This window comes from Teleopsis dalmanni, chromosome 1, assembly GCF_002237135.1.
Source record: "Teleopsis dalmanni isolate 2A chromosome 1, ASM223713v2, whole genome shotgun sequence".
Classification (NCBI taxonomy): domain Eukaryota; kingdom Metazoa; phylum Arthropoda; class Insecta; order Diptera; family Diopsidae; genus Teleopsis; species Teleopsis dalmanni.
This window is the reverse complement of record NC_051846.1, coordinates 146,336,560-146,480,738: the sequence shown is the minus strand read 5'-3', so window position 1 is coordinate 146,480,738 and position 144,179 is coordinate 146,336,560. Positions and strand designations below refer to the sequence as shown.

General features: G+C 28.8%; 3 protein-coding genes across 3 annotated transcripts; 1 reads left to right on the top strand and 2 right to left on the bottom strand.

Moving 5' to 3' along the window:
- Window positions 1-6,654: 6,654 nt before the first annotated feature.
- LOC119666397 lies at window positions 6,655-7,223 on the bottom strand. Its single transcript, XM_038075676.1, has 3 exons — window positions 7,161-7,223; window positions 6,910-7,086; window positions 6,655-6,812 (listed from the first exon to the last, which is right to left on the bottom strand). The coding sequence occupies exons 1-3, from the start codon at window positions 7,192-7,194 to the stop codon at window positions 6,655-6,657; spliced, it is 369 nt and encodes a 122-aa protein (XP_037931604.1). The 5' UTR covers window positions 7,195-7,223.
- Window positions 7,224-11,482: 4,259 nt separating this feature from the next.
- LOC119669244 lies at window positions 11,483-12,019 on the bottom strand. Its single transcript, XM_038079068.1, has 3 exons — window positions 11,970-12,019; window positions 11,741-11,911; window positions 11,483-11,680 (listed from the first exon to the last, which is right to left on the bottom strand). The coding sequence occupies exons 1-3, from the start codon at window positions 12,001-12,003 to the stop codon at window positions 11,502-11,504; spliced, it is 384 nt and encodes a 127-aa protein (XP_037934996.1). The 5' UTR covers window positions 12,004-12,019; the 3' UTR covers window positions 11,483-11,501.
- A 53,469-nt stretch (window positions 12,020-65,488) lies between these two features.
- LOC119669243 (protein folded gastrulation) lies at window positions 65,489-129,094 on the top strand. Its single transcript, XM_038079067.1, has 3 exons — window positions 65,489-65,623; window positions 96,712-96,772; window positions 125,527-129,094. Exon 3 carries the CDS (start codon window positions 125,682-125,684, stop codon window positions 128,865-128,867), a length of 3,186 nt encoding a protein of 1,061 aa, XP_037934995.1. The 5' UTR covers window positions 65,489-65,623; window positions 96,712-96,772; window positions 125,527-125,681; the 3' UTR covers window positions 128,868-129,094.
- Window positions 129,095-144,179: the final 15,085 nt, after the last annotated feature.

Sequence of the window (144,179 nt, the reverse complement as noted above, 5' to 3'; positions counted from 1 at the left end):
ATTTTTTTATATATATTTATATTATAAAACATAAATTAATGTAAATATATTTATATATATTTATTTTATATTTAATACATTTTATATTAGTATTTATACAACTTTTAAAAATTGGTTATTGTGGTGAACAAAAATTGTTATATTAATATTAACTTTTTTATGAGCTTTAAAGTTAACTTGATTTATATTATTTAATTTATATATTTTATTTATATTAGTAACAATAGCAAATATTTCCATCATTTTTAAAAAATTGATTATATTAATGACCAAAAGTTTTTATTTTATTTTATATTATTTATGTATATTTTTGTCAACTTAATTTATATTATTTGTTTTAATTATATTATTTAAATTTATTACAATTCGTCCTGAATATTAAACATTGTAATAGTTTAAAAATTTCCAATTAAAAACCAATTTATTTATTGATATTTTTTTCTATTCAAAAGAAAAATATTTATAATATATGTTTAGCAGAAAATATAAGGTATCTAGTCGAAATTTTTTATGTATATTATATCAATAGACCATGTATGATAATATTAGATAAAATATACAACAAGTATAAATACTGGATATGGCCCATCTTACAGTTAATAACATCAGCTGAAGTCACAGAGAAACTATATAATAGTCATTAGAAATTAAAGTCATTTGAAATTATGTAAGAAAAAAGATAATAATATTAATGCAATAAAAACCACATGGTTTATCCCCAAATATAATCCATTAGAAGAATTTCGAAATAAATATTTCATCGTAAACAAAAGTTGGCAACTTCTAATAACTTTACTATGACAGAATTCAAAGGATTGACATATTATAAGACAACGAACCATATGTGCTCAAATTTTCTTTGGTATATAAGACACTCCAACCTAACCTAATCTAACCCATTGCCAGCTATGTGCCTTCAAATAAATATAAACTCAAAAACTAAGTTTCGAGGATTGAAATGGTGTTATACTTTCTACTCAATAGCAGGAACTAAATATAACAGTCACTTCCGTCTGAAAAATTTGACGTTAAATAACAACTTATATTCACAAAATATTAGTAACGCCCGTGCGACCCGTGGAGTAACACTAGCATACTAGTTCTATACATAAGAAAGAATAAATCGTGCAACAAATAATACCTCTACAAACAGAATAGTATTGAAATTTAACAATAAAAAATAAAAATAAAATTAATTAATTTAATTATTCCACAGTTGATTTATGATTTCGTTCTAATATAAACACAGCAAGTGAATTTGTTAACAAAACTTTCACGGGAAAGTAACGGCTTTGGGTCAGTTGGTTAAGGAGCGCTCTGACTCTGAGCTTCAAATTTGGCAGGGCACGAGTTCGATTTCTGCTACTCGCAGTTTTTAAAAATTATTTACAAATAATTAAATGTAAGAATTATTTCCAAGACTACTAATGATGTGTATTTGGCAATACTCGAAATAGCTATATAATCCGCCAAAAATTCAATTATTTAAAATATTGTGAAATGAATTTTTGTTGTTGTAGTTCACTACTGTTCGAAAGACCTCTTTATAAAATTCATTTTCAAACTTTTTAATCATTATTTTTGAACTCAGAGCAAATAACGCACAATGCTTTTATATTAAGCAAATATCTTTATTATCAAGTATATATAAATACAATTATTAATAATGGAAATATTTTCACAAAAATATTTTTTATTCTAATTGAATATTTTTGTTATGGAATTTAGGCAATTTATTGCTGCGTTGAAGAAAATTGTTCAAAATTGTGTAAATATTTGCACAAATGTTCTCATTTCACGGTCATTTTCTTTATTTACTTGGGAGCATAAAATTTATAATTCGCAAAACAAATGCAGTTGACAAAACAAACAGTTTGCAGAGCAAATATATAATAAATGTTTTTATTGAATCGCATTAAAGTATTTGTTGATTTTGGGAGCATTATATGATTAGTAGAATAACGAATTAGCAGTGATATGAGACTAATCCGGCACAAGTTGTGCATCATCATAAATTGCTGGAATTAAATAAATTTATGTGAATTCGAATTTCAACATTAATTAACTAATATTGAAATATACTGAATATGATTTTCAATATAAATAAAAACTTATAGCATATAGTTCTAGTAAAAAAAAATCATATTTCGAACGAAAAATGGTTACCTCCTTGAATAACGTCTAGGATTTGTATATTAACATGAGAGTCTGTCACTTGAATTAAACAGGAATAAAATCCTGACACTTACAGTCCAAAAACCACATACGAACAAACAAACCAAAAGATGTTTCTCAAAACTCTTATGATGAATATAGGATAGTGTTCAGAAGGGTTGAGTGGGCAGTTCAAAATATAGGCGATTAAAAGAGGGGTGTTGTAGTAAAGAAATTATCAATATTTAAAATTTTTGTTAATTTTTAATAAAATGAATTTTTGGGCTGACCATTATTATCTGTGGTGTTTTGGAGATATCTATTGATTTAGTGAGCTACAGTTTCAATATAATAGTGTTCAGTTCTTGACACTTACAATCTAAAAATTATATATGATGGTATTCGGGATCGCTATATAGACGGTCTGAGAACTTATTTCATTAATAATTAACAAATATTATTAAAATTTTAATTTTCCTCACTGTTACATATCTTCTCTAACTGAAATAGAATACTTGTCACAGGATAATAATAATTTTTAATTAGAAAATTAAATACAAAATATTTTTATTTCTTTAGAATTTTTATTATACTCCCATTTATAATTAATAATAATTTATTAACATTAAACATTTATAGCTGTAAATAAATGTCAATTTTTAATGCAATTAATAATAATATAGAATAATGGATGTGTCTAGTAATGATTAGGTTTCTCTTGAAACATTAAATAAGTATTCGAATGCTAATTTGATATTCTTTATGTATAAAGAAATACTACTAATTTAATTGATTCCATATATGCAGTATATAAGCAACTCTATAAATGCAATAAATTTTTTCGAACTTATCATTCACTTAATTTTCCTTTAAATTTTTAAATTGGACGTGGAAAATATTGATTTCATGCACAAAATAAAATTTAAACCATCTATATATTAAACCATATATACGATTTTTAGATTATGTAGCACTACAGTGAGTAATTCTAGAAACAACATTGAATCTTCTTAATTCTACCACAAATATATAAAACAAAGAAAAGTTATCCAAATGCCACCTATGGTCTGGATCATGTCATCTCAAAACATTATTATACCAATAATAAACCAAAATTATTATTAAAATTTTTAAACTCTGTGTGGGAAAAAAACACATTATATGCAAAATAATATTTCAAGCAAATGAGAATCAAAAATGATATTTGACATGTGTGACAGTTTCTGGTGCAGCACTCAGAAAATTCCACGTTCTAAGACTAAGCATCGAAAGTGAAATTGCGTGCATAATTTCTTGATGTTATGAACAATAAAGCTGCATAATTTTAATATATAAAAACTTAGGGATTCAACTCTACAAAATGAAATCAACTCATTACTTAGGGAAAGACGATCGGATATATGCTGTGTAATATCCACAAAAAGTCAATTTGTTCTATTAAAATTCACAATTCTTAATTGAGAATAAAATACCTTATATAGAAAATAAAATTCAAAGTAAATGAGAATTAAAAATGGCTTTTGTTATATATCATCACGGTTGCCACTTATGGTACTTTAGTACCAAAATTGGTACTTTTTTTTTCGTTTGGTACTCATGTTTAAAAAATGGTACATTTTTGATGACCCAACTTTATTGTGGATATTTCCAATTAATTTTTTATTATAAATGCATCTTTGCACTATTTTATATTTTGTTCATTTATAACACTATGAAAAACACAACGAAAAAACAAAAAGGTCCAGAAAAATTTTGGACCTTTTTTTACAGAAATGGTACCTTTTTAAACCAATTTTGGTACAGAAAAAAATTTTCAAGTGGTCACCGTGGCTGTGAATAAATGTCAACTTTTAACGCAATTAATAATAATATAGAATGTATAATTTTATATATGCTATATAAATATCTTCTATACATATGATATATATATATATACTTGCAGGAAGACAGGGATACAAAAAAATTTTCCCCTACTCGATAAGAGATTGTCATGCTTAAATAATTTTATCTCCAGTTTAATATCTCTCCAGATATATGAAATAAAGTGAAGCTAGCTTCTAAAAATCATTTCCAAAAATAATGGATGTGCCTAGTAATGATTAGGTTTCTCTTGAAACATTAATAGAGTATTGGAATGCCAATTTGATATTCTTTATATATAAAGAAATACTACTAATTTAATTGATTCCATATATGCAGTATATAAGCAACTCTATAAATGCAATAAATTTTTTCGAACTTATCGATCACTTGAAATTCTTAAATTGAACGTCGAAAATATTGATTCCATACATAAAATAAAATTTAAAGCATATAAAAACTAAACTAAACCATAAAAGTTATCCAAATGTCACCTATGGTCTGGAACATGTCATCTCAAAACATTATTAGACCAATAATAAACCAAAATTATTATTAAAATTTTTAAACTCTGTGCGGGAAAAAAAACACATTATATGCAAAATAATATTTCAAGCAAATGAGAATCAAAAATGATATCTGACATGTACGACAGTTTCTGGCACAGCACTCAGAAAATTCCACTTTCTAAGACTAAACATCGAAAGTGTAATTGCGTGCATAATTTCTTGATGTTATGAACAATAAAACTGCATAATTTTAATATATAAAAACTTAGGGATTCAACTCTACAAAATCAAATCAACTCATTACTTAGGGAAAGACGATCGGATATATGCTGTGTAATATCCACAAAAAGTCAATTTGTTCTATTAAAATTCACAATTCTTAATTGAGAATAAAATACCTTATATAGAAAATAAAATTCAAAGTAAATGAGAATTAAAAATGGCTTTTGTTATATATCATCACGTTTGCCACTTATGGTACTTTAGTACCAAAATTGGTACTTTTTTTTTCGTTTGGTACTCATGTTTAAAAAATGGTACATTTTTGATGACCCAACTTTATTGTGGATATTTCCAATTAATTTTTTATTATAAATGCATCTTTGCACTATTTTATATTTTGTTCATTTATAACACTATGAAAAACACAACGAAAAAACAAAAAGGTCCAGAAAAATTTTGGACCTTTTTTTACAGAAATGGTACCTTTTTAAACCAATTTTGGTACAGAAAAAAATTTTCAAGTGGTCACCGTGGCTGTGAATAAATGTCAACTTTTAACGCAATTAATAATAATATAGAATGTATAATTTTATATATGCTATATAAATATCTTCTATACATATGATATATATATATATACTTGCAGGAAGACAGGGATACAAAAAAATTTTCCCCTACTCGATAAGAGATTGTCATGCTTAAATAATTTTATCTCCAGTTTAATATCTCTCCAGATATATGAAATAAAGTGAAGCTAGCTTCTAAAAATCATTTCCAAAAATAATGGATGTGCCTAGTAATGATTAGGTTTCTCTTGAAACATTAATAGAGTATTGGAATGCCAATTTGATATTCTTTATATATAAAGAAATACTACTAATTTAATTGATTCCATATATGCAGTATATAAGCAACTCTATAAATGCAATAAATTTTTTCGAACTTATCGATCACTTGAAATTCTTAAATTGAACGTCGAAAATATTGATTCCATACATAAAATAAAATTTAAAGCATATAAAAACTAAACTAAACCATAAAAGTTATCCAAATGTCACCTATGGTCTGGAACATGTCATCTCAAAACATTATTAGACCAATAATAAACCAAAATTATTATTAAAATTTTTAAACTCTGTGCGGGAAAAAAAACACATTATATGCAAAATAATATTTCAAGCAAATGAGAATCAAAAATGATATCTGACATGTACGACAGTTTCTGGCACAGCACTCAGAAAATTCCACTTTCTAAGACTAAACATCGAAAGTGTAATTGCGTGCATAATTTCTTGATGTTATGAACAATAAAGCTGCATAATTTTAATATATAAAAATTTAGGGATTTAGCTCTACAAAATGAAATCAACTCATTACTTAGGGAAAGACGATCGGATATATGCTGTGTAATATGCATAAAAAGTAAATTTGTTTTATTAAAATTCTCGATTCATATTTGAGAATACAATACCTTATATAGAAAATAAAATTCAAAGTAAATGAGAATTAAAAATGGCTTTTGTTATATATCATATTATTTAGTACAACAATCAGTAAATTCGGAAACTAATCATAAAAAGTGCAATCTATAATTGCATATGTAAAACCTTGTGGTATATTTTACGCATTTCTAGATCATTAGCAATAAGGATACTACACTCAAATATTAATAAAGATATTTATAAACTCAATATCGATAGTTAGCTGAGTGATTAGATAGAGATATCACTGATACAGATGACATAATCAAATAATAACTGTTAAAAATCAAAGCTTGTTTTAAAGAATATCTAATTACTCTTTTGAGATATCGCTATATATAGAAACTATTTGGTTTTCTTATAATATATCAATAATATACAGATTTATTACAAATTATACATTTTTGAACATTGTTTTCATTCTTAAATTAACCTCTCACAATAACAATTGGAGATACAGTATTGCTTGCACTTATGCCAAGCGATGAGAGTATGCCAGTAGAGGAGCCTGAGAAGGTGCCATAGCAACGGCGACGTGTGCCGGTCGATATACCAGTACAGTACGTACTCGATACTCGGGTGTACGCTAAGGGTTAATATTTGAAAATATTAAATAATTGTAATGAAGGAAATATTATGATGTAACTCGAGTCCTCGAGAAGGACTTTTATCACAAGACTTACCAACGTTGCTGTTACAATTGGCGGTGTTGTAAGCGCAGCTGTTTCGGAATCTGGCACACAGGTTGGACCGGCCGTAACGACCGCAAACTGTTGTCGTGTTTGTGGCGGTACAATTAGCGACGCTTATAATGCAAACCCTGGCTCCAGTTGTGTAGGAATTGTAGGAGATTAAAATCACTTGGCGGAGAGGAAAGATGAATAATTTTGAATTAAATAATTAATTTTTATAATTTTTTGTTATGATGACATACCAGCAATAAATGTCAAGCAGAATAAAAACTTCATTGTTCTTCTTTGTGTGATACGTTATTAACTACGAATTGAAACTGAATTAGATATGATGAACTACGAGTGATAATTTGCTTTTTATAGCAGAAGCGGTTTGGGATTTCAACTATTTTTGGCAATATTTCATTGAGAAGAGCAAGTGTTGAACTCACTTTTTATTTGTCTTTGCTATTTTCGTTTATTTGTTATAATTAAAAAAAAAATTTAGTAAAATGTGTGTTAAATATATTTAAAATAATTTAATTTCGAAAGCATACAAGTGTGTTTAATCCAGGGTTAAACTATTTTGCGTAAATATTTTAAGAAAATCAAAAAGTTTTAGACTTTCATCAGTCAATGCTAAATCAGAATTTTTTATTTCACGTTTGATTCATGACGTCAATATAACTGTTTATTATAAATGTGCAAAAAAATATATAACATATAATAATAATATATTTTAATTGTAATAATAGAAATATTAATTACAATTAATATACAAAATTTCAAAAAATTTTATAATTATTCTATAATTATAAATTATTTAAATTATATAAATTTTATATAAAGCTCATATTCTAAAATTTTATAAATTTTTATACCCAAAACTACTCAAGAGGTTGTCAAATTTATAGCTAAGTTAGATTGTAAAATCATTTACTTTATTTTATTCTTTGATTGTCATCTAATTTTTCTTCTTCTCTTCTACTGCAACTGTTTATCGGTCCTAACCATTCTAAAAATTCCTTTTTATTTCTCTAAACTATTGACATCTTATTTCCAGTTTTGACTTTCATTTTCCATTCCATGTACTTAGGATCCAGTACTTTTTTGATCCGCTAACTAAGCGTATCTCGACTTGTTTACCGAAATAGATTCTATTTATTGATATATTATTCGAAAAAGTGATTTATTATAGTTAATATTGCAGATATAAGTTGAAGATAATACTAACAAGTAATTTTTTCGCTGATTGTGGTATTTTGGCTTATTGCTTACTCTTAATGTGGACTTCCTGCAAATATTGTATTTGATTCTTCATCGTTTTTCTTTCTGACTCTTATCTGATGACTATTTTCTATCATCGCTGCAACTGATCTTATAATGGTATTCATGCTATATAAGATGACTGGTATTTGACTGAAGTACTTCCAGATAATATCATTTCTAAAATTCTTTCAAACATTCTATGACAAAAGCTCTGAAAGATCAAGCTTATGTCGAAGTCATAGTTATCGTTGTCACGATTAAAAGGTAATATTATTAATTTAATAAATTATCCGCCATGTTTTATCATTATATGGTGTTGGTACCTATATATCTGGCAACACAAATCTAATTGTAACAAACGATGCGGGGCTGAAAATTACTTGACTAAGGTTTTCACCGAAGAACCTTTGGTGTATGTTCTATACCGATGGAATTATAATATTACCTGAAGAATGGCAAAAGGTCATAAATAGTGATGGCGAATATTAACTTTATTAAAATTTATTTCTAATAAAGAAAAGTTTTACTGAAAAATGTAGTAAAGAAAAGTGATAGCCTTTATATCACTCAATGTATTAGTAATGGCACTTTGCAGTTGACAAAAGAAAATCTGTAATTAGGAAATCAGAGTAATTAAGAATAAGTTATTTCTTTCTTTTATATTAAGAGAGTTATTCCTTAGTAATTATGGAACGTGATCTTATAAAAATATGATTTAAATTTTAGTGAATGAACATTATATTAAATTGATTTTATCATGCGTTTTGAGTAAGGAAACTTAAATCTTAATATAAACTATTGATTTCAATAGAGAGGTTTTTCGAACAGTATAATATTACAATATATAGTTTTATTGTTCATTAATTAATTGAATTTTGCGCTGACTATACAACTGTTTCGAGTATTGCCAAATAACCATCATCAGTGGCCTTCAAATTACTTCTTATATTTAATTACCGGACCGGTACCGAATATAATTAAATGGAGTAGATGGAGACGAAAGGATTGCAATCAACATATTCGAAGAATGGAAAATCATCGCCTGGCCAATATTGCAATGGTAGAGAAACCAACAATCGCGAGATTACCCGGTCGACCGCCAAAGAGATGGCATGAATGATGGACCTCTGGCGCTACAGAAATATAATAATTCGATATATCACAATTTTATATAAATATATCCAATTCAATTATTGTAACAAAACAGGATTTAATCCTATAATAAAGAAGAAGAATTATTCGTAAATAATTTTTTTTAGACTGCAAGTATTAAGAATTGAACTCGTACCCTATCAAATTTGAAGCTCACAGTCAATTTTAGTTATCCAACTGTTCCAAATCTACCAGTTTTACAATTTAACAAGAAATGCATTTTTTCGCATGGGTTGTCCATTTTTTGGTTCTAAATTGGCAGTAGGTATTTTTTAGGTAGCTACGAAGATGTGACCTAATATAGATAAACTTTGTTTGAATATTTTTGAAGCGTTATTTAAGACATCTCGTCTCTGTAGGATTGTACCATAACCCAATTTACACATCACTTTCTGTCTTAGTTTTGTTAAAAAAGAAATTTCCTATACCTTTTCTCAGGTTTTGGGTTTTAGTGATATTAATCAATATTATCAATGTTATATGACTATCAATATTATGCGATATGTTATTATTAGTTTATTTTAAAAATATCACGTAAGAGATTCTACGTATGCTGACAACTCTCATACTCTTAATATTTTTTGGACGAACATCTATTTAGTTATAGTCAAGGTACTGCTAACTATGTAGCGACATGTCAAAGAAATTTACTTTAAAAGGCTCCAATATTGTCAAATGTGCCTTTATAAACATCTTTTCGCAACATGATTCTTGTTTAGTTATTAGATAAATAATTTTATATAATGTAGAATTAGAATATATATAAAATAAATATATTTCAGTTAAGCAAATTATAGAATTCTGTGAAAGCAAAATAAAAACAATAAATATTTGTTCTATTATTTTTGAACAAAATAAATTTACTTTCATTCTGCTTTACTCTTCCAAAAAGTATTAGTAACTATATTCTGTTTATTAAAATGGAAAAACTGTGTCAGGTTTTTTGGATTTTTTTTGAACTTCAGTTCCGCAATAATTTTCTATCTTAGTTGAAATAAATAATTATTGTAATTTTATTTGAGAAGAATGTATTATTATATATTTATGAGATTTACCACAAGGTAAGCATCGAATAAGTACCTATTATTATTGTTAGGGGATGTGGCACAGCGAACGTCGGGTCTATTGTGCCCCGTTCTGGGCTTAGAGTAGATCTTTAAGCCCTTTCGCGTCAATAAAAAGTAGTATAGAACTTACTTTACAGAGTTTTATTGCCTCTTTTAAAAGAATATACATTCCTAGGAGCCTATTTCGTATGTGCATTAGCGCAAGACAGTCTAACTGCACATGTGTGGCCGACTCCTTATTCTCTTCACAGAATCTACAGTTTGCATCCGTAACTATACCCAGTTTTTATTTTGATTGGTTCATACAACCCTGGTATCTCTTATAGGTAACAATAAGTGATTTGGGTTGTTTTAATCCCACTGGGATAATATCAGTAGTCCTTTTTATTCTGGTTCTCCTTTATTTTTATGAGAGAAAGGAGCATATTATTTTCTAGTCTACAAATACGTTCCGGCCCCATCATCGGTGTGGCTGCTCCTTTTTTGGCTAGCTTGTCCGCGTATTCGTTTCCGCATACGCCAGTCTGTCCCGGTACCTAAAGAATCGACACCTGATTTGTTTCGCCAAGCAGATTTAGCTTATCAATGCAGTCTAACACCAGTTTTGAGGGCACCTGATGCGAGACTAGTGCCTTGATCGCCACTTAGCTGTCTGTTAGTATATATATCTATATGTTGTACAGATACTACAACTGTGATAAATCCTTCAATAAATGAATCAAAAATGTGCTATTAAAGCTAGTTTCTTAACTAGTTTCAGTGTATCTTAAGAAGTGGTCGTTAAAGATACTCTTAGGTTGGTTACCACGTCCCTTTCTATGTTATTACCGTTTCTCATGGTAGATGTAAGAGTAGAAATTAAAGTAATATGTACAGATTCTATGTAAAAAGTATCTTTAAGAACTATTCTATGCAGACAATCAAGTCAACGTCGATTACAACATTCGTTCTTCCTTTCAATGAAAGTATAAAAATTGAAGGCACTAGAAGCAACAACAAATGTGATGTTCGATGATAATTTTATTACGTATTCTATTATGTATTATAATGTAAAATTTATAAAATATTCAACACTTAAAATCCAAGAGAAATAAATTTAGTTAAATCGCAGTTTATTTAACCTCTAATAATAATGGGAGTAACTCTATTACTGCTGACTGCACTAGTACCCAATAAATTATTTAGGTAATTTGTTAATACACCGGAAGTACTACTACTAGTACTACTGCCATTACAACGAGCACGTCTACCGACACTTATACCAGTACATAAAGTACTTGAGACTTCAGTGTATCCTGAAAATCATATGAAGGCATTAAAATCAATTTTATATTGAGAACAGTTAATCCACATACCGCGACCACCTCTGCAATTGGCTAGTTGTAGAGCACATCTATTGCTGAATCTGGTACAGAGACTGGAGGAACCATAACGACCACAAACTTGCACTGTTGAGCGACAATTTCTCACATTGATAACACAGACCGTGACAGCATGAGTCAATTCCTTTGAACCCAAAAGGAAAACTGCAAGGATCAAACATTACAATGAACCCCAATATTTTATATATCTTTTAAAACGTACCAAGACAACAAGCGACTATTAACACAATCTTCATTTCGAGTTACTTTCTCATGCTCTAAAATGTATCTTTTTTGCGAAATGAAGGTCTTTTTATATGAAAAATTGTTTTCTGTCCAAATTTAGAAACCAGAAATGAAAGAGCAAATACCCAAGTCTTTTCTGTGTACTCTTGTTTTGATTTCATAATAAATAAAATAAACGTTTTTTCTTACGTTTACGCAAAGAATTGTCATGAGGGAAATATTATAAATAAAATAATAGAAAAAAAGATTATTTATATAACTTTTATTCCAACAAAAGTATATAAAGGAAAGACAAATTATATTTGCTGTCTTAATATTTAAAATTTTTTTTTCGTATAAGAAAAACAAGCAATATTTGTATTTCTCTCAGTTTAAATAATTTTAAAAATATTATGGATTTGTTTTATTCAATAAATATATTATTTTAACTTGAATAAAACGTGTATTGATAATGTATTTAATTATTAACTTATTTTATATATATACCATAATAATATACACAATATATATTACACCAAATTAAACCAAATATGGTATCAGCTAAGAGATTCAACGAAGAGTCACTCTTGCCAACAGATCTTACTTCAGGCTAAGTAGACAATTAAGAAATAAAGCCCTTTCTCAATAAACAAAGTCACGGTCTACAAGTCTCTTATGATGCCTCTCCTGCTTTATAGTATATAATCTTGGACAATTGCCAACGGTGATGACAAGCCGTTAGGAGCGAAAAATTCTTCAGAAGATCTATGGTCCCTAAGGCGTTGGCGATCAATATTGAATCATATGGAACGATAAGCTATATGAGCCATACCGCGACATTGACATAGTTAAGTGGATAAAAATTCAGCGGCTTTGCTGGCTGGGGTCATATCGTGCAAATGGAAGAAAGTGCTTCGGATAAGAACGTGTTTAATTTAGTACCCACAGGGTGAAAACGATGTAGAGGATGGCCACATCTTCGGTAAAAAGAACAGGTAATCAACGATTTGGGCTAACTACTCGTCGCGGTCAAGGCCGAATCACGTATGCAATATATATATATAATAATATATATAATATATATATAATAATAATATATATAATATATATATAATAATAATATATATAATATATATATATAGCAATATATATAATATATAAAAATGTTGTATCAATAAAACATCTGCAGAGAGCAAATGAAGGTAATCAATTTAAGGTTTTAATTCAGTTGGCCCTTCAAAATATTAAAAATAATTAACTAGATAGAAAAAACTCGCTGGTTAAGACAACGAATGGACAAATAAGGACTCATATTTGTATTTAAGGACTCAGATTTGAATCCTTAAAAGCAATTAATGATGCTTTAAATTTTAAATAGCAAATTTTAGCAAAGAAGTCACTCCTCAAAAACAGTTACGCCCAATATTATCCTAGTAAGGGACCTTTAGTGTTACAAAAAAAATGTTTTTAATTTGAATAATAATCCATAATTATTATAAATGAACATATTGGAATCATAAGAGTTCTTTCAGTTGTTCACCAATTTTTTATATAAAATATTAGCTTTTTTAACACAATAATAAATAATTAAACAAACTTTACAGTACAATACAATACAATATTCGAATAGTCAAGAACCTGTAAATATATAATTAATAAGTAATTTAAATTACTTCTAAGTTAAATGTCAACAAGGAAAAAATTTACCCGATTTCCCAATAGTACTCAGCATTAAAGCAGATTTTTAAAAATATATATACCAAATGGTTGGTAACTAATTATAATAGAATATTTTCCTAGCAAGCTTGTCAACTGCTCTGTTATCGTCAAATCCCTTCTGACCTGATATCCACATAAGTCAAACTTTACTTGCCACATTAGATTCTTAGATTATTCAGGAATGAGTGAAAGGTTTTACAGATGATTGACTATTTGTACATATAGGTATTCTATAGTTTAGATTTCAATGCACTGATCTTATTTATTTATTGGTGAATCAACCGCAAGTATTAAAGCGTTTTTACAGGCATTTCATTCATTTTTTTTAAATTAATAAAACTTTAGTTATGTGCAATCCCAGAATTGTAAGAAAGTAAAAAGCTTATAGGTTATAAAAAGCCCAAAATAGCTGATAGTACATTTTCTCGGAAATAACTTTTGATGGTAGGAACACAGCACTTCGAATCTTCAAGTTGAACGACTATTGTACTACGTTTTTGTACTATATGAACACAGTATTTGTACATTAAGGAATATTTTTTTTTGTATGTATATAGCTTTTTTATCACATCAAATTAGATGATGTCAGGGTTATCTTGTATGAGGTAAACTATAAATAGCAGAGTAAGTGACTTATTTTGGAGGGGAATTTATTCTCAAACAGAGCCCGCGTTTTCAGTAAATGTTTTATAGTAAACAATTCTAAGGTCTTCTTTTCCGTCTATAGGGAAATTGAATATATATAAGCAATTACAATAGCTTATAAGCCAATTGTAGTTATATTAATAAAATTGAACTATAAGTTAAGACTTTTTTGATTTAAGATTTCAATTTTAATTCTAGTTGAACACACTTTCCACCAATTAGAGAACCCCATTGAAAAAAAAACCTTGCACATAAACTTATATATCAAACTATCATCTTATTAGGCTTATCCTACAACATTATACATGTCCTTACCCTCCTCTTATACTTCATTCAATTATAAACATTTTTAGTGCTAAAATATAGCACTATGAAAATATATTGCAGGTTACAATATTTATTGTTTTTGTATTTTATATGACATATATTTATATTTATATTTTTGCATGAATATTTATTTAGATTCACATTTAAGAAATCGTGGTTTAATAAATTTATTATTGCTGAATATGAGCTTTAAATTTGGCAGGGCACGAGTTTAACTCCTGGTACTTGCAGTTTTAAAAATTTAAATACCAGTAAACAAATATAAGAAATAATTTTAAGACTACTGATGATAGGTATTTGGGAATACTCGAAACAGCTCTATGGTCAGTCAAAAATTCAATTATTTAAAATATTATAAAAAGAAATTTTGTTGCTGTAGTTCACTACATTTCGAAACCTCTCTATTTATTATATATTGCAGTTGTATATTATGAAAATTGTTGTTTTACGAGGGTATAGGTTGGTGTCCTACACAAATGATACTGCATCTGGAGCGAGCGTACGGTTCTATGATGTTTGGAAGCCCCTACTGAATATGAAAATATGACATTAAACTTTTGAGTGTATTATAAACCACTAAAATTGCAACATGGTGACTTAGAGGGCAACAGATCAAAGTCAAACCAGTCTGCAATTACGGCAAACTACAGCGTTTTAGGAAGGGTAACATCATGACTACTTCGCACTGTGAGGCGTAAGGCTACCGAGCTAATCTTTGAAATAGAAACTAATTTCAGCTTGCTACATAATTAGATACCAATAGGGAAATGTATAATTCTGTACAATTATATAATTCATATAATTCTATTCAAATTTAAACAATTTTTTAACATTTTTCCACTTTTTAAATAACTTGTTTTAGTACAAATTTTTGTCAAGATTCCGATTTCAGAGATACACCAATATTTTGAGATATATTTCGTATAGTTTTTCTGATATCGCTCTTAAAATTTAGAAAGTTCTACAATATATGGTAAAATTAGTATAAACTAGTTGACACCAGATGGCGCATATAAATTCTGTGGGTGCGATCAATGTAGGAAGTACACAATTTCAAGCTCAATATCTTGAAAAGTAAGTCAGATATATTAAATTTTGGTGCAGTTGAAAAAGTGGCTCAATATAGTTGATTCTACTATAATCAATAATAATATAATTGGAATTACCGCAAACTTTTTTTTATATGTTTGCTATATACGTCACTATTATTTATCATACATACTAAGCTGCTTAAGCTACTTTATTCCAAATTCGTTTCTCAGAATTAATGTTATAATGCAAATATTTAACTGAGCTAATTTTTTAATCAGATAAAGTTTTAATTTTAAATTTCAATTGGATAAATTTAAATTAATCCGGTACTTCGTTTATTTTGCCATAAACATATTTTTGAAAATATAATTTGCGACTGCCCTAAAGTATGCTTTTAATTGTAGCGTTGCAGAATAGCCGCTGTGAAGAAATTTTTACCTTAAATTTACCTTAAATGAAGTTGTTAAATAAGTTAAGCACTGCATACTTTTAAGTCATTTTGGAAATTGAATGCTCGTCGGGCCAAAGTTGTTCAAATTCCATGGCCTTTAACTGCATTTGTTGCTAATGGTTTCCACGTCAAGCATTTGGTCAACTTATGGTGACACCTGTCACTTGAATGTTTCAGAAGGCATGCGCCGAAATTGCTCCAAAAAGCCATGGAAATGCGGTTGAGTTTGTTTACAAATTCTGATTAAAGCAAGAAAAAAAACAGCGAAGCGTGTATTTCAGTAGAGTTTGTTTATTTCGTCAAAAAGTTGTGAGGTCCGAAACCGAAGTGTGGAAAATAAATTTAAAAATATTAACAAAAAATTAATGGCTTAAAACCAAAAATCTCGAAAATTGTTTTTAATTAATGTTGTCAATAAATTAAAAATAAAATGAAAAGAGCCATTGATATAAATTTTTCATGAAGTATTGCATTTAACAAATGTGAGTAAATTTGTTAAATAATTGAATCAAAATATTTATGCTTAAGCCTTAATTAAATTCAATAAAAAATGTTTAAGTAAAAATTATTAGAAATATTACATTAATATTGATTTTTCCGACTATTCTGTTTAGTTTCTGTTTTGTTTAAAAACCACTTCACTGTATTTTCCTGCACTTTTCTTTATTTTCCAAAAGAGTAAAAAAATTGAAAAAAATTTTATTTTATCTGGAGGGTGAAATTGTGGACGTTCATGAACCGCGGTAATAATATTCAGGTGGTTTTGATAATAATAATCGAATATGAAAAAATAAAAAAAAAATATTAAATTAAAATCAAGAAAATTTACAAGAATTATTAATCTCAAAATCATCTATGAGCTATCACATGCTTTTTTATTTTGTAAATAATTAGATTAAATAAAACAAATTATTAAAATTAACAAAAAATAATTAAAAAATACAATATAAAACAAATTTGTAATAAATGTTGATTTAGGTTCTGACATCATGTCGGTCGCACAAAAAGTATTCGGCGTTTTCAAATGCAAATTGAATTTATTATTTATTCATAAATAATTTTATTAAAAAACGTTTTGTTCTATATAAATACATTTATTTTATATGGAAACGTTGTTATTATTATTTTTAAGGGTTGTAGCACTGCGACCGTGGGGTCTATTGTACCCCGTTCTGGGCTTAGAGTAAGTCTCTAAGCTCTGCTGCGTTAACAAAAAGTAGTATCTAACCTACTTCACAGAGCTTTATTACCTCTTCCGATGGAAATGTTGTTAATAGTGACGAAATTTCAAAATCTCAAATATGTAATTTTCAATTATATGTTTTTGGGTTAAGTAAATAGCTTATATATCCCTTTTTGCAGAAATTAAATTCTATTAATTTTAACCATGGGCTGGTTCATACACATACAAAGCCAACGTATACTTAAATATCAATTATTCAAACTCAGAGGTACATGAGCTAAAATAGCTAGAGTAGCTTAAGTTTATACACGCTCGGCCCATTCATGTAAACCGAACTTATTCAATACTTCGCTTTAAAAACCACATACAATTCTACAAAACAATGGAGTAGTCAGGATTGTGTCTCTAGATATGAAACTATAAAATATTTTCTGCAGCTAACTAAATTTTTGTGTTAGGTATTACATATCCAGAGTGGATTTATCAAGACTCTATTGGTACTAAATAACCACAATGACAGATCTGATAGATGAAAGGGTATCATATGAAAAAGTTGGTCAGACAAATATCAGCAAACTTTAAACCCACCAAAAAATAGCGTTAACCAGAATTGTCAATACTCTGTGGTAGATCAGCAAAATAAATATTCAGAGAAACTTAATAGTTACAATAGTTAAAAAATCAATAAAGAGTTTCTTCAGACTTTTTCATGGTGTGTAAAAGCGACCACGAAACTCATAGAAAGCAAGGCAATCATCCAAATATCCATATTCATCCATATATAAGGGCGTATGTCCTTAAAAGATATGCGCCCTTACAAACAAATAAGATGGTTAATCCACATAAGCAACAAAATTATATTATAATCCCAGTGAGACAATAACAGGCTTACCCATAAAAAAGGGAAGACCCACTGAGTAACTCCAAAGCGATTAAACCATAAATAATAGCAATAATATAAGCTAAAAAGTGATTTAATAGTTGGTATACGAGAAGTACGATCTACTTCTCGATAACACGATTTCTCAAAAAAACTGAAGATATTATACTCAGTTCTGTGGCAAAATGGCTTTCGTTCAAAACTAATTATAGAAATGACAAGAACTTAGATGAGGAAAGGACAATTGTATGCTTTTCTATGACTGGTTAGTTTTGGCTCACAGTTGGAAAAAATGTTCCCACTTTCTTGACACCTTGATAGTCTTTATGATTGCTTATCATAACTAAAAAAGAAACTGTTGAGCCACACAAAATTCAAGTGGATGGATCTTGTTTATGTACAAGCAATTATGTGGGATGGAAGCGCAGTTACTACTAGTCATTGCAAACCACTAATCATCAAAACTTTCCTCGTGGCAGCTGTTCTTATTAGATAATATCCTATTTAATTAATTTAATCTCCAGCCACTGCCCTTTCTGCATAATTGATTATTTCGTGTTTTATTCCGATGGAATGTGGATACGAAATGTAAAGGTTAATTAAACCATTAGATAAGATAGATTTCAATCCCAACATAGTAAAGGGTTGACTTAAAATTGCATACCAAATTCACTTTTTGTATTTAAATTAAGTTTAAATATTTAAAAGTATTTCCAAAAGCTACAACAAAAAACTATTCACCAAACTTGGTCAAGGTCTTGGAGTTGTGCACCCCATATATCCTTTTAACTGACTGTCAATCGTTTGGTTTTTTGCCTTTTTGACTGTTTTTATCAGAATTTCTCATCTTCACTGTTTTTGAAATTCAATTGTTGTGCTTTTGTGTTGTTATGCAAATTGTGATGACATCAATGCGATGACAGCACTTAAATGTTTAATAAAAGGACATTCACATCCACACGCGATTCGAGAGCGCGAGCAGATAAAGTGCAATGCACTTCAGCGGTTTTCCGCATTTCCTTTGCATTGTTTTTCACTTTTATCGGATTTTTCGGTTATGCGGCAACAAAGGAAAGTTGGAAAAAAGGTTGCACTATAAAAATTACAAAATGGAATGGTGGCGATGCTCGATGCTCCAGTGATAAGTGGATCAGACTACACAGCAAAAATTTTATTCAATGAAATAAATTTTATTAATAATTTTAAAGTTGATGGTAAATTATAGGAGCTTAGGTTATGACGAGGATTCTAAGGATCCAGAACACAGTCTTTATGGTTGATTATCTTACAAGGTTGAATAGGAATTTTAAAAAAATTCTCGACAATCATTTTTCCAGATTATCTTATTTAATTTCAATTTTAAATTTTCTACAAAAAAACTTATTCTAAAGCGGAATATAGACCCATAATTTGAGAACTGCCTTTTAAATCTTGCGCTTAGCAATGAAAATAGAGAGGTTTATCTGATTGCATTTGAGTGAAGTTGGTATCTTGAAAACCGAGGTTTTGAAAGTCTTAACGACTGTTCGACCATTGAAAAGTAACATTCACCACGCATTTTTTTCTTAATGTGTGGAACAAGAAGAAGTCATTGAATATAAAATCGAGACTATAAGATGGATTACCCAGCAATTCGATGTTTGGAGTGCTCACGAACTCTTTTGTTTAAATTTATGTGCGGGAGCCATCATTGTCTTAGTGGAAGATAATCTGCCGTCCACTTTTTTTTCTCAATTCACTTAAGACTGCCGGCAAACAAATGGTTATGTAACACTCAAAATCGACGGTCCTACATTGTTTAAGTGGTACAGTTGCGACATGACCGGTTTTTCTAAAAAAAAAATATGTGTCCATTTCCGTGGATTTGCTCCGTCCGCTCTTTTTGTCGGTTTTTGCTCACTTTGGAAGACTCAAACATACGCTCGTAGGATTCGTCACCTGCTACAATGTTGTAGACGTGTTTTGTAATGTATTTTTTCAGCATTTTCTTGAACTAATCAACACGTACCTTCTTATGGGCAATTGCCAAATTATGTACAGTAACATTAGTTATTGGACTTTTGATAACTAATGTATATGTTAAATTGAATGTATGGTGATTCGATTAATGTCCAAAGACACCAATATCTCCGGGTACATCACATACCGATCAATCTCAATGTATCGATGTTTTCTGGTACAACAGCTGTTCGATGTTCTGGTGATTCGATTAATGTCCAAAGACGCCAATATCTCCGGGTATATCACATACCGATCAATTTTAATGTATCGATGTTTTCTGGTACAACAGCTGTTCTTGGAGGACCTTCACGAAATTCATAGTGGAGAGAAAGACGATTATGAACGACGATTATGGTGTTTCATTACCAAATGTTGAACTATGGTGATCGAAGCATCATTTCTGGTTAATTTGCGTTGAAAATCAGAAAAATTCGTCAAAAATATTTAATTCCATTTTTTCACAAAGGCACATTTATGCTAGAAGATGTCAAACTTTCGGATAGAAATGTCAAACTTCATCTGGTAGTACTTAGTGTTCCTAGGAGTAGTCTGCATGTAAGCTTTTTTTGAGAATTTGAAATAGAAATGTTCATTAAATTTAAATATTCAACAAAAGTTCCATCATGTTTACGCCAGAAGAATTCAATATCGCATGAACAAATACAAACTAGGATAGAATTAACGATTTGCGTAACACCTCCATTATTATCTCAAAAACAGGAATTTATCTTTCTGCGTATGCAATAGTCTTCCAGCAGTTACTTCTGGAATCGCACAGCTCCAAATATAACAAATTTCGATGCAAAAAATAGAAAGTTTTGCAAAGAAAATTCGATGCAAAATGTACATCCTGTAGAATTATCCCTTTTTTGTAGTAAGATCTCTCAATATTATCGCTTCCAATGCAAGCCTTGAACTAATTTTATGACGCCTTATATCACAATTCTATTTGACACATGTCACTAAATCAGTGCAGCCAAGTAAAATGAACTGGGGAACCTCTCCTGATATAAAATAATTCTAAAAATCAATTATGTCTAGTTGACCTTTTTAAGTATTTGATGACATCTAACAGAAAACTTGAGTTTATCTTCCTTTTGTTTAAAATCATTAAATAGAAATGCACTCATTGCATTTCCCTAATTTTATGTGTAATTTTTATGAACAACGCTGACATTTCTCTCAGTGCTTTTATGACTCACAAAGAATAATTATTGCAATGCATCGATGAGTTTTCATTATCATCAACATTAAAATTGTGGCTGATGACGTTGCCGATTTGACTACGACTGCAAGTGTCGATGACTGATTATTCCGTAAGCTATATTTTTATCTTTTTTTTCTGTTCCCATTACCTCGACACATTTGTTAGTGGAAAGTTTTCATCTTTTAAATAATTTTTGCTGCAATTAAATTCGTCAGTGAAGTGTAGCAGTTTACGTTGTCATTTCAAAGGTAGCAACGCCATTTTCCCAAAAGAACGAACGCAGAAACCTTTCAGGAAAGGAGTAGATTTCGTTCCTGCATCACGTCTTCGCTCTGCTATTTGCTTTTCACTTCCTTGCAGTTATAAATTTCCACTGTCTTCTTTACGAACATAAATTTTGATTTCAGGAAAGCTGCACCTCACCTTGCTTCGACTTTTAATATCTTCGTCTTACTTCAATGATTCGGTTCTCTTCTTAAGCTTCTTCATTTTCCGCATTCATATTCAGTTTCTTAACTAAACAAAGTACGAAGGACTAGTGTTTTCCTTCGCAGAAATGTTCATTTAGTTTTGTATCTATTAATGATTTTGTATCTTTGCTTTTCTTTTTTGTATCTGATGAAATGAGTTTCAACGAGTGCAATACAGCAATTACAACTCGCAAAACAGCTGTGCCCATGCAATAAGCAACCATCAGGATCTGTTCCAGTTGCAGCTTGGAAAGCACTTTTTAGATGAAAATTTACAAAAGAAATAAGACAAATTATTCTTCGCAAAGTTTAATGAAACTAGATATTTCAAAAGAAAATATTCATATTGAATCAAAGATGAACATTCAATAAGGTTGTTTTAATCACTGGGTCTTTTTGATTTAAAATATCTTGACTTGATCGAACCATTGGCAGTAGAATAGTTACAAAAGCATAAAACATGGCTCTCGAAGTTAAAAAAATCTTAAAGACTTCAAAACATGTATAGGAATATGGTTCTAAGGTAAACGGTACCTTGCTTTAGTTGTGTGAGCAATTACTCTCTATGGGCAATTACATTCAACGTTAAAATAAAATCCTCACTGATATAGTTTCAGAATTTGATGACATGTCCATTTACTTATGCTTCTATCCTGTGTCTCCAAGTTTGTTATAGTACATCTATACTATCCATTAGCATACATAGGCTTAGCGAAGGAGACCTATCTATGTTATGATAAAATCCAGATAATTGAGAGACTTCAAGCTCCCTCTAGATCACAGGGTGTTAAGCGGCATGTTCAACAGAAAATGCATCATCATTACACCAGACCAAATAGGATGGAAAGACAACATATTTAATACCACTAGTGATGACATTATTAGACAGATTAGACAGGTGGAATCAAAGTTGAATAGCGTTCAGTTAGTTTAAGTATTTTCAACTGAAATTAATGCCATAAATATATACAACACACATCAGTAGACTATCAAAAAATCAAGCACATAAGGATAATCTTTATCCTTGTCAGACAGTCAAGTGGCCATTAAAGTTTAAGGTTTGACCTCGACCGTCGGAGACCGCCAATGTCCATAATAGTAATAACATTGATTTAGAAATAATGCTACATAAAAAGAGGATATTGCCCTTAGATCTATTGACCCTTTAAATCTTATTAAAGGAGTTTAATTAATTACTTTCCAAAAAAATATTATTACCAGCAAATAAAGTGAATTATATTTTGATTTTTTGGATTGATTTAAAGACGTAAGTTAAACGTGTAAAGTAGTTACTGAAATGGATTTAGTATATTGTAATATGGGCACCAATATTTAATCTCCTCAGATTCAGCTAAGTCAGTGCAATGTTAATGCAAACTAAAAAACTATTTCATCCTATCACTCTTTATATTTGCTTTTTGTAATTATGGATCTTTGATATCTTAGGAATTTTATTTGATTCTTACGGATTCTAATTTTATCAAACTTTCTTTTTATAATATGAGCCTTATACATGTCAACTTTCTTGGTTTCATTATTATTTTGATAGGAACACTAGGTCAAGTCCAATCGTTTTTCATTAAAGATTATGTGCTACTAATTTTAAACACTATTCTGACGTATTTGTTTAAAAATATTTGATGTGATATGTAACGTTCTAGCGCTTAGAGGCTTAATGTAAACTCAACGATGTCTGTACATTGATAAGTTTAGCGAGAAAATAGTCGGACGGTGTTTTTTTGTCGTTAGAGAAGATCTTATTTAAGAGTATATTGAGTCCGCTCGCTTTGATTTTTTGAGGTAGGTACACAAATAACGTTATGATTTATTCAAAGTTATAAGTCATCACAAAGTAGATATCGTTCTGTTAATATGAGGCAGAAACGGCACTGTCTTCCGTCAATAGTTTCTGCTGTGGTTATCTTATGAAGAAGGAGTATCCAAGATGGAGAAACATTCAACCAGTGAAGTAGTATTTAATTTGTAATATATGGGTTAAATTAAGCGGAATACGTACATTATAGCCACCTTTATATATTTTCTGTCACTTTGCTAAATGATTCCTTAGATCACTAATTAACCTCAGTCTTGTTATTCGTTTGAAAAATTAAAAATTTCTTTTAAAGTTGACGTTATCTCAAAAAAAATTATGTTTGTTATCATTGCAAATGCAATGTTAAGTTTAGTCTAAGGGATCCATATTGCTATCCCTGGAGTGAATTTCGTAAGTTAAACTATATAAATTAGGGCTGTTAATAAACCTAATGACAATTGATTTTTTTAAATTTTCTTATTAATCTATTTGCAATCTCATCCTTGGTTTAAGATGCCCAATCCTTTTCAATTCCCAAAAAGTTGAATGAAGATAGTGAACTCGTTTTCTAAAAAACGAATAAATAAACAAAATTTAATCTTTACCTACTGAGTAAACTATGGATAGAAGTACAATATTTGTTAATTAATTTCATTTGTGCTTTTGTATTCCAAACTACTTTGAAGAGTTTTTCTTTTCCCATTTCCATGAAACATCTTTTATTAAGAATCGTAATGAAGTTGATTGTCTAACCCGTTTTGTAAACTTTTGTAAGCGCTGTAATTTGCCAAATTGATTTCATTTATTTCACTTAACTAAGAAATTACAATCTCAAAAGCTATTGAGATTTTTTGTCGTTAAGTTCTGGACAAGGATGAATTTATAAAAATAAGTGGAAGAAGATGAAGAAACCTTAGGATATAAACAAGACTCAAATTAAATCTTTTTCGAATAAAGAAGCAACAATTTCTGACCTTTTCTAGTTTCTTGTTATTGCAGTGAAGACCAAGAGAGTCTCTTTTGTGCGTCGAGTGCAGCGCGGAGATAGTCCTTTCTTCTGATGCTACTACTATGGCTGTTATTACTTCGAGTAATTTTACTCGATTTCGTTCACAATAACCGTTGTTGCTGCAGTGGCTGAACAAAAGCTCGTAATGATAATAAAAATAATAATTTCACGCATATAAATGTCAGTTTAAGTAAAAATAACTTTATTTTATGCACGAGTATGACAAGCAAGTAAACTGATGCCAACCATGGTGTGCGCGATAATTGCTACATTGGCTATAACTTCAACTAAAAGGAGCAGCACTACTCAGTGGTGAAACACCAAGCGGTCGATGTGGTTGGTGTATGCGCCAACCTTATACAGTGCAACATCGTATGACTATATATGTTATAGTGACTGCAGCGATCATCATCCGGCAAACGACAATCGAGTTCTGTAACTGAGACTATAATTGATACTGAAATTGCGACTTCGTCTGCGTTTGCGTCTCCGTCTGGTACTGCTGCGGTTAGTCAAGATGCGTTGGGTAAGTCACACGATTGCAACTTACTGCTTCTTACTTGCTACTTGCTACTTGCTACTTGCTACTTGCTACTACTTGTAATTACAATCAATTCTAATCACCTTTAAATTGGTCATTGGTTGCATGTACATAAGTGCAACACTTCCTTGTTCCTTTAAAGGTGCTTGCTCGCTAACTACGGCTACCGGCTGATGGCTGCGGTGGTTGGTGCTACGCGATGACGTGATGTTGCTCTTATTAGTGCAAGTAGCAAGCACAATTGCTGCAACACTTCAGCTTCCCCGTATTTAACGTAAATTACTGAGATTTTTATGGCGTTTGGCTTTTACTTTTTATGGTCTTCTAGAGAAATTGTGTGGCTAAAATGTTGCCAAGCTAAAAATAGTCGCCGCCGATGAGATGAGGAGTTGCCACCACAAGCGGTCAACGTGCGTTTTTGAAGCTTAAATTAAACGCAAACTAATTTTTATAGTTTTTTCTTTTTAATATGTAGGTATGTTATGTGAGTAAAAAACTTTCTGAATTGAAACTGATTTTTATATATAAAGAAAAAAGCATAAAAACTAAAACGCGGAAATAATTTTGTGAAATTAAAAAACAAAAACCAAATGAATCCCTTTTTGTGCGACCTAATTAAGTTATAAACACATTTTTTTTTTTCATTTTAATTTAAAATACTTTTTTTTTGGGTTTCTGTTTTTATTCTACCTCCACGCAGCTCAAGTGGCAAATTAAAATTAATTAAATTAAATTTAATGAATTGCATACGTAAAACAAGCCGCCGCAACGCTGTAAACCGAACAACACAGCAAACGCAAGTGGAACGCACATTGTCGGTGAAGGAAGGCTGTGCGTGCTCATGAACGCTAACGCATCACTGAGTTTTTGTATCTAAAAGGGCCACACAACAACAACAACAACACTAACAACAGCACTAACAACAACAACAATAAGCTATAGTCCACAGCAACAGATACATTTATTTGCATTATTTTAATACGAACTACTGTCGATTTGATCATTTGTTGCGTCATTGCGTCAATGCGTCGTTGCGTTACTGCGTCATAGCGTCGTTGCGTTCTTGCGTTTGGTCGGTCATTTTGACCAACTGTTTACATAGCGTTTAATCCGTTGAATGCAGTAATGTATTTTGTTGAGTGCGGTTCTTGGGTTGCATTTGATTGCTGCTGATTACATCTTTCTGAATTGCAATCATAATTCTGTTCGGCTTTGTTGTTATTATTTATTATTGTTCTTTTTTTCTGGAATCCCACTTTTAGTTGGATTTTTTTAATTTTATTTCGAATCATTCTAAAGCTGCCACATAAAAGTGCTGCCGCTTTTGTTAGAACCTAAATAGCACCTAAAGGCCTATGCTCGAAAATTATACAAATAATTCATCCATTGAATAATTTTAATTAATATTGCTGGAACTACTTTCAGCTGTAGATTTTGATTATGAATATTTTGTAGTGTTATAGATACACACAGAATCATTTTTAAGAATTAATGATTTGTGAAATATGTATAAAAATAATTATTTATCTACATTAAATACATTATGGCATAAAAAACATATATAAAGTTTTTAAAGTTGATGTCATTAATTAAATAAATTAATTTTATTTAATTACAAACACTGACGATATTAATATAATAGTCCATAAATTAAGTAAACAATGGCTTTCTCATTTATTGATCTTTTTTTAAATTAATTTGATCTTTTTTTAAATTTTTGTTTCTTCTGTCGACTTGAAGTTTGTGAGTTGCTAAACTAACTTTAAAAAATTAATCCATTTTTAAAAAGGCATCATCATTGGAAACAAGAAGGGTGGTATTAACAACATTGTTAAAAACAAGAGATCGCGAAATAAAAGAAGAGAACCGGCTTAAAGCACTGCAAAAGCAGTTATTCATGCTTTAAGGACTAAACTAAATAATAATAAATGAAGACAGGTATTTGGTTATCTGTTTTGCTTCTACCGGATGATACAACGATCAATTCTGAAGATCAATACTGACATCAACTGAACAAACTGAATAATTCACTTAAAAATAAAAGACAAAAATTAATCAATAAAAAAGTTCCAGATAATGCGAAACCCTAGTGAAGTTTGGTAATTACCTAAAAGCCTTTGCAATCTTACTGGGGTTTAACGACAATCCCTGCTTATTCTCCAAATCCAGCACCTTCTAATTGCTTTAAATAAAGTAACTTCTCAATTGCTTTAAAAGAGAAGGTCAATAATCAACTAAATATGTTTCTTTGACAGAAAATCACAATATTTTTATATATTTATAAACATAGTATCCTTTGCTCCTATCGTAAAGATGACAAATAGTATTGCATCAAAAATAACAATATATAATTTAATAAAAGTTTGAGCAATTTAAAAAAATTGCCTTTTGTATTTATAATAAAAAGAGAAAATTAATCTTCGAATAATCTCACAAGTAACTTAAAGTGGAGCATACGATGATTTTTAGTAACGTTTCAACCAGAAGTAAAAACCAATTAGTTCTAGGGGCTGAAGTTCTTTACAATACTTGAAATCAATAATTTTTGAAAGCAATGATATATATGAAGAAATCAAAAAGGTAATCATAACTGCTGCTAATCATAACTGCTGCACATAACTTCAAATTTTCAAAAATAAACCGTTTTCTAAAAACTCGAACATCCTATATACATAGGACCCTCAGAAAGCCAGTGCTTTCTTATTATATAGCTGTAGCTATATAGAGCCAGTGCTCTATGCATCAAAAGCATTCAAAACATATATACTTATAAATATGTGGTCTAATAATTGAAACCGTGAATGTCGTAGATGATATAGTAAAGAATTAGTCAGTTATACTACAAGTAGATAATCTAATAGATCCTCAAATCTATTAATTAAGTTGTACTAGACCAATGAAAGTTATGCACCTAAAAAAGCATTAAATATCCAATAAAATGTTGAGGAAAGGGACTTGAAAAATAGAAGAATAATATGACAAAGGAATGGGGCAAAGTTATCAACAACTGTTGGGCAAGAAAATCCCATCCAAGAAATTAACACTATTCTTTAAAAAACCTATTGGTTTAGTTTCCTGTTGAAATTCGAAAGAAACTTAATATTGATTTTGGAATGCAGTCCACTCTTTGATCTTAAAATTATATCTAAAAAATTATAGAATTCAATATTGAAAAATTCTTAGAATTTAAAACAGTCCTGCCAATCGTCAATATACGAAAACGAATATATCAAAAAAAAAAAACAAAACATAAAAAATTTAACAGATTGCAGACTACGATTGTTTGGGTTCCCTGGGTTTAAAGAAACAAGAATTTCAAAACCAAGGTTTCAATTTGTGAGTCGTAACTTAAACTTAAAGTATGTTAAAATTAGTTAAGAATATAAGTGACATACCTATACGTAAACGAACGTTAGGCAAAAAACTTCAATCTATTCAAGATGTGGTTCAACAAACCATACAAGTAGACAGAAAACACATTAAAGGCAGTGCCATGGATTAAGGAGATATTATGCGTTGAAAACTATTATAATTCATTACTAACCAAGTTGAGTCCTACTTAATAATAATATCAATAATATGTATTGATTAGAATGAATTTTTCTTATAAGTATTTTCCATTCTACACCGAAATAAGGCGTTGTTCTAAACATAAAAGGAGAAGTTCCTTTTTCAAAACAATCACGGTTTCTTCTGAATAAATTTCAGTGTTTAAAAAATTCAGTTTTCAAACCACATTTGAAATTAATTAAAAGTCAGTATTTGTAGTTTTACTCTCAAATATAGACCTAACTTCATCCTAACATCAAAAAAATATTCGATCGCTGAATATTCTATTCAACCAGCATTTCCAAAAACTTTAATCGCTCCATCCGATCACGCGGTTTAATTTAATATTTGTCGGTCCTTTTCTTTATTTTTTGTTGATCTATTCTAATCCATTATTAAAATATTTTATAACAAATCTGAATTAAATGTGTAATTAAATTAAACGTATGATTTATCAACATCATTTAAATTAATTTAAAATTATTTCTTTTTGAAGTAATATTTTGTAGAAATATGTGTTTAAATATTCGCTAATGTGATCATCCATTTAGATCGAAGAAATAATTTTCTTTTTATGAAGAAACACATTTATCTTCTTTAAATGGCTTTTGTATCTTGTGGGCTACTTTTTAAACCATTTCAATAAATCTGTTTTTTAATTAAGCAAGCATATCTCGCTTCATCTTTAGTATTTAGTTCTGAATGTTGGCAACCATAAAAATTTGAATGTTATAAAAAAGTTTAAAATGGAAAAATTTTACACCATTCCATGTCAATGATTATGTTTAGATAATAATATTACTATGTTATTTTTTGGTCATTTAAACTAATGTTCTCTATTTGTTAATATATAGATGATTATGTGTTCTTCACAGGAAACCAGCGTAAAATTCTTTCAAAATAATTTTCAGTAAGACTTATTAAAATATAATCACATTCCTTTTTAGTATAGGTCAATGTCCACCTATTTAATTTATTTAAATATCAATTTAACTGATTCACAAATAGTAGTTATAAAGTACTTTCAATGTTTTGAGTAATATTCTAAATGACTGCGATGAGTTCATGACAAGTGGTTCATATCTCAATCTGGAGATTAATAGTCTCTGAATCTTATATATTGACTTATTTTTATGTTTATTAAATAAAGTAGTTATGACTAAAACAAGTGCAGATTTCATTCTGCCTTATTTTTTCTACTACAGTTAATAATGTAGTAATGTAATATTATAATAATATAATAAGTAATACAATAAGTAATAAAATATATAATACAATAAATTTTATTTTAATTGAAATATTTTTTTTAAATCCACAAATATCTCTTGTTATGATAGGGGACATTTATTAGCAGAAGTTCATTTTAAATATATCTGATTGATATAATCATTATTCTTCTAATATGACATTGAAGAAAACGTTGTGCTATTAATTATCAAAGATATATAGATTTCGGTAAAATATTTAATTATTTAATTGTTATATCCAGCTTTATTTATGTAACAGTTAAGTTGAAAATCTAAACTCCTCCACAATTCCGAGTTTGCTAAAACTAGAATTTCTGAGTGAATCAAAAAATTAATTGATACCTAAAGTGTGAGATAATTTCTTGGTTTGAGAAGCGAAAAAAACTCGTAGGAATGGAGAATGTGACTTTGTCGAAAAAAGTTCTATCTGAAAAAATGTGCAGATATATAAATCACTATGTCCCTAAAATAAATACCTTCTGCTCAAAAAGTATCCGGATTTTGTTCTTTGTTAACTACTCCTTAAGTAATAGACCTTTTTCAAAAGGTCTTTTTTTGTTATGTTGGTAGACCCTTTCTTGAGCTGTTAATGTGAGACTACCTCAAGTGCATTTAGCGATTTTTACTATGGAAAATTCTTGTTGTACGCGATGTTTTGACCAAACACGGATCTGGCGCCGTGCGACTTTTCCTGTTCCCAAATTGCCCCTTCGTGGTAAGCGTTTTGAGTCGATTGAATCGGTAAAAGAGAATTCGCTGAAGGAACTATAAGCCATACCTTCACGGGAATACGAAAAGTGTATGAAAGATTGGGTTAAGCGTTGGCATATGTGTATCGCTTCAGAAGGAGCATATTTTGAAGGAGATAAAATAAATTTGGTAAGAAATTTAAATTTGTGTGTTTTATTTACAAAATCCGAGTACTTTTTGAGCAGAAGGTACTCTTGTAAAGCATATTTTAATACTTATAAATAGCTTAATAGAACTGCTTTAATCTAATTTTGAGTTTCTTCCTCTCTCTGAAGAGGAACATATAAACATTCAAAGTTAATTTTTGTTAAGAAATTTTTTAATAATTTTTGCGGAAATTCCTTATTTTTCTAAACAATATTGTAGAAAATTTTTGAAGAAAATGATTATGGATAATGATAATGGATTTAATTCGAACATATCCATTGCAAGCGATCCTGTTCAAAAGTCGGTGAACCACCACAATCAATTTTAGAGTCTATATTAATGGCTAACAAGGTCATCTACGACTTGGCGACGATTACTGCATCCGAATGAACTACGAGCTGTACAAGCTTTACCACGTCAATGGTATAATTTAGAGAACTAACATCCAGTGGCTTCGATATCGTGGTCATGTCGTGAGAATGGATGAAACTATAGAAAGAAGCGGTAGTTGGAGAAAGAAGCCGTAAAGGTAGATCGTGTCACCGGTGAAGTGATCAAGTTGTGGAAGCAGTCACCGGACTCGATGTACGAAATTGGAAAAAGCGCACCTGGAGAGACATGCTGCGTCAGACCGAAACTCTGTAACAATTTGTTATGGCCACATAAGTAATTAAATAATTTACTTGAATATTTACTCATAAGTTTCTATAAAATATACAATTATGGAATTATTTTTCATTAAAATTCGATCCGCGGTGTTAACTTCTAAAGAACTTTTAAAAAAATGTTTAAAAAAATTTCTTCACTAAGAACTAATTTTGTATTCAAAATTAGTTTACTTGTCATTGAGCTATGAAGAATTGTTTTCGCAGTTATAATGTGAGTTCAATAACTGACCGAGGTATAATTTAAGGTTTGATGGAGATATTGTCTACAAAATACAATACATTTAACTGGGAACATATTTTTTAATATTTTCTTATGAAATATTTAATACGATTTAGTTTTGTGACTGAAAATTCTTTCCATGGTATCAACTTTCAGAACCTCATCTCTATTTGAAAACATATAACTTGTCAGTTACATGATTAATATTTTATTTATCAATATATATTTATATATTTCTATATTAAATTAATTTTTGTGTCCGTTTCGACGAAAGAAACTAACTTCATAATATAAACTATTATTTAGATACAAAGATTTTTATCGAACAGTAGTAAATTGCAACAACAAAAATTTATTTTTATTTGTTTTTAATTAATTGTTATAAGAAATAAAATTAAAATAAATTTTTGTTGTTCTATGTTTCCATGAAATATTTAACTATGTTTCTAATAAGAAACTCATTTCATAGTATAAATTTTTGAAGAAATCTTAATGAAATATTGCTCAAAAATTTTTTAATTAAGAACTTCATCTTTATTTGACAATAGAAAACTTGTCTTTTAGATACAAAGAAGTTTTAAATATTTTATTATCGAATATTTGCTTATATGTTTTTATAAAATATTTAATAACATTCAATTATAGAACTATCTTTCAAATTCATTCTATTGATACCATATCAACTTTTGAAGAACTTTCTTACTTAGGAAAAAGTGAAACTTTGTATCAAAGTTTTTATTTAGTAAGTTTAATTTAATATTTGTAAAAACAACTATTTGCTTTCTTCTGGACAACAAAAAAAAAAAAGAAGGAATGTAATTGAAATTTTAGTAACATAGACTTTTATTGCTTTATATTCGAAGAGACAATGGACAACAGTGGAACAACAATGTAAAAAATTCCTAAAACTCTTTCTCGAAGCAAAGACACAACGACACAATAATTGACATCTCAGCATCAGAAGCATCAGAAGCAGCAAAATCAAGTGCTTCATTGAACATAATACACAATGCCAACAAATTTTATTGCATTCCTTCGCATCCTGCGTACCGAGATCGAGATCGAAAAGTTCAACTGTAACTACAACATTGTACCGCCGACAGGACGAGCCGGTGGCGATAAGGAATGAACAAAATTGCCAGTTTCTGTGCTGGACACACTGTTTTAAAATTTCGAAAAATTTCGGAGACAAAATAACCTCATCGAAGAAAATATTATTTGCGGTGTGATGTCAGACCTTCCACCTTCCATTTTCCGCTAGCCTCACAGTCACTTGGCACTTGCCACCAGTTACCAGTTACGAGTCACTTGACAAGTTGCACTTTACATTTACACGTACTACACAATTTTTACAGTTGCAATACAATTTCATTTTACTCATTTCACTCATTTACTTTCATTCGTCCTGCCCGCCCCTTTTTTATGAGTGTATTTCTTAAGGACAAACATTTTGACACGTCTTTTTGACATTTTTGCACTCGAACGTGCTGTAAGTTTCTTTTCAAGGACTTGTTGACTTTAGTGTCAGCACACACCATACGTCGCCACACACGCACACACACACACTGACACTCCCTTTTCACACTGGCCTGGCTCACACAAATATGCTTGTGTTGGTGTGTGAGTATGTGTGCGCTTGTTTAAGACTCTTTATAGTTTTGCAATATGAACTTCCGAATATTTTCTGTTAACACTATTGACTTCTCTTTTTAGTTAAGCCAAGAAGTACAGTTCCACTACCGAAATGTCAGCAATCCAAATAGTTCAATATGTGTACGTAAGTATGTATGCATGAGTGTGTGTACTATATTTTTCTTGCTGCCAACTATACGTGTATTGTGTGAATTGTGTCCGCAAGTTTTGCACTTGCTTTCGAATGTGTAAATAAATATGTGTATGTGTGTGTGTGGTTGTCATTACACAAAGTTTGCACAAAAATTTTCTCAATAATTTCATAGTACACCACACACATAAGTAACAACAAAAGCAATAACAATAATAGTAACAACAACAACAACAACAGTTAAAGCCAAAACTCTAAAACACAACAGGAACCGAAACTCGCTGTGCATATATGCGAGTGATAATGTGTGGAAGTTGTTGGTTGGGATGTGTGGAACTGGAAGTTCGCTGCAACTGCTTCGAGCTTGTCTCTTAACCCTCTACCTGCTATTTATTATTATTGTAAAATTTTAAGTTGTAAGCAATATTTTTATTTTATTTTATTTTTTATTTTTATGTGAACTGAAAACGCTGCTTCCGCTGTTTTTCTTTGCGGTTTTCATGGCATGCAATTCATTTTTTCACTTTCAGCTATGATTTTTGACATTTTTATGGAGTCCTTACGTTTGTTATTGGTTTCTATTGTTATTTTATTTTATTTTATATTATTTTATATTATTTTCATTTTATTTATTATTCTTCTGTGGCTGCAGTTAAATGCTTTATGGTATCATAAATTCAATAATGGAGAAAATTCTTCCAAACTGAAATGCCATTTTATAACAAAGAAGATTTTGACGAGTTTTAAAATTTTCATATCCTGTGTGTGAAATTTGCATTTTGATATAATAATTTTTAAAAGAATTTAAATTTGTGGTTTACCTATAATATTTAACACTAAAATGTAACACAAAATATTATGTATAGATGTGTTTTTTGCATTATGTAATTTTAAATTTATTTTTAAATTTATTTTAAATTTATTTTGCAATAATATTGAACATTTTTTGGATATTTAGTAAATTGTATTTTATTAACAAATATGTTAGAGATGCACTTGATGTGTAACAATATCCTTTCATATGTTAGATGTAGGTGTGCTGAACACAAATTTTATTATGAAATTTTGAAATTTTCAATTTAGTTGTTATTTAGAAAATAAAAATTAAGAATTTTATAACATATTTAATTGTTTCCAATATCATATTATTTTGTATGGTAAAAATAGAAAAAAAATAGATACAATTTTGAAAAGATTATATATATATATTCATATTCCTTCAAAATACCTATATTTTATAGAGAATAGATAGGCGACTAATAATGTGCAAACCCCATTCCAAAGACCTGAATCGTAATGGGAATGGGTTACTAAAATTTTTTGAAATCCATACAAAATACTTGAATCTACTCACAATGTTTATATACTGTAAGTATAAAATAAAAATATTGTCATGGAGAAACATAAATGTTAAAAAAAATTGGTTAATTTTGTAGGACATAGGTGACTAATAATTTACAAATCCCAACCTAAAGACCTGAATCGTAAAGGCAATAGGTTACTAAAAATTTTTCAAATTCATTGAAAATACTTGAATCTTCTTACAATTCAGATATATTGTAAGTGTTACTGAAAAATAATTCCAAGGAGAGATATAAACGTTAAAAAGATAACAGCATTTAAAAACCGATATTTAAGAAATTTCAGTTTAGTCTTTTAAATCAATGACATTAAAATAAGAACTTGCCAAATTTAATAGTGAACATAACATTAATCCCAAATATAACACTTTTGGCACTCTCGTGAAAATTTGTAGGTAGAAATGATAATCATTGAAGATATATGAATCACGGAAACTAAGAAAAGTCATAAAGTCATAAAAAATAAAATTCAAATTTAATAATCCTTGCGTAAAAGTTTAAGATAAATCTCAAGAGTTCGAAACCGAAAGTAGTGAATTAAAGTTTAAGATAAATCTTAAAAGTTCGTTAGACCCCTCAGATAAACCTAAAGAATTCAAACACGAAAAAATGTTTTTTTACAATTATTTTCTATTCGAAGTAGATTTTTTTTCATATGTCATCAAATTCTTATTAGAAGTAAAACCTTTATTATTTACTAATCATTAACGGCAAATAAATAATCTATGAAGTCCAGCGGCTATTAAAAATATATAACGAATATACAGAATGCGGTGATAATTAGTTCATGTTTGCCAAACGGAATGACAAGAACTAATATCAGTCTTTTTCACAAAATAGAGTTTAGAACAACAAACCATACAAACTGTTGAAGAAACCTTTTGATGACAGTACCATATTACAACCGAGATTATTGATTAGTAATTCTAACGTGACTTAAGATTCCAAACTGACTTAAGTCATGCGTTAGTCATTTACTTTGCAGACTAAATTTATACTTGAGTGAGTTTTGATACTAAAATTGAGACAGACTACTGACTTATGTTATACTTAAGTCATCAACAGTGATATTTAATTTGTACCTAAATCAATTAGTTTAATTTTGACTATTGTTATCTGCAATTTAAATATTTATTTCTACTACTACTGTAATTTCGTCCCCATTCTATTCTAAAAGATATGATACCTCATTATTTTTACAATATCTTACACTTAACAACACCCTCAGGTAATAATGTTTTGCGCCAATTCACGAGATAAAGGAGATAAATCGAAGAGGGAGCCCAAGCCAATATCTAAAAAGTATTTAATTAACAGTGTTTCTCAAACTTTAGATAAGAGATTAAAATGATACCTTAATACCCATTCCATCAAGAATGTTTCTCAAATTCATATGATATCTAAACTCATATCTAAAATTACTTATTTAAAACGGGTACTAATACCTGTTCCGCTTATAAGTGACAATCGTCGCAACGGGTACAAATACCTGCCCCACTCATAGTGTGTTAAGAGTGTTTCTCAACCTAGAAACTATAGTGATATGAGTGGAGAATTTCAAAGGGCTCAATTTAAATAGATTGGGATATTGTATACCATAAATAGTAGATACAAATGTTTCAAAAAAATTAAAAATTTCCATTCCTACCCATAAAAGTAATGTTTCATAAATAAATTAAGACACAAACTCATTTCTGTATTTAGTCCTTTGTTCGCGTTACAAGCAATAAAAGGGGCAAATAATTGAGGGACTCATACCAAAAAAATGTTCAATATTCTTGAATTAATGAATAATTTAAGATATTTCCAATGTTTTTTACGATTTCACTTAATATTTCTATATTTGAACGAGTATATAAAATTTAAAAGATGTGCTACTTTCTCGTAGACTTCGGGAGAACTACGAATGCACTATCAGAAATAATTGCTGTTTTGGTATGTATTAATATAAAATCCAATTACTGATATTCATCAGAGCATATGGTGGGTCACATTAATACACAAACCAGTTTATTAAAAATTATTTCTTCCAAAGAAAATATTCGTATTCATGTGAACTAAAACTGAATTTATTGATTGTAGCTATTACGGAGCTCTGGGGCTGCTATAGTCTTTACTTTCGAATCATCCTGCCATAAATATTAATGTATTTACTCGAAAATTAAGCATTTTTGGAAGTGTGTTTTATTGGTTGTTATTGTTTCGGAATTTTCCTGAATCTGCCGATGATTTCCCGCAAAGAAATTAATTCTATTTTTTTTCTATGTGATATTCTATTTGCATTCTTTGTGTACCTAATCATCACATTCAGTGACTTTGATTGATGACTTTTTATTGAAATTGAAATAAATTCGCATTTATACCATAAAATTGCAAATGCCGAATAAATAGAATGAAATAAATGAATAAGAATTAAATAAAAACACACATAAAATAATGCGAAATGCTTTTTATATCGAAAGTGAAATAAATTATTTAATGCTCTGTTAAGCACTTGAGAGATGGAAATCAAGCGAGAAAAAAGGCGTTATTTTCTTCCGTCAAATCATAGATTTTGTGTGGAAAAACATTTAATATAGCCTTAATCACATGTATAACAAACAATTATTTAATAGAATGAACTTATATTACATGTTTTATTAAAAACTCCAAAAAGGAATGGAAACGCATATATTCGAAGAAGAGGAGTGATTTTATTTAAGAGCCCGATTTACTCCAGATCTATGCTGTTGTTGTTCTGAGCGATTCCCTGCATTTAATATATAAATTTCTTCTTACCTTTTTGTATTGAATGTATCAGACAAGTACTAATCGAACTAACAATATGATTAGTCTTAAAAGTCGGTAGAAATAAAGTCATTTAGAAATTCCAGTATTATCCATTTTTGTGTTCTGTAAGTAAACGTATATAACGCACATCGTAGATTAAGATTTCGATTCAAATATTATTTCAGTACATTATTTGCTTCATGCCATTAGCTGTGAAATACAACGTCACTAGATACCTTAATGGATGCATTGTTATAGATTTTAAATGTAATATGTTCATCAAAGGGTCGAACATTTGAGGACTGTCTCGGGGATAGAATATTCCCGAGGTAAGGCATGCTTGTCGTAAGAGGTGACTAAAATCTTGGCGCCATTCCGACACTGTTTGAAGTGTAAATGTCAGTGAGTTAATATTCACTTACGAAACTCGACCGGGGGCCAGTGCCCACAGCTTTGACTATCCTGACCAACTGAGGTTGGCAGTATCGTGGTGGTTGTGGTTATACCCAACTACTCATTCCGCGTGAAGTTGTATTCCTTACCAAGGAGGAAGTTATGCCAAACATATAGCTTCATTTGGTCCCAGCGGAAAGAACTTGAAATTTCCGGCGTTTATCGGAACATTATTTTGTTACGTCTGTAGTCTTAGAACACCGTGGTTTTGAATCTTTGAATAGCTCTTTTTTATTATATTGTCTTTGGTTATTTAAGAATTGTTTTGAAATGCAATGAATTTCTTATTATGTAAAATTTGAGTAGTTCATAAGTAGACTAAAGAGAAAAGAAAGTTAAAGGGTCTTACTATATACAGGTGCATTTGCAAATATATGCATAATTTTTCCGAAATTTATATATTTATTATATCATAAATTATACACAGTAATTCATGGGTGGACTAACTGCAGTGACATAAAGAGAAGCGAAAGCCAAGATTCTTACTATCACGAGGTTGATTGGCAAAAAGACGCTAAATTTTTCCGAGACTTGTATATGTTATTTAGCATATTATATCAACATAGATCGCATGGGGACTAAGAGCTATGATGCTCAAATATGAGCGCAACGTCACTATTTCTCCAAGACGGCTTTCTTTAAATCAACTCTAATAAATTGTTTTCTTATAAACAAATTTAAATAAAATTGTGAAGAATTTCTTTCTTTATCACAAATGAATTCGTGAATATGAATATAAAGTTATATGATTTCCCTTAATATGTCCTCTCTCTTGTTCTAGCGTTTCGTTTGTTTTGTCAGTTGATATCTAACATATTCTGAATTGCTTCAAATATTTGTCATTGACTTCGCTGAACTTTCCAACACTTTGCTTATATATACTATAGTTAAATAAAAAAAATTAATAAAAAATTCTAATACATATAACAAATAAATATAAATAACTTATTTAAGAAGTATGTCTTAAAGAATCTTTCAGAAAATGTGATTCCTCTTGTGTTGCAAGGACCCAGTAGAAACTACAATGTTCTAAATAGTTCAGAATAAGTTTCTAATGTTTATTTACTTTACTTATATATAAACCATATATTCTATTGTTTTGATATTTTTAAGTAATATATTTTAGATGATATATTTATTTTATAATTTATTTGCAATTAATTCTTTAAATTACCTTTGAGTTTTATAGCTTCGAAAAAAAGTTTTTGGTCTGTAAATAAAAAGAAATATATTATGTGATTATTTTTCATATCATTATTGTATCTAATATAAAAAGAAATTAAGGAAATTACTTAAAAGTAATTACAAATTTAATTAATGTTTAAAAACCGATTTTAATAAAAAAAAGACCCTTTTTTGACTCCTTAATCCAATCACATACTTTATGTGATTAGTATCTCATATACAGTAATTTTTTGAAGCCATAATTTCTCATTTCATTGTCATTAGCACAATTTTCAGTAGATTAAATGTCATTTTAATGAATAAATAAGGAAACACAAAATGTCAAAGTAAGTGTCAACTGTCAGTTTACATATCCTTTAGTTGACGTCTCAAAGCAATTGACATTGTGTATTATGTATCAATAGCACCACATTAATGCCTGTATCTGCTGTTCCAAGAAGGTCAAGAATTATATATTTCACATTTCTTTTTCAATTTATTCCCATTTTTGTAATTTACGTCGTCACTCCTCTATGAGTTCGTCTTGCCTTAGCATTCGACAGCATACCAAGGCGGATGACTCATCTAAAATTACAGGAATATCTCGTCGCTGCTGGTTCAAAGGTTTATCAGTGGCGCTTACAAGTAGCATTAGTGTCATATATCTCCATGTGCGTATGTGTGCAGAGATAACCAGAAGATACAAGTAATTTAAAACATTTATTTTATTTAAATCTTTCAATAATGTTGACAGTTTATTTAGAAAATTACATTCAAGTTGAATGTAGTGATTTGAATGAAAAGGTTTCCCTCAGTTCTTTTCGGAAAGGAAAACTGTGAAAGGAGTGAGTCACAGTTGCTCATTGAGAGTAGTTAAGTTTAATTAAATTGCTTTTAGTTAATTTAGATAAATTGTGCATGAAATTCAGAAATTAAATGCGATTTTAATTCTTATAATTTAAATATCTAAATAAATATTTACAAACAACTGTCGGTAGCAGAATAAACACATACGCATTGATACATTTAAGTACATATGTTTATATTGTGGAACCCAGTTGGGTTCAAACCTCATTTCCGCGACCGCAATATCAAAGCTTGTCACAAACATATGAAAATATGCATATTTCAGTGGAAAATCCTTAAAATACAACAAACCCAGCATGAAAACTGCTTGACCACTCCTGTCAGTTTTTTAGAAAAATGTCATATATTAACTTAAGCTTTTTCCGCCCTTTATGTCCGGTATCTTCTCCTGTTTCTCCTTTTTGGTGTCAACGCCCGATGGGTGTAGCGAGCTCTATAATTCTGCTCCATATTCTGTCAAATCTGTTGTTGCCAAAAGCAAAAATTAAAATATTTTAAAAATACTAAAATAAAATAAATCTAAGGGACAGAACACAATTAAACGGCATGTCAAACAAATGACAACTGTTGAGAACGCACAGGGTCTTCCTTTTTAGTACATTTTACACAGCGTTCAACTGTTTTCCAAACATTTTCATTTACCCATGATTTAAGCTCTGCGGGAAGATTTTAAGTGGACGCATTCCAATAGAGTTAGTGGACACAACCGAAAGAGTCAATTTTATGTTTAATTTTGATTAAATTGATTTTAGACACTAAATTCTTAATATAAACTACTGTTTTCAATGGAGAGATTTTTAATGAACAATAGTGAATTGCAACAACAAAAATTTTTGTTATTTATAATTAATTAAATTTCTTTAATTATTCATAAAAAATTTTTTAAGACTGCAAGTACCAAGGGTTGAACTCCTACTCTGCCATATTTACATATTCTTGCAATTATTTTTTTAATTCAATTTGGAATTCTATAAGCTTGTGTAATTATTTTTTATATACAATTTACGAAATTTACATATTTTTATTATTAAATATATATTAGTTTATCCTTTTTTTAGGGCAAAACAATGTGCCAAGAGGCCTAAGTGTAACTTTTGGATCGCTGGTATGACCTAACACTTCAATAATAAATAAATACATTTTTTGTGGATTATTTATATAAATAGATAATAGATAACGCTTCCAGAGGAGTGTAGCTTTAAGACCATAGCACATTTATTTAATTATAATTCCCACCAATCGTTCAAAACCTACTCATATTAGATAAGTTCTATCATCCATGCGATCCTGCACTAATATCCTCGTTCTTACCTAGAGCAAATCAAGACATCATAAAGGTTGTAATCAGCATTGTCATACCACTCACAATTATTAAACTCAGAATTATTAAAATGTTTCATTCCATTCTAAACTGATACTATATTCTGTCACCTCGTATGAATGAATCTTGATGAATGATAATTTTAAACATTAATTACTATAGCAAATCTTTGCTTATAAAGCATTCATTGCTAATATCAGCAATCCCTCTTTTATCTAACAATGAAAGTCGTATCCCTATTTATATTTTAATTATTTCCACAGAACTTAAGCTGATATATCTACTTGTCCTTTTTCATGTGCCGATTTAGCCGAGAATGTAATTATTGGATACATTGCATAGGTTTAAATCCGCAGATACATAACTTCTATTGATTACATTTAATGTCAACATTGACTTGTATGTATATATTATATATTACTTTTTAGTATATATTACTACTACTGAAATCGATTATATATGATTATAAATGTGATTAATAATGCATTATATATGATTGATTGATAATATGTCGATTATATATGTTACTGTTGCCCTTATTTCACAAAGAAAAATAATATTTTATTTCTCTTCTTGTTATGCTCCTATACATCAATCTGGGCCATCTCCAGTTTCTCCTATATTGTTGGTTCCACTTCCACGCTATAACACCGTAACGGTTTGCATGGCATTTGTTTTAGTCACTGGTAACGTTTTTCGATGATTTCGTGTTACTATGGTAATCTTGATCAAGAAATGTGTTGTGACTTACATAGAACTGAAGTGAATTGTGATACCTTTTTGGAAAATCTACATCACCTTCTCACCAATTAGCTCTAATTAACAATTTGATTTCATTGATAAATTTCACAACAGAGTAGCCGGTCATTTCCAAAAATCTATTTTCGAACGAAGTAACTCTTTATCTGAAGAGAGTCTACTAGTGCTAAAATAAGTGTTACTTTATTTGGTTAATATTCTCATAAAGAAAACATCTGCAAAAGTCTTTATAAAGTGCTTCTAATGCAATCGGATTCTTACCTATTATTTAATGATCTGTAACGATACATGATGACATATGAACACCACTTCTGTTTATACTTCGGGGAATGTCTATTTATTTGTGCCATATTTCTAACCAGAGTTCTAGCACTTTTATTCTATCTTTCAGCCTACCACTTTTTTAAAGAAGATATAATGATTTCTATCCTTATACCTTTTGGTCTGATTTGATTCAATCTAGAGAGAGGCGATCTGACCGGCGCTACAGAGAGCTGGTATCTCGCAAAAAATAATCACGAAATACAGAGTTTTGAAGAATGGAAAAAGAAGTGAACCGTTTGTCACCATTACTGTTTATTGTTATGCTTGATTGGTTGTTAGAATGTTTGACTCGCAAAACCGAAGCTTCAATTGAAGGCAAAATACTAGGTTGGAAGACCTATAGTATGCAGACGACATTGTATTGCTTTCGCACTCACTTTAGCGAATGTAGTTGAAAATTGATTAATTACAAGACGAATCATCGAAGGTTGACTTGAAGATAAACATCAATAAATATGAAACAATGTATATGAAAACCGAAAACTTAACTCGCTTTATTGCGATGGGCATCACATCGCAGAGACAGACCAGTAACAACCTGGAGAAAAACAGTTTAGCAGGAGATGGGCAAACTGTTGAACGAATTGAGAGCAACAGCAGATAATAAAAACCAGTGGAAACTTTTGTAGACTCCTTAAGCTTCTAATGGAGTATGGAAATAATATATATAACGATTTCTACTTCCACAAATATTGTTGTTGGGCAATCTGTAAGAGTAGTGTTGTCTTTGGTTAGTTTATTGGATCCAAAAATTTATGTCTATTACACGTTTAAAAAAGATATAAGAATTTTTACCTTTAATACTGCTGTTGTTGGGCTACCTAGAAAAGTAGTGTCTTCTCTGTTCAGTTTATTAGATCCATTAATTAATGTCTACAATATTTTTGAAGAATATTTTTCTAGCTGTATAACTGTTGTTGCTGTGTAATCTAGAAAAGTGATAATGTCTCACTTTATTAGCTCTACAAATTTCTAAGACTTCAGGAAATTTTTGAACTGGGGGATGAATTAAAAGAACTCTACTTGCTTTACTTATCTTATTAAGATGTGACGGAAACAATAATGTTATATTCATTACTGCTTTCATCCCACTTATATATTTGTGAGTGTTTTAATGGCTATCCATGTATACATAGATATAGCTATATATGTTCATAATTACTATTTGAGGTAATGCTAGTAATTGAATAGCAGCATAATGTATAAAACATATATATTTTTATGTAAAAGTTTATTAAACATTGAATTTAGAGTTAATATAAAAAAAATTTAAAAGTATTTAATATATTAGGTTTTTAATATAATGAAAACCAATATATAATAAAATTCTTGCTATTGAAATCCTCTTTTGAAAACATTTTGATTGAAAATTCAATCATTCATTGCTTTAATATTTCAAAGCTTAATATTGTTTCTGAAGTATTGAATACATTTGAATTAATTAAAACTGTTTCATTTCGGTTCTAATTCAATTCAAACCTGAATCCATTGTACAACCATCAATTGATTTATTATTACCAGAAAAAGTTTTGGTAATTGCAGTATAAACATTCTCCATAGCCGTAAGACTTACAAACTCAAACTAAAACTGAATCCAAAGCTGAAGCTGAAGCTGAAGCTGAAGTTGAAACTGAATCCAAAGCTGAAGCTGAAACTGAAGCTGAAATTATTTGAAATGTTTGCATAAATTTTGATATTAGAATTTACACACTTGGACTGAGGACGGACGGACGTTCAAAGGTGAAGTAAACAGTCTTCAATTGGCGTTGGCATGAATGTGTGAACAGGGAAAAGGGAGCAGGGAAAAGTTTAAATTTATTTTAATTTATGACAATTTAATATCTTTTGAATTGCGTCTATGCATGGCCAGCCAAAATCCTTTGTGTACCGATTGGAGGCAAACAGATATGCAAAATAAACAAAACTTGAATGAAATTCATATTTTGTTATAATTTTGATTTATGGCCAATCCACCAATCGTGGCCAAAACAAGCGAAACAAGCAATAAAACGCCAACAACTGTTCTGCATCTTTGGCAGTTGTTGGCAATTAAAATTAAATTTAATGCAAACTTTTGTTTACGATTAAGAAAAATCTTAGTTGGACGTTGCCGCCGACGTTTTCCGTTGCTGGCGGTTGTTGCTATGTTTTCCTTTATTGGCTGCTTAAACAAAAGTGGTGATTCCTCCAAATTTATTCAAAAGTAAAATAATAAAATGAAAAATACATAAAAAAGAATTTAATGCTTACAAATAATTCTGCTTTTGTTTGCCTTATTTATGTCAGGGTCAATTTGACTGTACAAAACACTTTGCTTCATTTCGGGTAAATACCAAAAGGAATTTAAAGATTCTCCTCCAATTTAAGCCGCTCATTTTGTATTTATTTTGAAAATGTTTTATTCAAATTACAATAACAACAATAACAACAACACTAACAACAACAACGTTTCCTTTATATCGGTAAACAAGCGACCTACTAGCCAAACCTTCGAAAAGTACATCTATTTCGAGATAAAAGTTTGTTGGCATTTAGGCAAAGCTGCTTTTACTGCGAAATATCTTTGTTCACAAATTTTTTTTATTTGCCCAGTAATAAAAAGTAAATGTCGGTATCGTAAATATGAATTAATCTTAATATCATACAAAAATACAAGAACACAGAAAAATACAATATATACATTAAGACCGAAAAGTTTTCGGAAATTCTCATTTAAAATTCGCGCGCTGTATATTTTTCGATATTTTAAGTTTATGTAGTTTGGCAGCACTGTCCTTAATTACTATGCCAAAAATGAGCGCGATCTGTCAGACAGTTCGTTTACGGCAGCTGTTGAAACCAGTTCACCTCAGTAGGGCGTTGCGAAAAAAACAATGGAAAAAAATATTGAACAAAGAGTTTGCATCAAATTTTGTGTTTCGAACGAAATTTCGTGTGCAGAATCGTTGCGAATGCTACAAAAGGCTTATGGGGAATCAGTTTTATCGAAAACTCAAGTTTATGAGTGGTACAAAGCCTTCCAGGACGGTCGTACGACCGTCGAAGACATTTCGCAACGCACTACTGAGGTGAACTGGTTTCAACAGCTGCCGTAAACGAACTGTCTGACAGATCGAGCTCATTTTTGGCATAGTAATTAAGGACAGTGCTGCCAAACTACATAAACTTAAAATATCGAAAAATATACAGCGCGCGAATTTTAAATGAGAATTTCCGAAAACTTTTCAGTCTTAATGTATATATATATATAGCATAAAAAGTAGCAATGCCAGTATAATATTTAGTTTCTATATCTCTTTAAGCAAACACTCAAGCGAATCTACTTACGCATAATACGTTTAATACTTTGTTTATTAAAATGTTTGGAAAAATAATTTTAATAAAAATAATTTACGTAAACTGTCAACAAATGGTTTTCTCACTGATTTAAACGTTATTGAAAAGTTTTTGAACCTAAGATCTTATGAGCGTATTTAATATTAATTCAGAAAAGCTTTAGGTAGAATTAAAGTCGGGGTTTTTTTAAGGAATTCCATCTTTATTTTTTGTATATATCCATACGTATTTATTACAGCAAACTCGTTTTTGCCTTCGTCGGTATAATTCCTAATATTAAAAACATCTATGCAATTTACATACTATTTAAGTCATATTCCTCGAATCTTCCAAAATATAAAACTCCAATGATTTCATTGAAAGAGATATACAATTCTTACTTACTTAATTTTCAGATTACGAAAATTATTGGAATAAAGTACCACACCCACCATATACTCCAATTCGAACACCTATGGATTATTATTTATACTGATCTCTATAACAATTTTCAGATAACAAAAACATTCTATCATATAAAATGGTCACTTCAGTGAATAGAGTCGTACTACTACCAAAATGATGACAAAACCTATAGGACTGGATTGAATAGTATAAAATCGCCTCAAATTTTTATAAAAATAGAAAAAAGATAGTTTCCGAACAATTTTATAAAAAATGTTAAAAGGAAATAATTAGTTCTTTGATGTGTTTATAACACAACGAAGAGGATATTGTAGGCTCAGTAAAAACCTTATTAGTTTATCAACAACACAACGTTGTTGCTTAGTTAAATCTAGCTCTCTTGATATTAATCCTATATACTCTTATCTTTGTCCTTAATTACTGAAATGGGGTTACATCCACTCAACGTTGCAGCCACGTTGAGGAAAAGGTGATTTTTGTGGGTTCAAGCCTCACGCGGTGACTTTTGATGCTTTCCAACTACTGTATAACAAAAAAACAGCTTAACGAGATAAATTTACGCAGCAGTGTTTCTTAGTTTTTTGTTGACTCCCACTAAGACAAAAACCCTCCAGAAAGAAATATTTGCATCATTTTATTTGTTGGTACCAATTTGATTTTCATTCCAATTTTTTTGCCATAGACTTCGCTTTCATATCCCTACTGATCACTGTTGTTTTCTTTTTGGTTGGGGTTCTGAATACATCGCCTGTCTATGTAGTTTACTAGGACTTATGACCAGCCGAAGCTATCACCATTTTCCTCTGCTAATTTTTATTTTGACAACTAAGTAATTGGTGAATAACTCCAAGTACGTCTACAAATCTACCGATCAACTATGAATAAGCAAAATGAGGACAGTAAATCCCCAGCTGAAGTTTTACTAAAAAGAAATATTTGTGACTTGCTTAAAGCTACAATGGTCTCTTTATCAGACCCAAATGCCAAGCTTAAAAACAATTGCGATACACAGTTCAAAATGAAAGCGCAGTCTAATAATTTTTTTGCTTTATATGTTATATAAAATGTAGACTATCAATTTAGACTCTAATAAAATCTACTGTTTCAGATTTACTAAAACAAAAGTTTGCTCAGAATAGGGCTGTCCAAAGCATAAACCGCGGCCCACATGCGGCCCGAGACATATTTCTATTATAATCCACCACAATTACCCAAATTTTGCTTTCATATATTGTAGTAAAATTACAATTAAATTTTCATGGTATATCCCAAATATATAAATTTAAGTGAATAAAGCTAAATTTAACATTATCACCGCATTTTTATTTATTTTCAAAAAAACCATAAACGCATGTACTTGTTTCTGCGGCCCTCCAATCTATACAGTGACTTGTGTTGGCTCGCGATCGTGTCTGGTCTGGACAGCCCTGTTTTATATGATCTCGATAGATAACTGTTAAAATGGTAATAGTCCAGTTAAATATATTGATGGACAAAGCCGAACTTTATTTAGAATGTGTTTTTATATGTGAAGACAGAGACTTATCTCCACAGTTGTTGTTTATATACACAATATCAGACATATGGTAAAATAAAAAGAATAATAAAGGATTGGACTTTAGAATAGATCAATTCCTAAATCGTTTTCAAGGTATAAAAAATAACAGCAACGAATAACACAGATAAATGTTAAATTTTACAACCTGTGAGCCTAGCAATGAGTACATTGAAATCGTGTCTCATATGAGTAGTATATTATTTTAGATATCTATTTTCTCAAAATATTATATTAATAATAGATACACTTTGTTACAGTTACAGCAAGATTTCTGCCTAAGTGAAAAATTAATCGTAGTTTTTTATCAGTGGTTTCATCGCTTGTATGAAATATGTTTTGTTTTATGTAGAAAGTCGTTTCCACTAATTTTGTTTATAAAGATTTAGATCTTTAAGTGAAATGTTCTGCCAGTTAACATAATATTTCGTGTTAATGATATATGTTACTTAGATGGCTCCTAACAACTAAGTATGATATCAGTTGAATTAGTGACTGCATGGAGATCTAAAGATTATAGTAGCTGTAAATAAACCACTGTTTTTTGTGTAAGGAATTTATAACCAATAATCATTATCATTAGGCTTTATCGAGCTATGCAAAATTGTTCAGTTAATAAGAGAAGGTAGGGGTTCACTATCTCAGACTCTTCCTTACATCGGCTTTCTGCATGTTTTTGAAATGAAAAAACATTTACTCAAAACACGAATTGGCTCAGTTTATGACTGTCATCAAAATTAAAGAATGAATAATTGCTAACAAAATCTTTTTAAAAAAAAGCTTATTAAAATATGCGTTTAAATTTTTTTAAAATATTTCTATATTTCTAATATATATATATATTTCTATTTATATATATGTATATTTATATAATATCTATACAAATATTTATATATATATATTTACGCATATGTATTTTTATTACTCGTTTTTAATATTTGATATTTCAACAGATTGCAAAGTAACCCACATAGTTTAATTGGTTGGTTTTCAAACCACAGATTTCATTAAGCAAAACTTTTAGTCCTTAAACTTGTATAATAATAGCTAAATCCCGAAACTAATACTGACTAGAAGATGTGGATTACTGTTAAACACACGAAAACACAAATAAAATCATTTTTTATATTAAAATCACTGTCAATAAAATTACACAATTCTAAATCTCTTTTATAGAAAATGAGGTAAAAAAATGCTATACTATAGCACCACAAACCTATGAAACAGTATTATATTTTAGGCACCACTATTTTTTTTAAACAGCATTATTTTTGAAAGAATATTTCTGTACTAGCAATATTTTGTAGTTCTTTTTTTTGTTTTTCTTTCTTCTTTTTTTTTTTGTATTTAAACAAAATGTAGAGTTTAAGTTAGCAACAACTAGTCATATTGACTAACAACAGATTTTTTAATTAACATTACAAGTAAGTTTACCTATCAAATTTCTTGCCTGATAGTCGTTATATCAAGGCCCTGATCGGCATTCCGCACGTACTGCACAGCGTTAATTGCATCCCTGAGTGCTTTGTTTTGGAACCTTTGCATCAAATCTATTATATGTTTTTTTGTACAACCCTAAATTTGGACACCATAGAGCCGTACTGGCTTGAAGACTTGTTTATAAATCACAAGTTTGTTTGGTAAGATGGTTGGTTGGTTGCAGTGGTAGGTCATAAGATAACTTCAAATGTACCTCAATTAGCGATTTTTCGACGTTTTGTTACCACATTCCTCACAAGAACCCTAGTATAGAAGAGTAGAGACTAAATCCATCCCACTGAATTTAAGTAATTTAATAGGTCTTTCATCTTCACCATTGAGCAGTCTGATAAACTATCACAAAAGTATTTTCCTAAGAACCTAGAACCTATATGGTAAGATACTTTAGATTTTTCTTGACGTGTGCCTTCCATCTCAGTTTGGCATCTACGCTCACACCCAGATATTTCGCAGAATTAGCAACTGGAATTTGTACCTTTTTTTAGAAATAATAAAATTCGATTTTATCTTTTTATCATTTGTTAGTAAAGTCTACGTGGTTAGATTTTGAACTATTTACTGTCAGTTTCCATTTATTTGTACATTGTTCAATTTCTTGAAGAGCGATTTGTAGCTTGGTGGCAGCCACTGTTTGGGCCTTTACTCATTATCATCTGCAAAAGTTTCGACAATACACTTTGGGTTCACTGGCAAATCATATGTGTACAGCAGGTACAGCTGTACTTCCTAAAGGAATGATATGAATATATAAAAGGGGGGTTTCCGTTTTATTCGACATAAACACTGGAAAATATTCCTTGGTTAAAAATGGAACGAAAATCGCATGGAATCAATAAATTACATATATTTGTGAATATCTCAATTTTCAGTTTATTAGATATGCTCAAATTTGGTGGAATAAGATTTGTTCAGTCAGATTAACCTTTTGGATTAGTATTGCAACCTCAGTAGTATTCACTATAATGTTTTAAGTCATTTATTTTACCCATTGTGTGTGAACAGCGCGGGGGGTAAATATCAGTATTCCCTATAGTAAGATTTAATAGTTATCAATTTAAATTACTAAGCATATAAGAAACAAATCTCACTATGGTTTTGATATTAAAAACATAAAAAGTAAAATTGGTGTGGTAAACTTGAGGCACATACTTTAGTATAAAATTACTTTTGAAAGTAAGTAACTTACAAAAGCAGATTATTCGCAAATTAGTGAACAAAAGTTGATTCTTGTTGAAAGTAAACTAAAACAATCACCAATTAATGAACCCGAAAGTAAGAGCACGGAGAGCGTATTGGATGAATAGGTGAACTGCTTATGAAATTTTTCTATATCATAAGAAAGTAGGAAGGTATTGTATTTGTAGTTGTCAGTCCATCAAAATCTTTCTGGGCCAAACACCAAAAATACTTACAACTTTCAACCAATAAATTACATTTCATTTTCATAAAAAGAACAGACAACATAAATTAAAAGTGCATAGAAACTTTCCATCATATCAGACACTTCATCCAAGAGTCAAATGCTCTACATTATGACTCATGACGAGTATTTCGCAAAAGACCAAGAAGGCAACCAATTAATAAAACTGCCCGAAACAGAAGAATTACTTCCAGATACAATGCTTAAGTGCTTTGCATACAATTTTATGTTTTGTATTTAATTAAAATGCACTTAAAATTAAAACAAAGAAGGAATTAAGCAAATCTGCTCAAAAAATAACAAATTCCAGAGAATTTAAGATTCCACTTAAAATTTACTAAATTTCCGTAAAGAAGTTTATAAGCAAAAAATCAAAAAAAAAAAAATTTATAAATAAAATTAAAATTAAAAAAATAAAAAAATAACAGAAAACATTTTAATTGATTTCGCTTTCCTTTCAAAAATATAAAAGGAAAGATGTGAGAAAAAAATTAAAAATTAAAATAATTTAAACAAACTTTTAAACCAAAGCACTTGACCATATTTCACAATTCAATGTGGCTATAAAGCTGCGGCAATCTGCCAACCATGCCAACCAAGTTACAGGGTGCAGGTGGCAATCTGAAGATATTAAAGTTCCAAAAAAAAAAAAATGAAAATAACGTACAATGAAATGAGAATGAATTACGGCGCCCGCTGCTCGCCGCCTACCGCCTTCTGCCTTTTGCCACTACCGCCTTAGACCCAGAGTGGTCACAAGCGAAACAATAAAGAACCAAAATATCTCATAAGTGGTAAAGATGGTAAGACAATGATGTATTGCAGCAAATGAAATGGAAAAGAATAAAAATTGTGAAAAAATTCCAAAAAAGTGAACAAATAAAGAAATGAAAAGAGTATCTCACAGATACAGATACTGGCAAAGTGAATCCACACATTGTGTGAAAGAACGGCGGACAAATAAATGATCAGCAGCGGGAGTTCCCTGAAATTCATAATTGCTTTGTGGTTAATGAAGATTAAAAAGAACTTTTTTATATGCGAAATTGAAAAAAATTAATTACAATTGAACAAAGTTGAAATGAAGATATTTTTATTATTATTAATTGTTTGATAGCTTTTGAAAATTACGCAACTTTATCTTTAAAATTTTACACAACTTCATAGGCAGTTAAAATTGATGTAACGCACATAATTTATCGGAGAAATTATTAATCACTTACCATATAAGATTAATGAATGGAAGAGCAAGGAGAATAAGGATGATTTCAATAACGTAACCGAATTATATTAAATTACAAATGCTTTAAGATAGTTTCAATAGTAAATTCTCTAAATATTTCATGCAGATTATAAGTCCAATAACAATTTGAATGTAACTGTCAGAACTAGAGAACAGTCCTTTATACTGATTCTATACTAATTCTTATTAGATGACATAAAAACTGTTGAAAGAGTGTCCCAAAAATCTAAATCTCCTCCATCAAGATAAACAAATATGGAACCTATGCGTTTTAGGTCGTATTGGGAACTTGCTCTACACTGCTTTGTAAACGAAAGACATGCCTAAGTTGGTATCTTATGATATCGATGAGTTTAACATCTCTGATTACACAGTTTAAAAAAAAATTAAGCAAATTTCGGATAATGCATTTTTAAAAACTGAACGTGGGATTTCATTGAAACCGAAGTTGGAAATGTATTGAAATGCCATATGATCTACGTTTAAGAGAGTAGGTGTTCATAAAAAATTCAGAAGCCTTATCAAAGTGTAGTACAGCGGACAAGTGCTACAGTCCTACATTGCGGCAGCATTAGTGAGTTCTTTCTGTCGCAGACCGGAATTAAGCAAGGCTGCATGCTATCACCATTACTATTTGCAGTAACGTTAGATGCCGCATTGAAAATATCACGTTCGAAAGAAGTGGTATATTATGGAGGGTCAACCAACATATGCAGATAAAAATTGACACTAACGTTAAGAATATTTGCTACCTAGGAAGCATAATAAATCCAATGGAAAAGAACCAACCGGCACGAAACGAACAAATCATTTAAAGAATTGAGATATTTCTCATTAAACAGAAATACTTGACGATTCTATGTAAATAGTCTATCTTCCTAATAGGATACGACTTAATAATAATGTATTCTTTCTAGCCTAGTTCGCTAGTTTCCAGTATTTTCCTGTGGCCCCGACTTTGTGACTTTTGACATATACCAAGGGGCGAAGTCTTTTAGCATCTGTTGCGATTTTGACGGTTTCCTGCTTAGAGGTTTGCGTCGAAAGGACTCAAGGTTTTGTTGTGGGACTCAACAAAATAAAATGATTGAATAAGGTATATTTAGAGTATCAGATCTTGGTCAAAAAATGTGTATGGAAATCGAATATTAATAATATCTATCGAATTGCTAGTCAAACTTAGTTCAAATAAGGCCTCAATGAGTCAAAAAAAAAATTTATTCCAATTGAAGTAGGTTCGAGTCTATAATATGCATTGATTTAATCATTTCATTTCTATTTCTTGTTAAATATCTTAATTATACGTCTTTGTGATTTATTCTATAGAAAAGCGACTGCTAACTTCTTTAGAGGAGTACATTTATTTTAAAATTTCTGTAATATTATTTATTGACTTAAAAAGATATGCTAAGAATGAATTTTTTAACAATTACGAAATTTTTATACGTTATTTCTTCTTAAAGTGAACTACAGAAATAGATAAATATCTTTTTTTGGCAAGTCTTGAGGTAATACTCTGTTCTTACCCAAAAATGGTTCCTATTTGTTAGTTAATTGGGTGAAATGAATAGCTCACCTATTATATCAAATACCAACAACAAAATGTTGGTATTAAAATAATTTGTAGAATATTTTTGAACCATTTAAACAATTTGGAATATTTATTCTCTTGATTTTTTTCCCTTTCTCCTATCTGGCATATTTTAACCCTTCTTATTTATTTGAACAATGAATTGATGTTGAAATATTTGCAGTATTTTTTTGAATTGTTTTCAATTTCCGATGGCAATAATTTTCCTGTTTTATGCCACCTACAATCCACTCCTACATACGTATCGCCTTCCGCCTTTGAAATTAAAACAAAAATAATCAGAAACTAAACAATTGCGAAATTAAGCAGAAAACAATCAAAATTATACAAAAATAATTAAATAAATCTTTTGTACTTAAAGACGCTTAAATGTGCCGCCTGGAATTCATGCCCTACTCTCCTGCCCATCGATTATTTGCATAAACAGTCGATGCGCGGCGTAGTCACTAGACCAGAAGAAATCCTCAATATCTGCGTGAAAATATGAAAACACCAACAAAACAGTGAGAAAAGTCAAGAGAAAATGATTTCCCAGCACTGGCCATGTTTAATTATTTTCCGTTTCGAATTCTTCGTAAATGAAGGAAAATTAAGTGCGGGCGGTTTTGGCTTTGCGGAATTGTTTACAAAGTCAGGAAACGTGGCATTTAGTACGACTTCACGTTGTAGCGGATGTAGGAATACAGCTGAGTACGAGATATCGAAAGACTTGAGGAAATGGAAAAGGAGAATGCATTGGTTTTTGGCAATTTAAAAATAATTTAAATAAATAAATAAGTGGAATAAAAAATTTACAATTGAAATCAATGTCATTATAGGTAAACAGAACAGGAATTCCAAAAAAAGATGATGATAGATGAGGAACAATTATAATAATATTGATGAAAGCATGGGAACACAACGGAAAGTTTATTGTAAAATTGTGTCCTTCCCATTTCCATGGAATCAAATCTTAGCAGAACGTTACTAGTGCCATTAAAATAATATTGTTTATCACAAGAATTTTTTGAAAACACTTACTAAGCACTCAAATACCTAAGCACAATATTCAGTAACAACCAATGGAATCAGTCATATATTGTCTAACTACTAGATACATTCATATTACAAAGTTCTAACTACAGGGATTGTTCGTTTGTTTGCTGAGGTAAAATTTGTTTTGGTGTGAACGATATGGTAGACGAACGATGATATTTTATAAATCATCAGTAGATTAAGATTAACAATAGTAAATTTAAAAATGGATAGAATGGTTATATATATAATAAATATTAAATATAACCGCCTTCCTAACACCTTCCTAATATATTAAACACCACCTTCCTAACAATAAAAATTCTACGAAAATACCGTTTTCCTCAAACTAAAAATTCTATAAGATGTAAATATAGTCTTATATCCTATGAAAATGCTATAAGATCTTGTCCTCACTATGAAAATTATTTAAGGTGTAATTGCTCCCTTCTTGACTTGGAGAATGATTTAAAATGAAAATAATCAGTTGAATTGGATATATTGTCAATCCTAAAAGTATGAATTTAAGAAGAAAATAAATGCATTTATCAAACAAAATTTATTTTTTTATTTTTGAAGTTGGTTCCATTAAATGGAATTTAACTAGGTTAACGTTTCACCTAGGTTAGTTGGAGTAGCGGTTTTATGTCCAAGAAAGCCAATTTGAGCTCAAATAGTAGCTAGTTGTGTTACCACAGCCATGATGTTTGTTCATATATAGACTGAAAGATCAGTGTACGACCAATACCGTAAAGTCACACCTCTCCTATTAGGTAAAGGTTCATCAACGTGACGGTTCTATGAACTTGGCTTAGTTCGTTATTTTGCAAGCTGACAGCTTGGTAAACGAAAGGGGCCTCGAAGATTTTAGATTGTCTTCTAGCTGAAGCGCTCTTCACTCAATCGCTCATAAATTTTTCTTCGACTGATTTTTGTTTGACATTAAACCTTTTAAGCGAATTTTCTTTTAGGTCCTTTCCACAAAAGTGACACTGAGTCATATCAGGTGAGGATGCAGCGTGTTCAACGATTACGTAGGTTAAGGTTTTTGCCAAAAATTCTTGCAAAACACATTAATTTTATGTGTTACTTTCAACCATAAAACCCAAAAATTTTTATTAAAAATCTGAATATATAACATATATTATAAAATACATCTATATTGTATATAAGTATGTATGTATATATATATATATGTTTTATAATATATTGTATACACACATATCTTACATTTTCCCAAGTGTATTTATCAGGTCCCGGATATTTTGTATACTGAATATACTCCGAACAGGTTTCTTTAACAGTTTAATTAGGTAAATATTTTAAGTGATATACTGTTATTAAGTTTTGGTAAAAAAAATCACTATCAAGCGATAAGTTGTTAATTATATTTAACTATTAGAAAAAATTACATACATTTTCGAATGTTTATAACACTGAAGTTCCTGAGGAATAAATCCATTAACAGATGTATAAGAACAGAAATATATAAGCTACTTTTAGAGAACAACATGACCAACTTATTTCTAATATATAAAATGGATATTATTGTATGTTTATAGATAGAAACAATATAAGCCTGGCAAATTTTAAATCATCTTCTATACTGTATGGAACATATATTCTATATTTTCTAAACTTCAAGTAATTAAATTGTTAATTAAATATTAATAGGTTTATCTCATAGATGAATGATTATGAAATTATTTTCAATTAATAAATACTAACCATCAATGAATGAAAAGTACTTTAGATACTTAAAATCTACTTCAACTTTAAAATTTCCTATTTCAATTTCGAAATTGTAACAAAGCATGACCTAAATCTGCTTCCAAATCATTTATTAAAATCTCCCCCACTTCGTTGGTTTATCTAGCCGCAAAGCAAACTGGTGCCGTGGTACTCCATCTTTTGACCTTACTCAACAAAACGCACATTAACACTACTCTTCTAAATGAACATCAGAATTTTTATTTAGTTTTAGTGCTTTGTGGTTTGTTTTATAGATATTTTTTTTAGTTGTTTATTTGTTAATTACCCTTAAATAAGTTCCCCACATTTATTATTTTTCCCATATTCACAATTTCACAAATTAACATCCAAAACCGAATGCCAAACATACCAATTAATTGTGTAAACAAAAGTGAGAGTTCCACAACTTCACGACGACGGCTGGTCCACAACTAGGCAACCTCGCTCGCATAGCAGTTAGGCGAATAGCAGCTGAATGACTGAATGACTGACTGAAGTAGAGAAGTAGACAAGTAGTGGAGTAGTGGAGTAGAGGAGTATGTGGCACAGTAAATAATTTGTCATCAATCATGCAAAGAATTCTTTCTACTTGCACTACTCATAGACGCGCTTGTATGTTAAAGGCACCGCCAACATTTTTATGCTGCCGTACAAATCCATTATATAGATTTATAGCTGAGATATAACAAATGGCATCTTTACATCCAATTATGGGAGGTTATGCATGCCACAGCACTCCAATCCGCTGAAGCCATCCATGCGCTCTTACTCATTGGGACCCCACAAAGCTGCATGCGTTGGGTATTGCTCTGTACTGTGCTATGCTGTGATGTTATCGTGTGGTTTTCTTCAAATATTTATTCAAATTTTTTTCTTTTTAAATTCTCAAATGGTTTTATTTTTTTAACATTAAAGTACATTCTTTTTTCTATCTTTTTTTTTTGAAATTTCTCGTAAGCAAACATCGGAGTCACTTTCGCTCTTCATTTGCCTTTGACACCCTTAATGGACTTTTTTAATAAGCGTTAATATCAATTTTATTTATTGTTTTTATTTTGCTTAATGGCTGCGATGATGAGCAGCGATAATGACTGCTATGATTCAATCAAGGGAATATCGTTCCATCTTCGTACATCGTTGTTGAGATGCATTCACATTCTTTGTTATTCTTGCTGAGGTTTAGTTAAGAAAACAAGGAAATGGTTTTTTTCCACCGTCGCTCAAGCTGCACTCCACTGCAGCTGCATTTCGTTGGATAAACAAAATTAAGAAATATGCACTTAAATATTTTGGGTATGTCTGCAAATACCATTTGTTTCCGAATTAAAAAATTAAATATTTTTTCATAAATTTTTTCTTGAAAAAGTCAAAATATTAAAATACTAAAATTGATTGATGTTCATCATATAGGAGCAAAAATTTCAAAGTGCCTATATTACAGACTGCGTAGGTAAATTACGGTTACAGATTTCAATTAACCGATTTGAAATATTTCCCATCTCTCAATGTAGCAAAATATTCAAATATGAGTACTCGTAGGAATGTATGTCAAATATTAAAAGGTCAATGCACTTTTACATCGTTATTTACTAACGAGTAAAACGAGACAATTTTTTGGAGTTTATTAAAAGTGGCAATATACAAAAATAAGTATGCTAGTCAAGATCATATATTGGGCTGATAGCTCAATAGCAATACCAGATTAGAGTCCAGGAGACATTGTTTAAGAGATCTGTGAATTGCGAATTGAGATTGTCAGAATTGCAAAGATCACACAGATAACAACGCAAAATACAAAAAGAAGTACGCTGGTCGAGACCATAAATTAGGCTGATAGATCCACAGCGATCCCAGATACGAGTCCTTAAATGCTGTTAGTGATAGGACACGTTGCTTAAGATATGTGTGTTATTTGCTATCTTTTCGAGATAGCTCAATCTCAGAATTGCAAAGATCACATAGATAACAACCCAAAATACAAAGAGAAGTACGCTGGTCGAGACCATAAATTAGGCTGATAGATCCACAGCGATCCCAGATACGAGTCCTTAAATGCTGTTAGTGATAGGACACGTTGCTTAAGATATGTGTGTTATTTGCTATCTTTTCGAGATAGCTCAATCCCAGAATTGCAAAAATCCAACATTAGGCCCGAAGTTTAGTCACTAGATGGTTTTTATTATGGAAAAACCAACAATTCATTTCATGGTTGCTGCCAAGCTTTTGGAAAAGAGTTTAGAAAAAGATTGGAGTGACAAATTAAGATAAATTGTAAAATGGAGTACATGTGAGATAAGTGTAAAGATAGGTCACAATAGCCACCTAAAGACGTTCTCAGTGATCACCACAAACGGTCCACCTTCGGAGAGTACTTATAAGCAATATCAATTGCGAGTTTATTTAGTGGAATACCAGCAATACACAATATATACAAAATAAATATTATTGTCATCAGCTGCCTGATTATTAACATATAATTACCATTAAGATTAATTTTCTATTATTATCTAATGGAAGTTATATGAAAGTTAATATGTTCAAATTTCTCAATTCATTGACTGAGAGCCCCTGCACAGGCTAAACTGATAAACTGATCCTCACTATCATTATCCAATAAGGAAACTCTTTAATGATAGAATAAGTAAAATTAATGTTAATATGTACATTAAACTTTGAAGCCGTTTTGCTACCATATTCGCAAGATCTGCTAAGATAGACTAAATCCATCCCTTCAATTTTAGATAATTTAATACGCCTTTGGTTTTTACCGATGAACAATCTGATAAGCCGTCAAAAAGTATATTCTTACAAACCTTTTTCTTCTGTACGCTAAATCCGAGCATTCACAGAGAAAGTATTTTCTGGTTTCTTTTTCCTGCAGGATTATACAACTTCTGCAGTGAATAAATCTTTCGCCTTTCACAGTGGACTTACTCTAAGCTTTATGTAAACAGAAGTACAATCTTCTGCAAAGTCATCCGGTATGATCCATTTTGATTTCACGTAATGAAACTCAGACATTTATGGCGACATCCTTCACTTATAACAAATTTTTAACATCATAGAAAAATCCCATTAATTAGTACTTTTACTGAAATGAAAGGATTTTTGATCACTAAAGTTCTCAACAATTAACTTTTTCACTGGAATAGATCGATTTGTTGATATTCAACTTTTAGCAATTCACACTCTCATTTGGTTCACAATCTATTCTCGGCCTTCTCATGGTACTACCATTTAAATACTCCAAACAGTTGAATTGTCAGCCAAAACTTCAATTCATCAAAAATAAATAAAAATTTTGTTGTTATAATTTACAACTCTCCGAAAAGGTTTTTTTTTTGCTATTTGAAAATGATCCATATATTCTCATAATTTGTAAAGTAAAATATTTAAAAATTGTATACAACATGGACTGTTCTTATTTATTTTAGGCAATACTTGTGCGTACATGTCTGTTCCAGATCCAATGAGACGCCCATTTTTTTTATTTGTTTTATAAAGCATTATCTATTTTATGGTCTTGAATTGGCAGCAGTATATCAATTATAATTAAATTGATATATGTCAAGTAGAACTGTAATTGAAATTACTATTATAATACCTTTTCTATTTGAAATAGATTTCTTGTCACAGGTCATAAAATACTTAATTTTTTATTTACTAATTGTTTGAATTAGACCACTCAAAATCGCATTTTGCATGGAAGTATGGTCTTTTTTGGTGAAAATCTAATAATATTATTTATGTGTCCTCTCTCATTTCTTACGCTCTAAGATCATGTTGTGTTATTCGAATTTCTCCGAATTTTATTCAATTGATTTTTTCCCTGTTTAGATAGTGTGATACAAAAAGTCCTTCATTAATCCGTCTCGGTTGTTATATGTGTTATATAATTTTGTATATATTATAATTTCAAAACAATGGTTTTGTTGAAATTTCTCTTCTTAAAGAGAAGGGTTTTGAATTCTCAAAACTCATTATCAAAACTAATTCACCAGTAATAAATATTGTAGATGGTGCTTTTAGTACCGCCTGCATTTTAAGTATATAGATAGTGTCAAATTTATATTAATTGAAAAATGTTAACAAATTATTAGATTCTGAATATCGTTCTAACAATATTCTTCTTTCACTTTCAAAGGTATGCAAACACATAATAGCAGAGCAGATTCTTGATTATTATTCCCTTTTGATCTCATATTTTTGTTGCAGGCTGGATTCAGGGAAGGTCAAAACTGCTTGATTATTATATTAAACCTTGTTCTTAAGGGTGTTAGATTAAGATATGATTTTAAGATATTTATGATGTTTTTAAGACTCTTCAAGCGCCTTTTCTATTTTCTATAGTGTCAATATGTCCTTCTAGTCAAACTAGTCCTTGTATGTATTTTTAAAGCCTTTTAAAAGTTACTAGTAATAGTAGTAATTATTATTTTTATTAAGTTATCTTATTTAAATTTAACTATTGTTTTGTAATATTATTAAATACTAAATTTTTCTAGATGTTTCATAAACACTTGATAAAAATTGTTTAGTTGATCTTTTGTATAAATTAGGTACCATAATTTCTTCCGATATGTATAACATTATATAAAGCCTCATTTTAGACAGCACTTTACGAGTGCGTCAAAAAAATTACTTCTCTGATATTTACGCCATTATTTGTGCTTCACATGGAGATGTTCTTTGATCTATAATTTATTATATATATAAAGGATTTATCAACTCAAAACAATTTGATTACTTCCACAATCAGAGATGACACAGCACTACTGAGTCTTCTTTCAAATCATAATACTGCCACAAATATGCTACAGCAACAATTAAATAATTTGAAGCAATTGCTGTCTAAGTGGATAATTAAAGTTAATGAATCGAAATACATTCAAATTAAGTTCATGTCCTACGTTGACTATTAATGGAAATATAATTCCACAAAAAGCTTTTGTTAGCTTTCTGGGAGTAACACTGGAAAGAAGATTGACGCGGAGAAGTCATATAGAAATAAGACTAATACGAAAAAAACTGAAAATTTCTAATCTTAGTTAAATTTCTAGTCGTTAATCAATATTTAGTCTAGAAAATAAAATGTTTCTATTTAATACGATGATAAAACCTTGCTAGACATATGCAATGCAAGTTTGAGGTACTGTTTCCAACTCAATTCTATATAGAGCCCAAAGATTGCAATCAAAATGTTAAGAAGTGTCTATAGATCTAGAGAACACAAGTATCTAAGAGCCAATATGATTCTGAATCTAAATTTGGAATAGTAAATCATCATAATAACTTAGATAGAAAAATTTGAGTAAGCGTGAGAAAGGTCACAAACTCAATTTCAATCATTTTTACACCTAGATCAGAACGCAAGGGAAGTTATTTCCCTTGTCTAACTATTTGTTAATATTAATATTAATAATTTTTGTCTATATTAGTATAATTTTTCTTTAAAATATTATAAGTTTATATATTTTTCTGTTAAAATATATTTCGATACTCTTTATTACGATGTAACTAATAAGCGATAGCATATTATTTTCTAGTACAATGGTACACGATATAAAATAAAATATATCACCTCTAAGATTTGATAAATTATTATTAGTTTTCAAAAGAAGTATTCAATAAATTAATGAATAATATATAATATAAAATATAATATTTAATAATATATTAAATTTTTAGCTAAAAATATATATATTCATAATTTTAACTTTTATTTAACTTTTTATTTATAAATTCTATGTTATATTAAATTCAATTTTAATGTCTGTTTTGACAAAAGAAAATTCATGCTTAATATAAAGTTTTATTTTCAATACAGTGGTTTTTATCGAACAGTAGTAAATTACAACAACAAACATTTTATTATTATTTTCAATTAATTGAATTTTTGACGGACCATACAGCTGTTTCGAGTATTACTAAATACCCATTACCTGTGGTGTTGGAATTATTTCTTATAATTACGCTTTCGTAAATATTTTTTTAATCCTGCCAAATTTGAAGGTCAGAGTCAGTCATCATTAGCTAACTGACCCAAAACCGTACTTGACTTGTATGTTCGATCTTGGAGTTTTGTTAATTTGCTGTGAAAGTTCATTAACAAATTCACTTGGTGTGTTACATTAGAACGAAATCATAAACGAGTTGTAGAATAATTAAATTATTAAATTTTATTTGTTTCAATTTTTAAATTTCAATGCTATTATTTTGTAGAAGCATTATTTTTTGTATGATTTTATTGCTATTTCGTGGTGTATGGAAACTTAGAAATCTAGAAACCTAATACTGAGAAAGTCATGCTCCACTTTGCGCTCATTGGAGATTCGATTTCTATTTTTGAATATATAATAAACAAATAAATATGTTTCTGAAATTAGTTTTAGGATAATCCATTAAAATAGATCCTTGCAGCACAAAATAATTAATTAAATTAAAATTGAATATATTGATATAGTACTACAACATATATTACTCACACATTTATAAATAAAAATAAAGTATTTTTTCAGGCTAAATTTTTTATTGTTGTTAAAAAAATAAATATTAAGAAAAAAAAGCACAATTTAATTTTTTAATAATTTTTAGTTTAACGATATTTCGACTTTAGTCTAAAGTTATCATCAGAAATAATATTTTATAGTATCTAGGAATATAATGTTTAGTTTCGTAATATTTTGTTATTATAATTCATGGAACTTCATATCAACAAATAATTGAAAATATTATATTTTGTTATAATAACTCATATAATTTATATATAAATAATTAAATAAATAAAAATTTAATATTTTTATACAGTACCACATATAACTCATACATCAATAAATGAAAATATTATATTTTGTTTTAGTAACTCATACATAGAAAAATAAATAACTGAATATATTATACTTTCTTCTAATAACTCATATATAAATAAATAATTAAGTGTAATTATTATGTTTTGTTATAATAAATAATATAACTCATACACAAAAAAAAGAAAAATTCTACATTTTGTTATAATAACTCATACATTAATAAATAAATATGTTAAATTAATAAATATATTATATATTGTTATAATTACTCACATAACTAATGCATAAATGATTAAATAGATATATTATATAATATTTATTATTATAATAACTCACATAATTCCATACATAAATAAATAGATGTATAAAATTAATAAACATAATATTATTATTGTTATAGCTCATTTAACTCATGCATAAATAAATAATTAAATGAAAATATTTTATTTTAAATTTATATTTAAAATATTATATTTTATATTTGATTTTAATATCAATATGACAATAGTAACTATTTTACTTAATAGACCTTGTTGTATTTAATAGGAAGGCTTCGAAAAGTAGTAAACTATAACTACAAAAATTCTTTTTATATTATTTTAATTAATTAAATATTTTAACTTCAAATTTAGTAGGACACGAGTTCAACCTTTCTTTGGTACTTGCAGTCTCAAAAAAATTTTAGTACTAATAATTATATATAAGATATAATGGCAAGACCACTGATAATGGGTAATTGACAATACTCAAATGAGATGTATGGTTTGTCAATAATTTAATTAATTAAAATAATATAAAAAAGAATTATTGTTGTTGTAGTTCACTACTTTTTGAAACCTCTTTAAGATAATATTTTGCTATAGTAATTCATATAACTCAACATATAACTAATATAAAAAAGAATTATTGTTGTTGTAGTTCACTACTTTTTGAAACCTCTCTAAGATAATATTTTTCTACAACAACTCATATAACTCAACATGTTTAATTACAGGTGTAGTGCCCAATGTGACCATAACTGACTGACACAAATTTTACGAAGTCTTCTTCAGCTCTGCTTTTCTATACGAAATCTTTTTGTTTTGAAGACAAGACACTCTTTCTGCTTTGTGTTTTGATCGCACTTCTTTGAACGATCGATCATATGTGAGTGGCGAGAACAACAAAAAAAACAAAAAGCAACACAACACAACAAGCAGCCCAGCGTGTTGCGGTTTGACTTCAACAAAAAAGTCAAACATGTTTGCTGTTTTTTCAGTCGCTAACGAGATACCGTTTCGAGTGGATGTGAATGTGTCGACGATCGTGGACTCTCGATCCTCTTCAAAAGCAAAATCTAAGAAATTATCGGTAAATAATAATAAAAATAAAAAAAAATAAATGCACAAAAGTAATTTAAAAAGTAAAATGGCAATTAAATTACGAATTTACAGCAAAAGCAAAGCAATTAATTTTTTCCCATTAAAAGCAAAATCCATGTGAAATTAACAAAAAATCTTGTGCAAAAAAATTGTATTTTTATTTGTTAAATATTTATAAAAATTAAGATCAGTCAATGGACAATAAATATAGCAAAATTCTGTGTAAAATATTTTAATATTCAACTGATATAAACTTTAAATTAAAAATAATTTCACTATTTAAATTGAAAATTTATTGTGCGTTAATTTGTTTAAAGTAAAAAAATATATTTGCGGAATCCTTATCAGTGTCTTCTACTCTTGTAAAAATTAAATTTGTGTGAATATTTATTTAAACGAAAAGTGTTAAATGTGAGTTTAAAATAATTGTAAATAAAACTCGTTTTTAAATTTGTATAAATTAAACGGCATTAAATTGTAAATTTAAATAAAAATTGAAAATTATATAAAAAACGTGTAACTGCCGCAGTAAAGCAAAAATTTTTTTAATTTTTAGTCGTCGTCGTTTTTCCTTTTTTTTATTTTAACGGATATAACCGCAGCGCGTATGCAACATCACAAAACATCGACTACATCGACAACTACAACTACAACAACAATGTATTTATTGTAATATTATTAAGTATATTATCAGCAACAATAACAACAATAACAACGAAGTGGTGGGGAACTGCACTCAGAGCCGCTCCACCAAAAAATTAAAAAATTTTTAAACTAAGGCAAATCCCATTGTTCCAATCATTGGAGAAAAAAAATTATTTATTTTATGTGAAAAAAAAAATTTATGTTGCATTTTTGTGTTTAAAAAAAAAAAATTTGCTTAAAAAAGTTTAATTATATTAAAAGAATTTTCCCAAAGTTAAAGTTTAACATTTCGGCAACATTTTACCAAGCAAAACCAGCCCATCTGTTGACAAAAAATTTAATTGTGGATTAAAACGATAAAGTAAGTCAAATTTTAAAAAATTAAATAAGAATTTAAAAATGAATTTCATCTTCATCTCATTGTAATTAAGTACCACAGGCAGATTATTTTCAATATATACAGAATTTTTCCTACTAAGTGTATACATAGGCTCTTTCCGACTTCAGCTTAAATTTAATCTTTAAAATTATGTTTGACTAAATTGGTTCCCATATCTTCCGCGAATGCCTACCTACCTGTTTGTGCCTAACTCAAAATTTGACGGTCAACCTTTAAAGTTAGAATTCAACATCTGTAGTAATTAGTACAAATGCCGATTTAAGATACAATGCTGTCTTGTTTGAAAATAAATTTTATGCCTCAAACGTGCCATGAAAGTCGCACTAATCTTTTTCACACAAAATTAGCAATGATTAATTGTCCATCGATTCTTTACTTTTGTTTATAGTCAATAATATATAACCATATATACACATATACGAGTATATTTGATTGTGAATAAAATATAGACATTAAAAAATATAAGCAGTTTTTTTCTTTTAATTTAAGTTTTTCTTAAGTCGAAGAACATAAGTCAGTGCCAGGCAGTTTTTGCTAAATCACTTTTAAAATCTTAATTAAGTAATTATATTATTCTAATTATCATTTAAAAAAATATGTTTATAGGATTTAACTTTATATTTAACTTGTTTTTGTTTTTTTACAATTAAAAAAATAAATAATAAATAAACTATTTATTAGATTATAATGTTTATTAGATGCAACTACTTATAAAGATGCAAGTAAAAAAAACAAAATAATTATAACTTTAGCTAAAAACTTGTAATATTAAATCAAGTGCAAATTTTATTTACTAAAATTATTAATAAAAATATTTATTAATATTTTTTATATAGTATGATAAAAAAAACTATTTTGAGTAAAGAAGGTGATAATTGTGAGGGAAATGTTTAAGCTAGTCACAGAGCTGTTTCGGATAATGACAAATATCCATCATTAGTGGTCTACTTCCAAGAACCCGGAAGAATTTTTGCGTGTCTTTTGACAAGAAGCCTATTTTGAATAAAGACGGTAATAATTGTGAGAAAAATGTTTAAGCTAACTATATAGCTATTTTGGATATTCTCAAATATCCATCAACAGTGGTTCTTGGAAAGAGACCACTAATAATAAAAAGTATTTTTGTATGTCCTTTGACAAGAAACCTATTTGGAATAGAGAAGACAATAATTGTGAGAAAAATTTTTAGGTTTATCATATAACTGCTTCGGATATTGTCAAATAACCATCATCAGTGCACTTTTGAAATAGACAACTGATGATGAAAAGAGTTTTTGTATGTCTTTTGTAATTAAATATAATTCGTATAGAAAAAGGGGTTTATAAAATTTCTAATCTGACCATATATGTTAGGTATTTTCATCAATAGTAGTCCTTAGAAGCAAACCACTGATGAAAGAAATAATTATTTGTCTTTTGAAAAGAAACCTATTTTGAAGAGAAGACAGCGCAATTGTGAGGAATATTTTTAGACTAATCATATAGCTATTTCGGACACTGTCATATATCTATTATGGTCTGTTTACAAGGGTTATTGAAAACATCTACTGGTTAAACTGTCCGAACAATATAAGTTGTCTGTATAGAATTATTATACAGCAAGTGTCCAAGGCATACATAAATTCCATAATTTATAAAAAATGTCTATCACATGACAAACCCTTCCTAGCACTGAACATCTATATTTACATAAATATTAAGAATAATAAACTACATGACAAAAATAAAGCACCGGTTTTGGGTTATACGAAACTGTAAGGCTCAAAACTGCAGTCCGATTTTTCCTAAATATGAGAATCTATTGCAATAATTGTTAAAATGTTTAAAAGTAGAGGCTTATAAGAATTAATAAAAATGATATTTTTAAGAGAAACATACAACACAGTTTTGATTCCTTTGGGACCTAAGGTTGCTTTAAAAAACATTTCACCACCAAACAATCTATTTTGTAATTGTAAATACTGAATATCTATTTTTAGTCTATTTGGTTTATTTAAATTAATTTTTACATCATAATCATGGAACCTATAGTTAAAAAAGCGAGAGTCAAAGGCTTATATACAAATTAATTGATTTTCTATTTCGTATAAAAGGTCTTAGAGAATTAATCTAAGTTTTTTTTATTCCAAAACCAGTACCCAAAATAAGATAGCTTATTTCTGGGGTTGATATCCATTTTACTCTTGATAATTTAATTTTCTATAAAACGAAACATTTAATGGATCTGTTGGGTTCTTCACTTTTGCACTTTCGCAGATATATCTATATTTCTATAGTTCAGAAAATCTAAACTAATCTTATCTGTTTAATTGTAAACATCAAAACATTATATCAAGATTGCTGCTCTTAAATACGTCAAACTTATTCGAACCCTCAAGACCTGTATCTCAGTATTTTTCTATAAGTTAAAATTTTTGAATTTAGTTTACTGTTCAATATTAAATATATTTTTCAAGCCCTTATAGAGATATTAGCCTTATGCTTGGATTGTTGACGAATCATTTATCGTTCAGGAAATTATGATTATATACAAATTTCCCTTTACTGACGCTTGAAGCAGGTACAGAGAAGTGCGAAGAATAAGTTTCATATCGAGTTTGTTATTATTCAATATATGTGCCAAGTATATAAGCCTTACTAGGGACTAAACTTTAGGAAGATCTTAACCAACTACATGACCGCTCATAGTAGAATATCTTAGGTTTCATTTGGTTTAAATGAGCTTTAAGTTGATGCTGTTTCGAGAAGCATACTATTTAAATCTACTTTTGTTATTATCCAACACATTTGAAAACATTTCAAACTTGCTAGGGACTTGGTTTTGTAAAAGATCTTAGTCAACTACAAGATTCTAGGCTATTAGCTTAGGTGTTAGCTGCGACAGGTTTGAATTGTCGCAGCTCTAAGAAGAAGATGGTGTTATAAATCGACTTTTATTATCAATTAATAGACTTGAAAAGCATTTTAAATTTACTATGGACTTGGCTTTTTAAAAGAGTATCTCGGGCTTCAATTTGGTTTAAAATCATTTTAAATTGTCGCAGCTGTAAGAAAAAGAAATATGTTGCTCTAAATCTTTTTTTGTTGTTATCCAACATATTTGGAAAGCATATCGAACTTATTTCAGGAACTTAGTTTTTTAAATGATCTTGGTCAACTATAAAACCTCTCTTAGTAGAGTATGTAAGGTCTTAGTAGAGTATGGTTTGAAATAGTTTCAAATTGTCACAGCTATGAGAAGAAGATGGTAAGAGTTTTAAATCGTTGTCTCTTGCAATCGTTGTTATCCAACGCATGTGCAAACTGTGAGGATCTTAGAGGACCCAGAGGATCTTAATCAACTACAAAACTTCCTCGAGTGGAGCATTTGAGGTTGCTTTCTTGACTCAAAATAGCTTCAAACCAAATAAAATGTATACGGCAACATAATAGACTTCTAGGCCTAAATTCATTAACTTAGACCTTTGTGAATCTTGTTTAGTATTTATCATATATGCGGTAGAGACATCCATTAAAACTGTACGTATTTGTCATACACTTCAGGTCCTTAAAAATTCTTCTGTTCAATTCTAGTACCAACTCAATTGATGATATTTTTCTTATGTTGTACTAGTGACTATTTAGATTACTCATTTTTGTAGTTGACAAAATGGTTGACCTTAATTGAAAATTGAGCTTTCAAATGAAAAATATTGTTGAATTCTTATTTAAAATAATTTAATGTAATTGATTTCAATTGAAAATTGAATTTAAAGTGTTTTAAAACCCTTTAGCCGCTCTCAGTTTGCATTCACTGATTGCGCCTAATAAAGACTTAAGTTATTTGTTATTTAACTTAATGGCTTGACTAGAAAGCGTTACAAAATTTGAGGAAAACAATTGAGGGTAATGGGTTATACCATACATACGAGTAGACTCATATATGCCCCAAATGTCGTATATGCCTTGTTTGACACTTTTGCTCCCAAATCGAAAGTTTTCGAAGAAATTGTAGGTGTCAAAGATGTGCGCACTCGGCTAAATTTAAAAACGCGCTGCACCTAATTTATGAAATTAAAAGTGCTGATGTGCTGCATTGTTGGTGTGCTGAAGTGCTGTAGTGCTGTATTGCTGATGTGCTTTATAGTTGTTATAAAGTCTGGAAGAGAAATTGTGTTTGTGACTTATTTTTGGCGGGTCACCCACATAGAATGCACGAGTATCACGAACATGAAGTGGGGCAAATTGACTTCAATTATACAATATACATCATAAAAAAGATAAATTTATGTTTAAGCACAAATAGAGATAAAACAATGTAACTTAAGCTTAGTTGAGCCAACAAAATTGTGAAATCGAAAGTGTTGAAAGATTTGTGATATAATTGAGTGACTAACAAAAAATTTACTACGAGTGTGGGTTGGCTGGCAGCTCTAAATAGAGCGCAGATTAAGAATTTGTTGTTAATTTTTATTTAGTTTTTTTGTTTTTTTTTTTGTTTCTTGATTATTTTTGTAGTTCACAGTCAATTATTGCCTTGAAAAGTGCTAAAAACAAAACGTATTTTACAAGCGTCGTATTGAAATGGTCGTATTTGCTTTTATTTTATCAAAATATTCACCGAAAATAGGTCAAGTGTGTTGAAAGTGATAAATTTGCACAATTCGATTTGGTTTTTGTGCTAAATTATTGATGAATTTTTTAGTTTTTAATAAAATTTTATAGTTCATGTAAATTCAGATACAACCATACAAAATTATTTTGTACTCGTATTATATCTTTTGTTGAACAATATCATTTTGATTCAATGAACTCAATCGATATGTTGTCCTTAATTTGCTTACGACTGCATTAAAATTGCATTTAATCTGCACAATATTTGTATCTGTTGATATATAATTAGTTTATATCTGCACTAATAAATATTTATATAATCCAATGTTAATACAAAATTACTATTGTTTAATTCGATGTAGCATATGTGTACACATATCCGATATAAACCGTTGCTGTAGTTTAACAATTTTAATAATATAATAATGTTAAACATGAATTTAATTTGTTTTAATATTTAAAGAGAAGTTAACTTGTAACTTTTCAATAAATGATTTCTCTTTTAATTTGTCCAATTTATTTGCATTTCTTTGAAGACATTAAGCAATATTTATGAGCAAATAAGATTTGGACATTGGGAGAAAACCAACAATTGCGACTTGGACTATTCAAATTTTTTGAACATGATTTTATCTTACCTTAGTAACTTATTTAACTAATATTTTTTTAAAACAAAGTAAGCTTAACGAAGATAAAAATAAGTCCAAAGCGAAAGAGTTCGAGTCGGACCAAAGCAGAGATGTATATTATACGCTAACTCTTTCCACGTCATTGTCAAGTACTAATTTATATACTTGATATTATACGGTAAACGGTTAAGGTTAGACTAAGGACAAGATCCATTTGATGTGCTAAGACTTTCCATTTCTTTAGCTACTATGGTTATACCAAGATCACGGTAAAGTAATGATTACAAACTGAAAATAGTTTATGAAATCAATTCTTATTTACTAGTAAGCTATGTAACAATATTCTACTATAATGTAAATCACTGGCACGAAAATAATGTGGTGAACCTCTTCTGAAATCGATCAACAAGGCGATCCTAAAGATCCACTAAGACCTATTTACTCTTTGTTTTACTATTTAAGAAACTTAGAGGTTTAAAAACCATATTTGAAACTTTGACAAAGCCTAAAATGCTTAGAGTGAAGTTCTTGAGTTTGGCAAAATATTCAGAGTTTAAAAGAAGCCATTAAAGTTATAAAATGGTGCCTCAAATGGGTGGTGTCGTAACGAAGTATATAGTTACCATACTCATCGTTCTCTCCACAACTGTGGAAGGAATGATTAAACGGGATTTTCAATCTTCTACTATGTTTTCTTAATGGGTAGTGATGCGTAAACGACCCTACCACAAGACTGATGTCTTTATGGGATATCTTTATAAGGCTTCTGGGATTTTTCCTAACACACGCCGTACTAAACCTTTTAGTAGGACTGCATGTATATATAATGTAGAGGTTTGCAAATATTCGAATAGTGTGATTTCTAGGAAGTATTGTTAGAATCATTTAGTGTGTATCAGTATAATTTATATATTTTTGTAAATAAAAAAAAAAATTTATAAAAGAGATAAGTAAGCATCTCATTGAACTAAAAGCGTTTTAAGTGGGATTTGAGTATATTTCAAGTAAAACAATGTTTCTAATTCTATTATAGATATTAATAAGAGCAGCTATTCCATTGTCTATTGTTAAAAAATACGCTTAATGCTATTAAAGATTAATAAAGTTAAGTTTAAATATTTTTGTAAGCATTTATATCTTAAAATATTTAACTCTTTTAGAGTAAGTTTATTAACATTTTTAGATAATTTAAATCAGTTAAAAAAGCATTTTTGGTGACGTTTTCATATTATTTCTATATACTTATACACATATAAACAAGTTCAAAAACTATAGTAAGTAAATTTTTATTAAAATTTTATATAAAATTGCATTTTAACGTTTATTTTGACGAAAAAAAATACAATTCTTAAAATAAACTATTATTTGCAATAGATAGGTATTTTGAAAAGTAATAAATTACAATAATAAAATTTTATTATTTATTGATTAATTTAATTAATAAATATTAATTTGAAATTTTATTATAATTTTCATACAAAACCATATATATATAAGTTAATATACTTATAAAGTATATTATAAAGGCCTTTATAAAGGCTTTTAATAAATATATATATACTTATAAATTTTACTATTTCACTATATGATATAGTGCGAAAAAAAATTACCACATATCGTCATAAATCTATAAAAACCCAAATAAGATTACAGTGTCAAAAAGTCATTATTTTTTGTATCTTCAAGGTGAACAAACAATCGTATCTGAATGAGATATTTAAAAGTCTTTATAACTTAAACAATTACTGCTATTAACAGAAAGTTTACAGAGTCTTCGCAATTTACCTAATGTCAGTTCTGTTATTGACTGCAAGAACAGCTTCCATTGCAACCAAATTTTTTATTGTTTCTTTAGCCTCATTTAAAATAATTTATTGATTTACTTCTTAAATCTATCTTCTTAAATGATATAATACAAAGAAACATATGTTCTTATATATATAGCCATGTAAATAAATAAGTAATTATTTTTAAATAAACTATACTAAAATTAGTTTATTATTCAAAAAAATAACAACAACAAACTAAATATGTGCAGTACAAACTTTAATTATCCCTGCGGTAAATAATGCATGCGTTGTAATATGATTCTTAGCTAAGTAAGCCTAGTATACAAAATGCTACTTAAGTTCATTACTGCTGGGCTTAACGTGTGTGCTTGTATGTTACTCTGCTTTTTTATATTTTATTTGTGTTTTTTTTAATTTTATTTTGCTTGTTCTGAGCTATTCATTTGATTATGTTGTTTATTTTTATTGAAGCCGCATTTAAGTGCAATAACGCTACTAAAAGTAGCAGCAGCAGCCGTAATTCTACCAACAACAACCACAAAAACTGTAACTGCAATGACAATAATAATAATAATAATGAAAACAATAACAGGTACAACAATAACAGAAAAACATTGCGGCAACATCTGCTGCAACATTCTGTGTCGGCAACATAATTAAATTATATTTCCTTACTTCCTCGTAATAAAAATAATAATATTGACAAAGCCAAAGACAATTATGATGATGTTGACGCTGCGAGAGAATGGCAATAATAATAATAATGATTATCATTATGACGATGTATATACAAATTCTTTTTTAAAAATCTTTTTTTTAATTCAAAAATTTCTTTCAAACAGATTATAAATGAAAATTTGTTTGTAAAATTGTATTAATGTGGCTGACATAAAAAAGTCTCAAGCAAACAAAAAAAATTTTAATTTACTGGTAATTTTTTATAATTTTTTTTTTTCAAATTATTTTTTATAATAAATTAAGCAGTTTATTAAAAAAATAACTTATGCCCACACGCATAAATAAATAAGTGTGCTTACATTTTAATTAAGGCATTTTATGAATTAATTTTTTATTTTAAATATTTGACATTTGTACATTTGAATGTACAATATATATATGTTTATACACATATGTTAATAACATTTTAGTTGGTGACATTTCATCAATTTATGACAGTGAGAAATTCGCATTCACACCTCATGATTTTGACTCTGTCACAAAAAAATTTTTGAACAATTTCTGACGTTTTAGTGAAAAAAATTTTATATAAAAACTAAATAAAAATATGAAAATAATATAAATGAAATAAGAATGTTTTTTCTAATAACTTGTTATAAATAAATATGAATATAAAATACATATGATTTGAATTTATGTCAGAATAATTTTAATAGTCTACTGTCATATACAAAACTTCTACTTATTATAAATTAAGATATATGTTTTAATTTTTTAAACGAAAAAGAAAAAACCACATATTTGCTAGACTGACTTTAGTTCCTAAATATATTATACAAATGACAATATAGCTTCCACTTAAATATATGTTAATGGAAAATATTTTATATGTTGCCACTTCATATATCATTTTATTATTGATATATAATTATTGAAATTTCTATTGATTTTAAGGGATTTTAAGAGAAAAAATCATCGGTTACATAGTCCACAGAATAATGGCAATGAGATTTAATCTCAGTAACATTTTTTATAAGGTGAGGTATAAGGTGTATGAGGTGAAAGATTAATATTAAACCACAATGACTACTTCAACATATTATGACTATAATTATGAGTTTAATAAATCCCACTTCTTTTCTTACTTTACCTGTAAAACTCTTTGAGAAACTTTTTGATAAGAAAGACATCCCAAAGCTGTAACGAACCATGCACCAATATATAATATAGTGAATATTAATAAAGTAGGATTATGACAGTAAGAACGACATAGACTGTAAAACCGATTTCAGCTATATTTTTGGTGTGTCATTTATTGTTATGTAGTGGCTTTTCTTAATAAAATTGACTATATTATATTTACTTTATTATATTGTATGTCATATAATATATATTCTTTATCCTATCTATAACATAACTAAAAGCAAATTTAAAAAGTTCTAAATGAACTTTATATCTAAAATTTGGTTAAAAATATTTGAAAGAGTTTTCAGTCTATATATATATCTTATCACTGCATATGTTCAAACTTTTACTTTCAATTATATTGAAATTAATTCTAGTTTATTCACTACATCCAATTGAATATAAAGGGTTGACATAGCTTTCCTCGTTTTCTATACTTGTGTCGGCATTAATATCACTTTATTATAATATTACTGCTTATATTATCTTATTAAAATGTTTCTCTTACACAAGATTGACTATATCTATATAAAAAATGTATCAAATGAGTGCCAATTTAAGGTAGCTATCGATAGTTGCCTTAAGTTTATATATTTTACAGTATATATATTTTACATATCCGTTTGGTTAGAAGAATACAAATTAATCCATATTTGTCCGATGATTTAGTCTTTCAGTTAGCAGTTTCCTGTTCTGAGTCAACATATTTATATTAAAACCTTATAGTATTAATTGTCAGATATCCTATAATGGTATATGTTACTGCTCCATCGTTATGGAAAAAGTATTGCCAGAAAGACTGCAATAGGTGTTTGACAATAATAGTTGATATATCATTTAATAAAATATTTTTTCACTATAATGAATCGTTTTTTATTTCAATTAGAAAAATCGAAATAAGTTCCGAATAATTTTATAATTACAGTACATAAAAAAGACAATTTAAAGAAATTATGATAACCGTTTTACTACTTTAAAATAAAAAGAAAATCGTCTTTCATTCTTAAAAGAAACTCAAAATTCCTTTCCATACATCCTTATAATAACTCTGTATAAAAAGTACTATTTCAAGTAATTATGTTTACCACTTTACCATTTTAAAACACGATAAAGATTGTCTTACATGTTAAATGAAAAAAAAAAGAAACTCTTTTTAGAACATAACATAATAACAGTCTATATAAAAGACAATTCCAGAAATTACGATTACCACTTTTCCACTTTAAAATATCAAAAGCACCCAAGTTCCTCATATACTACATGTTTTTACTAAAATGTCCTAATTTATTTCTACAAAAAAGCTAAATTCCTTGTATAACCTATGGTTCAGAAAGGTAAAATAAAACTATATTATTTATATTCCAACACAAAATTGACCAGAACTACCTAAAATACTCCAAATCTAATTAGCGACATAAACTGGCCAAAATTTTAAACCAATATATACAATTATATTTGATTAAATAAAGTTAACTAAGATGTATTTGGTAAATACTCAGAATAGATTGCAAAATATATAAAAATATGAGTACATGCAATAATGAAGTCTTATGAAAATGGAGTGACTAATTAAAAATTATGATTATCTCATTTTCATAATAGAGTTAACCGCAAAATGGGTCTATGACCCTGGAAATTAAGGTTGATTGTTTATTTAGAATCTTTCCAGTATATAACATAAACATTTCCACATGACTGGTTCTGAGCTGTGCAACCTGTAAATCACGCTACAGGTTTTTGTTGTTTCATTTTAATTTCAAATTAAAAATTATGTTAAATATTATAATTAATCTTCACTTTACTTTTAACACCATTAAACGTAAGCGCACGAAAAAGCGATGCTGGTTCTATGCAAATTAGAATTAATTTTGAACGCAACGAACTGTAACCGCAGCAGAGCACAATCCATGCACAAGACCACGGTTCAGTACAGAGAACACTGCATCGCGGTACACATCATGGCACACTGTCACCGTAACACATCACATCAAATCGGAAAGATCCTCCACAAAAAACCAAAAACAAAAACACAATAATAATGTAAGCCATGATAAAAGCAAAAATATATTACACATAATGCCACATGCGTAAAGTACGTACATAAAGAGCTCCGGACAAATCAGTCAAGTATAAAAATTACCTACTAACAAATAGCAGCAACTACTACCTCATATATATCATACGAATACAAATGTATCTATCTACATACAGCGTATGTGCCTTTGTATGTAACCACATTTGGTTGCAGATAAGAGTAGGTATATGCAATATTTTGTTGCTTCCGGTTTTTTGTTCTGCTGGCATTGCTTAGAAGCGAGGTTCTTACATGCCCAGCAGTACGGAGTAATACGGAGTAATATGGGTAAAATGGTAAAAATGGAAAGAACGGCCATAAACATTGCTGCCCTTTTCGAGGTAACTTTTTAGTAATTTTTAGTTAAAATATAACGTTCGTCGACACTTTGACGCGACGTTCAACCTGAGTGCAGATACATGAGCATAAACAACAGTTTGCTAGATTTAAGCTACGCTAGCGTTTCAGTAGGGCTTTGGTTCCATTTAGGTTCCAACGAAAAGTGCATGTGAAATTATTACATTGTGCCGCAAATGAGTCAGTGACTGCATTTTAAATTAAGAGAAAAAAAAATTAACACAACAACAACAACAACAACAATGGTATTGTAAAAAGTAAAGTGCAGTAGTTGTATGGGAAAAATAGTAGATATATAGTAGTAAGGAAGCAATATTTACCTATAGTCATAAAGAGCCATATAATCAGATGGGCGCAACAGGTTATTGCATCGGTAAAGAACAGAACAGAACAGAATAGAACATTTACATTTATGTACAACAGATATTAGATACTAGATATGTTGAGTCATTGTTTGGGCAGACAGAAACATTAGTTACATACCCACAAACAATTGCTTGGACACAGTAAATTAAGCTAAAAGCCAACTACGTAATATTTAAGAAGATTACTTATTACTCTGTTGATTTGGTATGGTTTGGTTTGGTTTGGTTTGGTTGGGTTGGAAATAGAATAGGTAGGTATGGGATGAGATGGGAAAAATTCCCTTTGATTGTACAAGTGGAAAACGTGCATCGCGATTAAGTCAGAGAAAATTCTGTGAACAAAATATAAAAACACTAACAAAAATAGTTAAAACAAAAGTGGAAAAAAGCTGACTTAGCAAATGAGTGAAGCAACCGCAGTGGAAAAGCCAGATACTGTATATCAAGCCAAAACGTAGAGTAAGCAGAGCGTGGAAAAATACTACTTGGAAAATGTTTAATTTCCACTTATACATATGTTATATAGTAGACTTAGCTTATATACTTGTATGTTGTTGTTTTTTTTTTCTTTTATTTTTGCTTGTTTGAATATATTTTTAGCTTCCTTACAACAAACCTTAACCATGATAATGCATGTGCTGCAACAGCAGATTGAGATACAAATAACTTGAATTGAAGTTGGCGCCAAGTAAATGTGTTGCATGCCAGCAATTGAGTTTTATAATCACGATCATATGCCGATTATTTTTATTAAAAATATTTGCGCTTACGCTAATATTGCTTTCATGAATAAAAAATAAAAATAATTTATAAAAATAAAAATAAGAATAAAAACTGTGGTTTATGAAATAAATTGGAAGATGCAAAAGTTTCTCTTTCATTGAACGAAAATAAATTTGCTTGCTGTGAATAGTCGCACTTTGCAAAGCACAAACATACACAGCACCTTACAGACAGACAGACAGACGGACAAACAAACAGACAGACAGTATCTTCCTACTTGCTGTACAGATACAGATACACATGGAATTGGCGCGTCCACATGTGCTAATCTAAAGCATTTTATCTCATTCATGTTTGTTTGTTTTGGAGTTGGTTGCGTTCAGCTTTGTGTTTACTTGGCGCTCGTGTGCATTTCCGATTACAGCTCACAGATACTTTTTAACAATGTTTTTAATTTGATGGCAATGGCAGTTTAAAGCGACCGCAGGAAGAATGTAAACAATCCTATCGGTAGCCTACAAACGATTTAAGTAAAAATTAAATAATAAATAAAGTGAAGTTAATAAAACCAATAAAAGAGTTAAAAATATAAAAAAAATCCCACAGCTCTCTCAGCAAGTGCCTACTATGTAAATACACAAATCCTAAATCCATAATATAGGCACCAGCTATTCATAATCAGTGTCATCAAAGTACAAATACCACTTGTAATCATATCGTACTATGAGTCTCTAACAGTATCTGTTGTTGTTGTTGTTCATGGTACGCTTGGACTTTAGTGATTAACGCCAATAGACTGCAAAGTGCAACAAATGTTTTGCCACAATTTTTTTAACTAGAATTTTCTTCATTCTCATGTTTTGTTTACTTTCTCGTTTCAAGAAAACTTCAGTATCTTATAAATACACAGCGCAACTTCAAATCTACTGCAGCACTCCCGTTGCAGTTGCAAGTGCAGTACACCACTGTCTGTTTGCCTGTTTGCCTGATTGTCTGTCTGTCTGTCTAGGACGGACTTAGGCAACATTGGCGGTCGCAAATATTTTATTTTTATTTTTCGTTTTCGAACTAATCGCCCACTTAGTTGTAACTTAGTGCTTAGCGGAGCCACTTTCATGGTTGTTAGTTGGACATCTGCTCGGAGTTCATTCAACGCTTGGTTCCCATGATCTGTAGAACCCTTTTTTGTGCATGTGTGCCTCAAAGGCAAAAGCTAACTGAAGAAATATAAATAAATAAAGTAAAATAAAAAAAATAAAATTAAATTTGTTATAGCCACAATAGCAATATAAAGTTTGTTTTTTTTTTATTTTTATTTTTGCCCTAGAGATGCCGTAATGTCGATGATGACATTTGTTGTTACTGTATCCATAGTTGTGTTGATCTTGTAATCGTTTCAAAGAAATGAGTACACCAAAGGAAAATTCTTAGTAAAAATTTGGTGTACGATTAAATTTTTAAAAAGTCCAAGAAAATTGTTTTCTAAAACATATAACACAAATGATTTTTTGAATATACCATACTATCAAAAAACTAGTAAGTGGATATCAAGTAGTATACAGAATAATAAGTCGAAACATGCTGGAGATTTCGAAGCTCCAATCAATATATAGTAAATATAGTAATAATTTTTTGAATATTAAATATTATAAAACTATTAAAAAAGTTTTCTTTATAAAACGTTATAAAACTATTAAAAACGTTTTGTATATTAAGGATTAAAAAGATTATAAACTCTATAAAGTGTGGTATGAAAAATATAAATGTATCGTAGTAATTATGTTCTAGGTAGGTTTGGATCAAACATTTTCTGAGGATTTTATTAAAAATTGCAGACTAAAACCTATTACTTATAGATCGTAATCATTTTTTTTTTTTTGTTAACACTAGCTCAATTATAATATATACACAAAAACCTGCTAATTTATGAAATCATTTAACACAAATCAAAAAATTTTAAAGGTTTTAATATGTATAATAGGCTATTCACACAGTATAATTAAAACTGATTTTGTTCATTCGGCTCGCTCCAATTCACACAGAAGAAGTGATTGGTATTTTTTTGCCTTCGGCTTGCTTCGCTAAAAATATATTTACACGGTGTAAGTAATTTTAAAATTATTCGTTTGACTTATTATTTTATTATTTAAAATAGGCTATTTGTGCACCCCGACCTAAAAGATCTATTGTGCGCCTATAGGCCCAACTAGGGCAATTTTAGACTATTTATAAATCTTATAATTGCAGTGGGCTTAATTTTACCTATTTGATTTGGGACCAGGATCCCGCTACCAAGGTAATCGAGTCTACGTCTTGCCACCGCTGGGCAGTTGCATCGTTTGACTTACTTTACTCTAAATCTATTCACACAGCACAAGTTATTTTGAGGCTATTCGTTTGGATTGCTTCTCTAAAAATCTATTCACACAGCACAAGTTATTTTGTGGTTATTTGTTCGGCTCACTTTGCTAAAAATCTATTCACACAGCACAATATTTTCTAATTTTATTCATTCGTCGATATTTAAGTAACTTTTTTTTGGAATGTAATTGTATTTATATATTCCAAGAGCAGAAATAGTTGGAATTTTGTTTGTAATTTTATTCGTTCGATTTGCTCCGCCACAAACATAAATTTGCTAAAAATTTAATCAACTAATCTGAATATCATTTGTTCTAATATATGTTCTTATAGTTTGGTTCGTTAAGGAAAAATCCAAACTGTGCAATAATATTTTCTGAGAAATCACAATAAAGAAACATAAAATTTAAAATTTGTCAACGAAAGTTTAGTGCAGCCTTGGTTCATTTAGTTAAGACACGATAATTCATTACCTCAAATTTGGCATGATCAAAGTTTTATGTCCGACATTTGCACTTCATCAATTATATATATTATATATATAATACTCAAAACAGCTGTATGGTCTTCTAAAATTTTTAATTAATTTAAAATAAGATTTTGTTATTGTACTATTTAAAAACTCGACTTATATTAATAAAATATTTTCCTTAAATCGTAATTGAATTTAATAATTAAAATTAATATAGATTTTGTTTTGCTAAGATTATGAGAATTATTTAGATAATCATTATATCATTGTGAATCAGAAAAATTTAATTTCTTGATGTTGTACAAATAATATTGGTTGTCAAATATTTGTATGGAATCCAATTGCAATCCTAAGCTGATTTTGTTACGAAATGAGTCGAACGAGCCGAAGAAATGAAATTGAGATTACTTGTGCTGTATGAATAGACGATACGAATTGTCATATATGGTATTTTTTTTTTTAAATCATTGCATAGAATTATTTAATGATACAGAAATGTAGATCAAACTCTAAATTTATTAAAATTTTAAAACAATTATTATATATTTCTTATTAATACTTAAAACTAATTTTCAGTGTAACTCAGCTAAAATGTTTTATATAAAAATAATATAATAATAATAATAGTAATAATATAATAATAATAATAGTAATAATATAATAACAACATAATAGTAATAATATAATAATAATAATAATAAGCAATATTGAATTTGTTGAGAAATTATTCTTTATATATTTTTCCTCACTTCTTTAGTAAAATGTGAAAATGTTAAAGCAAATGTTGTTACCATAAAGAACAATTTACTAACAATTTCCTTTGAGTGTATTAAAAACAATTATTGGAAATATGCTTTATTAAAGCATGGGTGGGCAGAAATGTGACAAGTCATGTGCAATTGAAGAAATCATTTTTGCTCTACTGTGTGAATGTTCAAGTGACTGTGTGATTGTTTGACTATATGACTTGCAATCGTATCATTAAAGGAATTACATTGAAAATGATGCCAATGGATTTAAGAAGAAACCGAACATATTGCAACATTTTAATCAGAGCCTGAACGAGTGTAAAAATGTCAATTGACAACTAAAGGCAACATTGGAGAGCAACATGAATAATAAAAATTATTATTAAACAATAAAAATGTGATAATGTTATTTCCGATGATGATAATAATGATGATGTTAAACATAATGATACCCAGAAATACTCGTAATAATGATCGCATAGATTATATTATATTGTGACTGTAACATTCATTGTAAATTTAATCAGCAATGCCGCAGCCGAAGTGTGGACAACTTATCAATGTTGTCACTGTTGTTGCTGATATTGCGACTGTTGTTGCTGTTGCCGATGTCACTGGAGCTTCTCGTGTTGCTACTGTCATTACTGTTGTTGCTGATAGTGTTACAGTTTTATTTATTTATTTTTTTTTTGATTTTATTGCCACTTAAAAATTGTTTGAAATGGCTTTAAGTGTGCTATCTTGTCTTAATTTTTTATTTTTTTTTTCATTTTTTTTTAATATTAATTTTTTTTTTTGTTTATATATTTTTAATTATTTTTGTTTTATTATTTATTATTAATGTTGTTTTTTTTCTAACGCACATTTGTTCCCATGACGAATGATTTCATTTTTTATTTTAATTTATTTTATTTATTTGTTTTTAAGTTCAAACAACGGTTTGTAGTTTATAGTTTATTTTATTTTATTTATGTTATAGTATTTCTGTTTTTTTTCACTATTTTTATTGTTTTTACATAATATGCTTTTTTATGTATGAGAATTTTTAGTGTTTTATTAGCTTCTCTTTGCTATTAAAGCAAAGTTTTCTTCAGCAGAACTCCCATGCCCATCTTGCTGAATACTTTTCGAACTAACTTAACTTTTGAACTATTTTCACAGCAAATCTCAGTTGTTAATGGCATATTAAAAAATTTAATGCACTTTAATAATATTTTTAATTATATTTTGTGTATTTGAAGAAGTCATTAAAGTGTCATAAAGCCTCAAAAACGGTATTAAAAGTTATTTGAATCTCTATTCCCAGAAATCAAAGAAGCGGGTTTGTTTGAATTTCTTAGGTTGGAAATTTAAAATATTTAATTTCATGCAATCAATCCGAAATGTAATAGAAATATGTTTAAATTTTATTTAATTTTTTTTTTGAATAATATATTCATTTATTTTAATGAACATGAATTTTTTTTGGGTTAATTTATGCAATTTTTCTCATTATTTTGTTGATGGTTTTTTTTGGCTTGCAATTTTGTTCCAATTGAACAAAAGTTAATATTTATAATTAATATTTATGCAAAAACCATTTATAATTATTTATTAAATACAAATATTATGTGGGCTAATAATAAAAGTATTCAAACAGTTAGAAAAAAAATGTATTTTTAATATAAATAAATTGGAGGATGCACTACATGCCTTTATTAAACATATATTATTAAATAATATTGTAAAACAATTCATATAGCAAAAAAACAATTTTTTACATATTTTTTAAATAAACTGGGGGTTGCATTATATGTCTTTGTTAACAAAAAAATTAAATAGCAGAAGAAAAAATGATTTTATTTGGTTTAATTAAACTGATGGATGTGCTATATTTTCTTTTTCAATATTAAAAAAAAATTATCACAACGTACGCAATGCTTTTTCTTACTAAGACATGTAGCAATAAATAGCAAATTGATTTTATAATCATATTGTAGTTTAATATATATGGTTTATTATTAATAGAAAAAAATTCTGAAAGCAAAAAAAAAAAATAATTTTGCATGACTAAAAAAGCTAAAGAATGTGCTATTTTTTTCTAAGATATGAAAAAATTATTAAACCCTGTTATCATTGCCCATAGAATATTTCTTGTTTAAATATTATTATTTTTTAAGAATATGCCTGCTTGATTTATAATATATTGTTTACTATTACACAAAAAAAAATTTCATTGGCCAGAAAAATAATGGAGGATGCGCTACATCCTTTACATTTCTTTTCAACACAATAATAATTATTAAAATTTATTATTATAGTTCATAAAATATTTTTGGCTAAGACATTTCTTAATCAGGTAAATACTGTATGTTTATTGTTTAATATTGTTACAAACAAAAAAAAAATAAAATAACAAGAATAAGAGTTATTTTTAATAAAATAAACTAAAGGATGTGCTACATCTTCTTCTCAGATACAAAAAAAAATTATCAAAGCTTATTATCACAGCTCATAGAATACCTCTTGCTGATATTGCATTATATACAGAAATTAGATAATATTTCAATTATTGGTATTAAAATTATTATTAATTTATAAATTCTTCATTTAATACATATGTTACACAGTTTTATTAAGATGTAGAGCATTAACTTAATCATCATCATCATCACAAGATGGAGAAAGAAGCTTTCTCCATTCTGCTTTCCATGTTGTTTTAGACCTTCAATTTTGGACACACATTTTTCTGATGGCGTCGGTCATATTGTCGAGCCATCTTATACCTGACCTACCTCTACTACGGTATTCGCTTTTGTGGTTTATCATTTGTTATTCTCATGACATGTCCGATCCATCTCTAGAGCTGCGACTTTGCGAACTTTGCACTATCTTCACCGTTACAAAGTTGCTATAGCTCTGCGTTCGTGCGCCGAAGTAATACTCCGTGGTTCAGGTGAATGGGATTGTAAACCTTTCTCAGAACCTTCCCATCCAAAATTCTGATTTCGTTTTTATCTGCTGTCCTTAAAGTCCAATTTTTGGACGATTGCTTTGTAAACGTGTAGTTTGGCGCTTCTGATTACGATTGCAAATTTGAAGGTTTTCGTAATAACTTCTGTTTGCTGTCCCAACTCTGTCTTGGAAAGTAACACTGATGTTATTGTGCATGTTTCTTCTTACCCTTATATATTTAGTTTTGTTCCCGTTAATGTTTAATCCTACTACCTTAGCTCTGTATTGTAAGTGGACGAATTTTTCTTTCAAATAGTGTAGTGATCTGCTTAAGATCGTTATGTCGTCTGCGTAGGCAATGATCTATTTCACTAATTAGTTATTTAAAAAAAGGAATAAATTTTTAATGAACCAAAAACTCATCATGATTTCATATATTAATAATACATTTTATAATTTTTTTGCTTGCTTATTAATCTCATATAAACCAGTAGTTAAGTGATAAGGCACACAAATTAAATGATAATATATTTTTTTTTATAAGTAAAAATTCAAAATGAATGATTCAATGTTTTTTTTATTTGAATAATTTGTGACAAATAAATTATTTGTGCTAATAAATTCTGAGAATTCAACACTAGAAAAGAGAAATGTAAAGGGATTCATGTTTAGTTTATTAACTTGAAAGTAAAATAAATTTAATAAAAAATGGTGTTCCTTGTTGTTGTATTGTACAACACTATTATACACATTATAATTTTAATTATATTAAAAATAATTTATTATTATATATTACTTAAAAATATTATAATATTTTCAGTTTTTTTTCACTCATCAATAATTTCAACCATTTACTTCATTTGATTCATAAAAGAAGTCATTTTTTTTATGAAATAAAAATAAATTTTAATTATCCTTTTTTAGCATAAATAAAAGGCTACTTTGTCAGTTATTAATTTATTTATATATATTAAATTGTTTATAAAAATTTTAAAATATTCACGAATTTTTTAAACTTATCTACTTTTTATGTATATTTATGCAATTATTTTAACGTTATTATGAATTTTTTTCCTCCGAGTTTTTCAGTGGAATTCTCTATTCAATGTGCGGCTTACTTCAGCCTGATTTGCTTTATCTTTTTTAAATAATTTTTTACTAATTTTTTTTGTTATTGTATCCCGGCATAATATCCATAATAATTTTGTTTTTGTTGTTAAGCTGATTTGCATCTAATTTAATATTTTTCACAGTTTAATGTGTCAGTTGAGTTTTTTAGTGGGTTTAAATTATATTCGTAGCATTTAACAATTTTTTCAATTTTTTTTTTCGTTGGAATATATTTAAACCATTCGGTTTTATGTGTTGTTATAAACAACGCAATCATAATTAATATTTTTTCAGGATATGTTAAATACTTTTTAAGCTACTTAAATTCTTTGCTTTTAATGGAAATGTTGTTTTGTTGTTGAAATATTTGTTAAGTAGAAAGTATTTGTAGGATTTCATTTCAGAGAAAGCTATGCAAGTTACTAGGAGTAAATGAAAATATAAAGAATAATTGAATATAACTTCAATTTCTAAAACCAAAATACAAAATAAACAAAAATCAAAAGACTTATGAAACACAATAATTTTTTAATAAAATATAATTAAAGTAAATAATAAAAGAAGGCTTAAAATCAAAACTTTCCCTTTCTAACATAAATTAAATTCACAATAATTTTGGGACCAACATTTCCAACCAACTGAATTCAAAAACAATATCATTTTTTGATATCTTAGAACACTGCAATATCTTAATATGTTTAAATTACTTTTATATTTGATTTGAAGGACTTTTACAGAAATTTGTCTAGAACTCGAGCTAAATACTACAGCTCATTGCACTTGAATAATGAGCCTATAGAGGTAATAGGTTTTGGGTGTAATATATAAAATAAAAATAAAGCAACCCATAAGCAAACAAAATTATTGAGGCTAATTAACGGAAATAACATTTCAAAAATTATTTTAAAAATCGTAATAGCACCGTTTATAATGGCTTGGGTTACCGGGCTTGGGGTCAAGAAACGACAATCCATGGTTTTTTTTTTATTTTCCTGGTTAGTGTCACAATATTTTATAAGAAAACAGCGCGAAAATAAATTTTCTTCGTTTTGATCTCTTAAAATTGACAATTCTCTTCCCACAATCCAATTTACCGATATTCTGCTTAAATATATATTATTCATGTAGTTGACGGACGGCTAAGCCTAAAAGATCCCTAACGGTTTCATTCAATAGACGGTTTCATAAGTGTTAAATTTTTTTTTGTCCCGCGTCTACCTAGGGAATGTTTTGTAATGTGTGCTTTAGAATCCAATAATACGACTTTTTTTGAGAGATAGAGTAGAAATAGAAAGTGACCTATAACCAGATCGAGGAATAAATTCAAAATTTGATAGAATAGAAGTTTAAACAAGAATCAGCACTGTCGGATAAAGCGCTAGCCAACGCAATCAATGATAGTTGAGTGATATTCTTTCATGCTTCATTTCAAAAGCTCAGGTTGAACCAAATCAACAAATAATAGCTAAGTGATAAACTTTCTGAATTCATTTCAATTACTCAGGTTGTTCTCTATGATCACCACTCGCAATCTCGTTTGATGTTTTGGTATGGAACATTTTTCAGATCAAGCTTAGCAATAAAAAATTTCAAAGTTTGATGTGTTTGAGAAAACCCTTTCTCTCTTAAATGAAAATTCAATGGGTTTGCATTCGAAACCCATTAGTAGCGACCAATAGTGAGCAATAGTAGGTGTTAAGGGTAGTAATATTGAAAATTTGAAATATATTTGAAAAATATAATTATTCGAGTACTATAAAGTTATTGTAAAGAGAGAGAGAGAGAGAGAGAGAGAGAGAGAGTGAGACAGAGAGCGAGAGCAAATGAGATAGAGAATAAGAGCAAGTCAGAGAGAGTTCTTTTTCTTTTAAATTTATAATAAAAATTGTGCTTAAAAGCGTTAGGTAAATTCGGACACCCTGTATATACTAATTAATCTAAAAATGATGACTATTTCATTTTGTTTTGTTTTAAAATATGGTTGATTTTATTAACTCAAACAGCAACTGGTTATAACTCTCCACTAAGATGCTTATAACTAATAACTAAAGGGTTTGAATATTCCACATTCTATTCTCTCTTTTAAGGGTCTTTAATGTGGGGATGTATATTAAATTTTCTCACTGTAATTTATTTGAATATGCGGCAATCAGTAAACTAGTTTCATTCTTTTTTTTTGTATTTAGTGTGAGAGCTTTTTTTTCACAGGTGTTTTTAAACTGTTCAAAGTAGCTTCATGAATGGCCTATGCTGTACCATGGTATCTGTATTTAATAAATAATTTTATTGGTTTTAAAACTACTTTTATTTAACTGATTTAAACTGCTTTTATTATAAATGCTTTTACATAAAACGGATATTACCATATGTCACTAACTATTAAATATGATAATTTGAGACTTATTTTTTTTTTGCTAATCTAGATTTGTGATGTTTTTAGTTTAACAACCATATATTCGTAGATAATATTTTATTTTTAACCGACATTATTATAGCCTAAAGTTACAAAATCATCTGCATCATCTATTCAACTAAATGACGAGAAGACTGTTTACAAAGTAGTGGTTGTCTTGAATATTAATAATTTTTCAATTTAATGAATTTTAAAGTGTTTTTAATTGTATTTTTTTGGATGAAATATATAAGTAATATTTGGAAAAAAAAATTTATTTTTGACAGTACTATTATAACTGTATGAAAACAAATATATATATATACCATTACATAAATCGTTAAATTATAATACGATTTTAATGAGTGTTTATTATTTATGTGTTTTGAACTCATCGTAGTATATATATATATACATATATAAACTGAAATATTTTGTAGTGTCTGATACAAGAAGTAATAATTAAATTTAATGATATTTGTTGATATGGCCTCTAGTTACTAAGGCGATTTCGATAACTACACAAATTAGTTTCGATAATTGATTTTAAAAATTCGTGGCCAACCTAGTGTTAAACAAAGACATAATACTCTAAACAAATTGATACGAAACAACGTATCGTATTGGGAAAAACTTAAAAATTTGCTTCAGCAAAGATTCTTGACCCAAAAAACAAACTCTCAGTCGAGCTCGAGCAGAGCAAAGAATCAACACCCAACACAGCGGATTCGCCTTGGAAGGTAAATAAAAACGAGATTGAAAGCAATTTGCAGTAGCAAATCGAGAAATCTGCTTTACTTGAGCCCGAACTTAGGCTAGTGCACTTGTACGCGTTCATCAAAACATTTGCGTTTCAATTAAGTTGAACACATCTGACATATGGAAATAAAATTCAGAGATAGTGAAGCAGTCTCTGGTCTCTCGGTATGGGTATGGGTTTGGGTATGGATGTGTACGTATGCCATACATGAATAGATCTGTCTCTGGTGACATAATCATAAATCCGTATTTAATAGTTAAATGCTTGTAGATGCTTTGCTGTTGATGTCTTTGCATGTAAACAAAAAGTTTATCAGCAGCGCTTGCCGATTTCTTATCAGTGGCACTAACAGCGCTGGGAAAGAGACAATTGCCCCGATAGCAAGAGTCCAAGTCTGGGTTTCTGCACTGGCTGGCGCACAGTGCCAGCACGGAGTGCGGAGTGCGGAGTGAGTGTACGTTATTTAATGTATTTGTTTACTTCGTTTATTTAATTAATGTTAGCACTTGGCAAATGTACATGACAAGCGTGCAGAATGAGTGATTTGCTAATTGCAGGAAAACTCCTTCTGCGCTCTGCGCTCGCTACTTCCATTAGAATAGTTTGACTAGTTTATGGAGCTGCACGTGCAGACGCAGCTTGGAGCACGGATTGCTGCACTAAAAATGCATTTGGATTGGAATAATTGTGCGTTTTGCATTTGCTGCTGTTTTTTTACTACTTCCGATATGGCTTAGACTGAGGTGGAAACTAAGAATATGGAATGGAAGTACTGCGCTCAGACATGCTTGGAAATAAAAACAAAAAAACAAATAGCTAAGACGTCAGGCAGGAAGTTCTACCTATGCTATGTGCAATGCATTTTAATTTAATTTGCTTTATTTTAAGTAGACATTTGACATTTACGTTTTTCATTTAGCTACACCTTACTCTTCCTCTTCCTATACTTTATTCCCAGAGAAATATTTCAAAGAAGTTTGAAAGAAATTTGAATTATTTGATTCCAAGTGGAGGAAACTTTATGTTGTAAAATAAATATTATCAAAGTTTTTATAGTTAATTTATTTTAAAAGCTTTTAATAGTGCTTTCAAATTTATTTACAGAAAATATAAAACAGAAAACAACTTTCTAAGTTTGAACTGTGTTGACCATGAAAGAGCAATAAGAGATATATTAAAATCTCAAAGATTATATGTGTCTAGTTTTCTATATTGCTTTGATAATAGCCTTCTTTTATTACTGCTAGAAATATTATTAAAGTTTTATGAAGTGCTAAAGTTGTTATTATTTCAAAACTTATTGAAATTCTTCAGATAGCACAACTCTTAATAATCTGATGCAGTTCATTTGATTATATATCTCTTGTCAAGGTAAAATATAATTTCTGAAATTTTACATCTTATATTGAATAATTCATTGGTATTATTAGTTGTAACTTAATCCAAAAGTTTTTAGAATAACTAATATAACTTTAACTTTATTCGACAACGTAGTCTCCATATTGTAATACATTAATTTCAACATGACTCATACTATTAAGTATTTTGGTAATAAAAGTGGGTATTAGTTTCAACAATACCCACTTTTTTTATTGAAATCATATATCTTTTCCTGGAGAATTCATTATTAGTTTGAAAATAGTTAATAGTTGCAAGTAAACAGAGAATACACTGGATGGAAAAGCAATTCAAAGTAATCTTCATGCAGTTTTGTGATGGTTTTTGCGAGAAACACGCTCATCTTTATCATTTGGAGAGTCATTACAGATGATATTAGTTATGATAAACTATCCCTGTGATGTGCTTACTGGAGTACTAACGGAACACTGTGCCATTGCACCTATGCTCCAACGGTGGCGAGTTCCAACAAGCGGTTTATGCAGGAGTTGCCAAGATGAAGCTGAGGTAGAATCTATCAACCACTTCCACTGTCTCTGTCCAGGACTTCAGACAAGGCGACTTCAATGTCTCGGAGATCGCTTTTTCACTGGCTTGGATAAGATAACGAAAGTAATCTTATCGGATCTCCTCAACTTCATCTGGAAAACCAAATGGTTTAACAAGGATTATAAAGGTTAGCAACTCGCCTCTCCCGGCAAAACTTTTTGAGGGCATCACAATGGGCAATATATGCCTCCGAGTGGAAGTGCTGACAATTGGCAGCACGCGTCTTCCGAACCTAACCTAACCTATCCCTGTGATTGTAATTTGTCAAAATATTCTTGATTGCAAATTAAAAAATTTATGTACATATATATAAACTAGCATCAAGTTTGACAATATGTAAAACTCTTTTAACATTTAAATAATAGAAACTATCTCTGTGTTAATCCTCGAGTCCGGGGTACATCAAAAGGACTCGGGTATTTTCAAGTTTGAAATGGTTTAACAACTGTATGGTCAGCCAAAGATTCACTCGATTAAAAATAAAAATAAACAAGTTTTTTGGATTAGAAAATTTCTTCACTATTATTATTCGAATAGAATAATAGTCTTTAGTCTTTGTTATTAATTGTTTCTTTTTTTTTAAACTAATAAACGTTAAGTTGTATGTTTTTATGCGGTTAAGGTAACAAATCACTTTGTTCTCAAATAATTAACTGTATTCCTAGAATTTACTTCATGGTCAATCAAATTAATTTCGTAGAATGCATCAAAAAAATCACCGAAATCAAGTCTAGAGCGTTCAACATTATCAATCATATTTAAACTTATGAAACCACCAATTAATAGCAAATTCTGACTGATCAGGTGACTCTGCTCTACAGATATAGTAAACGTCGTCTATTAAGAATCTCCGCAAAAACAAAGAACAAAGTGATGTTGCAACAACTCATCATGCCATGAAATTGCATAGATTACATTTATTCTGAGGCCATTGAGTGGATTTGTACCGCATTGGATCCATTATAGGGCACTATCAAGACTTTTTCATTGCTTTGAAAATACTACTGTCTTTAGTAATACAAGTTTCCCTACTGTTAGTCCCTAAATGACAGTATGTTATGGAACACCAAGCAGTTAAAGAGACATAAAATCTTGTAAATAGAGTAAGCTGATATGGTGGCGCCATCTTTATGTCATCTTACCTATTGAGTGATATAATATATTTAAGATTATATTTCATAGATTATTATTTGGTTTATTTTAAGATTAAATTCAATGTGAAGATTTTGATTAAGTATTCCAAAAATTAACAAGAAAACTAAAAAACTTAACACTTAACTAAATATGATTAACTTTTGTATAGATAGTACATATATTTTCTGTTTAAAATGTAGTGATTAATATCGGTGATCACAGCCAAGATGATAATAAAAATTTATTTGCATCATTGGTAAAAGTTATATCATCTTTGCTAAGTTTATTGTTTTGGTCCATTATATTTTATTGAACAAAAAGCTTTAAATAATAATTAATTGTTAATTATATACGGCTTTAATATAAAAAAAGATGAGTATTATATAAGAAAATATTATCAAGCAATTTTTGCTGAATTTCAACTTCAAACAAATTTTAACACAAAACTATTAAGTAATCAAAAGGTATTTACGACACCTGCAATAAAATTAAATAAAAAAAGAATAAAAGTTTTTAAAAGATTTTTCTGCAGTACTGACGTCAGTTTTTTGCTCTTTCGGTTAGTTTCATTATTGTATTTTTGCTTTTAAACATTGTCAACAGTTTGCTTGTATTTAAGATTGTTAACATTTTTTATTAAAATCAATAAAAAAAACAGCTTACGAGGAATTATACAACCAAAACCACAAAATGAAAAAATCACCAACAATTAAAAAATTAACAAAGAAGAACAAATTTCAACTCAGAAACATGTTTCGTAAAGACATAATATATATATATATATATATATATATATATATATATTTATACCTTATATGCATATAAATATAGAAATTAAATTTCATTAAAAATTAATTTCATATCTTGTTAAAATCACAGAAGCTGTCACATGTTTCATTTAGTGATGAAATTAACGGCTTTTGAAATAGTTTTAATTTTCGTAAATTACTGACTTAATTTAATTCTGACTTATTAATTTTATATTTTTGTAATTTTTCAATTTTTGAATTTTATTTTTATTAAATAATTATTTTAATTACTAAAATTGTTTTGTTAATGATGATGGTTGACACAGAGTAGACCTGAGGCTTTACAATATGCACGATCTAGACACATCATTCTATTTCTCCTAGTAAAGTGGAGTGATCTTTGTGAATTATCTCCAATTGGTTATTAAAACTTTTTAATAACTGAAAACAGAAATAATAACAAAAAATGTGTAATCTTTGTATTTAAAAAATGTCTTTGATTTATATACTCTTCTGTTTTATAGGACAAGACAGCTCAGATAGATCTTTCCCTATTTAGGATTAAAGATTAGGATATGATCGCATACTCTATCCTTGTTTCTTGTGAACAAATCCTATTCGATATTGTGCAATGGCGTTTTATGTCTCTTTTATTCAATCAGTTAATCAATATAATGATTCCCTTTCAATATTATCGATAAGTTCAACTATTCTAGTGCGATTTTTATTATGCTGGTTATTGATATTCTTGGTGAAAACTCCCTTTATTTTTGGGCAACGTTTAGTCCCCTTTTCTAACATATCAAAACTTTTCTGTTTCCAGTCGTGCACCTTAAAGTCAAGGACATATTTTAAATGTATTTCTATTATTAAATTTAATATCAAAACTTTCAAAGTAGAATACATTGACTCAAATGAGTGAATATTTTACATTTTTAACTTGAGTATACTTGAGTGCTTCAGTATGAGTTTTTTTAAAGACATACTACCTAAGTCAATATAAGGATTATTTGAATTTGGCAAAAACAATTAGTTGAGAATTTTAATAGAAATTCTAACACAAGATTACATGTTGAACTACACCTCCTCAGTAAAATGAGGAATGGTTTCTGATAAAATTTACAGATTCTGCAAATGAGAAAAGGTAATTAAGAAACTCGTGCTGTGAATGAATAGTAAAAGTGAAGTAAAAGTGTTATTTTTCATATACTATTTATTAAAGTGACTAGACTTAGTGAGTCCAAGTCTTTGTCTAAAACTTAAGTGCAATAGATCCTAAGGCCTCTATAATATATTCTTTCTTTATAACCACTAACAGTGTTAGCTACGGTTTGTAACAAACTCTTAGGCATATTTGTTAGTGATGCTAACCGATTTCAATTTTCTGCAATACACTTAACTTATTATTAATCAAATTAAAATAATTTATAATTATAATTATTCAGATTATAATTAATTAAATTTTGCAATGTTTTTTTTCGGAATTATTTTGAGAGGTATGAAAGAGAAACTATATATTTCTTTTTGTGATTTAATATATATTAATAATTTTGTTAGCATATTAATTTTTTTTCTCAACCACTGTTAAAACATCATATCAAAATGGTAAATCTATTAAATTGAATTAGATATCAAACGCACATTTGTCTAGAATTTATATGAAAATGAAATGTCACCCAAAATGTCAACTAAAGTTTGAACCGAAATAAATAAACTTCGCACCGGTCGGACTGCCAGTAAGAGGGAAGTGACCATTGATGCGTTGAATTGAACTGTCAATTTCAACAAATTACAAGATTTCGGTTTTAACATTTTCTTACTCTATTTTTCGGCTCCCAATTGTTGTAGTTCAAATGTCAAAAATAATTTTATATAAAATAATATTAACAAAAAAAAAAAAATTTTTGAATTGAACACAAACACAGGCAAGGGAAAATATTTTCCATTATAGATGGTAAAGAAAGTATTGTTACTGACCCTATTATTGTCCTAGGCTTAAATGCTTTCGTAGTGCTTTTGTCTATTCAATACGTACCGCAGGCGATATTCAATATATTTTAAAGGACAATATCGTTTCTATAGTAGTGGTAGTCACTTTATGGTAACACCACAATTTCTGAATTTAATGTTAATAAAATTTAATATGAAATAAGAAAGTTTAAAAATGTTAAGTATAAGTTTTCTTGGTCAAGAACAGTATTAAATATATTAAAAAGACATTCTGCTAACATTTAAAAACTAACAAAAAATTTACTCTTTTTTAAAACCATTTTTAACGGATTTAACAAACAAATTTAGCCAGCTAACAGCACCAAACTGTTAAGTATTATTGTTTTTTGGGAATGCTATTGAAAAACTAAGTGTCATCTTCGTTTTTGATACATGCCTTGTTCATTTTTGGTGCTATTAGCTGGCGTTTTGAGATTTATCTGTTTTAGTATTTGAGTTTATTTTATGCACGTGAACTAAATGGGAAGTTATAATAATTGAATTAATTTGAAATTGAAATGTTCAGTTAAACTTCTGAACTTTTGAAGTAAAGACGTTTACTTAGCATAGCATCATTAAATCATCGAATACTCTCAAAGACTACTGATGTTGAATATTCGGCAATAGTTAAGAGGTTATATAGTCAGATTAAAAATTCACTTTATTAAAAAAATTTTGTTTTGTCTTTGGATAATATTTTTCACTACAAAATAGTCTATATATAGAAATAAATAACTTTGACATTTATTTAAATTATTTTTTACATTAGGTTTTGACAGACCAATCAGCCATGTTGTGTAATACTTATTAAAATGTATTCTTTAACTTAATATGATTATAGTAAAACATTATTAGTATTTAATAATTATTAAATTATTTTAAATAGTGTCAATATTTTTTAATATAAATATTTAGTATTTAAAAAATTAATATTTATTCTGATTTGTAAATTATATTTTGTATATTTTTATTTTCACTCTTTATTTTATTTTATTTTATTTTATTTTATTTTATTTTATTTTATTTTATTTTATTTTATTTTATTTTATTTTATTTTATTTTATTTTATTTTATTTTATTTTATTTTATTTATTTTATTTTATTTTATTTATTTTATTTATTTTATTTTATTTTATTTTATTTTATTTTATTTTATTTTATTTTATTTTATTTTATTTATATTTTATTTTATTTATATTTTATATTTTATTTTATTTTATTTTATTTTTTTTATTTTATTATATTTTATTTTATTTTATTTTATTTTATTTTATTTTATTTTATTTTATTTTATTTTATTTTATTTTATTTTATTTTATTTTATTTTATTTTATTTTATTTTATTTTATTTTATTTTATTTTATTTTATTTTATTTTATTTTATTTTATTTTATCTTATCTTATCTTATCTTATCTTATCTTATCTTATCTTATCTTATCTTATCTTATCTTATCTTATCTTATCTTATTTTATTTTATTTTATTTTATTTTATTTTATTTCATTTTATTATATTGTATTTAATTTTAATTCGTTCTTTGTTTCTTCAGTTCTTTTTAATTATTTTGTTTAAATTTTGTTTAAACATTTTACTGTCTATTTAAATTTTGTTTATTTATTTATAAAACTTTCACAGCAAATTAACAAAACTCCAGAAAAATGTGTGAACATTAAAGTCAGGTACGGTTTTGGGTCAGTTGGTTAAGGTGCGCTGACTCTGAGCTTCAAACTTGACAGGGCACAAGTTCAATCCTTGATACGTGCAGTTCCAAAACCTTATTTAAGATATATTAAATACAAGAAATATTTCCAAAAGACCACTGATAATGGGTATTTAACAATACTCAAAACAGCTTTATAGTCAGCCATTAATTCAATTAATTAAAATAATATAAAAAAGAATTTTTGTTGTTGTAGTTCACTACTGTTCGAGAAACGTCAATATAATTTATATTAATAAGTTTATAATTTGAAGTTATTGAAGTATTTAATTCTTGTAAATTTTTAAAAATTTTCATTTATTTCAATTAATTTTTAATAAATTATATTTTATTTACAGCTTCTGCAGTTGCTAGTGTCAACATTTCATAAAACATTTAAAATTTGTTGCCAAAAGTTAGGTGAGTTGAAAATTTCCATTAAATATTATTTATTTATTACTTATGTTACATCCATATAAAATGTATGTATTTACATATATATTATATTATATAAATAAAATAATACAGATTATTAAATGTGCAACAGTATCTGAGATAATTCATTATAAATTCATTTTATTTATATTTTATTGTAATGAAATATGAAAGCAATAATTTATTTTGTTTCACTTCAATTGACTATTAAATCCAAAAAAAAAGAAATGATTTTTAGTTAATTTATCAAGCATTAATTCACTATAAATTCAAGTAAATGACATATTTGACAATGTCAAAAGTAGTTTGAATTTATTTAATTGAATAAAAATATTTTTTCCCCATATCTTCTGCTGCTGCGTACTAAAACGGTTTTAACGGAACGAAAACAAACAAAAGTTGAAATTTGTTCGATTTTAAAGTCAAATTGTAAAAGTTTATTAAATCAAATTTATTCAAATTTCGAAATTTGCAAATTTTATTTATTGTTTTTTTTTTGTTTCATTTGCAAAAATTTTGTATTTATTCAAGAGATATATTTACATAAAGACGAACTATAAATTTACTTACGAATTCAAAGCGATGAAAAAGAAATTGAGATTTGCATTAACCTGAAAAGAAGAAGAGAAATGTTGAGTGAGATAAATTTATTATATGCTTTTATTAATTTACATGTCTAAAGGTTTTATGTGGTAAAAATAAATTTACATATTAATTAAACAAATGGATATTTATGATTTAATGGAGCTGAAAATAATATGTACTTATGTCATTTTTAAACCCATAATAATTAAATTATTTTTTTTTGGTTAAGATTTCTTTATTCTTATAAAATTAAATCATTTAACTCTATTTAATATTTAAATTTATTTTCTCATTTGTTTGTATTTACATATGAATAGTACGTTCATATATATATATATATAACACTAGAAAATATTTCTTTGTCGTACTAAGCAATCATAATTATTAAAATAGAGCTGACAAAGGAATTGCGTCCTACATTTTATTAGCTTGGCTATGAAAATACTTCCATAACAGCGTATAAATTTATTTCTATAACAAAGAGTTAATAAATTGTTTAATATATAGCATTTAAATGAAGTGATTTTGTAATTATTTTATATATATTATATGTAAAAGGTATCTGGAACTTGTGGTTTGAAAAAAAACACAGCATTTATTTTTTATTTGAGTTGATAATTTCTCACTTTTTATTATATAATTTTTATTATAATTTCTCTCTTTTTATTATAGAATCTGCACACGATCCATTAAGTCATATATTTAAAAATATAAGCGATTAATTTTGGTTAGCTTAAGCAATATTTAAACTAATACATATATTCCACAATATATGTAATTGCCACGTTAAATTTGTAAAGAATATTATTTCCTTTTAAGTGCTGTCGAAGCGTATGGCGTCGGAGTCTTTTCCACCGCGCGAAGTAGTCATGTTGTTACCCTTTCAAGAACTCTACGGTTTCCAGCAATTCGCAGAGGTTTGATATCAGAGAGCCCCTTTCTTCAGTTGCAATAAACAGACTACTGCTAGCAGAACTGTAGCCTTGTGAAATATTAAAATTTTCTTAACATAAACAGTTCTGTATGGATGATATTATTTAGAGCACCAAGTAGTCAAACTCTTCTACGTTATCATATAGTACTATTCGGATCAAAAAATACTTATATATATTAATAATTTCAAAAGCTTTTTGCATTAAATAACAAATCTGTTATCTATTGTTATCTGCCAAAGTCTGTAAACCAAGCTGTGAAGTAGATACACCACTATATACGTACAAACTCTAAATTAAAGTTATTAGATAGTGCTACATGAACCCCCAAATAGTGATATTGAGGTCTATTATAAGAAATTCGGTAACAAAACAATAAGTCTCTTGCTTAAGTCTTTAATACAAGACGTGAGACAAAAAATAGTCTCATGTGTAAGATACTAGTATTGATATGGGGTTTCTAATCATTTGTAAGAATATAGAAGTTAGTGGTTCTATGACGTGAAACGATTTATTGTTAATCATTAGTCTTATTGTTAGTGGTATTGGAGTATTTTATAAGAAATTCTGTAGTAAAACAATAAGTCTTGAACACAAGAAGTGAAACAAGAAATAGTCTCTTATGCAATTATTTGTCTCTAATCATTTGTAAGAATATAAAAGTCAGACCATAGATTCATTTATAAGACCATAGAATCAGCGTAAAGTGTGATGTTATATGGATCTGAAATCGGCGATTTCAAAAAAACTGCAGACATATATTAACAGATGCTTTCGCCAGATCCTAAACATTTGTTAGCCGAGAATCATATGTAATAAGCGGCTATGGGAAATTACAAGTCAGCAGCCGATTGTAAAACAGAGAATGAAGTAGAAATATGGCTGTCTTGTATACCCTGGGTAAACCGGTTAGTGAAATAGCACACTCAGCTTTAAAAGGGAATCCACAAAGTAGAAGGAATCGTGGACAGCCGAAAAGTACATGTAGAAGATAGATAAACAGGGAAACTAACAAATCATGCAGCGAGCTTAGTACATTAGCACGTAATAGGGGTGTCTGGAACGCATTTGTGCATAGACTAAGTTCTTGAATTGTGATTGTAATTTATAGAAGATGTCATAATTATAATATAATTGTTGCTAATAGCTTTTGTCCAGACTTTGACAATTAACTTGCTACTTTATTGCTCAGTCTCTACCAAAAACTTGCACATATTATTACTATATATAATAACATAATTGTTTAAAAACATAATAATAATGCTTATTTTTATATATTGTTTATTTGACTTTAAAATAGTGTGATTTATAATATATCTGACAGTCAGAAGTAACGATAATTACTCCTTACAAACAACATAAATAATCAATTTTCAATTTTTAAAATCCAAAATTTACTTTCGTACTAATCCAACAACATTTGCTTATGTTATTGTTTATAAAACATTAAATTAGCCACTAAAACCATTAATTACGTTAATGATTTCGATATTTTAACTTTTTACGAAGTTCGGTTATTTTTGTACAAGCATTTCTGTTTAATGGTTTAAATGCGACCGCGAAACACGTTAAACATGTTGCCAGCGTAATTAAAATTAAGTAAAACTGAACACGAAAGCAGCTAATTTTAATACCAAAAAGGTGGCTTATTAATTAAATCCACAATTTGACGTAAACGCAAATGCAAAGCAGTAAAATTAATCACGAAAAATTATAAATCGAATAAAAAACGAACCAAAACAGCTTTTTACTGTTTTAATTTTTTTTATTTTTTTTGTTTTTTTAACATATTGTTGGCTTGATTTTATAATAATTATTTAATTTGTTTATATGTAAATCAAAAAAAAAAAATAATCGAAAATTATTTAAATTTTTGTAAGAAAGTTTTCGGTTTATTTTTTTATTGCCACAAATGTTGCGAGTAATGAGTTTGTCTTCAGAAGTAGTTAAGATTCCTGCGGTGGTATGAACTCTATTTTCTATGGTATGAAGACTACATATGTATATTTCTCTCTTAATACGAGTATATACATACTCTTATTAATAACAACAACAAGAAAACTTTATTAAAAAGTAACATATTTGGTTTCAATTACAAAAATTGTGAAGTATTACCATTTGTTGCTTATGGAAGCCCCAATTACGTATGTGCTTAGTTTGGGGAATAATTAATTTGGATGCGTACAGAGCATTACATTAAAATCCTCTACATTACTCTAACCGTACCCCGCCTTCAGCTGGTACATTTCTTTTATGTCTTCGGTATTAAATATGTACGTGCTCACTGGTCCAATAACTGAATTATTGTGCTTATAGTGCAGTGTACTGCCTGTATTATGCGTACTTTGGAGTACGTCGTACGTCGCGGCGGTATAAACATTTACACAACGAAGTATGAAATTTGTATCAAAAAAGTTCACGGTCAAATTTTTATTTGTGTTTGGTTAACTTTGATTGAATATCAATTTATTTTGAAACCTACAACGAAATTTAATCTGTCACGAACAGATCTGTACTCGAGTATGCATGGCTATTTACTTTTTTTCGAAATTTGGACTTTATAGACATGCTAAGAATAAATTTAAATAGAATTCTTTAAAAAAGAGAAAGTTTCTTTCTAGTCTAAATTTATTATTTTATCGTTAATATAAAATATTTCTTTAGTTGAATCAAAATGGAAAATTCTGAACAAATGTTATGTTTAATAATGGATGAACATAATTCTTTATTTTTATTTTTAATTAATTTTTTTTAAAGAAATTTTTATTTAACTTTATGTATAGAATAATTGCTATTACTTTTTACTATACTTATATGGATGTATGGATTTATATATAATCAGTATTGAAACATAAAAATATGTTCTAAATAGCTGCTATCCTTTGTTATTGAAAGGTTTTAAGAGTTGAAGTTATTTATAAAAAAAATCTCTACAAATATTTAATGAAATTATTAAAAAAATAAAAATTAAATTCAATTAAAAATTAAAAATTCAAAACTAAATTTAGATTTAGGTTTGAAAACTTAATTTTAAATTATACTTAGGCCGTGTGCGAGATCGAGTAAATTGATAGTAAATTGAGGGAAATAGTGAATTATGTTGGTATGGCAGCAAATGTTGGTATTTACCAGAATTTCAAGTAGAGTAAATTAGATAAAAATTAGGTAAATTAGGTGTTACCATTGTGAAAATTTTATAAGATGTTTAATAAATAAACAAATAAATTTAAAAACTTTAAACCAAAAATAATAAATAAGTGCAATAAATAAATATTTACATAACTACCGCGCAAAAAATTCCTAGAAAACTTCAATTTACTTTACCTCAATTTACTCGAACTCGCACACGGCCGTAATACACACCTTTAATAATTTTAATCAATTCCAAAAATAAAGTCTGGGATCAAAATGGAAATAAAATATTAAATAAAGAAAATTTAAAATAGAAGCAAAAAATTGATGATGAAATTATAATAATAGAAATAAATAATTTATTTATTTAAAAAAAAGCTAACTGTAATACTCTAAAGACTCTTCAGTGGATATTCATAATTCATTTTGAACAGAATGGGTATATGCCCAGAGTGGTTTAAGCTGCTCCAAATAATGGCAAGAGAAAAAAATTTGTTTATAGAAAAATTATCCAATAAAATGGAAGACAATTCAAAAGTATTATCTCTCAATATAATTATAAAAACTGCACTAGCATCAAAGTTGATATTATTAAATTAAAACTGATCAAATCAATTTGTATATAAAGAAATAGGTTTTGTAAAGGTATATAGTATATTCTAGAGACCAATAAAAGGTAAAGAGTGCATGATTTGAAAAATAGTTGAGTATGATATATATACATATATATCGAAGCTTATAAAGTTATAAAGTTTTTTAGTCCTTTATTTAATATGAATGATAACAATTCTTCAAACTAAACTGCTATTTGTTTGTTTTTAGACAATTTTTCTGGTATAAAAACTGTAAACAGACCTAAGGTTATAAATCTGGCGGCTTAGCTGACGGCTTAGAGTAATTTAGCACGAAATTCATAATATAACAATTGAGTATTTGTGTCCAGAGTAGTTTTCTTGATGTAATATCATTTTTTTTTTCAATTGTGAACTAGTTAAATGTAGTTAAAACTGAGAACATCCTAAAATTATTTATTTTTGATATTATTAATTATTACTAAATTACTAATTACTCATGACCTAAGCTTTCGAATTAATAATTTTTAAAAATATACCAAAAATAAAAATAAAAAATTTAATAGTTACTTATAGATGGAATAAAATAGAATTATAAATAAAAAATATAATAGATAAATCAGAGTTCAAGTTAAAATACAATAAATAAAAGCAATAATAAAATATATATTTATCAAAAGGTAATAAAGTAAATAAAATATTGCGCAATCGAAATATAATAAGTAAATAATATCTAGAAATAATGTATAATAACAAAGCATAAAATCAATTTTAAGCATATATATATATGTATATATATATATTATATATATATATATATATATATATATATATATATATATATATATATATATATATATATTATATATATATATAATATATATATATATATATATATATAGTAAACAAGAATAAAAATTATAATATAAAAATTCGAACAAAAATATATAAAATTAAAAAAGAAATTAGATAACATAAAAAAGCATTAAAAATTAAATATCCTTAATTAATGTATTGTTAAAAGATATAAAAAGTTCACTACCATTATTTAAAATTATTATTATTATATATAGAATTAAATTTTATAGATTTTAAGATCTTATAGAAAAATAAAATTAAAATGAAATTAAAATTAATTTATAAGTTTTGCTTCAAAGCTAGATTTTGTATCTATTTATACTATTTATAAATTTAATAAATATTAAAATTAATTTAAAACATACGTAAGCAAAGGTATATAAAATAGATATAAAAAAAATAAACCATATATAATTAAAGCATTAAATAAAATACTCATAACTTAAATAATATTCTAATATTTTCTATGAAATTATACTAATTAAATATGCAAATATTGATATAAAAAACTTGAATCCATTCACATATGTATCGTGCGTATAGTTTACTATTATACACATGTAATTTTATTATTATGTAGATCAGTGGCTTAGTAAATTATTTATGTAGATTGCTTTGTCATGAATAGCTGAACTGAGATACACTGGAAATATGTGGGAGATCTTGTTACCTAAATTAGTTGCGTTCTAATAACACACTTTATAAGGTTTGCGGTTTAATTGGTTTAATAAATATAAGAACTCTAGAGTTCTGGAATTAAACTCAAGCTAACTAAATTATTGAAATCATAATTAAAGACAATAGAACCACAAAGTGATTTACCTCAACTTAATTTTAAAACTGCCTCTTTGGGTATAAAAAAGTAAATAATTTAAAAAAAATATTTCTAAATAAATTAAGAAAAAAATAACTACATAAATTATCAAACATTATGACTTGGTTTCCACATTTAATTTATATCTGTAAAACTTACCTTGAAATTCTCAACAAAACCTACGTACATGCACATACCTATATGTAGATACGTCCACAAATAATTTCAAAAAATGTATCTGTTTACATGTCATGATACAATTACTGTGGAAATCTGATATACCAAATATTGAAGTGAATGCAATCATTGCTGCTGCCGCTATTAGTTCATTTGTACGACGATATGTAAACAAATATACGAGTAAATTTATGTAGATACGTACAAATTTATTCAGCATTATTGCTCTTGCTATATTTGTTTCAGAAGTTATTTATAAGTGATATACGCTTGCAACTTAATTAAAGCAGTCAATGTCATTAACGGTTAAATAAGACTTGTCACAACAACAATAATAACAATAACATGAATAATAACAATAGCAATAATAAACACAATGTGCTAATGTTTAGATACATAATTAATGCAACATTGCATATAAACATGCCTACAGACATTTCAAGTCAACATGTGCACTCATAAAATTGGTTTATGGTTTATGGCTGCAGAACAGTTTGAATTATAAGCAAGAAAAAAAAATTAAATTCTAATATTCACACCTAATGTGGGAGTATTTTAAAGTATTATAATTTTTAAGATCCATATGAAGTTCTCTTGGCACTAATAACATTTACGATTCCAGTAGTGGTGCTATAGATGTCAACAAGTGTTTCTTTTATCGTCTGCACATAACCATTTGTATTCTAGACGAGAAATAGACTGGCTCTGACTTTGACTCAATGGCTGGCTGGCTGGCTGACTTAACAGAGCTGCTCCTTTCGCGTGCTTAGGAAATTTTGCCTACTACAGTTAAGATATTTTTTTATTATTTTAGGTATTACCTACTCGTATTTGTATGCAGATACTTTTGTTTGTGTGTTGCTGCGATATCAATTTTGAATTGGTGGCACTTCACTTTGATTACGCTGTTAAGTGAACATTAATTGTATATTGTTGGTGTTGTTGGTGTTGTTGGTATTGTTGGTGTTATTGTTGTTGTACTTATGGCGGCGCTTGATTGATGTGACGCCATTGTAAAGCCGTTAATGAGCGTTTAAGTACTTTTAATGTGTTTATATTTATCTATATCTCGAAATATTTAAGTGTATGAGTCTACTAATTTAACCCAAAGTTCATTTATAAATTCACTGAAACACTGAAATGCACAATCTCAATGTGATAAGAAAAATTTATGTGAAAATGAATACCTACATACATACCAGAGGCATTTATTATGTTTATCGTATTTGGGACATCGAGATAATTAATTACGTGAAATTCAAAGGACTTTGTGGAATTTATTGCATATTAAAATTAAAGTATTTTGCTTAAATAAAAGAATTTATGTTAAGTAATTTATTATAGTTAAAAAAGAAATGTGTTGATAATTTTTTTAAAAATGTACGAGTAAATTCTGTGAATATAGGCAATTATGTTAAATGTTGGGCATTAAATATTGGTAAATAATGTGAATGGGTATATGTTCTAGGAAAGATAAAAATGTTTAAAATGAATTTTAAATAATTGTCTTTTAAATATTATGCATTGGATATGAACATAAAACTACTTAAAATGAGTTTAATGTTAAAATTTATATTTTTGTTATGTGTCTTTTGAGTTTAAATTGAAACTTCATATACTCAAGTTAAATTTTCATAAGTTAATTTAAATTCATATTTACTTAAAAACAATTAAAATAACTACAATGTTTGATATATGTTATGTTATCAGAGAGCACTGATATTCAGATTTTATTCCACAATGGCATAGGGAATTAAGGAATATTCCTGGATCATACTCATTTCTACTTTCATTTAAACTAAAACTTCATACACTTAAGAAAAATTAACATAAGTTAATTTAAATTCATATTTGCTTAAAAACAATTAAGATAACTACATTGTTTGATGTATCAGAGAGCACTGAGATATTCCGATATTATTCTACAATGGGTTATGAAATAAAGGAACACACCTGGAGAACACGCATTTCTACTTTCTTTTAAATTGAAACTTTATATGCTCAGGTAGTATTCATAAGTTAATTTATCTTCATATTTGCTTTAAAGCAATTAAGAGAACTATAATGTTTGATATATCAGAGAGCACTGGTATTCAGATTTTATTCCACAATGGCATAGGAAATTAAGGAACAGTCCTGGATCATACTCATTTTTACTTTCATTTAAATTGAAACTTCATATACTTAAGTAGTAATCCTAAGTTAATTTATCTTCATATTTGCTTTAAAACAATTAAGAGAACTATAATGTTTGATATATCGGAATATCAGTTATTCCGACTTTATTCTACAATGGCTTAGAAAATAAAAAACATATCTGGAGCATACTCATTTCTACTTTCTTTAAATTGAAACTTCATATACTCAAGTAATATTCATAAGTTAATTTATCTTCATATTTGCTTCAAAACAATTAAGAGAACTATAATGTTTGATATATCAGAGAGCACTGGTATTCACATTTTATTCTACAATGGGTTATGAAATAAAGGAACACATCTGGAGCATATTCAAGTTCCCTTCTGGTTTGGCTGGAATAGTGAATGTGGGTTAGCATTCTGAGACAGAATTGCTATATGTTTGAAATATTGTTTACACTGATATGTCTGAAATATGGAACTTACTCTAAGAAAATTATACCTTTGATGTGTAAATTTTAATTATAATTTTAAATAAGTGACAGTTCTTTTATAAGGAGAGTAATTAAAAAAACTGAAAGTAATATATTATAGTTAATATTATGATAAAAAAGAATTTTTTGCAAATGAAAAGTAGTTAGTAGTTATTTATGTTGTGAGAGTGGATGTAGTATATCAAGTGTGGCGTGTGTTACCTTTTCACCTTGATCACGCTATGGGAGAAATGGTCCATCAAATACCATAAGATATTTTCAAAAATATTTCTGTTCTTTTAATATAAATTAACAAGTGTGAGGCTTTATGATGCTAATGTGAAGATTTGGTTAACTTGATAGTCCATAAAACCCCTTAAAAAATGGTTTAGAATTTTTGTTTTAGATTTGTAAACATTGCTTGAAGTTACAACTCCTTAAAAGGGCTTAAAAGTTAGTTTTACTAAAAAGGACTTAATAAAGTATTTTTAAATATTAATCATTTTCTCTAGACAGTGTATTGATTATTAGTTATTATAATACAAGGCAATGTATTGTTAGCAAGAACATTTTAAGTAGATTAAAGGAATGATTCATTTTATTGTTCTGCCTAAAATTTCCATATCTCATATTAAAATTCTGTACAGATTTACTATAAGGTTTTATCAAAACTATACTAAATCAAGTATAAAATGTATTTCCGTATTTGTTCGGAAAAACGCATTCATATATTAAACAAAATATATTTCAAAATATAAAAACCCAAAATTTAATTCAAGGACAATAATTTATTGACTTCGCTGCAATCTATAATAAAATGCGAACAATACGGATACGTAATTCAAAATGGATTTAGCCACGCCACGTACTACAAATAATACATAGTTAACCAAATCCGCACATAAAAAATGGACTCCCACTTTTTTAATAGTTAATAGTTAATTTAGTTAATAGTAACTAAATAAATAATTTAATGAAATTATGAAATAGAGTATCGTTGTTTGCATTAAAATTAAATAAAATAAAGCATATAATTTAATAACAATAAAATGTGGACAACAACAACCACAACACAATGTATCTCAAGCTCAGTTTGAATATTTCATAAAGCAAATTTCATTGAAAATTTCACGCAAAAAATTCGTTTGTTGTGAAAATTGTTTAAATACCAAAACAATTTCTAGTTTCATGTAAACACAAAAAAAAACACTAAAAATAAAAATACTAAAAGGTAAATAAAATTAATTTAATTTTATTAAAAAAGAGTGAGGAAACGCCAGCCCTGACGCATTGTATCTGTGGACTGTGGTCACTTCGCATTGCGCATAACAGACGATTTCAAAGAGTGTTGACATTTTACGAGTTTATCCAATACGAGTTTTGCTTAATTTTGGATTTTTTCTGCTCAAAATTTTATGGAAGTTCAATTCAGTTCAATTTGTGAATAGTCACTTCTGTTGCGATTTGATGGCGGCGTTGTAGGTAACGCTCGTATCGCAGTTAGTATTCACTTACTATCATGGCGATGTTGTTAATTTGGCGTCATATCCATTATTCCCTCATGTATTTCGCATTAAAATTTAAAGCACACCATTCCATTTGCGGGCTTCATGTGTGTCTGCTCTGTGTGTCCAACTCTACAACGATATATAGTAGTTATACCTAGATACGCAAGTATCTATGTATACTATGTATTATTTTATTTACAAGTGTTATTATGCAAAAATATATGCCATGCCATAAGTCATGTTTTTTTGTTTTTGTTTTTGTTTTTGCACTCATGCCATAGTTTCTCAGCTCAAGCTGCGTTTCGTGCTTTAGTATGCAACGACGAAAGATACAATTTGAACGTTTTACGGTGGGAACTTTGCTTATCGATTCAATTAAATTGAAAATGTCAAAGGCCTCCCAACGCATACTCAATTGCCAGCAAGTGAGTGTGAAAATAATTATTCAATGAATTGCAAATATTTTAAACAAATATCGGTTAATAGTAACGAAGTGGAGTGGAGCGGAGTGGCGTTTTATAATTCTTTGAAACATACATAGTGTAAAATGGTGTGGGTTAATGGATTGTGCAAAGTGTCACATTGTTGCATAAATCTGCTTTATATTAAACGCCTCTCATAAGCTAAAATATTCATATATGAAATTTATATCTTTTTAATAAGACCAAAAGGAGCTCTTTTGATATTAAACAAGTTTAGGAACAAAATTTGATCCCATCTCAAGTTTGATCCCATCAAAAAATACATAACGGATAGAACCCTGAAATTATTTTCGAAAACTGACAGGCTTGCCAATACCGCGTTATTGAATCTCAGAACGGTTACAGGCTCCTCGGGGAGAAATGCAGATCTGGTATCAATTACTGCTTAGTCTGATGAAGTGATAAGTTAGCTTAGTCTGATGAAGTCATAAACAATAATCCAGTCAAGGCGTAAAGATTGGTTATGAAGACATCTCGCAGTTAATAGACAGTAGAAGTGCTCAAATATATTGACTCAATAAGCCTCAACATAACAATAATATAAATTAAATGATTTATTTTTTTATATACTTAATATAATAGAAATTAGAAGTATCTAATAGAAATTTTAAATATATAAATTCGTATGTGTCATGAAATAAACTAAAGTTTAGTTAGAATCTAAAAATATTTTAACAAAAAAAAAATTATTCACATCGAAAAAGTCGCAACAGATTAATATAAATTAACTCTGAAACAGTCTCATCAAAAATGTTATACCAGGAAGAGGACAATAAAACCTTTCAAGACCTTTCATTAAAAAGTATTTTATGTAGTTGAATTGCTAAAAGTAGAATAAGCTAACCATCAGCTGGAAGCTGGAACTATAAAACTGAATGAAATCTATAGGTTTGATACACAATTGTCGAAGCTATCATATTACATTCTACTTTTAAGCATTTAACCATAAGTAGTATTCACCTCTTCGGAGCTTAGACTCTTTTACAATTAAATGAAAGCAACCATAACAGGTACAGAAGCAGGCCTATAAAATTTTTCTACAGATGCGATAAATTTAATAAAAAAAAGAAAATCAATAACTAATATAGACTCAATAACTTAATTCATCTCATTAAAGTAAAGTAAATAAATATAAAAAAGAGTACTTGGATGTATGTTCAAAAAAAGATGCTTTTCACATTGATAGTTTTGAAGATATCAACAAAGATGCAAATAACATATATATGTAAATATATTTCTAGAAGATATTAAATTAAATATTAAAAATGTAGTATATAAAATATTTTTAGCATTCTTCATTAACATCAAATCTGGAGGCAGGGATTTCTAGAAGCTCTATTTACTATAAACGATTTTTTTTAAATATCAGAATATAGCCTTGCAACTACTTAGTGTATTTATATTAAGAAATATACTTAACTAATGTATTGATATAATATAAATTAACTTAATATATATTAAGCGTAGTCATCTGAAAAAAATACTTAACATTAATGGTAAATAAGGTTCGAAAAGTAATGAACAACAACAACAAAAACTTCTCTTACTATTACTACTTTTCTATTAAGTAAAATAGAATTTAACTGACGTTTAATTGTAACCTTAAAAATACTGTTAAAAAATCTTAAAATAAAACGTTGAAAATCCCTATCGGCGGATTAATATGCACTACTCAAAGAGATGTCAGATCAATATGTACTACTCTAAGAGATGTCTATGATCTACTCCTCAACAAAAGTTTACTTGATATTACTGCATGGCAATTTATTAGAAAGAGTAATATATATACCATAGACTGTAAGTTCTATAAAAGGAAATCAATGGACTAATAAAATCATTGGGTTATCTTATCTGAAACGACTTGAATATTGTCCCACCAAAAATTTTATTAATGCATCAAATAAGAATATACCTATCATAACGAAAATCACTATATCATAAAGATATAGATATACATCTTTATAGATTACTAAAATAAATAATCAATATATAGATTAATGAAGATTACTAAGTATGCGTGATTGTAAGATGGCTTGTTTAAACGTTTTGTGGACGAACTTTATAGCTGTGAAAGAGACGTGTAAGGAATATCAATATTCGTCAATACAGTATTAAATATTTCTGCACCCACGGAGTTTCAATTCAAGAGAAGAAAAACAATTGAAAAAAATGAGTTCTGAGTCTTACCAGATAGGTCAGTAGGTAACTTGAAGTGTTGATTGGTCTTTTAGATTGTTTCAGTAATTGAAAAAAAATTGTATTCAAACAGTCATGATACATTTTTAACACATATACACACATAGATAAATATATATCTATATAGACTATAGAGTATGGGGGATATTCTTGTATAGGACTATGCTAATTAAAAACTAATTTTTAATTTTTTTTTTTTTGTATTCACATAAGCCCTTTCAAAAAATAGAAAAATGTAGTCCTACGATTTATTTTAAGATGTCCTTTAAGATGTCAAGTCTCTACATATGCCAATTCAATTTAGAACTATTTTTCTTTTTCTTTGTTCAGTCTTTCCAGTTACGGAATAAATGAGATCAGTTAATGGTGTGTACAATTATTCATGGAATTCCGATGAAAATGTAGCGTATATGATATATAAAAGAATACAAAACATAATGTAATAATTGGGTAATGGCCCAATCTTTTCATTGATGACCTTTTAATTTTTTCAAAAAAAGTCCCACCTCAACTTCATATTAACATAAATATAATTTATTAAATGATTCCTTTCAAATCAGTGTACCTAGAAATATAAAGGATTTGATATTTCAGGACATGAAAATGAAAAATACCTGTAGAAAAAGGCACACCTGCTCTTCTCACAATAAAAATTTTCACTTTCAATGATAGTCAGGACTCTAGATTAATTTCCTTGTGACTGCATAATTGAGGTTCATCTATTTTTTTCAAATGCATCTGCATTGTGCGTGAGCAGGTCACGCGCCTTTCTAAATCAATTTTGTAGTACAAAAAAAAAAAAAAAATTGAGACAAATATTTTATAGTTTTTCCTTTTTTTTGTTTTATTGCAACATTATGGTTGTTAGAAAAAAAATATCTCAAATTTTCGTGTGCTTCTCTGTGGAAGTGCAATCTGGCACAAACTTAGACCAGACATTGAATCAATTAATCATTGAGAGATACATAAAAGAAATGTGACAGATCATGAAATTGAAAAATGGCAAGGGAAAATCGACATTAAGCATTAAATCGAAAAAACTATTTTGACCCAAATTCACAGACATACTGAGTACGGCGCAGACTGTTGCATATCTACACTGACCTACACAAACGTAGAAAAGATAACATAGACAAATTGAACTCAAAATTCAATATCTTTTGTTTCGTTATCAGCTGTGGAGGAGAGATGAAATTTATCTGCGCTCAACACTTTTGCACTACATACAGAAGTATTTATTTATCTTTTTCTTAATACACTGATGAGAGATTATGTATCTCTCTACAAACACAATTGCATATTTGTTTGGTTTTATGACTTTGATATCCTTGTGTAATCCTGTCCCGTACCGCACTGTTGCCTTATTCAAATCCTGTTGCCACACTCTCCTGCCTATTGGCCCGTTTTCGGCTTTGTTGTGCTCGACGAGCTGCTAAATTTGGCGGCAAACAAATCTTTGCAGTTTGCAACTGTTTTTATCTGATAACGCAGTGGCCGTACTTGTATCTGTATCTGTATCTGTGTATCTGTATCTGCGGCACCTCCACATCCATTAAGAACACTTCATGCACTCGTTTCCACTTGTTTTGCTTTCCCTATTGCACGTTTCTTGTTTCAATCTTTTTTCTAATGTTTTTCAAATTTCTGTATTATTTTTGTTTTGGTTTCAGTACAAGTAGTATTTTGAGGTTTTTTTTAGTTTTATTTGTTGTTGCTTATTTCAACTACAATGAGTTTTGTATAGTTGCGTAAGTTTATCTTCAAATTTCAAATTTTTTTTATTTTTTTTTGTTTTTTGTGAATTTGGTTTCCTTCTTATTTTGAATTTGATTTAACAAATTGTTAGAATTTGGTTTCAGTCTGTTTTCAGTTTTCAAATATCAAAGTCGTAAACAAAAATTGGTGGCGCGTCAAAACTTTTTTTAATTAAAGAATTTTTCTGAAATACGTAAAAATAAAAAGCAAAAAAACTAATTGAAATTTAGAAAAAGTGACAAGTTCTTAATTTTACGAAATAATTTAGACACTTCCAAATCGTTTAGTGTTTTTTTCTCATTTAAACGAAATACTAAATTTTAAGCATTTAAGATATTTGCTTAAAAATTTTGAAAAATTGGAAAAATTTTAAAAAATATTTTACAAAGTTTTATTTATTTCTTTAAAGTGGAAATATACAAAATAATTTTTTATTTTAAATATTCCGAGTAAAAAAAAATAAATTAAAAATAAAACCAAATAACAACAAGTTTCCATTTAAAATAATACAAAAAAAAAAAAACCAAAAATAAATATATAAATATAAATACACTTATGGGAATATTTATATATAAAGTAAGTAAGACAATTTTTATTTAGTTTAATAAATTGAAAATTTATAGAAAATAAAATAAAATAAAATAAATTGTTACCATAAAAAAGTAAATAAATAAATATGGAAATCATAATGATAACAATGAAGCAGTTAATATTACAATTAAAAATTTTAATAAACAATATTATTAAAATTAATAAAATGGAAATAAATTGAAAAGAAAATTATTATGATATAGAAAAAAGAGTTATATTAAGAAATACAACTCTTTTTTAAATCGAAAATTTTTTTTTTTTAATCCAGTGAGTTCTTCAGCTGACCATACAACTTCTTCCAATACTTAGTAGTATTAGTTAGCTTTCTATAAGTCCATACATTTTTATTTAAATAAATAAAATTTTATTATCACAAATTAATAATATGTTATGCTTATATATCATATAACTGATCAGTTTAAAAACACATAAATGGACCTTGTACAAGACGGCAAGTTCCAAAATATTTATATCACATTACTTCTAGTATTTATATATCCAAGAATACGTATGATACACTCTGTTTTCTTTAAAAATTGTGACTAGACTCAATAAATCCGGTCATCAATTAATTAATTATTAATTAATCTAGAACTATGGAAATAAATAATTTGAATAGATCTAAAATTGGCAATATTATATTCTTATAACCCAGTCATTGCTTAATTGGCCGGATTCCAAGAGACAAGGTTACAGTTTATGATCTTTGTGGCCTCTGTCAAAAAGAAGAAGAATTACTGATTTACCTGGTATATTTTTGTACGTGGTCATTGCGTTATAAAACTAGAAAAATAATCAATTTATGTAAGACCAATATCAGCAATATTATATCGTTTGATTAGTAATGAACATGCATATATGTACTTCTGGATTTTTATGTGATCATTTTTGTGACTTCTGTTAAGAAAAAAAAAATTATTAATCTCATATTTATTGGACAGAAGTCTAGCTTTTGCAAGGAGCATTACTACAATTCTTTAAACATTTTTGTCTAGGTACCTCGAAAAACTAATAGAAAGTGATATTGGATACTGGCAACCTTACTAAATTGTTAAAATAACTAGTTAAAATTATGCTCTATAATTAAAAATAATTAAATAAATCACTTGTATCATAAAAACCTTTCAGAAAACTAAATAATTAGATGGGGGCCTTGTTGAAATATGTATCCTTGGAGTATTGTACCGGAGTGGCCCTATGCCTCACTACAGGAAAAGGACAATAAAAATAAAAAATTGTATTAGACTCACTGACGGTCTATGTGAATTATGTGACAATTTTGCCTTTGAACAAAACCTTATCCCAATAGTTTATTTTTAATTAAGATAATTTAAAAAATAATTCCTAAATTCCTAACAATTCCTAAATTTTAGAATATATGTTAGGTTAGGTTAGGTTAGGTTAGGTTAGGTTAGGTTAGGTTAGGTTACTGGGGCCGTTCGAAGACTCACCTAGACATGATGTCCATTATGATACCCTTAAGAATTTGACACCTGTCACTATACCCATTTAGTAGTGGCCACAAAGCCATTGATACGAGCTATGGAAATAGAATCCAGCTCTCTCAACGAATTGAAAAAATGCGACCCTAAGTAGGAGAGTCTTTGTCTAGCAAAAGCAGGACGCTGTTACAGAAGGTATATTGGTAATTCCTCTTCATCATCCTCCATGCATCAATATTCAATATATATCTCAATATTTGCTGTTTGGTTTAAAGTTATGTCAAATGATGTTGGGAATTTTCACCAAATTTTTCTTTATTCAATATTTTTTTTTTATTTAATATATCAATTAAAAAAATAATTGTTGCTTTAGAAAATAATTCAAAGGATTATTCTGTTTTAAATCCAATAAAAAAGAAATTTGTTTAATAATATAATTTAGTCAAATGAACTGAACTCTTAATTAAAATTTTGTTATGCAAGTCACAATTCTAGAAATATTTTTTGTATAAACGAAAAAGAAAATTTATTGTTTATTGTACAAAACTTATAAAATATTTATATAACTTTTGAAATATAATACCCTTAAATGATTTATTTAAAAAGTAGCAAATATCGTTACTGCAAAAAATTATTTATAAATATTTGTCAAAATAGAGTTATGCTGAGTTACAAAAGAAAAAGTTACTGGTAATTTCAAAATATTTTACAAAAAAAAAAACAAATAATAAAAAAATAATAAAAAGGAAACATAAAAGTTTATATATCAAATAGAGGGAAAAAATTTCTTTCATAATACAAAAATGCATAAATCCTTCAATTTTTGAAATTTTACATTGCAGTGATGCACATTTTTATTTTGATTTTTATTTTTATTTTTCAATAAAACAATTTCATTTTCAATTTTTCATGTTTATTTAATTGCACTCAGTTTTGTATCTACAGAATGTAAAAATATTGTTTAATGCAACCAGGCAATTCACTAAAACCTATAAACTTTAAATATTTCAGATACCGAAACCGAAAGAAATTTGATTTGTTTATAAATTCGGCACGCGTTTCTGTTGTTGTTGTTTTCATTTATCTCTCAATGTGGTTTTTTTTTACTTTAATTTAATTTCTTGTTGCAATAAAAATTTCGTTATTATTTCTGTTAACAAAAAAAAAAAAAAATTTGTAATGAAATTGTGTTGAAATTGGATTGCATGTGCAGTTTTCAGATGCCAGAAATGCAATGCTGCACCGCTGCACCGTTGCACTGGCTGCACTGCCGCCGCCTTAATTATGCGCAAAATGCTATCAAACGCGCAATACAAAAATTTCAAATAAATTTCAATATTATTTTATTTAATATTTTCTCATGTATACGAAGTATTTAGCAACTGCAGATTAGTTACTGAACTCGCGCTAAGCACATATTTAAATATATAATTTATTTTTTAAATGAAATTATTTTTTTCTTTTTTTTCAAAGAATTTTTCTTATTGCTTACTTGAGGCCCGGTAAAGTCTGTCGGTTTGATGTTTTGATTGTTGAAATCATGCTGAGAACCCGGCGTGCGTCTATCAACCGCAAAACGCCGATTGGAATCTGAAGTTTAAAAGTTTTGTTTTGATTTTACAAGATTGCATAAATTCTATTTTTTTTTCTTTGGATCATTTGTGTTCTGAAAATACCAATCTTTCACATATTGTGAAAAGTTTTGGCATGAACGCAGCACAAGTCACGTAGTTCAGACTAAATAAAAACTCAAAAATATTAACAATATTTATTTCTCTTATATTTCGATGGGAAGTATAAACGGAGAAGTTTTCTAAATGCATTTCTATAAGAAATCGATAAATATTAATTTTATAAAAAAGTTAATGTTGAACCCACACAAAAGAAGAAGGAAAAAATATTATAATGAAAGAAAGAAAATAAAACTTTAAATAAAAGTTATTATCTTAAATAGTGGGACATAGCCCGCATGACTATAGACTGGAATCTGTAGGGAAGCCGACGTAGAGGACAGTTGGCTTATATTTGGCACAGGCAATTTGGGCTCAAAGCTACTAGTACTGACAAAACCTAGGGACAAGTGAAGGCAGTTGCATCCAATAGAAAGGAATGAAAGAATCTAATTGTGGTCCTTTAATACTCATAGGATCTACGGGAACTAATATACAGTGGGTGGTCACAATTTTGGCACTGATTAGAAAGGTGTTATTATTATGTTGCAGCTGTTTTGAGCTAGTGCACTTAAGCACTTATACTATTTTTCAACTCGAGGTTTCTTCAAAACCCCTCTCCAAAACACCTTGACTAGATTATTGTTTCTCACTTCATCAGACTAAACAATAATTGACCTCAGATCTGCATACCTCCACGAGGAGCCTGTGACCATTCTGAAATTTGATAACGCGGTGTTTGTAAGTCTGTCAGATTTCGCAAACAATTTCATATATTTAGAAAACAAGGTTTTGACAAAGGATCTACGGGAACTAATATATAGTGGGTAGTTAAAATTTTGATACTAATTAGAAGGGATAAATAACATGTATTTTAGTAGACAAGCTTTTGATGAAATGTTGAGTTCAGCTAGAAAATAATAATTCAAACAATATATGACACATCTACCTAGATACACACTCAAACTTTAGTACAAACCGATATATAAAAAAATTAAGATTTTTCATTAATTGATTTATTTTAAATATAAACAAACTCTCATTAAATATCATTGTCTAATTTACTACTTTGAAAATAATAAGAAATTTATACATATATATTTAAATATACAAACTATTTAAAAATTTATTTTAATTTAAACCAGTTATTATAATTTTCAATTCTATTTTTATTACTACAAAAAACATTATAACAGCATTCTTAATCACTCTAATCAATTATACCAACCAATTAAAGTAAAAAGAATAATTATAAGTAATTAAAAAAAATTATTAATACTAATAGATTTTAGTCTTATATAAAAATAACTTGTAAGCTTTAGCTTTACGAAGCCAATTAGGTTCGCAGTGATTGCGAAATAAATTGAAGTCATTTAAAGACAAAAGAAAGGTCTTTAAAGACAATATTATATACGGTGACAGTGTTAACACAAAATAAATATAAAATTTAGTTAAATATTTCAGATGTTAAGTATTCTGTTCTAAATGATATCACACCAAGACAAGGCGATTCCAGATTTCTACAAGGCGCTATACACTAATTGCTGATATAGCTCTCTACTCGAAATGTCATGATATATGTTACGTTTAGACTATTGTACTTAACTCGACATATATGCAGCAATATATGCCATTTAAAAAAAAAAGACCCTAACGAGATCTATAATAAAGGTTCTATAATAATAAGGTTCTATAAGTCTAATTATAAATATAGTGAAAAGTTGAAATCTTTTCATATTTTCATAAACTTTTCATATTGATGCAATTCTTACATCAATTATTAAAGCGATGAGTGCACCCAAAATATTCTGTTTAAAAACCCTATGTCTCCAGATGTAAGTCATTATATTCCGATTATGTGTTGTGGTGAAGAGAAATCTGCTCAAAAGAACTGTGTTTATCGTAAGCCACTGTGAAATTAGTATGCCCGGTCTGATACCGCACCTAATAAGCCATTTTAAGACAAAGTGAAGGTCTCCTTAAACAACTAATGATCGCCATTAAATGTTTTCCATTATTAACTGTTTGGGTAATACGAAAGATATAAACACGAAAGATACAAAACCATTCAAAACATTTAATAAAGCTTACAATTTTCTTTATTGAGATGACCAGTATCTGATTGAGATGCTTTAGAAAGGTGGTTACTAGCTTGTGTAATCTAAATCACGCAAATGATTTATAGGAACAAAACATTTATAAACCATCTGGTTTAATATCAATACAAATCTCTTGTAGGGAAGGCTCAATCACACAGCATGGTTTCCAAATCGACAGTGACACGGCAGCACATACGTTATGCCCGTATCTAAACAGAGCAGCTAAATAAGATTGCTATATTTTTTTATATAAATTGATGTGTGATATGGAATATTTCGAAAATGTTACAACTATTTACTAATTAAATTTTCTTATAATATATTTTAATTATTTTGACATTATATAATCATTTTCTAGAACAGAAACCCATTTTTGTCAATTATATTATATAGAGCTTACATGATATGGTCAAGTAGTTGTGTTTATATTAAAAATTAATTTACAAAATTTTATTCGGATAATTCTATTAGATTTATATATCCTGAATTGCGATTTGAACTGATATTTATTATATACAAATAGTTTATGATCTCGAACATTTCTTTCTTCATCATGTTACAAACACCATCACTCACTTATAATACCCTTATTCATGTTAGTGTGAAGGGTATTAATATAAACAAACCAAATTATCAGAAATAAACAAAACAATACGGCTCTTGTTTATAATAATTTTATTTGTTTTTTTTTTATTTTAAATAATTAACCTTCAGATTTATTTTGTTTAATCTTCGTAATTAAGAGCTAATCTGTCTACCTCCTGCCTCCTTTAAATATTTTTAATTTGAAGAGTGTTCGTTTATGGAAAATATGGTAATTATTTTTTATTGCGAAATATGGAAATAAAAGATTTCCTTTGTTTTCGATTTCTTTAAGTTGAGTAAAGAAAAATATTCATTTTATTTACTAAAAAATCCGTTAATGAGAAGATTTCATTAGATTGTATCTTCTGTTCAATTTCGTTCCATAAATATTTTCCATCACTCAGTCGAGTCACTCAGTTAAATGTTAAATATATTAAATTTCTACGCAACCAAAAATTGAAATAAATTTTTACTTTATTTGGATTTGTAATTTTTGAATATTAAAAGTATTCTGATTTTTTATTAAATCGTATTTTCAGTCAAGGTCAGCTCTGTAAACTATTCGGAATATTTAATTTAGATCAACATTTTTATTTGATTTGATTTAAAAAATTAAATTTTAAGAACGTTTTTTGCTCACACAATTAGCATTTATGCTTCATGCTTTAGTTCGAAATTAATTGTAAGTTTTTTTTTTCTGCGATTCTTAGTTGTTAATTAACATAAATTTAATTTACAAAATTTTAAAATTTAACATTTTTACGATTTTCTTGATAAGTTTTGAGGTTTTTTGAAGTTCATCGTACGAATTCAGTGACTTTGACTGATTGTACCACAAATGAAATATTCTGCATTTGCGGTTTAATCTGGTTTTGTTGTTCTGAGTTTCCATTCTGAATTTTATTTAATCTAAGAGAATTTAATTTAATAATAGCGTTTAATTTTTAATTAAAAAGTGTTAATATTATACTGAATAACCAAGCAATAATTATAGTTTAGACTTAGATCTCTATCTAAACATGTATATTGAAATCTTATATAAATGTTATCTGCTTAAGCGATTTGTAGAGAGAGAGAGAGACAGACACAGAGAGAAAGAGAGAGAGAGAGATAGAGACAATGAGAGAGAGTGTGTGTGTTATGTTAATAAGCTTTCATTATCCTATTATTCCTGCAAGATTTTTGAGGTATTCCATATTTCTAAGGTATGAAATAAAAACTAATCTCTTTGAATCATCAAAGCATTTATATATTGAATTCTTTAACTTCTTGATGGAGCATAGAGCCACATCGAAGCATTTAAAGTTATTCATATTCATTCGATTTTGAAAAGGATTTGGTCGCTTTATTATAGCAATCGAACACCAGACGTTAGGGAATCAGCTTATCCTAAGAATCTTTTCTAATGAGGGTTTTTGACATCTATTACTAAATGAGTATGTAAGTAAAGTATGTATCGTAGTATAAATTGATATAAAAAACGGACTAATTGATCAAATTTTAAATGAACACTGCTTTATATAGCTTTATATAGCTTTTCGGCTATATTCTATAGTTGTTTTCAAGATGATAACTATAGAATACTATATTCTAGACTATTCTACATTTATATTCTATACTATATATATCTATACTATACTATATATTCTATAGTCGAAACATGGGTGTAAATAAGAAAAAGGAATTAGTGTTGAAAACTAATTTTAATTGTGGATCATTTGAAAAATTAAATTATTAAGAATAACAGCCTAATTCATAAATAATTATAGAAGGTTTATAAAACTGTTTATTAAAAATGTTATTCATAAATGTTATTTAACAGTGTTATAATGCATTATAAGAATTTTTTATGAATTTGACTGTAAGTACTGAAAAATTACGAAAAATGTGCTTTGATATAGCACGTATATGCTTTTTTACAGGATTTAACTATTTTAATGAATGTATGAAAAGCATTGAGCCTTAGTGTTACTTTTATATTATTCCCAAATATTATATTACCTAGAAAATTAGTATCTACCTCTACCATATTTTTTTGTACAAAAAATACAAAATTGAAGTAAGTTAATATTTCTCTAATCAATTATAAGTAACACATAAAATCAAATTAAACTGCTGCCCTCAAGTAATTCCAAAAAAAAATATCCTCGACTTCATATTTTTTGCAGTTTTTATCTATTTTAAATGTGAAATTCTAAAATTGTGATATGTTGCCGATGAGATAATTAATGTAATGACATGTATCTGACATTTTACTGACATATAATTGAAAATAAAAAAAACTTCGTTTAGAAAACAGAAGGAAAGTTCGCACCTCATCGTAAATTGCAAATTCGTGTTATTTCAATTTTAATTTTCGAAATTACTAATGTCAATTTAATAGATAAAATTTATGATTGAATGACGGCACAAAAGTGATAATGCCTAAAAACGCACGCCGTTCCGACTGAATGTATCTGACAAAAATATTTGTCAACGAAAAACATTCAATTTAACAATTCTTTCGGCTCTTCAATGGTCTTTTTTTTTTTTTGATTATTTTAAGCGGATACGAGAAAATAATTTTCATTTTTATAAAATGAAATAAATTGCACAAAATGCAAATTTTAAAAATACATTTTTATGCATTTTATATAAATTAATTCTTTTTTCTTATATGTGGCGTGAGGGGTTGTCAACAACATAAAAATTATTTAAGAAAAAACCGTGGAAACAGACACGAATTAACAATGGACAAATGAGAGTTTTAAGCAGAAATAATTAAAATTAAGTGAAGCAAAAGCACTTTTATCTTTTATACTTTAAGTGTGTGATGTATGTAATGTATGTACATATTTACAAACAAACCGCTATGTTGTGTTCTTAACCTTTTAAGCTCAGCTTACATAAATTTTAAAATTTATTTTTTTCTTCTTACTTTTTGATATTTTTTGCCCGCATCTGAAACTGTCTTTTTCGGCTTGGATGTTTTTGAAGCATTACATGAAGTTCAATCTCCACAAACATACAGACACATATTTACATATATACCACTGTCGACATTTGTTAAAATACCGCGCATTTATTCTTAGAACTGCAACTATGTTAACTATTTTAATCAAAATTACAGCTGCCCATTGTTACGGCCTTTATGTAACTGACATTAATACAGGTAGATGGATAGATGGATGTTCACACTAATATATAATACAATACTGTACACAACATTCGTATCTATAAAAAAGGTATTGTCTTTATTGTTGTGTATGCAGAATAAGCTTAAAAAAATAAGTTGAAAAAATATATAAACAATTGTGTTTATTTTTATACAAGTGTTGCTGATGACAACGGTGATGGCGATGATGATGATGATGATGATGATGATGATGATGATGATGATGATGGTGATGATATTACAATTATATACTCAACAATGAAACTGGAATTCTAGATACCCACTTGTTAATCCCGTATATTCCGCATAAATACAGACATCATACACAAGTGCACAAGCATAAATGCCGGCTGACATTTCAGTCAAGAGAACGACAGATACAAATTATGGCCAAACAAAAGTTGTTAAGCAAATAACAAGCTTACAATATCAGTAAATAGTATCTACACCCGTGAAGAGCCAAACAAGACATCAACTACCAGCATTGAAATTAAAATTAAAAACAATAACAACACAGGCGACAATAACAGCAACAGCAACAAAAACAGCAACAGCAACAATAACAAACTCAAATAATTTTTGTTTTTTTTTTTTGTGTAATTTAAATCACAAAATAAAGCAACAAATCGAAGAGTATCTTTTTGTTCTGAATTTGCTTTGGAATTCCATATCAACGGTGTAGATAAGGACCTTTCGCTTTTCTATGCTGTAAATTGATGCGTAACTTTGTTTACACACTTCTGCCCTCCTTCAAGTTCAAGTACGTGAAATTGTACTTATTTCGCATGTCCCAGCTTAATGTTGTTACCACTGATGACAACTTCACGGCACAGGGTCACACTACAATCTTGTGTAGGGTTGTTTAAATCTCAATATTTATAGATTAAGAAAACTATTAGATTAAGAAAACCTGGAAAAATCTAGTAAAATAACATCGTTCTTGCAGAGATGAGAGGAAAGCCGCATACCAAGGGAAGTGCCTAGCGCTGATGCACAAGCGAAAGAAACAACTAGAAGAGTATTAAGTGGAACATAGGGATTCAAGAGTAAGAAAGATAGACCATATACTGTCTTTCATTACAGAAATTGGACTAGGAAAAACACACTAATCCAACAAAGGACCGCAATAGATCTGCTAGGTCGCAGTGTACTATCTTTCGTTCTTATAATACTAGTTCTTAAAATAAGCAGACTGTCAGGTGAATGCCGACAGTATTTGGTATTATTAATATTTGTTGGGTTCGAATATTGTTCACGATACTGCAGTTGTTAATAATCTATCTTCCAACTGTTCAAAAATGGAACTAATACGAAAAATGTTGAATATCATATCTGATTTAATGAATTCCCAATATTTGTAATGAGAGTGTCGACTCCTTATATAAATTTGGTACACCCAGACAAGCAGCAACTATGATGATGTTTAGCAGTTACATTTCGCTTATGTTGAACAATACTTTTTTCTCCGTAATGTATTTAGAATGTGCATTAAATTATTTGAAATATTTAATTATTATTCAAACATCAATTGAATCATATAAATCCAACTGCAAATATATACTTTATATTGGTTTGCACACTTTAAACTACGAAATATATAAACCAAACGCAATATCTAGCAAATCTCAGAGAAAATTAACTAGTGTACCATCTATTCCATCTACTCAGTATATTAGTACTCATTATATTAGTACTCAGTATATTAATACTCAGTACACATTTTTAATATGTGATGCTAACTATGATGATATTAAATCCCGTAGACCGTCACGTCAAATATTGACCAGCATTGTGCACGTAACTATTCCACAATTAGATGAACTAACTCAGAGATCCACACTTCATTGAACACCAGGTGTCACTCACCAATTGAATTAGCAATAGACTCTAATAAAATAAGCTTCTTAGTAATTGTAAAATCACTTGATCTACAATATGAAATACACGATAGAAAGCCAATGCAACTGATAGTTGATCAAATATAGAAGTACGTTTTAAGTCAGACCAGTATTACTTATAATCTGGCTAAACTATATATTCATAAGGTGCCATAATGAATGGACAATTGAATATCAAATCATGCCTACAATGCGTGATTGGATAAGAATTGAATATTATCCATGATTGGATCATAATTGGATAATACTCATAATTGAATAATATCCATGATTGGATTATATTAACGATTGTATAATATCCATGATTGGATAATATCTAAGATTGCAACGTAATTAGATAATATCCATGCTTGGATCATTATTGGATAATATCCATGATTGGATAATAGGCATACGTTTTAATTAGACGAGTATTTTAGGAGATCTGGTTAAGAACCAAATCTTCGTTAGGTGTTATAACAAATGGAAAACTAAAAATCCAATAACTCGTAATCTTCAATTAGGTAACGTTGTTTCTTTTGTCTAAACTAAAAATGAGTTTTAAAAAATTGCTTAGAAGGCTCGGCAGGAATTTGATAAGAATCAAACTTATAAATACTTAGTTGAGTTTTATTTTAGTGCTACTTTTCTTAATACTAATCAAAGAAGACAATAAACAGTAATCTCTATACTCAAATGGTTAGTAACCCTGAGCATTGTCCGATAAAAGTACTTAGTCTAATGTGGGAGATATGAGGGATATGCTCCTGCTAATTATAATATAGTTGGTTAGTAGTTGTAATAAGACAATCGTCTGAATATCTTAGATGCATTTACTCATCCCAAAGACATTATATGTATTTAATTATACATTTTTATTTTAATTAAATTTAAATATTTGTTATTTAGAAACTAGTTAATTTCTTTTTTTGCATTGAAAGCTTATAGAATTTATACCAAATATTCTGATTTCGAAATGCTTATTCGCCATTAAATAAAATGTTTGTTAATAAAATGTAAATATCAAATGAATTATTTAAGAACATAAAAAATATAAAAAAAATACTTTAAACGAAAATTTTTAATTGAAATTAACAATATTTTTTTTTTTTTGTTTAATTTATTTTCATTATTAGTCTTTGATTTATCGCTGTTAATTACCATTGAATTCATGTGAATTACCCTTTGCTACTTAAATATCTTTTATTAATACTAATTAATAAAAAGAACCTGTAAGGCGATATGCAAATGCCTCCCAACACTTAACCTTTTAATTGTTAGAACGAAGAATAAATTTATTCAAATTATATGTGAGTGTATCTTCAGCGGAGCGGCGCGTCTAGGTTGTTCACTGAAGTGTTAAGTAGTGAATCTCTGTCCAAAGGCTGGTGCTTCATAATGACAAGTTGAAGCTGTTTAAGCGTGAATTTGCTTGATTAGCTACATCAGACTTTAATGGTAATTATCGACAAACTTGTTCTAGGTTGAGGCGATAATTCTCTGAAAATGTTAATGGATATTTTTTTCCTTGACGTATTCTAAAGAGGCTTTAAGTCATTAGAAATAAATAATTAATTCAAATGCTTTAAAATATTCAAATACACATTCTTTCACAAGATCTTTCATATATTTTATTTTTTGAATTAATTAAACACTTTAATTTAATTTAAAATTTATTTATATTTTCTTCTACTTTCAGTTTAAAAACAGTAATCGAAACAAACGTGGCAGCCCTACAATTGTCGAAGAATTTAAATGAGTATCAAAAGCGATACTACGAAACTTTAACAAAAGCGTACACCCACACCCACACGCATATACACATACATATACACATTCATAAACATTAACAAAATGCAGATAGTACAAGGCTTATTTCGCGTAATATTGGCACTTCAAGTTTTGTCACTTGACGTGCTGCCCAACATTAATGCGCTGCCCATCACATCGAAGCCCATCGAGAGTACTGCCGAAAATCTCGCTTGGCAGGCCTGGCTCATGTTGCCGCCGGAGCAAAAAAACTTGGAAAAATCACGTAAAGTAACACCGAAGTCAATATTCTTGCTGCCAAATCGTGCAGATTGCCCAGCGGGGCAGCACTTATACAAAGGGCAATGTATACCAACAGTGACAATTGATCCAACTGAACTCTTAACGCAGCAGTTGTTGGGCTTTGTCGTTGGAGATGCCAATGCAAACAATAACTATGAGTTCGACTACGATGATGAGGAGTATGATTCGGCACAGAAATTCACTGGCGAAGAGAAAGATGTGATCATGCCGGCTGATGTCGGACACTATGATGATGCATCACAATTACCTCGCCGTGATGAACCATTGAAATTTAATATATTTCAACAAAAATTTCCAACCATTGACTATGAAGGAGAAAGTATGCAAAACGAAGATGCAAATAATAATACAATAGCCAGCAACAACACCATGCTAGCCTTGAATAGCACACAATTCATGGATGCAGTTAATCTACTGCTACAACGTCAAGCCAACGCCACAAATGCAGGTAATAATAGCATCGGTGACTTACAAGCTGACAGCACAAATAATATATCTACTATAATAATGAGTAGGCCAGAGAGCAAAGTAACTACGTCTGCGCATCCAGCACACACTGAACGTACCAAAGATACTGAACATACTTACTCACTGAGCGATATTGATGCAATTGTGTTGCCAGCTGTGACGATAACAAATCCTGCTGATAGTGACCTTGAAAACCAAAAACCACATAAAATATCGTTGTTCAAGGATGAAAGCACCGTTCAACTGATCACAGCTGGACTACATTCAGAACAAAATTATGATGAACGTGACAGAGCACAGATGGATATATCACAATTGCTCAAGGCTGAGGCCTTAATGCCGTTACACAATGTTACACAACAACCTGCAGAGGTGGCAAATGCCACCACAGCTACCACGATTACCGCTGACGGCAATGCCAATGGAATTGGTAATAGTGCCACAGATACAAGGTCAACATCAATGGCTGCAGCATTGGTTATGAGTGAAAAACACAGCAAAACGCGAAAAGTAACCCCGCTGTTAGCACAAATTGCCAAAGCTGACGATGTTGTTGTTGATGAAGACGATAATGATGATTATGAGGTGACAAGTATGTCAAACCTTGATGCATATGAAGATGCAGATGAAGTGGAAATGACAACAATAATACCAGCGCAACTCAGTGAAATACTTGAAGAAGTAGAAAAAAAGCAGGCAGAGAAAACAGCACTTCAGAAATTAAGTGCAAAAACTGAACACACTCGTAGTGTAACGATGCGAAGTGCTGGTATAGATGGTACGGATTTAGAAACACCAACAGAGAGTGATGAAATTGCAAAAATGACATTTGCTGAGGGGCAACGCAGTAATGTTGAGGACTCTGATGCTGAAAATGATGCTGAAAATGATGCTGTAAATGATGCTTTCACAACCACTTCAGAACCTGAAGCTATTATGACAACAGATATTAACACCAATAACAGCAACAACTTTGAGTTGGATGAAACCACCGTCATTGAAAAAGTTGATCCACCCGCAATCGAATTACAAGAGTTGCTTGAGTTACAACGTCAAGCACTGGCAGCAATACCACCACATAAACTACAAAAAAATCAGCATGAAAATCATGTTGTGCTCAAGAAATCGAAAGTGGAACCGGTTGGATTTATTGCGGGCACAGCCACAGCCACAGCCACAGCTACAGCAACACGTACGGCAATTAAAGAAACAGCAAGAGCAGAAAATGCCACAACAACTGAAAATACAATAACAAAAACGTCAACAACATCAATAATAATTCCAAGCCAAGCACAAGCGACACCGTTACCCAGTGCTCCATCCCATAGCAGTGAAGCAACAACAACGAAGCAAACTCAGAGTGACCGGTTTCATTATCAACATATGATTGGGGACAGCGCTGTTACTGCCGGTAATGTCGTTGCTGATATTGATGCTGTTACTGGTGCTGATGCTGGTGCTGCTGCTGTTGCTGAAGATGCTAATCAACGTATTAATAAGTTTGGTGAGAAAATTAAAACTAGCGTTGGCAGCGGTAGAGTTGGCGGCAATAAGATTGCGATGCCAGTCGAGCACAGAAAAAGTGTAAATGATAAAGCAGCAAGTGAAATTAATATTGAACAAGAATTGCGCATTATTAATGAGCTGGTGAAGGGCAAAAGACAACTGACAGCTAAACTGGGAACAACAACAATAAAGACAACGACAACAACAGCAGCAGCAACCACCACAGCAAATGCAGAAAGTGGTTCCAGCACTGAAAATAATAAAGTAAAATCAACTTCTACTTTTGCCAACTCGCCGGAATTAAAAAATCCAACGAGATCCGCTTTGGCAGTGAATAAAGAAACTTCAACTGGAAATGTTGTTCATACCACAAATGCCAAATTGGCAGGAATTGTGGAAAATAGCAACGTTGCCGAAGCTACAACAACAACAACAACCAGCAGCAGCATAAATGCGGAACCAACACTTGTTACGCTATGGTCAAAAATTATGCCTATTTTAGGTTTTGGTGCTGAAGAAACATTATCAACAACAACGACAACAACAACTCCACCACCAACAACAACAAAAACAACAAATGTAGAACTTAGTAACAGCAATTTACTTAGTATTAACAGCAATCGTAATCTTAGAAATAGTAAAATACGCAGAATAACAAGTTCAGGCTCAAGTCCGAATAGTATCAGTGCCGGCAGTCGACCAGTGCCTATCGCAACTGATAGCCTAGCAGTATTAGCTAAAGTAACAACAGCAGATATGCAGACTACAAAGAGCACAGAAAGTAAAGAAAGTGCCGAAAGTATGGAGAGTACGGAAAGTACTTTCATTAGCAGCACAACCAGCCCTTCCATTACAACAACAACAGAATATGAGCCATTTTGGTGGTTACCGGTTGGCTGGCGTTTAGATAGTACGCCCGAAACAAATGAGCAGCCATTATTGCTGCGTTTCTGGTCAGCATTTCCGGGTAATCAAGCCAAAGTCAAAGAGTAGCTTAAGTAACAGTTGTAGTTTTAATTCTGATATTCTTTCCTGAATTTTTTTTAAAAAAAATATTATATATAATTTTTTTTATCGAAGAGCACTCGTACAAAATCAAAAGAAAAGAATAGAAAAGAATCGAAATAAGAAGAATAAAGTTCTTGCAGAATGCGAAGAACATAGAAAAATTGTGTAGGAAGTGGTAGGTTATTGTGGGGAATAAACAGGAAGTGAGGAAGTGAGTAGACTCGAGCACCTAATACGTTTCTGTAATTTAGACTAAATGTAATACAAATCTAAGTGAAATGTTCTAAGTTAGTGTGCTGATTTAGTTGGCGGTAGATAGTAGGCTGTTGGCGGTAGGCGGTAGGCGTGTGCAACTCTTGTGGGCTTTTGTCTTTAAAGCGCAAAAATGATTGTTTCACAAAAATTTTTTCTTAGTTGTAAAAATGTACGCATTTGAGATTTGCTTATCAGCAGAGCAAACCAAAAAAAAAATTTTTTTTTTATTATATACAAAAATGAGGCAACCGATTTATACATTCGAAAAAATATCTATAGGTATGCAGTCATGTAGGTTGTTGGAACAGTTGGGGCTTTGAGAGAACCAAACAAATACGTTCAGTAATAAATAATTACCCATACAAAGAGTTGCTGATAAAAATTTTTCCAAAAATTTTTAATGTTGTTATTGTTTTTGATTATTTTTTAAGTAGGGGCAGGGCGGGTATTTTTAATTTAATATAATTACGAAATATATGTGCATGTATATTATTTTGCAAATATGGTATGTGTATGTCTAGTGCCGCCTGAACTTGCACACGGCACTACACTACAATGAATATTATTATTTTTATTATTATTATTAATATTATGTTTATAATTATACGAAAGATGTAAATTTTTCTGATTTTTGAATTGGTCAGGAAATACGCTTTTGCGTTCGCTTTATTTTTTAAGCTCGCATTTTAATGTAAAAAGCAAATATTATAGTACTTGTAAAATTAACAAAAACAAACAAAAACAAAAATATTAAAATTTAAATAAAATAAAACTAAAATAAAACTAAAATAAAAATAAAAATAAAATATATAGAGAAAGAATATAGTTTAGTTAGGAGATACGCGAAACCAGTAGCAATATTTTTTGTGATTATTAAAATTGTGTAAAAACTATATATAAATAATTGTAGGGACTACTTTTAAATACTAAATCTGTAAACTTATATGTACGTAAATGTAACTAAAACTGTTAAATTGTAAATTGTTTTATATAAAATGCTTAGAAGAGTTATATTCACATTTGTTTATACACACATTTTTACGGGTATATACAAATTGTAATTTAATTTATATAAAACTTTTATATTTGCTTAAAGAAAAACTAAAACAAAACGAAATTTATTATATTTTTAAGTGATAAGTTATTTCAATGTTTTAATGTACAAATTATAGCAGTTTGCATGCATTTTTATTTAAACAAAATATTAAAATTTATTTAAGCTACTATTTTCCTGCATGTTTATAAAGAAAAATTTGTAAAATAACAAAAAGGCACCAAACATTTTAAAGGTTTTCTCGATTTGATAAAATAATAAAACTTAATTGCCTCAAAAAATATTTAACACAAAACGTAAAATTGTTTTATTTCAATAATTATTAAAATTTAATTTTATAATAACATTAGTTTAGGTTATACCGGCGATCCACTTAGTCCTATTGGCCCGTTGTGCACCTATAATAACATTAAATAAACAATCAATTTTACATACCCAATTAGCTGACAGATAATTCTCCATCAATAAGGACGATATTGAATCAATAAAATGAAAAAGCCACAGATCTCTATAATGTTAGAGAAGTTTATTTATATAATTAGATATTCAATATATACTCGGAGACTACTTTCAAAGACGCACTACACAGCGGATGAAATTATGGTTGACGGGGTACTCATAAACAATTTGAGGTACGCCAATGATGCAGTGTTTATTGCCGATTTAATAAAGGCCTTACAGAATCAAAGAATACAGTTTAAAATTAAATTGCAGTGAAACCCATTATATAGTGGTGAGTAAATGATTAATTTCTGAAGAAATTATGGCTCAACTATAAAATGAACCGATAAGTTCAACTACTTAGGATGGCAGCTTGATGAGGAACAATGGGAAAACAGTAAAGAAATACGCGTCTGAATTGAAGAAGCAAGGTCTTCATTTATCAACATAAAAAACTTGCTGTGTTCAATTATGTTAGCCAACGTTCGAAACAGACAAGGCACCTACAAGATGTAGATATATATGTATAATATTGTGTTAGGAACTACAAGATAATACAAGAAGAGCCTGATATAATACAAATCTAATGTCATAGTTTGATTAAGCAAAATTTTTAAAGTGTTATGTGTTTCTGATAAAATATGTTATCATAACTGTGATAGTCCTCCTCGCGAAAAAACTATTACAAATATAATATATAAAGAAGCTTTTATCATTTTTCTAAGACAAAACTGTCACAATCTAACTGTCAATTCGCAAATTCAATAGAAATGCTTTCCTTGTATTAGACATAAGCTAGTAAAAATTTGTTGTAAAAATGATGTATTGCGATTGTGTTACTTAAGTAGATGGATACTACCCTCTGCTTTCGTCAGTTTTTCAGTAATTAGTGAAAAACACTTTCACTATGTGTTACTTCCTGGCTAACATTGCAAACATATAATGAAACCAGATCTTGTGAACTCACTAGAATTGACCGTGTGTATGCTGCAAGACTTACTGAAGTTCTCTTCGACCACTGGTGTGTAGGAATGCATGCAGAGAAACTTAGTCAACTTTATAAATCTTACTGTAGAGGTGGTGAAAACTAATAAGATCAGTATTTCCCTTGATACCGAACTCTGGCGTTCAGGAGAAATATTGGTAAGGACTATTCATTAGTAAAAAATTATCTAAATTCGACAGGATGGATTATCTATTAAAAAGTTGTGACATTTAGATTATCCAAATAGTTAGCATAATATTCATTGGAAAGGAATAAAGAACTAATTAATTATCTAAATTCCTAAGGATGGATTCAGTTTGTAACTTTTTATATCTAAAAGGTGTGATAATAAAAATGCTAGTAGAAAATTATCTGCTAACCTACTAGTACAATCAATTTTAAAATCAATTTACAAAGTATGTATATATTACCATATAACGATATAAACTCTGACATCAATCTGGAAATTTTATTGTACCTCAAAATATAAACCTAGAGATACGTTATTAGTTTATAATGAAAAAGAGAAAGCGGAAATTTGATTTAATTTTATTTTTGTAATATCCAAATGAAAATAACTTGCTGATGGGGATTTTACTGAATTCTTCGAAACAAACGCTTTATATGTTAAGTGATTCACTGATAAAAAAATAACAAAGATTTTATTAATAAATATAAATGTTACTGGTTTTATTCATTCTTCATTCACACTAATTTTAAATTTAGCAATAATTTTAATATTACTTAATAAATTCACCGGCGATTAAGTTCTTTTAATTTAAATAAAATGAAAATAGATTTGTTTTTGGTTCAACGTTCGTTGTCGTATATTCAAGCTCTACTCTTATAAAAGTTCTATTTTTCCTTAAAAATTCTTAGAATGAGAAATTTTTTTATTAACAACTATATTATCTTCAATATAGTTTTCATACTGAATTCTATACCTAGTAAAATGAGAATTTTCTATGTATGCATCTATCACTTGAAAATGCTTATTTAAAACAAGAAATTTAGATTTATTGTATTACAAAAAAAAAGCAAATAGAATCAAATCATGAGAGTTCGTTATCTTTCTAATACTATATAAGAAGTATTTAAACAAATTTCAATAAAATGTATGCATATATGGATCAGATCATACAAATCTACAATCAATCCACAAATTGTTCAACAACTCTACACATTTGCTTTAATAAATTTCTCTAAAAATCTTCTCATTCAGTTTTTAAGTCTTTTTGATTTTATGTGATAAGATTGTGTCTTTCAGTACCCACTGAAGAAGAGGTTCGCAAAGTTATTTAGACTACCATCTACTTTGAAAATCGATTATTTTTCAGCGTTCCCCTCTTTATAATTTTCATTATCACATCTTATAAATAACAATCGGTATTATTGTTGAGATATAATAGAGCTGAGCTAAAATTTATAGACTTGAGATACCGTGGAGTAGATACAAAATCATCGCAAAAATCTCTCGGCTCACAGTATTGTATGATGTCTTGAGAAGTATTTTTAAATGATATTGTATTTTGTATCAAATGGTAAAGTCAAGCAATTTCTATAACGACAAGTCACATGTGATCAATAGGTACAATATAATTTATATTGCATAATTAAAAAGAAATAGATTATCAAAATTAACACAGTAGTAGTACCCTCTATTCTCTCATAAAAATAAAGAAGAACAAAAACAAAAAGGATTACTGGGATAATATACCATTAATCCTGGTATATTATAATTCAAATAACTCATTTGTAACTATAACAATAAGAGATATTAGGATTATGTGGACATTTCAAAAAAAAAGGCTTAGAATCATTACAGGAATCTTAACAGGACATTGTGAACTAAAATATGAACTGACGAGATCGGGTATATATACGGATGCAAAATGTAGATATTGCGAAGAAAATGAAGAGTTAGCCACACATGTGCTGTAAAAATGCCCTGTGCTAATAAACATATGAAATAGAATCTTGAGAATGTCTTCTCTGACGGAAAAGGCATTAAAACTCCGTAAAGTACGTTCTACCTATAATTCTTTTTATCGACGCCATAGGGCTTAGAGACTTACTCTAAACATAGAAGGGGACACAATAGGTCAGACGATCGCAGTGCCACATCCCATTACAACAATAATAAGATAAACAATAAATTTTATAGAGTATAATTGAGTTTATAAAATCTTTTCATATGAGACTTCCTTATGTCAGTGAAGTAGTTGGTGCGTTAAGGAGTACAGTGAACGCAGCTGTGTCTTATGTACCAGATGATATTTAGTATAAAGCAAGAACTTTCTTTTGAATTCGCTGAATGGCTTCTAAGTCTATTTTCCACATCTAGACGGGTTTCAGAATTAGATTATTTATATCTCAAGTTACAGTGAGATCAAAATATATAATATATGTACATGAAATATATATTCCATCGGGAAGGCTTCAAAGTAAACCTACTTCTGTAAAATCATCTAAATCACTTATTATCAGAATTCAACAGAGCTCTTACTACAGTGGATCATGTAAATAGCCACAGATACTATTGAATAGAACTGTTTTAGGAAAGAAAGGAAATGAAAGAAAAAAAAAGGTTAAAGAATGATGTTCTATCTATAATAAGGTTTCGTTGTTTAATTTCTAATTCGCAGAACTACTGCAATGAGTACTGGAAGGTGTGCGCGTTTCTATGCAGCAATCATCTGAAAGAGCTGCAAAGAGTCTTGCAAGTTATACATTAAAGTTTTTTGAATAGTTTTCCGCATACTTTTTTTCTGATATCCTTTCCATTATTTAGAAAGAAATACCTTTTTGTTAAAATTAAAGTCATTTCCGGTTTTCTTGAATTGAAATTGAATTGGTCTCGTATTCTATCATAATTTTTCAAAAGTATATGGTACAAATAAACAAAGTAAGATTGGTTATATTATTTGAGGAGCCGTTTCTTTTAGAAGTTTTTAATTTTTAAAAATTGAAGTTATTTGCTTGTCATATTTCTAAATACTCTCCAGTATGAAGTGTCAAAAACTGATTTTCCTTACTTTTCTTCAATATGAAAATCTATGCAATCCAAATGAAAAATGGCCTTCTTATGTACACCAGCCACAATCAAAAATGATTTGTAATAATAAAATATTCAGAATTTGGTATTAGATTTTTTTGTGTACGAGGACTTACGTTTTTTCTTGGCATAGCTACACACTTCATCATTTGTTTCCCCAAAGGGTTTACATATCTGACATTGCAGTTGCCACAACTTCAAGAAAGGAAAACACAGACGTGATTTATGACTTTTAAATACTAACGTAAGTACATTAAAATGCGGAATAAATATTAAGGAAAAAATGTAAATTTCACCACATGGGACATTTGCTGGCAGGACGAATATCTCTTCCATTGGTATGGGTGAGTTCGAGTAATGATAAGGCAAGCACCGACACAATCACAATGAATAAATGGAAGTCAATGTAAGCATTTTCATTTAGTTCTTCATTTTCAAACGTGGGTTTTTTTTTCTCAAAAACCACTTAAGAATTAAAAGTATGAAGAGGAAAAGCCTGAGTACACAGCAAATCAAGAAAAAAGGCGTGTCATGTTTGGTGCACAAAAGTCATAAATTCATATTTACTTTCATTACTGAAATAAATATAAAAACACAAGTACGCAGAATATGTTGCTGCCTACACACAATCGCACCCATAAAAGGACGAAAACATCCCAACATCCAAACAGCCCAACAGCCAAACAGTCACATTACGAGAACATAAAAATGCTTAAACTTTCACAGGATCCCACTTGCAAATATAACCACTTAGTACAAGCCAAGTCAGTAGGAGTAGGAGTAGGAGTAGGAGACAAATAATAAATGCGGTAGGAGCAGAAGACGGTAGGGGAATGTGAATGGCTGCTCTTCAATCAAAATTTTGCTTTCCTTTGAAATTAGAATTGACGCCAAAATTTGCTGCCAAGTCTGTAGCGAAGCAAATTTTAAGGAATGAAATTTGTTATCCTTAAGGATCGTACAAATTGCGTACATATGTGCGCTTGTATGTCATGTGTCGGAATATATGCTATATTACAAATGTCATTAGGAAAATTTTGACTAAGTTCTTTGGTTCTTTGCTTCTTCTTTTTATATCTTTGGTAAACACATGCAGATGGTATGTTGTGAGAACAGAAATAAAAATTTTTGCACAGGCAGATAAACGTGAAAGGATGTCAGGATGCGCAAAACCGTTTGTGGGAGTGTAGTTGCTTGTTTATGCGTTGTTTAATGCGTGTAACTGTTGTATGAACAAAGAATCTTCTTCCAGGAATATTAAGAAAAAAGTATCTATGCACGCAACGAACGCAATTCCTTTTTCTTGTTGTTGTTTTTGTACTTTGTTTGGTAAGGAAATATTTGAAATGAACTTGTAAGTATATGAAATATGGAATTATCAGAATTAAGTCTCTTAATAAAACTTAAGCTTGTACTTTACTTCATGCTTAATATTATACTTGGCATTATAAGTAATCATGAAAAATTTTTAAAAGATTAGAAAAGAGAAAATCAAGATTTGCCATTTAAATGTGTAATTTTATCAATTTGAATGTTTAACATAAATGGATTAATATTAAAAAAGTACTTGCGAAAATAAAATCAAAATTACTATTTTGCTATAAATAGATTTATAAGGATCTCACTAGATTTATTTAGTAACTACACTTATTTGAATAATGCAGAATTTATTAATCCTGCAAAAGAAATGTTCCTAACGCAGTGGACCACAACATCAAATTTCAGATAAGACAAAAGTATATATAGTCTTAATCAAATGATAAGATCTGATTAAGTTATTACATTTCATTAACAACCTGCCAGCAATGCATCTCAATTATTTGGAAAGCAATGCATCTCAATTTAAATATATGTTGGAATACAAATTGGGCTGATTGTATTTCATGGTTTGCTATATAATAATTTTTTACAATCGCAATAAAGTATTTAATTGTTATATGTGCATAACAGTATATACGACCAATTTTCTTAAAATCGGTTCAGATTTAGCTATGACAACAGAGCTGATTAAGCATTGTGGCCAAAATCCTCGAATTAGGATACGAAGTGCTAACCCATCCAGCATATAACCATTTTTAGTTATTAGTTATAATTTATCATATATGTTTATATAAATACATTAACTTTTTTGTAGAATAAATTTAATTTTTCACAGTGACTTTATTTCAATTTAACACATTGTTTGATAAGTATGTAGGTGCACCACTAATGCTAAATTAAATACTTATTACATATAACTAATTTTTATATATATTTTTGGAACAATAGATTAAAAGCAAATTCGTACCTTAATTTATCATTGGTTTTTGATTTGAAAATGTACCATGACAGCAAAAGCGTGACCTGATGAATATCACTCGGACTCTGTCGAGACCAGTAGAAGTGGTTTGCGTTCTTTAAACAAACACCAATGATGCCGAACACTGTAGTTGCCCAAAAGAGATGGCAACACAGAAAATTATCAAAAACGTCCAAAAAATCGGAAGTGAAGGAGATCATTGTAGACTTTATTTTCCACAAACATTTATCTAATGGAAATGTATGTCTACATTTGTCTATTAGCCATTAACTAGTTGACTAAAAATAACAACGTGTCGATGATTCTGAGAGCTGTTAACAAAAATTAAAAAGACTTTTTGTGTCGGTACATGAGCGAGAGAGCGAAGCTTGAAGCCACCACTTTACCACAAAATACAATTTGCAGACACAGTTAAGTGCACAGTAGCCGACGAACCTCACCCAAAGTGATCAGAAACACAACAGACAGCTGGCAAGGTTATGACGTCAGTATTTTGAGATTTGTGTAGCACATTGTTCATCGATGATCTTGAAAAAGGCCCGACAATCAATAGTGATCGCTCCCATATAAAGCAGAAAAAAGTTATCTTTCACCAAGACATTGCGACGTATCACAAGTTGTAGCAAATGCTGAGGCATATATTAAAACCTAAGAATTATTCTACTATAGTGGTATTAAGATATTAGAGATTGGAATCGAATATTACCAAAAAAGTTGTTTTTGTATTTACTATTTTACAGACTTATCAGTCAATCTTTTATATTACAAATAAAAAATATATTGATCACATAGATATTCCTTTTGAGATTTTATGGGTTACAGTAGTTATGAGCTCAAAAGTATAGTTACACTAATATAGATATATTATTATCATTGCAATTAGTAGTTTGGATACATATACATCTTTGCACAGCAACAATCGAGCTGTCAAATTGATCTCTTCATCGCCTGTATGGCGTTGAAGTTCTTAATAGTCATGTAGATATTACTTTAGCACTAGAGAAGTCCATGACATATTTATTAAAAAAACAACCAACTACACACTTTAAAAATTATAAACTTTTTTCTTCCTTATAAGCGAACGCGTAATTCTAAAACCTGAATAGATATTTCGAAGCCCCTAAGTATTCACCCATTCAAAAATTCTACCAACGTCTATAACTGTTCATCATCGTTTTGACTTCTGCAGTTAATGTTACGAATAAAGTGTTTTGATTCTCTTAGGTTAACTCCCCATCATATACCATATATTATGATTTCGGTTTAAAGAATTTTTGCATAGTTTATTTAACTAATTAGCATTACTACTTTTATTCAAACTATTTAATAATTTGTTCAAAATAATCCCTTAAAGTAAAGTATAAACATACACCAGTGAAATGTTACCTAAACGCCTCCAAAGACTTTTGACTCGTATACATTTCTAAATTGCCCAAGGCAGTTATATTTTTAAATAATTGCATTCCAGGTAAGATCACATTCCATATTTTATGTAGTAAACATAATACCTTATGAATGCACATTAGGCTTTTAGTCTGTCATTAGATTAAATGATATTCACGAATAATTGAATAAATCCATTCTGACTTCCTGGAGTTTAAGTATAACTTATGCATACTTATGGAGAGCATATATAATAGAAGTTTATTAAAAAAAGTATATTTATAAATTGAAAATATATTTTAAAATGCCTGAACTGTGTTGGAACGCATGTGTGCGTAAGTACGTATTCCTGTACTCCTAGCATGTGTACTCCTAAGTATAATCCATGCGGTTATTATTTTATATTACCTACACCCAAATGGAATGTTATGTTCGCTTAACGACGTGCATTAGCGCGCGAAAGCTGATCACTGTTTTCGCATACAAATGTCATTTATAAGGATAATAAAAACGCAGATACTTTTGCCGTAAAAAACACATAAAACGCAAATATGACAAAAATATTGAAATTATACGATTTTTGCTTTTAGGAAAATTTCAAATGAAAGTTGAGGCGTTTTTGATGATTGACATAATTTTATTTATGCAAAAGGAGGTGAAATTGAAATTCGCAAATTTAATATCTTTTCCCAATTACACTAAATTCAAATCAAGGTTGAAACAATTGTCAAAAGTGCATAAAGATACTTCGATTTACTAAGTGATTTTGTTGGCTTTGTGCCTTCACCAGAGAAATTAAAGTAAAAAAGCTCTTAAGAGTAGTTTGAAGCAGTTAAAGCAAGTTTTTGAAAAAATAGATTGCTGTTAATTAATTAATTTGATTGATACGTAAATGCTTTTAACTTAATTTCTTATAATTAAAATTAATTTTATTATTTAATGGTTAGGAAAAGAAACTTAGCCTATTTAAAAGTCTATTTATTAACATCAAATGAAGTGAATTAATCCTTTAATACAAATAAATATTTACATTTACACAATATTTATATATAGTAATCCTTTAAACGAGAAATTTTAGTCAAAATTAAATTAATTCAAATTAAACCCTTTCAGTCAATCCTAAATGCTTGCGAAGGGTCTTGATTGCTTAAGAGGTTCCATAAGTCTAAATAAAAACATAATATTAAATATTAAATTTCAACCAATAATCTCAGATATATAGAAAAATAAATTTTCAATATAATTATAATTGAAAACGTTAATGAAATGTTGAGATGTTATTGACATTTCTTTTTCTTATAACTTCTTGCTTTTTATTAATATTTTTGAAATCGCATTCAAAACCAATTAACTGAATTGAAAATTAAATAAAATACAGCTCTAATTTCATTACTAATTCATCAATTATAAGTAACTAAATCATAAGTGTAAATTAATAATACTTCGAAAATAATTTTCATATTTTCGTGTATACTTTATATGTAAAGGCTTTATATAGTATTGTGACCACCTTCCGATGTTTTATAGATTGTTTTTCATTACTTAATTAATTTACTTTACTTCAACTTACTTCATGATGCTCTTTCCTCCTTAATGTCTGGCTCTCTATGAGTTCAATGCCAAGATATAACTCTATTTCTTTTCTTCAAAACTTGCCAAGACAATTTGATTAATCAGGAACTAATTAATGTTATCTACAAACATCAATTATATTATTTCTCTACTAACAGTTATTCGGCATTATATGTTTTTATTGCTTTAGCTCAACTATATACTATATGCTTACAAGGTGGACCTAATGTAAAAGTCTTAATCAAGGAAGAAGCAACTGATGCTGTTAGAATTTCATCAATAAAATATTAAAAGTATTTATTTGGTATTCCCGTATGAGTGACAATGTACTATATTATTAGTTTATAACAAATGTAGATCGATTAACCATCATAAACAGAAAATGATTCAATACTGCAATGCAATAATTAGACTAAAAAACTAAAGAGAGAGAAATTAAGCTTAATAGATTCAATAATATTGTAACTCTTATAAAAAACATGATCGGAATACTTTGGAATTGAGTCGTTAATTGGGGCAAGTAACACATTTATGGTTTTATTAACTCTTGATGGATTTTCTACAAATATATTACAATATATTACAATAATTTATATTTAAAATAATTATATCTTATTAAACTTTTCTTTCAATATTTCGGCTAACTTCGATAGTCATCTTCAGGGAACTTTAATAAAATATAATTATATTAAATATAAGTAATAAACTATAGTTAAACTTAAATGACCAATTAAGTTCGTTCAATAAATATTATTTTATAATATTATTTATTCCATTATATTAAAATATAATTTCACGACGTTATAGGAAATAGTTATAGAAGTGACAAGTAGTTTATTTTAGTTTACTCAAAGATGAGATGCATCTTTGAGATCAACCAGTCACTAAAAAGCATGATAAGGCTTTGCAGCTGAAAAAGAAGGACTGACACGAGGGCTGTTAGTAGATAGCGGAAGCAATAAACATCTACCATATAACAGTTTGGAACCATTTAAAACGCAAATCATTACAGACTATAAAAAACTAATTAAGTGTGAAGATGTACAAAGCCAATCACCAACAACTTTAAACACTAGATTGTTGGCAAGTAAGGTTAGATTAAGTATTTGGCAGCATTGAAAGGAAATTATACATATCGAGTTTCTTGAGCCTGGTGCAACGGTCAAGTCTGTACTCTACTGCACTTTGATGCACACTGCGTATAGCGCAGATCTTGCACCATCTGACTACCAATTGTTATTAACATTTAACATTAACAAATATTGAGTTTATTAAAATTAATTTTTAAAAACAAAATGTTTGTTTCAAAAAACGGGGAAAGCTTTTACAAAAAGAGAAAACTTTAAAGCAAATCGAATAAAATTTAGTTTTTTTTAATGTGAAAAAGAATGCATTTTTTATTTTTATTTCTAAGGCTAAGTGATTTAAGAGTACTGTTTTGATCCCTCGGTATTATTTTTTTATACTGGTAAGTTATTAATTTTTGTCTTCATTTGTTCAAACGTGCTGCCATTCAAAGCAAGTTGAGATAACTTTAAACATAGAAGGTAAGTTTAAGTAAGAATATATATAGATACGACATTATAGATCAATAATTGTTATATTCATGTGAAGTGCCAATTTCTTGATTATCATCATACATAAACAGCAATATTTCTATTAATAGCATTAAATATAGCATTTAATTATATTTAACATTTGTCATATTTGAATTGAAATATTCACGTTAGAAAATGAATTTGAAAGAATTCGTTATACTGAGAAAGCCTACAATTTACATTAGATTTCAAAACTCTGAAGTAGAGTAATAAACTCATTCTGATCGACTTTGTAATTAATGTTTCCAATTGCTATAAGTGACATATTTCATTGCCTGTTCATACTATAAATATTTTATAATATAATTATAAATAATTTTATAAATAAATTATTGATATTGAATTATAAATTTAAAATAATATCAAAATTATAATTAAGAAATGAATTTAAAAGAATTTTTGTACTAACCAAATTCTGTCTGATCCAATTTGTAAATAATGTTCTTAATCGGTATAAGTAATATATACCTCGTTGCTTGTTCATACTATAAATATTTTATAATATAATTATAAATAATTTTATAAATAAATTAATAATATTAATTTATAAATTTAAAATTATATATAAAATTTAATTATATTTTAAATTTAAACTCTCTTGAATTTACCTAAATTGAACTGTTAAAGAAAGTAAATATTTAATCTTCCTTCAAGAATTCTAATTCGTAATTAAATTAAAACATTATTTCCATTACAAAATACCACCAAAACTGAGTTATAAAACCCTAAACTCATGTGTGTTATTGGCTTAATTAAAAACCGTTGAAAAGTCTTAAATTCATTTTACTTAAGCATTCGGTAAGCCTTTTTATAGCGCCACAAAATAAACCGCTCGGAAATCCTAGTACAAAATAACAAAATTGCAAAACTATAAACGACTAAATCCCCGCAATTACCGACTAAAAAACTGTAAGAGTGTAAGAGCGCATTCAGGCTTCGGCTTCAGGCTTTATAATCTCACTAAGAACCCAACTCACCTAATGTTATTGCTAACAAAATGCTTATTTCCTGACGTTATCCTTATCATTGTTATACTTAAGTTAACACCACTAACTAAATGGAGATGTAAGCGCACCTTTGTATTTGTGCGCTTGTGTGCTTGTGTGGTTGTGCCCTGGTAAGCGGAAGTAATGCGTGAGTGTATATTAAATTATGTATGTGTGCCGGTATTTACGGCAAATATTTTTACACCACCCACCCCCGAACGCATTATGTGCCTTTCATTTTGTGCACTTATCGTCAACATCACTTAAATGTATTTATACACATACAATTTTCATTGTGTATTAAATACGGCACTGCGTTTGTGGGTGTGTTAGTGTGCGTATGAATGCTTACAAATGGCTCATTGCCGCAATTCCAGCCCAAATTCCACTTTAGAGGCTCACAGTATGTGTAAATCCTGTTAATAGGAATGCTTCCACTCCGCTTGTATTAGTTTCAATTATCTTAACAGCAACACAAAAGAACCAATTACCACTTGATTTACCACGAATATCAAATTATTTAGATTATATTTACTCTATAGTAAATACTACATTTAACAATTTATCTGCATATGTGCAGATAATTTTACGAGCTGAGCTGATAGCAGAAGTAGAATTAAGCAAATGAATGATTATGCTTCTGGAATGTTAGATAAATGGAGTTTTATTGCCAATTAATATTGTTGGGGAATAAATCCCTGGATAAATACCAGTGCTTTCAAAACAGATGAATTTATTTTATAAAGTTTAATGATACTTAAAAGTACTTAGAATATATAGTATTCAAAAATTTAGTAAATACAACAGTATTTAGTCTATTCTTTTTGCATCGAAGGATACGAGAAAACTGACAGTTTAGCTCACACTAGTGCTTCCCTGGATGTATCCCTGGCGATACCAGCTTATATTACCCTAGAGACCATTAAAAGAAGTAGCTCCCTCTCCTTTCTGCAATTTAAAAATAACAGATGGAAAGCACTTAAGTCATGTGCGAGTTCCAAGTTAACATGGCCCACTTATAATAAAATTAGATCTTTGGAACTCATCAAAAGAGACCGCGTAAACAGTGTTAGGCTTACTGCAGTTCTTTTTGGTCGTTGGTGTATAGAAACTCACGCAGAGAAACTACGCATTCCTTATAATCTTCACTGCAGTAGTTGTGGAAACCCGCAGAAAAAACACGCCATAATACATTTTCTCTGTGAATACCCGGCTTTGGCCTAGAAGATAAAGGTTCTTAGAAAGATACTTCTTTTATAGTTTATCAAACTGTTCATCGGTGAAGACAAAAGACTTATTAAATTATCTAAATTCAGCGGGATGGATTAAATCTTTACTCTTTTATACTAGGGTTCTTCTGAAGAGTGTGGTAGCAAAACGGAGAAAAATCGCTAATTGCAGTACATGAAAGTTATCTAATGGTCTGCCACTGTAACCAACTAAGCAATCAACCAAAACAGCATTTTAAACATAATTTTTTAATTGTCTGTGTCGTGTTGTTGATATTATATGTTCATGTTCAATTTATGTAGGTTAAAAATTTTCATCCTTACAACTTTAGATTGTAATAGAAATTTCAATGTTAGGAAATGATAGCACTACCCAAGGAATTAATTAAACATCTTTTATGCGTTAACAATTTTCCCATACAATAAGACCTAATAGACTT

Excerpts from the sequence above, each read along its gene's own strand:
- LOC119666397 (XM_038075676.1), bottom strand. The coding sequence starts at position 7,194 with ATGAAGTTTTTATTCTGCTTGACATTTATTGCTG. Across the intron at positions 7,087-7,160 it reads CTGCTTGACATTTATTGCTG|TGATTTTAATCTCCTACAAT; the intron begins GTATGTCATCAT and ends CTCTCCGCCAAG. Across the intron at positions 6,813-6,909 it reads CAATTGTAACAGCAACGTTG|CGTACACCCGAGTATCGAGT; the intron begins GTAAGTCTTGTG and ends ATTAACCCTTAG.
- LOC119669244 (XM_038079068.1), bottom strand. The coding sequence starts at position 12,003 with ATGAAGATTGTGTTAATAGTCGCTTGTTGTCTTG. Across the intron at positions 11,912-11,969 it reads AATAGTCGCTTGTTGTCTTG|TTTTCCTTTTGGGTTCAAAG; the intron begins GTACGTTTTAAA and ends TGATCCTTGCAG. Across the intron at positions 11,681-11,740 it reads CAATTGCAGAGGTGGTCGCG|GATACACTGAAGTCTCAAGT; the intron begins GTATGTGGATTA and ends TATGATTTTCAG.
- LOC119669243 (XM_038079067.1), top strand. The coding sequence starts at position 125,682 with ATGCAGATAGTACAAGGCTTATTTCGCGTAATATTGGCACTTCAAGTT.